Genomic DNA, 144,179 nt, shown 5'->3' on the forward strand with positions numbered 1-144,179 from the left:
TTAAACCCTACAGACAGCAAAGGATTTTCACTAGCCTTTTATGCGCGCTGCTGTTAGAAAGCTCTTGTTTTCCCGCGCCTTCCCCCAAAGATCGCAAAGCACTTCTTTGTCCTAGCCAACCCCGCCGCCTCGCAGCGCGGCAGTGACGTCAGTCAAAGGACTTACAAGCAAATGACGTCACTCGCGCGTGAACTTTAAAAAATTATTTTAAAAAAAAGTATTAGTCGTATCGTAAAAATTTTTCGCAGATGATGTTCATGTATGTTACTCTATCAAATAAAAATAAAATTAGAAAATCGAATACTTCCCTATTGTTCAGTTTTTGTTATTGTTCTGAATCCTTTTATTTATACTTCTGTGGTACAATGCTTTTACGCAAGTCCTTTTTATGTCGAAGTGGAATATTATAAGGGTTTTATTTCCTGTACGTTTTCAAAAAGTAATGTTGTCCTTGATTCAAACATTGTAAAATATTGTACTCCCTTTATTTTTTGGAATAAATATTCAAAAACACATTTTGTTGCTCTGGAATGTGCTTTTCAAAACTGAAAAATATATTTTATATTGATACAAGTAATATCCAGAGAAAAAAAATTAAACATTTGTAAAATATAATTAAATTTAATATTGATATTTTTCTAAATTTACCACTATTATATTTTGAGTATTCGCAACTCCAACGAACTATAGGGGGCACTGAAGTCACTGTCTAATGGCGGAATTGAAAACTAAAACAAACACACATGGTAACGAAGAAAATGCTAAAAGTGTTGTGATTTTTGTTCGTACGTATGATTTTTTCGCTTTATTCTTTTTAAATTAATTTTCAAAGTCTTGTTGATATTCTGACCCACGTAGAAAGAAATGAGAATTCAAGAAGCATTACTAAACGTCAAACATTAATGCAAAGTACGTAGTTCATAGTTCTAAGCAGCCATTTTCACGATGTTGAATTCGATATTTATCAATTCTTGATAAAACTAAATAATAATTGTAGCCTGACAAGAATAACAATTAATGCTAGAAAATTTAATATGACATTACAAATTATTACCAAAAGAAGATGATACTTCTTTGCTTTGCTTTGGCTAGCACTTGTTTTCCATTTGTAGCTGAGTTATTTCTCTTGAATTCCCGAATCGGTTAATTTAAAAATTTTCTGTTTCGATTTTTCTAATTTCTGAGTTACGATTTAATTGTGTCATGTTATGCAAATCATCAACAAAATTCTCACGGATATATGGTGGTAGTTTTCTTTTCAGTTGATTGACAATTATTTCTTTTTACTTATCGAATTCTGTAATCTTACTACCATTTTATTCCACTCATGATAAAAATTGAAAATGGTTTAACTAAAAACGCGAAATCTCGCCAAGGCTACTTTGCTCGCACAATACCAAAACTATAACCCTAAACAAATTTGGCGATACCTTTCAGCTGAGAATAAAAGGAATAAAGTAAATTCTTTCTCGGTTAAACATTTTTCATTTTGTTCTATGATAATATATTCAAGAAAATATTTTGCATACTGTCCATTCCAACTAAATGCTGCTGTAAAATATGGTAAGTTTAATTAATTTAAGATTAAAAAAAAACCCCATATTCTTACAAATTCATACAAAACAATAAAATTTTTTACCTTGTATAACGTTATCCAAGTTTGTTATTCCAGTATTTTCGCTTTTACCAATTATTAAGGAAATAATGAAAACTAACATTATTTTGAGAAGCTCGAGAATACTACTAAGTGACAAATTAATTTCTGTAGCTGAAGGCTACAGAAATCGAACTAAGACACATCGATTGCGTTAATAAATACTCAGAACAAACTGCCTGTGTTTACGTCAACAGACACACATGGAACGCTTCATTTGCAGTTTTGTAAATCACCGCAAGGTAGCGTATTCGAGCGCTGGAGTTCCGAATTTCAGTAAAAAGCTTTCATGACATGATGAAAAATCTGTTTAATACAAAGCATATGATTCTTGTCAAATTTAATTTAAATGACATATTAGTGCACTTTAAATTGGTAAAAAAAGAGGAAAATAAACAAATTGGCCTTATAGCATATGCCTTTTTCTAATCTTCACTAGCTTTGTTTTTTTTTTTTTTTTTTTTTGTATAAAAAATATATTTTACAATAGGAAAGAGCTGGCAATTTTATTTGCCCACTTTCTGGTAAAGTATTTCGAAAACTGGTCCCGAGACCATCTACAATTATAGTTAACAAAAAATGTATAAACTTCAATCTCTTCGATTGATGATTTCTCAAAAATAAATTTATGAGCATACTCTAAATTTTTTAACAACAATTTATGCTTGGAGCAGTATTAATAAGTTTATCTTTTCCAATGTGTACAAAAATGCACACAATATAGCAACAAAGTATGGAATTTTTCTGCACACCCATTTTATATCTATGTGCAACAAAATCCCTCATTGTTTTCATAAAAAAAGTTCCTTAATCCAGTGACTACTTATTGAAAAAAATATTGTGCAGACACAAAAAAAAGAAAAAAAAATGTGGTAAAAGAGAGATAATTTAAATAAAAATGGTCAAGTGAGGAAAAACACCTAGGACAAAATCAATATAATGAAAGAGGGTTAGACTAAAAAAATTCAGAACTAATAAAATTAAAAAAATTCAGGGAGATTTCCAGGGTTTAAGTTAAAAAATGATTTAAATCATTGACACCCAGGTAATATTTTTGTTATGTAATCCTAAAGTATTCAGTAAATAAATATTTGTAATATTCATTTTGATTTGCATCTTCCCTTTTAAAAAAATAAATTGGGAATAAGTAATTCAAATCAAGTGGAAAAGGCTCTATTCATTTTCTTATTCCCATCTTTCAATTATGTTTAAAGCTCTTTTTGAGAACATTTACTTAATGCAAATTATTTCGTTGGTTTTAGTTAATTTTACTTTACATAATACTTGATGAATGAAGTATTCAAATATCCAGTGGTTTAAATTTATTTCAAACACGATACGTAAAGGATTTGTTCGAAAAAAAGTCACCGTTCTTTATATAAGAGCCTTGAAATTATTACTAGACGGTTGGAAATAAATTTTATACCCTGCTTTTAGCATTATTTTTGATAAAACCTCCTTCGCTCTGAAAAAAAAACACACACACACCCTATACCAAAACAGAATATATGCACAGTAACAGCATTTTAATTCTTGAATTAATTGAAGAGCTCTTATTCTTAGAGCAACGATTTTCCACCATTTCTTTTCATTAAACTGACGGGAAAAAACCCTGGATTATTGCTCTTCAGAAAACCATAAATTATCTATTATTGTTCAAAAGCAAAGGCATTGAGTCAACCAGCGCATCGAGTCGAAAGCGTACGATGAAAGCCACAAGATGGCCGCGAATCTTCGCGGTTGCTTCACTTCCACTGCGGAGTTTCAGTGGTGATGTCTTCTCCTTACTACTCATAGCTCCATGGTTTTTGCAAGCATGAAAGGTAAGTAAAAATATTTTCTTGTTTATTACGTATAGAAATGCAATAAGAACGTTGTGTGCATCTTTTCTTAAAGATGTTTGTTTAAGAGTAATCCTTAACGTCACCGAAAGAAAAAAAGCAAACTTTTAATGTATATTCGTGTGCGTTTTTACTTAAAATGTAGTGTTAACTATATGATGTGTTCCATTGTTTGTCCGTTGTGTTTGTGGCAGTTTAGTGTAAATGTTTACAGGAATACTTTCTTGAAGTATTGAAAAGCATTATGTTTTTACTTCCTTTTACGAAAAAGGAAGTATTGTATTCGCGAAAAAATTTTCACTCAAAAATCGCCCTTAATTTCCATTTTGCTCACCCCCAAATGAATGTTGAGTTTTTTTTTTCGATTCGACCACATGCGGAAAAGTGCCTAAGAATGTATAGACACGCGAAATATCCATTTTGACCATCACCGAGGTAATTACAACGACTTTTCTCGTGACGTCTGTATGTATGTGCGTATGTATCTCGCATAACTCAAAAATGGTATGTCCTAGAAAGTTGAAATTTGGTACATAGACTCGTAGTGGGGTCTAGTTGTGCACCTCCCCTTTTGGTTGCTTTCGGATGTTCCTAAGGGGGTCTTTTGCACCTTTTTGGGGGGAAATCATTGTTAATTTCGATGTAAACTCAAGTGGCGTTATAATTTGTCGGACACTTGGCGATATATCGCCAGTCTTTTGGTCGCCAAGTTTTGTCGCCAACTTGGCGACAAATTTGGCGGAGTTTTTTTTTTTTTTTTCGGTTTCAATTTGGCCATTGTTGGTGATATTTAGAGAATAAATATTGAATCACATTAAAATAGCGAATAATGGGGAAATGACATTAAATTGGAGTAAAAGGAAGTCATGTGATTCACACATCAGCTCGTTTTGTTTTGTTTTCTGCGTGTCCCTGCAGCATGTGAAAAAAAAAAAAAAAAAGGGTGCTCGTTACGGAATGTAAATACACAATCATGCCGATACTTTGACTGTTGCAGATTCTGTTGATACTAAATTTAACAACGATATTTTTTTTATGGTATGAAATTAGACAGTTGTGATTAACATTAATATAATGTGTTTTATTGCAAGCAAATTCGTATACTCTGTATTATAATGCAAGCAGATGATGTATAAAAATAATGATTTTATTGTTTTTCAAAGCTGAAAATTATTTTTCTTTATCTCATGCTTGGTTTTCTCCTTAAAGATGTTTATGTCATGATTCTGTAAGTTTATTCCCTTAAAGTATTACACCAAATTTCTAAGAGTAAATAAACCTGAAAAGATTTTGCTGTTATGCATCGTTTTATTACTTTATTGCATTCAACTGTTTTAAATTTTTCAGGATGATTTACTTCCTTTTTATTTTTGTCATTCGCAAAAAAAAAAAAATCATGTATAGTTTTTAATTTACTAATGCAATGGTCATGCTCTTTTTCTGGAGAATTTCTTCAGTAATATTTACATAAAGTTTGTCTGCGAGGTCACCAAGAGCCATTGAAATTTTAGGAGTCTTAGTCTGTTTTTTTTAGGAGAAGAGGGAGGCTTGCCATCGTTCTTATGGACTTGACCAGCGCTGACAAGATTCCATGCCACCCTAATCGAAAACTGGTTGACTGGGCATGGTTCGGAATCAGAGTCGTGTTACGATTTTTATGGGGATGCCTGTCCCAAGCTAACAACCCAGCCAAAAATCGACTGCAGTTAAACTGCAAAAAAACTGGTGGTATTTGGAACCGAGCAACTGCAGTTCAACAAAGCATTAATCTACAGTTCAACTGCAATACGGAGGTTCAAAAAGACTGAACTTTTTGAACTGCAGTTTTTCGGTTCCAAGTACCACCAGAATTTTAAAATAAAAAAACAGCAGTATTTTTACAGTCTAACTGAAATTTTCCGAACTGCAGTTTTTCAGTTCCAAATAACACCAGAATTTAAAAATATATATCTGCAGATTAACTGCAGTTCAATTGCAGTTCATTTTCTGCTGTTCTCTGGTTCCAAATACCACCAGAATTTCATAAAATGAAAACAGCAGTTTTTCTTGAGTTTAAAAAAAAAAAGACTGAAAAAACGTTACCCATCAAATTAAAAATATTAGTGAACAATTAATAACAAATAGGATTAATGCGATAGAAATCCCAAACCACTTCAAAATTAAAGCTTAGACAATTCTTTAATAGAAATGCCTAAATTGACTACAGATAGATGTGCCTAGTGCGTTTTATAAAACATCTAATTAAAACTTGAACTCTTCCTCCGAAATACAAATTAAGATTTTATTAATTTGGAGGACATTAAAATTGAAATTTTCCAGCCTAATTTTGCACAAAAATACATTGCTATGATTATGAAAGTAGTACAAAAACTTTCGAGACACAATAACAAATAGAACTGTTTGTAAGAATAAAAAAATCATGAAATTTGTCGAAATCGACCACGTGGTGCGAAGTAATTAAGTTAATTAGACTGGTTAATATTAAGATATCATAACACAATTTTTTTCATGGCTAGATATTGATAACATGAATATTCGCTCAAAGTTTTAAGTCAATCGGTGAAAAAATAAAAATTACAAAAATTAAAATTTTCCAATAAGGTATTAAATTTTCAAGCTAACCCTAATCTGCTATGCACTAATTAAATAAAAGTTAATTACACAAATAATAACAGGTGAATTTTCAAGTGTCTTACCTTTTTGTAAACCGGAGTCATATTTCAGTCCTTTCGCATTGGATTTTGAACGATGAAACTTAAAATTGCACTAATAAATTGATTTCGAAGCGGAGCAAAAAATAGCGCGCTTTCAGGGCTAAAGTGGTTACCTTCCTTCGTAGTTCTTTGCTGGGGAACCCCGCGGCGCGGCTAGTAGTTCGGCCCCGACCGCGGTGTTCCGGTGCGTTTGTACTTAGGTTCCGGGACATTGTTTCAAGCGATATGTGTTCTTATTTAATTTTAAATTCCTTATTTTTTTTTTCATAAGAGACTAATTTGACATTGTTTAAATCCGAATCCCTCTTGAAATTGGTATTTTTGAAAACCATATTTTCACCTACATTATTCAAAAGCTAATAAATATGGCATAACTTTACAAGTGTCAATGATAAAAGTAATATATTTATGTTTTGAGCCAGACATGCACATTTATTTTATCCTCAATAATTTAGCTTTAATGAATTTCATTAGGTGCGGCGTGTGATCAAGGAACATGAAAGAGATCAAGTATCTCAAACGTCACAACAGCTCACATAAGGTCCACTCGTCATATAAAGCAATCGACCGTGTGACTCGCTATCTATGAATCATCCCGTGCATAAAAAGAGCTAAGGTCACGCTACGGCAAAAATTAGTTTATAAGTGAAATCAATCATGATTTCTCAAAAATTTATAAATAAATAATAAGAATGTATAAATAAATAATAAGAATGTATAAATAAATAAATAAATAATAAAAATATGTGAACAAATAAATACAATAGAAAATAGATAAAAAACAAAGATTAAAAGTTTCAATGTTATCATTCTTTTTTTTTTTTTTTGAATGAAATTTACTTAATAGTACTTTTTTAAGGAGTCATACAGTCAGTCCTCGTTTTACAACAGCCGAATTTCACGACATTCCAGATATCACGTTAATTATTTAAAATGACGAATACATAACATATCATTTCAATGCTAAGTCGAGCCGGATTAAACAGCAATGTTTTGTTATGAAACTCCAGCTAGCACGACACTTAGGGCTGCTTAGACAAGATCTAATTTTTCTTCACAATTGAAATCTTTTCAGTAAAAACGATAAAAACATCTGGAAAAGTTGATTGCAGGAATTTCTGAGAAGCGATAAGAGACCTGTGTTAGTATAGCCTATGCCGGTAGAATGGCGGGGCGGGTACGTAAGTTCTGCACGTGACGGATTTGACATGAGGGACAATAGATAGGAATACAAAGCACGTGAGTTTTAAAAAATGGACTAAGGAAGTAGTAATCATTGCAAGCTTCTCTCATGGGAAAAGGAGAACATTCTTGAGATCCATATTAGATTTACAAGAAATACACAAAACCTTTTAACTATAGCAAAAAAAATAGACAACGTTCTTCTAAGTTCGAAAGGTGGGGATTAGCTTTTAGAATATCTTCACTTAAAAATCAACTTTGTAAGAAGTACGATTGTTTGAATTGTTATTCAAAAAGTTAAAAAAAAAACCTTTCTGAAAAGTTTTACGGGGAAATAAAAATAAAATGGAGGTGTTTTTTTTTTTTTTTTTTTTTTTTTTACAAATTCAAGCTTGTCCTTAAATAATTCAAAATTATGTTAGTTGAATTTGATCAATAATACCAAATTATTAATTAGTTTAATCAATATGTAAATTCATTAAAATATTGTTTAGGCGTCAGTATGCCTATCTGTCATAGCCTTGGTTGTTTGCTATAGTTTTGGTTGGGGCTGAGGTTCAGTATTCATGTAAATGGATAAATACATTACTTGCATACATACAATTTTTGGAATTTCGAAAGGTGGTTGCTTTGTAACACGTAACTCAAAGGAATAAATAATTAAAATTACAACTTATTTTTTCAGTTAAAAAATGAAATAATGTTACAAAAAGCAAAAAATTAAAAACACCGAAGCAATATAGCATATAGTCGAGAAAAATATAACTTTTTTTTTTACTTTCAAAAAAGTGTAGTTTTTATGAAGTTGCGTTTGAAACTTTAAAAAAGTCACCAAATAGTTGGTCCAGTTTGCTTCGATAGTAAAAATCTGCAAAATAACTGCAATTGCAAAAAAAAGATAAAATAAAAGCATTTTGCATTCACCAAAACAACTGCAGTATTTTTCAAATATACGCGAAAATTTCTTTTCATCTGCAGTTTTTTTGAAGTCGTTTTTTAGCTGGGAAGGCCTTTGGGTCTCGGTGGCCCTTGCATTCACGTGCATGATATAGTGTATGAAATTAAACTTTTTCTTCTCCTTTTTATTACAAAATTGTAATGCATTGTTATTTAAAGTCTGAACCAAATGATTGGTATGACAGCAGCAGTGTCATGTGATTTTTTGAATTTTACTAAAATTTATTTATAAACATTTAAATTCCATTGAACTAGACTATATTCTTAATATTAGAGCGAGGTTTTGTTTTTGTGAACGACTTTATTTAACAACTACCAAATATTTTATTAGTGTTTAATGGAACTTGATATAATACAGTCGTAACTGCATTAAAGATACTAAGATAATTTTCATTTTGATTAAATTACAATAAAATACCATAAAAATGATTTTTCTTTAAAAAGCCGGCTTTTTACAGTGGTTTAAACCAAATAAAGCCCTGCCTACTGGTCCCCTGAACCAGTGAATTATTTTTCTAACCCATATGTAAGCAGTGGGTAGCACTGCATGAGTGTTGGCCTGTTTTCAGTTTTCATAAACTATGTAAAATTGTCTACATTGTGATATCAACGCCAGGGGCGTAGCTAAGGGGGGGGTTTTGGGGACAAAACCCCCCACCCCCGAAACGTTAGTCTCAAAAAAAAAAGAGAAAAAGAAGAGAGAAGAGAAAGAAAAAAAAAAGAAAAGGAAAAAATTCCAAGCGATTATATATATATATATATATATATATATATATATATATATATATATATGTAATATTATATATATATATATATATTAAAAAGAAGTAACCCCCCCCCCCCGAAAGTCGGGTCTAGCTACGCCACTGATCAACGCAGCATATATAGAAGATTCAAGGGATACTATAATGAAGTACCAAATACATATTAACATACTATTGTACTTTATGTCATTACATATAATTTTCTTCCCTTTTTTAAGAAAGAAAACTTAAAGGGATCGAGGAGCAGAATGGAAATGCTTCTACTTTAACTTTAAAGTCTAAAAGGTAATATCTTTTTGTATTGAATTTTCATGCTTTTTCTTTCTTTCAAATGCAAATAATATTTGTTTTTATTTGTCAGATTATATAAATCTAACCTCACTTTTCACCTTTTATTTCCATCGATTGACTTATGTTTTGCTTATGTGTTGAGCTAGGTTTCTTGAAGATCAAATTGTGACAAATGTTTTAATGTATGCATACTGAAATTTTAACTAAGGGAGTTACAGTTCTAATTTTGCTCCCCCCTCCCCCCATATCTCTCCCTTTTCATGCAACTGAATTTTTAATTAAGTCCTTTGATTGTTTTTTTTTTTAAGTTTCCTATAGTTCGGTTTAGAGCTGTTTTTTAGTCATAAGTATCTGTATAAAATGTTCCAAAATGAATATTTAAAAATCATTTTAAATACAGTGTAACTTTGATTTTAACGATACCCAATTTAATGATTTCCTGAATTTAGCGATACATTTCACTGGTCCGAATTTAACTGCATTGAATGTATAAGCTCCTTGATTTGAAGATACTATCCTTATTTAACGAAAACTTTCTGTAGTCCTTTGACAATTATTCAATCGGGGTTATACTGTATTTTTTTTTTATATTTATTAGCACATAATTGTGAGTGTAGCAAATCTGCTACTTATATTTTTCCATGACGTTGAATTAATGCTCTCACAAAAGCAACTGTGTTGTCAATCAAGTGCATGCTCATGTCTGTGTTAAGCTTGGTTTCAATGAATAAATTCTGAGGAATTACCAGAGATCTTACTGTTGGGGGAGGGGGGTTCTCAGGCTTAAATGAAGGGCTGACAACAGTCTGTCGACTTAGTTGGAAAGTATGAGAGGGCTGGGGTTTGGTGAATAAACTGACAAGAATGCATTCCATATCATTCACTCTGAATAGCTTACACTCAGAAACAGTTATATAAAACTGAGTGAATATTCAAGGGGTGACCATCCCTTAAGGGAAATGGTGCATTGCCTCCTAAGCTGCGACCCCCCCCCCTCCCAAAAAAAAGCATTCAAAGATGTAGTTTGTTTCAGTTTCAATAATACCATTCCCATTCGGTCAGGACCCCCTTCCCTGCATTAAAGAATTTTTCTACAGTTTACACCAATTATTATTTTCAAGATGTATATGTTTGATTGAACAGAGTGTTGTTGAGTTGTACTTGCTTTCTGTACTACTTTTCTCGCCTTTTTTTTATTTTTACCAATTTCTTCAATCGACATGTGTTGAAATTGTTACTTCCCTGCAAAAAGTCGTCAAAACTCCTAACCGCCCACTCGCCTCCCCCCTCCAATAACTAATTTTTTGAAATAGTGATTGTTTTTTCTTTTTTCCCACTACAATATTCGTAACTTAATTTTGCATTTATTTGTGTAAATGTTATTTATTTATTATTGGTCATTTATGGATTATTTTTTATTTAGACATTGACATTTCATCCGACTTCGATTGCTTATTTTTATGTATATATATATATATTTTGTAACCATAAAAATAATCTTTTAAATAAGAAATCATTTGCGTGTTGTACACTATGTGCTAGGGCTGTACCCAAACTTTTGTTTCAAGGAGAATTTTACCAAACATATTTCTTGTGCAAATTCAATATGATCAATGAAGTTTGATTTCATATTTTGTGTTCTGTTGCTTTTTGTTACAATAGATACTTAAAGAGCATTAACATGAAAAGTGAAAATACAATGTATTTCTTTCAATGAAAGAAAAAAAATCTGATCTAAGTTTTCTAATCACTCAAAAGGATAGATGTAGTTACTCTTTACTCATCTAAGCAGATGACTAGCGCAGCCAGAAATACCTCCTGGAGGGTTTTTTTGATCAAAAATACCTTCTGAAGGGGTTTTTTCCCCCCATCAAAACAGCCTTTTCATATGCATAAACTACTGTATTATAATTTGCATTTTCATTAAAACCAATGCTTCTGAGGGTTGTTTTCAGCCCCTCTCCCCCTTCGCCACGCCACTGAAGCACATATGAAGTAATACTTCTAAAATTTCTATTTTATGACATTTATAAAATGTGTAAAAAGAGTTTGGTACTTTCAAATTTAAAGAATTTTGGTATTTTTGTTTGGTATTCAAAATTCAAAGAAAAATGTTGCATTGTTCTGTAGAAATGTTTACAATAAATGCAATAAAAATAAATACTGCAGATAAAACACCTTATTTACATTCTTATTCAATAATAATAATTTCATTTTTCAAATGAAATTGCGAAATAAATAAAAAAATTAAAAATAAAATAGTAATAGAAATGTTTTCAACAAGAGAAGTATATAAAAACATCTTTTGAAGAAGTAGTTTTGAAAATTTTTGGTGGGGATTTATTGCTAAAGTGGCTATTAAGCTAGAAATTTCTAAGCGTTGTTCTCCCTCCCCCCCCCCCCCCTGTAGTAGTAAGTATTGCCTTTGCTTTAAACTGGAAGACATTCTTGATTTGATTTTGAGTTTAACATTGATGATGGTGCCTGTTAGGTTTTTGCAATGTTAATGGCGTGGGAGGGGGGAGGGCAGATTCAGGAGAGGGTCTCTGTGACAGTAATTTGTTGTGATTATTATTACTTCATTTTTTTCGATGTGAAAAATAGTACATGGAATAAATATTAACGTGTGTGTGTCCCCGTTCTGTAAGGTATTTCTTCTCAGGGCCTCATAATTCAAAGGAGTGACTGGGTTCGTTTACTGGGGTTATTGCTATTTTGAGTTTTCTAATTGTTCATTTTCAAAATAACAATCATGACTAATGAGTTCAACGGTTTTTTCAGAGCACTCTTCCACCTCAAACCACATGTGCCTCTATGCTTTTCCAATATTTTATAAATTTAATGCCATATATTCAAAGCTTGTGGTAGCATGATCAGCCTATCTGCCAAAAGAAATATGACTTTTATGATGAAAATTTGAAAAAATATGATCTATGGTGCAGGTTGCGACATTGAAAAAAATAGGCGGTTGGTAGGGCATAATTGAAAGGATTTTGATCTCATTGGGTTAGGGGAGGGGGGTGCCTTGTAGCATGTGAAGGGGTGCGCCATCATCCTTGGGGGATGGATTTAACTGATACTTTTTTACGTAGGTGGTACAACGTTCGACATTGAAACATGACTCCCTTTACAACAATTTCTGGATCCGCCCCTGTGAGAAGGGGGATGAATCTTTTGAATACTCATTTTACAGTGGGGACTAAAGGAATAGGACAATATTTTGACAAGCCAGGAATAAGAATTTTCTTAGTACAATAGCTTATAAAATCGCATGACTTTTTCCTGTATTGAGCAAGTAATGTTTTTCTTTCTTTCCCCCCCCCCCCCAACCCATTAATATTGTGCTGTCCTTTTTTGTGGTTTTTGAAAATATTCTTATTTTTTCTCTTCATTAATTCTTTTTCAGATGGTATTGGAAAAAACATGAAGGTAGCAGATGACCAAGGGAAAATGAAATCCTGGCTGAAGCATTCAGCAGACTAGCTAATAAGGGAAACAGCCAACAATTAAAGAAATCTATTGTATAAAATTTGTCAATAAAGGTGTTTCATTGTATTATTTTAGTACTGCTCTTTGTATCAAACTTCATGGAATCCATTAAATGAAATTCAGGTAAATTATATAAGAATGTTGTGCTACTTGTACTTTTTTTCTTTTGCAAAACTAAGTCCTGGCTTAATGTATTTAATTAGTTTCAGTTAGAATTTCATTGTGTATTGATAAGAACCAATTGTGCACTAGTTTTATCAACTTGGGGGGGGGGGGGACTGTATTTCAGTTTAATATTGATTGCTTACATGCAGGGAATAAATTGAGAATAACTTGTTTAAATGTACATGTTCATTTAGACAACTTTTTATATCACGAATAAGAATTTTAAATTGTTTTTCAATTGGAAACAAAATTTGATTGCAATCTTAATATTATGTACTGGGCTAGAAGTTGTACTATGTATATTCAGGTTTTGGAAAGTTATTAAAAGGAATAAATACATGTGAAAATGTATGAGCAGTGCAGGGGCTGCTCCATTGTAGGTAAGATATTTTATTAACAGCTAGTTCAAGTAGTTTTAAATTGCATTACTAAGAGGATTTTTTCAAGCCACTTGCTATAAGAAAATTCAAAGCTGTTGCTTAAAACTTGAAAATCTCCAATTATATGTTTAATAAAAGGGCTACCTCTTTAAAGTTTTATCATAGTGAACTAAAATTTTGCATTTTAAATTCTTATAATAGCTGTATTAAATTCTTATATTAATAATTTTTTTTAAAAATGGAAAGTCATAAACATAAATAGACAAGTAAGAAGGTACATAAAATGATAATAAAAATTTTCATTCAAGGAATGCAATATGCCTAAACTGTATTTTTGTGTTTTTCAAGCTGCTTTAGGATAAGATTGTTGGACTTTCCATTCTCCAAAGAGCTTGGAAGAAATAATCAATAGAATACAATGTACCAAAACAATGAATGACAACTTTTTTAATTATCTGAGAGTGAAATTGATCTGAAAAAAAACTGAAAGGCGTTCAATATATGTATTTTATAGTGATGATAAATATACTGAACTAAAATTGCTTTAATTGGCTTTTTTATTTTTAAATTTAATTTATATTTTTTAAAAATTAGTTTGCTTCATTTTGTCAAATACCATTGGGGCTGCAAACCTGATGAATTTTTAAGGGAAAAAAAATAATTGTAATAATAAAAATTTTCGTAACTAAATGAGCTACAAAATAAAGTAAACTGAATTTTAAAAAAATAATAAGTTGAAATAAAAAATAAAATAGTCAAATAAAGCTCACTCTACACAATATAAAGCACTATAAACGGTCACCCGACGCCGAAGGGTGTGTCTGTGGACGACCCTAGGGCGCCGTGAGACCGTCGCTTTAATGTGGGTCAGTCCGCCCTAAGGCGATCCTGAGATGTCTCTGTGTCGTCCCTTAATAGTCGCAGTTCGTCTCCCGGACGGCAGACGGTGACCTTCTGGGGACGTCTGCAGACCGTTATTGAACCCGGACATGGGGGCAGACTTAGGACGCCGGGGAGTGACGTTGCCAGGACGCCTCTATCGTCAGCAGATGACGTTCCAGTGACACCTGGGCGACGACATTATGCTGAGTGGGTTGCTCAGTTTTCGTGCTATGTAGCATGGTGGATAAGGGACGCGATTAGAGGTAGGGAGGGCGTCGGTTCGATTCCCGATGGAAGCAAAATCGTTTTCGTCAGCGCATTTTAAACTTTTAGTATTATCACTGCCATAATTAGTTCTATCACAATTAAAATCCTATAATAATTTTTTACTAAATAAAAATTTGTAAAAAAATTTAAAAAAAAAGATTTTTTTTTAAGTAGAAATTTTTTGAAATGACTTGCACAAATAATGCACTCAATTATTCTTTTACGGAATTTAATTTTAATTGAGCGAAGAAACGATTTTCGTTGTAATTTAGTTCTACGGATTTCTTCCTCATACGATATTAAAAGCTAATGTGCTTGAATTCAAAATGCTCCTGTAAAAAAAAATAGTTGAAACTTAATTCATCACTGAAATTTATTTAAAATATCATATAAAAAGTTCTATGGTTGGGGTAGTAAACATAACCTCGCAACATTGTGAAGGCTACGCAGCGCTGCCGTGTTAGATTTGCCTCAATGTTTCCACATATTAGAAACTGAAACAAAGGTTTAAAAAATAAAACAGATTTACCTATAAACTAAACTAGCTATAGCTTAGGGCACCCGTTTTGTTGAAGGCCCCCAACTCCCGAAAATTTCATCATTTGTTCTTTAAAAAAAAAGAAAAGTACTTGAAAAAATAAATTTCTTTTTAAAGTGCTTGAAAATTTGGAAAAGTGTGTCTACAAACCATAAACTTAATTTATAACATATGGGAGGGGGTAGGGGGAGAAAGGTCGATATGTGTCATTGCCACATCTTGCATCAAAAATGTAAAAATCATGGTTCTCACGTTTCTGTAACACATTACTTGAGATAAATTTTTGTGACTCGCATGTCTCATATATTGCTGTTTCCCAACTGCAGTAATTTTGGAAATTCTTTTGTATTGCTTTGCGTCTACTGTATATTATAATCTGTTTAGCGCAGGGGGAAAAAAACACTACCTCTATTTTTTTTTTTTTTTTTTTTTTTTCGTTTTTTGCACTACTTTTAATTGAAAAAAAAAGTTGTAATGAAAAATCTAGTTTTTTTTTTTTTTTAAGCTTAAAATAGAAAACTGTACAATCTAATATACTAAATTTCAGGGACTGGAAAGGGCAAATGAAGTGCCTTTAATAATTTTAATTGTTCTCGAGTTCTTGAAACGGATTATAGGTGAGTCTGAAATTCCTAAGCAAAGTGTGCTTCAATTTTATTTCTTATCAAGTGTATAAATTATGAATTGTCCAAATGGGTAGCATATTGCTCTCTTGTGACCTATATTTATACACAATTTCTTTTAAAGAATTTTTTACTATTGATCATTTTGTATTTAATTCATTGTTGTATTTGTGGGTGGGTTGGAAGCAAGATCAAAAACTAATTGAATTGAACCGACAACCAATGTAAGCAAATAACAATGCATAATCTTCCCTTCTTCCTCGCTTTTTCTCTGAGGACTGCTGTCGTTGATTTGTCAACTCGAAAACGATTTTTATTGTGTATTATCGTAATTTGCAAAAGAATAGTTTGCTATTTGTTTTCGATATTTCTGTAGTTCCAATTACCCCTTATAAGGCTTCAAAAAGCAGAATTCTTATATCTGTTTTACAAAAATTCCTCCGGGGGAGAAACACTGGGACCCCTTAAAATTGGGGATTTTTCTATCCCACCTTAGACCTTATGTTTAAAGCATAGTGGGGAGTAGGAGGCTTTAAAAAATGGCCTTTTTTATCACCGACAGAAAAGTTGTCCGGACTACTAAAGAGACCCAAAACCTGAAATGGCTTAGGGACACGTAGAGTCTAAATCCAGCCAGTTAAAATCAATACAACTAAAAAAAATCCTGCCCCCCCCCCCCCAGGAACTTGGTTCTAAATCCACCTATGAATTAAATGCCTTAGGTACTGGCTTTTCAAGTACTTTTCAATTTTTTTAAGGAACGAATCATGCAATTTGTCGGGAGTAAGGGGCCCCAACAAAACAAAACAGGAGGGGGGGGACTAGGCTATAGCTTGTTTAGCTTATAGGTAAATTCGGTTCCAGCCGAAGATTTATTTCGAAGGACTAAAGAGCAATATTGTGAAATACCACTTGTCATAAAAATATCAATCCTTGAAAAAAAAAAAAAAACTCGATATGATACATAAACGGCAAAATTAAGCGTGGAATATTCATTCTTGACCGCGTGAAACTGGCTGCTCTGCGCCAAACAAGCGATAACGCACCAGGCGCGGATGCCCTCGCCAATTCGAGTTGGACGGTTTTTTCGACTCGGAAGTATACGAGTCGTTCCTCTTTGGTTGCGTTCGACGAGCTCAACCGAGAGCGACCGGTTAGTTAACCACGTGACAGCTAATGATCACGTGCTCCAATCAACCAATCAACTGCTTAGAATGGTAACCGCTGCGGTAACCTTTTGATCATAGAACGCTTCGGTTAGTAACCAGTTACTTACCGGTCAACCGGTGAGTTTCGTCGAACGCAACCTTTATAGAACTCTTTGGTACAAAGAAGAACGTTTTCGCAGTAGTCAACAGTTGCGATAGTTGAAAATAAATGCGAAATACAAAATACAACCTAGCTTTCTTTTGCGCATTTTCTGTTTTTTCGAGAGAAATTTGGTTAGTAGAACTATTAGTAAATAATTATCTTTGTGATCGATGCTTCCTTCCGGAGATGGAGTGTTGAAATGTATGTTTGTATTATTGAATAAAAAATCGTTATGTTCCATCATACTATACATGTTCTTTTTTTTTTTTAAACGAAACGTTTCAGAGAGAATCTGCATTTTCAACGGTACAAGTATCTGTAACATCAACAAATGTTTACAATCAAATTTGGTCCTTTGTAGTATTAATCACTGTATATTCATTATATTTTAAAGTTGTGAAATTGAGATAAATTATCTGCAGTAAAATTATTTAAACAAATCAAGTTTCAATTTACATGACTTTGGTAGAATTCCACTTATAAAATTTTTGGACCCATAACAATATCGTCACTTTTCTTCAGAAATTCACTAACACCGAAAACTCGACCAGTAGCGAGGTACAGACAAACATTTATTTATTTATATTGGGCTTTTGAATTGAATTTATCAGTGAATCCAAGTGTGAATCCAAATGGATTCGTATTCACAGATGTAAATCAGAAATGATTTGGATTCATAGGTCTGAATCTGAATAGATTCGGATTCGGATTCATAGGTATGAATCCGAATTTCGTATTCGGATTCATAGGTATGAATCCGAATTTCGTATTCGGATTCACACTTGTGAATACGAATGTATTCGTATTCGGATTGACACGTTAAGGTACTGTAAATCAAATTCGGATTCGGATTTACGAATACGAATCTGCCCATCTCTGCAAACGGTTCTTCATTTCAGTTGACGTTTTTTAGCATATACTTAAAAACAGTAGTTTGGGGTTGCCCAGCCCACCAGTTTAAATTTTTCCAGGAGTTTGGGACTAAGGGTCTAAATGCAAATTTTATCGGAAAAAAAAACGAAAACCACACCCACTTATGTGTAAAAATATTAATTTTTCAATTCCTGGGGGAAGAGGGGCAATAGACCGCTTTGAATGATCGACGGGGGCCGCCAATTGTTAAACAATTTTATGGAACAATAATGGTTAGCCTAATTTTACGTCAAGTTATTTTCTGAAAGATTCTATGTTCATTTTGCGAGAATTGGGCGCTTAAAATTTTATTGCAATCCTTGTATCCTCTCTGTTGCAAAGAAAACTTCTTGGATAATAAAATACTATATTTTAAATTATATTGTTTTCGAGTATTTTATAACTTCGCAATATATTCTATTACAGCTTCTTAATTTGACGGATTATTCAACATTTTCATGAAGGATTTTTTAAATGTTTTACAGCTTGCGGGCTATTTTAATCTAACTTTTCACTTTTTATTTAATGACTTTTTTTCTTAAATCGTGGATTATTTTGCGTTTTTTTTTTGGGGGGGGGGGATAATTTTAACTGTTTGGTGATTTTTTTTTTTTTTATGGAAGTCTTTGTCTTGTCTAATACCTAGTTTTGTTTAAAAGTTCATTAAAAAGACGAAATAAGGCATGCTATCACCTTGTAAAAAAAAAAAAAAAAAACTTAGCCAACTAATATTTTAAATTTGAATAATGTCAGAAGATCTATACAAATGCACTCGACGCGTCAAATCGCGGACATCCCAAATTTGCCACAGCGACTGAGCATGATACGCGCGAACTTATTAAATATCTTGCTAAAATTATTTGTAAAATTTTTGTCGGTTAACAAATGACTGCTAAGCACGGATATCCACACACGTATTTCATATATTTTCAATTTATAATCTGTTATGTTTGCGAAAAATGCATTAATTTAGAAAATAAGCAAACCAATAAAAAACGTGCTATTTTTCGCTTTCAATTATAAAGTTAGATGAATCATATTCATATGCGTATAGTTTCACATAATATGTCAAGCAAAATATTCCAATGGTTTTACCATAGTTTCGCGCCGACATTTAAAATTTCTTCCTCCTTTAAATATATCAAAACTGAAAAACAGGCGGAAGGAAATTTCGTATCGGCAAAACTTGGGGAGCGGGAAAAGGAAAACATTCTAATCTCATTCATTATTTTTTTTTATCTGCTTAAATATAAACAAATAACATGGAATCTTAAAACGGAAAGCCCAATGAGCTAGTCCACGCTCATGCGCAGTCGCTATGGCAAATTTGTGATATCCGCGATTTAACGTCTAGTTGCAACTGTTGGATCTGTTTTAGTATTGACTGAATTTCATTTCCTAAGACAACTTCTGAATAACTGTTAGATCTGTTCTAACCAGTGGTTGGAAAAACTACATTTTTTTTGTAGCGAACTACAACTACTTTAGCACAAATGTAGTTAACTACAACTACAACTACTTTTTCCAAAATGTAGCAACTACAAACTACTTTTGAAATGTAGTCGCTACTTCGCTACTTTTTTTTTAAAAAAAATAAATAAATAACATAAACATACACACCGTTTGAGGATTGAATCAAAAAATTTAAAAAAATTTCAGATTGATATATTGGCTCATTTGAACATGGAATACAGAAGACCCTCGTTTTACACGGGTTTATTTTACGCGGTTTCGATTATACGCGGTTTAAGATTTGACACCTTTATTTTACTTTACGCGGATGAGTTTCGGTTTTACGCGGTTTCGGCAATGCAAACAGATAAAAATTTCCCCTCTTTCAAAATCCTAACTCCTAAAGATTGCAGATTGCACGTAATAAACTGCATTTTGGCGTGTTAATAATCGAGCTTGCGCCACTGGAGACCTTTCTTGCAATTGATCCCAGAGCTCTTTCCAGAAGTAAAGTTATTAAACTCACACAGTTCAGAACTTACTGGAAGAAGAGCTTTTAGGAGTGATAAAAAAACCAACGAGGATACCGACTTCGGTGACGCATAACCAAGTACGTTCACCTTTAAAATTTTGTGCCTTTCCTAGACAATAGAAATGACGTTCTGATTTTTTAGTGAAAGAAGATTCTATCATGGAAATGACGCAAGTGATCACGTATGCGTTAATGCTCTGCAAAGAATTACAGAGAAAAATTCTTAATGACTGCCAAAAGACTATCATAGTCAGCTCTTCATTATAAACAGAACACGAAATTAGTTTATGTTTTCTTTATGCATGTTGTGCATAATAATCGATATAAGTACACATTAAACTTATTATACAATTAGTCATCACTGGAATGAAGTATTTTTTTATCTACGGAACCTAACCCTATTTTAACACTACTATTAGGTCTCAATTTACGCGGTTTCGATTTACGCGGCATTTCCGTGGAACGTAACCCCCGCGCAAAAAGGAGGATCAAATGTATTTCTATAAATTATATATTCTTCCTTGCCTTTACTGAAACGATTCGTCAATCCAAGCATTTTTTACCATTTGCGCGAATATTCCCTGCACGAAAGGATTTAAAAGTGGTAGGAGTTCAACCTTCAAATTTTTAATCATTTCTCGACAGTAAATAGTATTTCATTCAAGAAGTGTAACTCGGTTACTTGAAATTAAGATAAATCCAGTCTTAATTCGATTTAAATTTTATATAGACATACATAAACATAAAATTGATTTAGTTGATGAAAAGCATCTTTTAAACGAAAGAGAAAAACTTTAATTTTCATTATATGAGTTCATTTTAAAGGAACTTATATTTCATAGGAATTAATTGCTTTTGAGATTCAAGCTAGGTATTCCAGGTCCCACAATGTATGCCCGTAAAAATTTTTAGGTACAGAGATTTTCTCTTTAGAATCTTGATCTGTAGGTGTTTTAATGTGAGAATATCTTGGGTAGACTTGTTGAATCCTGCGCAAAATAATTTTACAGGCTATCAAAGATAGCGGCCATTTTGGTTCACTTGCTCATTACGTTTTTCGCAACGTACATGCCTATAAATTTAATTTTTGTTTTGAACTGAGATTTTTCGGGCCTATAAAGTCAATTAATGTAATAGTTACGTCATTAAAGTCGTTCTGGCTTTTTCCACAATTTTTGCGTGAGATATCTCTGACGTTTTCTGTTTAACATTCTGGTTACTAAAAAAGTGAACAACAATTTATAACTCTTAATGAAACCAAACGATTTTAAAGTGCAAAATCTTTTGTGTAAACCAATGTTTTTCAAGGTCACTAGCGCAGCCAGCAATACCTTCTGGAAGAGGTTTTTTGATCAAAAATACCTTCTGAAGGGAATTTTTTGATCAAAAATACTTTATGAAGGGGTTTTTTGATCGAAACAGCCCTTTCATATGCATAAGCTACTGTATTAGAATTTGCATTCGTGTTAAAAACCAATGGCTCTGGGGGTTTTTTCACTCCCCCCCCCCCCCCTTTGCTGCGCCACTGTTCAAGGTTACTTATCGTCTATTAGCAAAGTAATTGTTTTCGAGTAAAAATATTCCACAGTTACAAAAACTTTTTGTTTCATGTGTTTCTGTGACAATAACTATTTAAGCAATGGCTAATATTTCTAAACATAGTTCAGAAAGTTTTGGTGTGCAATTGAAGACATCTGAAAACAGTTTTGACAAACGGAAATGTATTATGTCAAAAGGAATCAAGAGAAAAAATGTTATCTGGACAAAAACGAGTTCGTGAAGCTGCTGAAATACGCATAGACGCAATATTGAAAAACGCTGCAAGAAAATACAGTGTGTCATTGCAGCTACCAGTGCTACAAGAAATACACTCGAGGAAAAACTCTGAAAAAATGGTAGGAAAAAAATGCATGGACAAGTTATTTTGAAAGTGGAAACAAAGTTTTAGAAAATTAGAGAGTACTGAAGGAGGTCCAAATCAAGACGAATTTTTTGACAGAGTAGCAGATCTTAACAGCGATATGAATGTTTCTGCTGCGAATTTATATGCACATCCAAACTGTATTAGTTCTTATATTCGAAAGTATGAGTGAAAAACCAATACACAGTCTACGCAACATGTATCCTGAAAATTTGATCTGTTTAAAAAAGCAAATGAAATATTAAAACCTCTTTTTAAATGCTGGGCTTGGATTTATTCTTTCGGAAATAAAAGAATTGATGCTCAATGCAGATGAAAATGCATTGGTTATATTAATGAAATAAAACCATTTCTCGTAACAACATATAATGAAAAGAATATTTTCTGTGCTTTCGAAAGAAAGAATGAACCTTTGTTGTTTTTTTCTAGTCATTTATCTTCAAAAGTACTTGCTGCTGCTATTCGTTGACAAGAAGCTGTAAAGACTGCAGAATGCATCTTCAGAAAATCATTGCAAGATGTTGATTTTAGACTACAAGAGAAGTTCTGCGATGTGCGTAAAGATGGTTCAGGATGCTCTTGGCTCAAGGATGAGGAAAAAATTAAATAATGATTCAATCGCTACGCACAAATGTTGAAAGCTTGAAAACAGAGTTTGAAGATTTTGTTAAGGGATGTAGTGACAAATCGGGAATGTGCAGGCATTGTGAAGTTTTTCGTTAACTGGTTCGCAGTGTGTCAGCCCGTGGCTGACCAAGGCAGCACGTGCTTTAATTAACTGCAGATGGGACAGGTGTCCCACACATGGTCAGGCCGGAAATGCCAAAGAACCGGCTATCCGTGGGAAAAAGATAAGACATTCTACGCTGGAAGTGGAAAGAGACCGGTGGTCTGATAGCCAGGCTCTGGGCTTGGTGATGATTGGTAATTGTAAAAACGTTGTACATATTGTATTATAAATGATATAAATAACCAAGGCATTCATTAATAAAAGTTTAAATAAACAAAATGAACTCCAGAATGTAATAATTGCAAACGAACTGCACAATAATACAGCGCAGAAAAAGAAAAAAGTGACAAGGAGTTCACAATGGCGCAGTCGACAGGATATGTTTAAAAAGAAACCGCTGCGGATGAATTGAAAAGGACGTTTCTATATGATCCTGTGGGGATTAGCTGAATAAGCGGAGTCCGGTGAACCAGAATTATGATTCAAGGGAATCTTCAGCGAACTGGGAATGGAGCCAGGAGGTGTATAGCCAAGTGATAGCAACATTGGAGCTAGACGTGCAAGAAAAGTGATCAAGCCCTGTGATTGGAAAGGAAGTGAACGATATCGTGGATGCTGATGTGCTTTGCCGGAAGAAAAACATCAGAAATGGTAAGCTTTCTATTCCCAAACATACTGTTTGTTCTAAGAGCTCTGAGTTGTTGTTATTGGTAAAAGGGTACAGGGAGAAATACTCGTGAAAATAATTAAGTGCATATTTAATGAGTGAATTAAGTTATTTATATAATGATAATGGTGTATGAGTAGCAGGAAATGAATAATTTAAGAGGTATTTAAATGCAAATAAGGAGTAACTGTATTTATGCAATGTGTTACTATTGGTGTAGGAATATTGTAAAGATAAATAAGTTACAACAAATTAGTATCTTTATTGATGTAAAAATACTATAAAAGTAGTAATTGCCATGAAAAGATATTTTTATTGGTGTAAAAATATAGTAATGGAATTGCAAGTTTTGAGTAATATTATTTAGATGAAGTTGTTGGAATACGGAAATCTAATTAAATTACTGGTTATTAATTTCATGGTTGGAAAAATACAGAATTGAATTGCAAAGTGGTGAATAATGTAATTTAGATAAAATATGACTATTGCTCTAGGAATACTGTAGTATGAGTGAATTATGAGTTGTATTTGTATTGTTGTATAAATACGGTAATCGAATCACTATCGGTTGGAAAGGATATATATGGAGTAGTGATATCTCTCTGTGGTTTATAACAGGAAATTGTTATTTTTATCATTGCATTTGTATGTGAATGAGTTATGTTAGGGAGGAGTTAAAATTTCGAATGAGATTTAAATTTCAAAACTTCAAGGGATAAGCTAAAAATTGATAGGGTAAGGGATTTTGATATTGTAGTAAAATCTCGCAATGGCCTTTTTAGCAAAACAAAAGAAAGCAGATTTGATTGCATTAGCAGAAGAGTTAGGGGAAGTTGTAACTCCAAATCTCACCTTACTACAATTGAGGAAATTAATTATAGATTCCACAGACTACGAGGAAGAATTAATTAAAAATATGCTAGAAACGATAGTGGAAGAGAGGTTGGAAAGGGAAAGGGAGGAAAAACAAAGAGAAAAAGAGGAAAAACAAAGAGAACATGAGTATAGAATGTTAGAACTAAAAATTAAAAATCCTGCTCAGGAAATTTCGGGAGGTAGGGAACAAGTTGCAGATGAGTTCACGAGTTATTTGAATAAGATGAGGAACGCGTTAGAACCACCGAAGAGAGTAGAAGATTGGCCTTTCTATTTTCAAAATGTAGAAAGAACGTTTAGAATATATGAGATTCCAGAAGGGCAATGGGGAAAGTTATTAGTATATAAGTTAAATGACGATATAAGAATGAGTACATGGATAAGTGAGGAGAATCTGAGCGATTATCATAAAATCAAAGAGATAATTTTGAAGAGATATCAAATCACCCCCTTACAACACAAAAAGAACTGGGAAAATTGTGTGAAAGTAAAGAAAGAATCATATACTCAATTTTCATATCGTCTAAGTACAGCATTAAATTTATATTTAAAGGCTAGGGAAATTACCACTTTGGAAGAACTAAAACAACTGTTGATAGCGGATAAAATTAAAGATAATTTAGGACCGCAAATAAAATCACATATATACTTAAAGGAAACAGAAAGCTGGTTACCGTTGGAGAAGTTGACTAATGAAATCGATAATTTTATTTCTGCTATGCCCGAATATGGGGATCAAAAGGTAAATAAATGGGTAGAGAAAGAGCTGATGGAAAGAAATAAAGAAAACCATCAGCAGACCCGTATGCACGCTCGCTATGATCAATATAAGGAGGGCGGAAGGGAAAGTAGAAGTAATAACCGATTTGAACGACAAAATACAAGAAAAGATCAAAATACAATGCAATGCTATGAGTGTCAAGAAGTAGGACATTTTAAACGGGCTTGCCCGAAGTTGAAAGCGTCAAGTAAAACCCAACACAAAACGCCAGAAGAGAGGGGAATTAATAAGATATGTATTCCTATAAATAATTCAGAGTTGGTGCTCAAAGATATCGAGGAGGGTAAATTGGAGAAGGATAGACCAATAGTTGATATTGCTATTGATGGACATAAATGTAGAGCCCTTGTAGATACTGGTGCGGAAATTAGTGTTTTTCGAAGATCAATAATCCATGATAAATATTTAGAATCGGTGGGAAAAATATTTCTTAGACCAGCAATCGGTCCGCAAGTAGAAGCGCAACTGGCGGCAGTACCTGTGAGTTTGTGGAAAGGAGCTGATGAATCAGTAAATCCTTACGTAACTGTGCATGTGGCTGTAGCAGAAAATTTAAATGAGATTGCGTTAATTACGCCTGAGGTTTATAGACTATACTCGATTGCAAGTTTTCTTGGCTATGGAGAAATGAGCTGCGGCCAAGTGAAGGAAATAGTTCCTTGCGCTTTGCCAGATAATCGGGGGAAATTACGCACTTTGCTTTAGAAATTGGATTAGTTAGTTAAACCGACGCAAAAGGGACATTTTTTTGTCATAATTTCTGTGAATCGTTAAATATTTTCAATTTTAAGAGCGGTGCAGCGCGGATCCATACATTCATTTGCAACTGAACGAACCAGCCAATCAGAGCTCACAAACAGTTGGCGATCTCCGGATATTCTGCGTTTGGCGCGATTTTGCTCAAGTACTCCACTCTCGTTCGCTCGTCGTCCGCTGTAGTTCACTATTTTCGCTCGTTTTATTTTCTATCTTACTTGCTCGTTTTTCTATTTTTGTATCATTGATAATGGAATCTACGACGCCAAAATTGAGCTATGTGTTTCAGCCACACAAGCAAGGCAGCGCTTTGAAGAGCTCTGCAAAGACTATAGTTATGAATGTGTTTCATAAATTGCAAGTAAGGAATCCCAACGATTCTGTCACTGAAATTTTGGACAAAACTTCGGACTTGACAGGTGTTTCAACCCGCAGCATCTTACGAATGCAAAATGAATTTAAGATCCAAGGCTCTTTTTCTACACCTGGGAGAAAAAGGCCCGCAAGAAAAGGCAAAGCAACGCGAATGCAAAAGTTCGACGACTTCGTCCTGTCTGCCATTCGAAGGAAAGTGCATTTGTTTTTTAAAAGAAACGAAATACCAACGGTGGCGAAAGTCATGAAGACTATTAACGAGGACACTGACCTACCAAATTTGACAATCGCCACAACAAGAAGATTGATGCAAGATTTAGGGTTTGTGTACAAGAAGAGATCAAGGAATTCTATGCTGATAGAGAGGGAAGACATCCAAGTCTGGAGACGAAAATATTTGAGGCAAATTCGCCACTACCGAAATGAAGGAAGGACTGTGTACTATACAGATGAAACCTGGGTGAATTTTGGCCACACAAAGCAAACAGTGTGGCAGGACACTTTCATCAAGAGGCCGAAAGAAGCATTTATGTCTGGCCTCTCAACGGGATTAAAAGCTCCTACAGGAAAAGGATCCAGGTTAATAATTACTCATGCTGGAAGTGAGAAAGGCTTTGTGAAAGGAGCTGCTGATGTATTTAAGGCAAAAAAAAGCAAAGAAGATTATCATGAAGAAATGAATGGAGATTACTATGAACAATGGTTTAAAAATAAATTGCTGCCAAACCTTGACCCCAACAGTATTATAGTTATCGACAATGCTTCATACCACAGTGTTTTTGTGGAAAACATTCCCAACACTTCCACCAAAAAAGATGACATTCGACGATGGCTGACATCAAAAAATATCGCTTGGAACTCGGATATGCTGAAAGCTGAACTTTTGAATCTTGTACAAAATGTCCGCAGCAAGTATGAGGAGTACCGGGTTGATAGGATAGCGGCTCTTCATGGTCATACTGTTTTGCGACTTCCCCCTTATCACTGTGAGCTGAATCCCATTGAAAACATATGGAGTGTTGTCAAAGGGAAGGTGGCAGCAGAAAACAGAACATTTAAAGAAAAAGAAGTGGAAGAGCTGACAAAAAAAGCTATTGATAATGTCTCAGATGAAACGTGGAAGAACTGCGTTGGCCACATTATTAAAGAAGAAGAACTAATGTGGGAACTTGATGGAATGTGCGATACTGCTGTTGATAACTTGATAATTCATTTTGATCCCGATTCGACCGACACTGCTTCTGAAGGAATGCTTAGTACAGAAGAAGTCATGTCATCCTAAAAATTAAGGCTTCTGTAATTGCGGGTGGTATTTTGTCGAGTTTTTTGTAAAAGGTCTAGAACAGCAAAAGATATTGGACGAAATGAAAATCCAGATCTATGTTAATGAGTAAAATTATGGCTATGATGCAATAGAACTATTACATAATTCAATTCAATTAAAACTTTATTGCAATATCAAATATTTTATAATGTTTCGTAAAATATTTTAAAATTGATCAACTAATAGAAATAAAACGATTGTATATGAATCATAATCATTTACATTCCCAAAGGAAATGCAAATAACGCTTTGGTTGGACTAGAACATTTTCTTTATCAACATCGACTAGTTAATTCATCCTATATGACTTTTGATTCTAGATTCAAAAAACTTCAGACATTTTTTCTTGTTTTAGTTGTTTACATGCATTATCGAAGATGAAATTACCATGTGACAGAGACTAATATTTTAAAATTTACAGCAAATACACATGTTTTATTAATTGTTATTTAATGTATTTTAATTTGATTTCAATTATCAATCTCCGAATAAACATCTCGTCGTAAAAAAAGCTCTATTTTCACTTCAAGTATTTCACACACAATTGTATGTAATGAGCAATTTAAATGTGCTATTTTGTTTTATAAATTGTTCCTTAAATGAAAAGAATCAACATATTCATTTATAGAGATGCACCGAATATTCATGCTGCGTTTTTGGTGGATAAAACGTATATTGGGTTCTATCGAATACTTCAATATTCAGCAACTAATAGTAAACAAATTCAAATGTTTGATAATTAGAAATCAAACTTTTTTTGTCATATATTGAATGAAAGTTACAATATAGTATAATTCAAAATTAATTGAAACTGTTACTTAACAATTTTATCATATTATAATAATTTTAATGAGAGAAAGAAAAAAAACTCTCTTGTTAAATTTAAATTGTGTTGCTTTTCAATGTTTTCTTAATTCTTAATCACTATTTATTATCATGTTATTAAAATTTAATAACCCTTTGCACTTATAGAGAAATCAAAAATATCTGGCAATGTTGGACTTTCTTAATTTTAATGATGATCATACAATTTATCAGTTACCAAAGAGAATAACATACCACAAAATCAGTTGAAAAAATTGTGATTTGTAATGATCATTTAAACAACTTTGGTTTCTATTTGTATGTAAGATAAATGCAAGATTCCTTATTTATGACATAACAGGTTGCCATGATTATGAGTTCTCAAATCATATACAGTGTTTATATGAATCATGTTTGTTCTAAACTGTAAAGCAGCTAATTCAACAAAGCTGGGTTTTGTTCGGATTTATTTTAAACTTTATATATATAGATTAACAGTTACACTTAATGTGGATAAATTTGCGATGTAAAATGGAAATGCGTTTACATCCCCCCCCCCCCAAAAAAAAACATTGGCATAAAATTGATATTTTGTCTGGGGCAGTTTTTTCCAGCGCGGAAACAACTGACATGAAAAATAACATATGTATTATAATAATTTAATAACCCTTTGCACTTATAGAGAAATCAAAAATATCTGGCAATGTTGGACTTTCTTAATTTTAATGATGATCATACAATTTATCAGTTACCAAAGAGAATAACATACCACAAAATCAGTTGAAAAAATTGTGATTTGTAATGATCATTTAAACAACTTTGGTTTCTATTTGTATGTAAGATAAATGCAAGATTCCTTATTTATGACATAACAGGTTGCCATGATTATGAGTTCTCAAATCATATACAGTGTTTATATGAATCATGTTTGTTCTAAACTGTAAAGCAGCTAATTCAACAAAGCTGGGTTTTGTTCGGATTTATTTTAAACTTTATATATATAGATTAACAGTTACACTTAATGTGGATAAATTTGCGATGTAAAATGGAAATGCGTTTACATCCCCCCCCCCCCAAAAAAAACATTGGCATAAAATTGATATTTTGTCTGGGGCAGTTTTTTCCAGCGCGGAAACAACTGACATGAAAAATAACATATGTATTATAATTAGGCAAGACATTAAAAAAAAATTAAAAAATTGATTTGAATTTTGACATCTTGAATTCAAATTATGTTTTTCGCAATCACGAGTGTGTGTTTGTGTCTGTGTGCAGGCATGTGTGTGTGTGAAGGTATGTGTGTGTGTGAAGGTATGTGTGTGTGCAGGCCTTTTGTGTGTGTGTGTGTGCTCGTGTATGCATGCGTGCGTGCGTGTGTGTGAGGGATATGGACGCAACCTAGAGACGGTGCTCGCTAGAGGGGCAGCATGGGAGAGGCAGGTCGAAGGTGGTGCTGCAGAGGGTGATGGTGGGGGGAAAATCATCTAACATCATTCAACAGTCAAGTGAAAGCAATAAGCAATCGTGATTGCTCAAAAAAATGAAATAGCAGAAAATAAACCTAAAAAATACAGTATAATAAAAAGCAGAAAAATTTCGCATTAAAAATATAACACTGTTATAAAATCAAATGTCAGAACGAATGTGATTTTTATTAGCGGCTGGTACTGCAGAAAAGAAAATATTACAGCGTTAAATCCAGGGCTGTGGAGTCGGAGTTGGACTGATTTTGGGGTAAAGGAGTCGGAGTCGTTAAAAAACATGCCGACTCTGACTCCAGGATTTTTTTTCTTTCATTTTCACTGACTCTCCTTACATTTTTTGAAAACTGACCACTAATTGGTTCGATTACATGTATAAAAAGCTACAAATGAGAAAATAACTGCCGTTATGGCAATCAGCTAGCATGAGCGCTTACCGAACATTCTGTAGCCGTCCCCTAGTTTGCTTGCTTTTTAACTTAACTAATAGCAACTGTTATCAAACGGTTTTGTTGCCTAGCATTCCCAAGTAATCACTTTCAAATAAAAATAGAAGTATAGTGTTTTGTTCGATCTCAGTTATAAAATAGTAAAAGGAATGTAACAATTTAGTAAGCGGAGACCCGTATCTCGGCTCGGGTTTAAACTTTTGAGGGTGTTCGGCAAATTCAAATAAGTTCTGGCGCGAAAGCACGAATCCAAAAGATCCGATGAAACAATCTAATGTTTTTTAAAAATTATTATTAAGAATATTTCTATAAGCTTAGTTCTCACTAAAAAGTATGGAACAAAATAAGTGTAAATGATTTCTTGGTTACAACACTCAATAATTACAGTTACTAATCTTAAAATATTCATATTAGGGGTAACTCTAAAGCAGCCAATAAAATTTAAATTAAAAATTTAGCGAAGAAGAAATATAGGTATAGCAAAAGCTATTCGTACAAATTTATATACTGCCGTATCTTGAGTAAAATTTGCTCCTGACGTATATGTGCCCTATTTTCGTTGAAATTTTATTGATGAAATATAATTAAAAATATATTCGGGAAAATTTTCGGAATTAAAGTATTTATATTTTTTATAAACTCTGAAATCAAATTCGGGTGACACTTACCAGATAGGTGTTACCCGGGACAAACAACCCCCTCTCAAGAACTTAGACTTAGAAAAAAAGCTTTTTTTTTTCTCTCAAGTTACAGCTTTCAAAAATTGAAAGCACACGACTTGATCAATATATATTTGTCAAACATTAAAAAGGGGCAAATTACAAGTAATCCTTTTCAATTTAGAAAAATAGGAGTCGGCCATTTTCCTTCCGACTCCGCAGCCCTAGTTAATCCCATAAATAGGCAGAGCTGCATACACATGTTTCGAGTTTATAGGCGTGCGCACGGGGGTCACCAAGGGTACCGTGGTACCCCCATTAGCTCGTAGAAACAAAAGTTAATACAAAAATGGCTAAAATTTTAGATTTTTGGTTTCATTACCTTCTTACCTCCTACGCTTTTAAAATGATTTTTTCTCACAATACTTAAAAATTTTCCTTAAGCAAGCAAGTATGGGAGCCTTTCCCATTGTAATTTCAACCTCCCTGTACAGTGGTACCCCCATTTTTGAAGTCCTGAGATGAGGAAATAATTTTTAGAACAAAATACTTGAATTAAATACCGTTTTTTATAAAGTGGTGGGGGGGGGAGCATTTCTTATTCAATGAAATGAAAATCAATTGCTATTCTGTCATACCGCTCATTGGTTTCTCGACTGAAAGTAGATCCTGCTTAATAAGTCCCCCCCCCCCCTCTTCTGCCGAGCGTACCAAACATTTTAATTTCTCATTTTTATCCCGTAAAACTGCGATTCCATGTATTAATACGGGCTCGACTCTAACATAAAAATCAGTTCCGTGTGAAGTATGCCAAAGCGGATTAATTCGCCAAGCAGGCAACTGCGAGTGCGGTGTCTTATCGGAGATCCTCCTTACAAACCTACAGGCGGTCTTTTCACTCAGTGTTTTTCCTCCGCGCTTAATGACGTCACTGACAAGTTAACTTGCAAGCTAGTATAGTGAATGAACAATGGGAAAAATATTGTGGAGAAGCAGAGCAAGTAGCCATGGTCCGTGAGCTGAGCGAGGTAACGGCGGGGGAAAGCGAAGAAAGACGCAGCGAGTCAGAAGGGGGGAGGAAAGAAGAAACCAAAGGGTTTGGAGATAACGGAGAAGAAAGCCCGAGCGTTACATCTCTGGGAAACTTGGAATGGGAAAAAGGAGAAACAGCAGGGGTGTTAGATTCAAGACAGTTTTCTCAATCGGAGAATTTTCGAAAGGAGCAAGCGGAATGTCAGACTCTTATCAATGCTTTCAAAGATGCGGAACAGGCAAAGAATGGATATTTGGTAGAATCGGGACTTTTATATCACAAGGGGATGGTAGCCGGACAAGAAATTAGACAATTAGTAGTTCCTTTCAATAAAAGGAGAGAGATTTTAAAATTGGCACATGAAACTTTAACAGGAGGTCATCTAGGGACAAAGAAAACCCGCGATAGGATACAACTGTCTTTTTGGTGGGAAGGATTAACGAAAGAAGTTAATGCGTTTTGTGAAAGTTGTGACAATTGTCAGTTACGGCGTAAAGTACGAGTAAATGACCGGGCGCCAATTGAAGCAGTGGTACGCCCCGGGTTACCGTTTCAAGTCCTAAACGCTTGGACCAATAGAACCAAAATCCTCTAGGGGGCATCGATATGTATTGTGTGTCATGGATCAACACAGTAGATGGCCAGAGGCAATACCTCTAAAATCCTTACATGCGAAGCCGACATGTGAGGCATTTATAGACATATTTATGAGAACCGGGATACCACGAATGTTTGCAATGGATAATGCATCGAATTTCAAGGCTAAATTAACTCAGGAATTATCGAAGAAACTAGGAGTAACCCCAAAGTTTTCTTGCCCAGGGTACCCCCAGTCCAATGGTTTGGTAGAGAGATTTGTGGCGACAATGAAAAATATGCTGCACCATGCAATCAAAAGTCATGGGAGGTCTTGGGACAAACAGTTGCCATTTTTGTTATGGGCGTATCGGGAGGTTCCCAATTCTACGACTGGAGTTCCTCCGTTTATGTTAGTATATGGGCATCTTCCCATAGGACCACTGGCAATATTAAAAGCTAGTTGGGAGGGAGATATAATCGTGCCTGAAGGAGTAGGCCGATCAGTCGGGGAGTATCTATTTACACTAAGGGAGAAATTAGAGAAAGCAAAAGAATTCGCTTGCGAACAAGCGGAAGTACAACAAAAGAAGTATACATACCATCATAATCTGAGGTCACGAAAGAGACAATTTCAGGTGGGGGACGAGATGATTGTATTAATTCCTGACTCTACAAATAAAATCTGTTCAAAATGGCAAGGACCAGGGGAGATAGTAGAAAAGAAATCACAACATTCATACTTGGTAAAGTTACCAGGGGGATCAGTGCGACATTTACACCAAAACAAGTTGCGAAAATATGTTCAACCAATAAATACCATAGGGGTAATTTATGAGGTAGATGAAGAATTCGGGGAAGTGCTGCATCTCCCGATAGAAGGGGAAGAAAAGGTTCAATATGATGAAATAAAAGACATCTTAAGGGATCAAAATCTGTCCGCCGAACGGGAGGAAGAAGTGAAAAAAATTATATGGGAATATAAGGAGGTTTTTGATGGGCAAATCAAAAGGGCAAACGTGGGAGCCCACTCCATTAAGTTGAAGCCGGGGGCACAAAGAAAGCAGCCTTATATATATAAAGTACCAGAGTCTTTGAAAGCTAAAGTGGAAAAACAAATAGCGGAGTTATTAGAAAAAGATTTAATTGAACCGTCATCAGGGGAAATTGCATATCCAATTGTGTGTGTTGCGAAAAAGGATGGCACGATTCGTTTATGTTGTGATTATCGAGCGTTGAATGCTGATACACAGGTAGTACCATTTCCAATGCAAAATTCAGAAAATTTAAGGTTTAGAGCAGGGGCAGCAAAATTTTTAACTACGTTGGATCTGTTAAAAGGATATTGGGAGATTCCACTACAAAAGGATTGTAGGGAGTTGACAAGTTTTGTGTCACCTAAGGGGCAATACCAATGGAAAGTGATGCCGTTCGGATTATCGGGATCAGCAGCTACGTTCCAGAAAGCCATGAACATAGCGTTGAGACCGCATAGTGAATATGCAGAAAGTTTTATTGATGACATTGTCATTTTTTCGAATGATTGGGGGAGTCATCTGGAGCACATAAAGGCGGTACTTAAAACCTTAAAGGAGTTAAGGCTATCGGCGAATTTAAAGAAATGTACTTTCGCAAAACCGAAAGTAAAGTATTTAGGGCACATAGTGGGATCAGGAGAACATTGTCCTGACCCAGAAAAATTGATGGTAATAAGGAAAATTAAGGTACCTAAGACGAAGAGAGCTCTTCGTTCGGTCTTAGGTCTGTTCAACTACTATAGAGAATATGTTCCTAAATACGCAGAGATTGCGAAACCCCTCACTGATTTGACAAGAAAAGGCATCACAAATGAGATAACATTAGACAGGAATGCCGAAAAAGCGTTCGATACATTAAAAGAATTCCTTTGCAGGAAAGTCATACTGAGCACACCAGACATGTCTCAACCATTTGAAATCCATACAGATGCCTCATTGGTAGGGATTGGTGCGTGTCTGGTGCAAAGAGATAAAGAGGGAAAGGAAAGGCCAATCACCTTCATTAGCCAGAAATTAACACCATCTCAGGCAAAATGGAGTACTATCGAAAGGGAGGCCTATGCGGTGATTTGGGCTCTGGGGAAGTTCGAAGAGTGGACATTCGGGAAGGAAATAACCCTCTACAGCGATCATAACCCTTTAAAATTCTTGATGGAGGGAATCCCGAAAAACGCGAGATTGCAGAGATGGGCATTAGCTTTAACCCGCTTTGATGTTCGAATAAAACACAAAGAAGGCAAGAAGAATGGGGATGCTGATGCATTATCTCGGTTGTATGAAGAGGAGGGAAAGGCATAAGGAGTTTCTGAACTTTATGTGTATGATTAATTATGTTTATATGTAAGATATTATGTATATGAAAAAAAAAATGTGTTATGATTTGATTGGAAATTTGTATTTGTTGCTAATACTCAGAAATTTAAAGTTATTTGAATCATGGTTTGAAATTTTAAATGTGGAATGAATTAATTGTTTAATTTGGTTGATAAAGTAAAGGTATGTTTATGTGTCAAAAGATGTTGGTATGAGGTATAATTTCATATGTGGGTACACAAACCAAAATACACATCAAAAATTAATTTCTATTCTCAGAGCTCTTGGTTGATATAGGTACCTTTGCTGGGAATGGAAAGGCTACCATATGGTGTTGGAAAATGCCTAGAAATGTGAACTTTATGGGTTTGCAATGCAATGCTTCATGGCATTTCAAACCGGAGGGAGGATGTCAGCCCGTGGCTGACCAAGGCAGCACGTGCTTTAATTAACTGCAGATGGGACAGGTGTCCCACACATGGTCAGGCCGGAAATGCCAAAGAACCGGCTATCCGTGGGAAAAAGATAAGACATTCTACGCTGGAAGTGGAAAGAGACCGGTGGTCTGATAGCCAGGCTCTGGGCTTGGTGATGATTGGTAATAGGGAAGTATCAACCTATCAAATATTCCGATTTTAACTATTGCACAATGTTGACAGGCTTACAAAACACAAAAATTCACCATGGTCGGATTTTTAAAACCAACGATTGATTTTTTATGAATTTTTTAAAGAGCGATGCGCAAAAAAGAGGTGTGGCCTAAAACGTCAGCAGCTGACGTCATTTCCCTGTTCCGATCATTGCTCCATTTCCATGCCGTGTTGCGCCTACCAGGAGGTGAATTGTCTTTTTCAGCCTTTTTAAAGCCTTTAACCAGCATTTTTCCCATCATGGAGCTAAGATTCACGAAAGGTCAATCCAATAACCTTCCTCAAGTAAAGTCATTCATGGTGCTTGACTTTTTTTGAAAGGACGAGAGATTTAATGTCCTAGAAGTAGGGGAGTGAAACAACAAAGTTTCACCATTGTTATTCTTTAAAATTGTACGTACATATCCGTCTATGTTTGCAGTTCATATTATTCGCATTAGTTTCCCTTATCAAGATTGATCATTTCCATTTGTGTGTCGATGGTTTTTTTATCTGAATATATAAATTACAATGTAAGAGCGCTATTCCAGTTCTTACTTGGCGGCTTTTAATGAGGCGCGCATTTTGTAACAACCCTACTGCAAGTGATTCCAGTACTAAGTTTTAGAGCAGTTTTTGCATGAAAATTTTTCGCTTTGTTGGCAATAAAAGTTGATCTGCTTTTTTTTTTTTTTTTTTTTGTGGAAAATTGTTTTAAATCCATTAATACATGTTAATTATCCTTGAGTTTTTGTGCAACTTAGCAAAAAAAGGAAAAATATATTTTTTTGCTCTTTTGATAAAAATAATAAATTTGAAAATGGTGTTCATTTCATAAAATAAGTACCTTTTTGCAGGTGAGAAAGGTCTTGTATATATAGAAACGCTTCTGGTGATAAACTGAAAATGTATTTTTAAATTATCAATTTGTAATAGTTAAAATTTGAAGATAGTTTGAATGTTAAAAAGAAAGTATTAATAGTTTTTGCATTGTTATTAAAATGGAAATAGTAATGCATCTATTACTTTCTATTTAAGTTTATTGTGCAGGGTTTAAATTCCTTTGTTTACTTGCATTTTTTTAAAAATATCTCATATGCTTATTAAACATTTATTTATGAACAGTTGTGAACATATATTTCAAACTGTATTTCTCACTTGACATAATTTTTAATTAAAATGAAGTGCAAATTTTCATTTTCAAATTTTAATTAATAAACACACTTGAAAACACTTCTTTCGAAGATCCTGCTGGGACGGAACAATAACAAATCGCTTGTGAGGAGTTTTTTTAGATGTAGATACGCATCCAAGGAAGGAAGCAATACTTGTAATTGATTCTACTAGCCATGACAAAGAAAATCAAATTAAAAACAATCGCAGAATGCATTAAACCCTACAGACAGCAAAGGATTTTCACTAGCCTTTTATGCGCGCTGCTGTTAGAAGGCTCTTGTTTTCCTGCGCCTTCCCCCAAAGATCGCCAAGCACTTCTTTGTCCTAGCCAACCCCGCCGCCTCGCAGCGCGGCAGTGACGTCAGTCAACGGACTTACAAGCAAATGACGTCACTCGCGCGTGAACTTTAAAAAATTATTTTAAAAAAAAGTATTAGTCGTATCGTAAAATTTTTTTCGCAGATGATGTTTATGTATGTTACTCTATCATATAAAAATAAAATTAGAAAATCGAATACTTCCCTATTGTAAAAACGTTGTACATATTGTATTATAAATTATATAAATAACCAAGGCATTCATTAATAAAAGTTTAAATAAACAAAATGAACTCCAGAATGTAATAATTGCAAACGAACTGCACAATAATACAGCGCAGAAAAAGAAAAAAGTGACAAGGAGTTCACACAGTGATCGCGAAGAAAATTACAAATCATGCGTTCAAACTGTTGAGTTACTGTTTCCAGTCTTTCGTGAATTTGACTGCATGAATTATCTACTATACGCAACATGGTGCATAGAGAGGCTAAAGACCCTAGAAAATGAGTATCCCTACCTGTAGGAAAAATTCATTCAAGGTAAATTTGTCGTTAAACGAGCTGATGTGTGCATCACATGACTTCCTTTTACTCCAATTTAATGTCATTTCCCCATTATTCGCTATTTTAATGTGATTCAATATTTATTCTCTAAATATCACCAACAATGGCCAAATTGAAACCAAAAAAAAAAAAAACTCCGCCAAATTTGTCGCCAAGTTGGCGACAAAACTTGGCGACCAAAAGACTGGCGATATATCGCCAAGTGTCCGACAAATCATAACGCCACTTGAGTTTACATCGAAATTAACAATGATTTCCCCCCAAAAAGGTGCAAAAGACCCCCTTAGGAACATCCGAAAGCAACCAAAAGGGGAGGTGCACAACTAGAACCCACTACGAGTCTATGTACCAAATTTCAACTTTCTAGGACATACCATTTTTGAGTTATGCGAGATACATACGCACATACGCACATACACACATACGCACATACATACAGACGTCACGAGAAAAGTCGTTGTAATTACCTCGGTGATGGTCAAAATGGATATTTCGCGTGTCTATACATTCTTAGGCACTTTTCCGCATGTGGTCGAATCGAAAAAAAAACTCAACATTCATTTGGGGGTGAGCAAAATGGAAATTAAGGGCGATTTTTGAGTGAAAATTTTTTCGCGAATACAATACTTCCTTTTTTGTAAAAGGAAGTAAAAAAGAATGGTAAATTCAATGCTGTGAAGCCTGAAATGAAGTTGAAACAAACGATTCAATGGTCACAGAAAAGTGCCAGAGAAATTGCAGGGCAGACGAGAAAAAGTATGTTGCCCGAGTGGCATTTAGTGTATCATGAAATTTCAATGATATGCAATGTGTTTCGTGGTCTTACTGATTCTCCTTTAATGGATCACCGTGAGAGTCTTCCGCATCATTATCTTTACAGGCAATCGTAGCCAGTATTATGATAAAAATGTCAAAAGACTTGTTGATTTTATGTATCAACATATAAATCCCTATGAGATTTCTGAAACAGTGCAACCTGACAGCTTTCTCACTAAACAACTTGTGAATGGTCGTGTCAAGATTCGCCTTCTCAGTATCATGAATCATTGATCAGAACAGTACCGCCAGTTTAAACAGGAGACATTTGTTTCAAAAATTGTCTAATTTACTTTCGAAACTCAACCTACCATGGTTTGATGCACACAGTTCTTCACAAAATATCGCTTCTAAACGAATGAGAAAGAATCAACTTTAACAAGGATACTGAGACATGGAGATAGCGAATGAAGGGGGAGAACTCATTAAAAATATTTTAGCTTATGACTTGTTTCCGACGAACACATTATGTGATGATGATTCACCTACCAAGCTAGATATTATCGTTGCACAGTTGCAGAATCATCTGTTGCCAGATAATTTTCTATTTAGCAAAGTATCCCCGATGAAAACTACCCTGGTTATCTATTCATGTCACAAGTCCGCTAAATAAAGAAAACTTTTGGAGAAGTTAACAGCAATGTTCTGTACGGATCCATTTCTGTATGCTCTTTTCATGAACTTCATGTTGTGTTCGATAGTTATTTGCAGCATCCTGTGAAATAATCTGAAAGGATGAGAAGAGAATCACCCAAGGGCACAATAAACCTTGCTGTAATTGACAGAAAATCACTAGTACCTATGCAGGTCGAAAAATAGTGGTCTTTAATATCAAATAAGGAAAATTTACGGTAACTAGCACGCAAGGAAATAGAAGAAATGTCGAAAAATACTACATTTACAGCGATTACTAGTGGTTTAACAATTAATGAAGAAGCAATCTGTAAAACTTCTCATAGGAGATTTGAAACAGATCATTAAAGAACTTAACTAGAATAACTCATTAGAAGAAGCGGATCCACGCATAAACTGGGCTGATAAAAATAGTTCAAAAAGAGTGGTCACGGCGTCAAATGATACAGACGTCGTAATGCAATAACATGTAATGTAAAAACAGATCGTAACTTTTTTCATAAGTAACTAATCTTGTAGTTTTCGTTTATTGTGTTGTTAAAGAAACATGTATGTAATAAACACCAGTTTAAAATGAGCATTCTGGATTATTTATTAATTTTTGTACACTTTTTAGTGACTAGAATATTCAACAACAAATGTCAGAGATATCTCAACGTAAAAATTGTGGAAACAGCCAGAGCGGCTTTTATGACATAATTAATACATTAACTGACATCCTAAACTCTAAAATCTGCAGTTCAAAATTAAAAGTAAATTTGTAGCTACGCCCGTTGCGAAAAACGTAATGAGCAAGTGAACCAAAATGACCGTTTTCTTTGACGGCCTGTAAAATTATTTCGCGCAGGATTCAACATGTCTACCCAAGATATTCTCGCATTAGAACACCTACAAATCAAGATTCTAAAGAGAAAATCTCTGGACCTAAAAATTTTTACGGGACTACATTGTGGGGCCAGGACTAAGGGTTCCGAACCTGGACATCATCTCTTTTCTTACGCCCCTGATAAAATGAAATAAAATCATTTTTCAATTTTACCGAATAATCTCAAAAACTCACAACAATTAATAATTGACTTTTAATATGTTAATATATCAACATTTAATCAGTAAAAAAGAAAAATAAAGAAATAGGGAAAATATCCCAAACGGTACTACTAATTATCCGAAACATGAAACATAACTAAAAATGCTTATTTACTTCAATGTACAATTTTTAACAACAGTGGTCTCGGGCTACAACGCAATTCGACAAACGCGAAATGTCTATATAGCGAGTTTTACTCGAGAAACGAATTTTGCAGCTGACGCGAATTCCTCACCCGCAACACGAAAATTTTCGGAGCGGAAGCGCAGGACTTATATCACCTTCTTTCTTGGGTACTAAATATTAGTTTCGTGAATGGAATTTCCTTTTAGCATCACTGAAAGCCAAAATTCCTCGCACCGTACTAGTCGAAACATCAGATTGTTAACGTACAAATCGTCGCTCCGCATTATTTTCGTTCTATATATGAAGTTGATGAAACATAATTTCACACAGCTGGCTGTTTATCTTAAGTTTGAAACGCATCCCTCGCGTAAGTTCAGATCCGGCTGTATGTGCAAATGGAATTAATACTGAAAGCATTTTGCTTAAGGGGCAAAGTTTGCATGAAAGGGAAAAACTTCGTTTCTTTCTTTCTAAGCCATGCTCTATTCAAGGCGAATATTGGGAAAATGTGTAAGTTTCTATGCCAAACAAACTAATGGCGTCAAACAGATAGAACGCGTGGCGTCAAAATAATATATCAGAGGTCAGCTTGTATTTTTCAGTCTTACGAATCTGATTGGTGCAAGTTTTACTCGCGTAAGACTTGCACCTGTCAGACTCGTTTAAAAACGCGTTTTTTTTTTTTTTTTTTGAAACTTTAATTCAAAAGTAGTTTTCAGAAATCACTACAAACTACTTTTTTTTTGTAGAGAACTACTTGCTACTCTACTTTTTTTTTAAAGTAGTGCGCTACACTACAAACTACTAAAAAATGTAGCTACTACAGTAGCGTCACTACTTGTAGCACGCTACTTCCAATCACTGGTTCTAACCTTGCAAATGCAGTCAGAGATTAACAAACCCTATGAGCTGAGAATAAGTACATAAGAATTTAGGGGAAATTAATGATTTACTTTAAACAAACTTTAGTTACTCCGGCCCATGATGTCTCTGGGAGTTGAATTTTTGTATATATACTCAATGGCACCCCAAGGGGAGTGCCATTGGTCCAGGGGGTTCTATTTTGGTTTACGGCATCATGGGACACTAGAGATTAAGCGTACCAGAAATCAACTCCGGGGGTCTTCATGGGGCTGAGATACAGTGTGGTGAAACACCCAGTAAACCCCAACTTGTTCTGTCGTGTAAACGTACTTAGTCGCTTTATTTTCTTTCGTTTCTTGGCGGTGGATTTGCTTTTGTTGGCTGCTGACGTTTGGTTTCCTTGGAGGCCGGGACGCTCCTCGTGCCGTGATCTACCGAGGAAGCTAGAAAAAACTTTTCACATTCTATTTAAGCATTAATGCAGCGTTGACCCGTTCCTTCCAACTCTCCTCAATTTAAACGGAGATTTCTTTAAAGAGAGTAAATCATAGTCTTGATTATATTTTCGCCGTAGATGCCATTTTTTGAAAAAGCAGTGTTGTTATTTTGACGGGAATACTTTCCGTAACAAATTAAACATTTGGATAGTTGAATTGGGTTTTAAAAAAAAACTATTGAGATTCGTATCCGTGTCCGCGGATCAACTTTTTTGACGATCCGGCACATCACTACTTTTGAAGTCAGAGCACGAAAACCTCTCCGATAGTGAAAATATTAACAATAACGAAAACTAGCGTTTGATATCGAATTACAGTATGAAGAAACCTTTCCTAAAGAACGCACTATATACACAGGAAAGCGTAAACATGAAGGTTCTCTTTTAGTTAATGAAGTGTATTGTACAATTCCTTTAATTTTAACCTAAGATTATAATGTTAACTTCGCTTCTGATCGAGTTAAATATTTACGATCGTTTCTATAATCCAAATTGCAATTAGAAATGATTAAACAGCCAGAAGAAGACATTTCAAGTCACGGAACTGTACTTGATGCAGTCTTTGCAAGATTTTTAGATAACATACAATGCAATTTGCAAGTTTCCTCGCTTGTTATAGCTACCATAAGCCAATTGTTACTTTCATAGGATTAAATAATGATAAGTCGACCCGTGCGGAACTCCGTACTGTGCTTCGACCTCTGTGTTAATGGGCCCAGCACGCTTCTGCTGCGCCACTCTGCTGCTTGGATGCAGCATTGATGAAGGAATAAAATCTAATTTCATACATGTACTAAATTTCTACTAAAAATAAAAGTTAATATTTTAAAAAATATATTTTTGCCCACAATTCTGGAAAATTTTTGATATTAAATTATAAAATTTCAAAAAAATAAATAATTTTAAAAAAAATAAATAGATTTAGGTTTAAGTCATAAATATAAACCAGATAGACATACATTAAAAGTTTTACGGAAATATATAACAAACTTTCCGAAATATCATTCGCGCAAAACGAGAAAACCGAAGGAACACGCCCTTGAGAAAAAGAAGCTTAAACAGCTGCTGTTAACATAAATCTCTATGGGGAAAGTTTACGCATTTTTACGATAACTTGAAAAACTTTTGGCGTATGGTAATAAATATGGTATCAAATTGTTCAGAATTAAACTATGCATAACATATATTTTTTCCAGAAAATCGGAAATTTTGACGGTAAAGGGTCCTTTGACCCTCTTAATGAAAAAATAACAGTAAAAATAAGTCACATTGAGAAAATATATATAACTATCTGCTCTAATTTAGTAATTGTTTTTGAATTCCTTGATAAATCGTACTTTAAAAAGTCAAAATTTTCCGAAATTTTCATTTTTTCCTCTATTTCAGGTGCTTGTTTGAACATGAGGGAAAGCTCTAAATTTACTCTTTTTTTTTAACGTAACATATTGAAGTGCTTAATAGTATTCTAACATATTAACAACATATTATTAACGCAGGCAAGTGTTGAAGTGATAATACTAAATTTTAATCATTGGAATCGGCATATTTTTGTTACTGGAGTAACTTGAACTAAGGTAATACGTATTTCATTAGTTACGGCTATTTATTGTAAGTTTAGCAAGGCTTAACCATTTCTTTCGTATTTTATTTTCTCAGAAGTATGTATACGAAGTACTTGCTGAAATGTTTCCTCAATTATTGTGACGTATATAATATTCCAGTATGCATGATTAAATATCATTGTGCCACCGAAAGTTGAATTTTCCTCTTCACCCGTGATATAGGACAAGATAACTCTTTTAAGTTTCTAGAAAAGCTATCATGTCAGCATGACTAAAAGAACATAGTGAGTTTAAAGATCAAGACCGAGGACCATCTCGTTTAATTTTCAATAACATTTGATATTGGGCTACGAGTTTGAAGAAATTTGTTTTATCCATGAATAAGTACCCCATTTGACGAAATACAATAATTTATTTCAACCATCCTGCTGCAACGTTTTTCAAAAAAAAAAAAAAAAACTTTGGTAGCGAAACTCGTTTATTTTAGTAATAGCTTTTCTTTCCAGAGTAAAAATTGCCAGTTAAACAAAATTTGCCGCAATGAATCTAATTTTCAATGAAAAGCAGATGGCTTTTCTTTCTGCTATAAATGGCAAAAGTGCACATTATGGCATTGATGAAACTATCAAACTATTATCAGTCAGAATAAGTTTGCATACGACATATAATAATCCAGTTATAACTGTAAGATATATTCTCCTTCCATATGCTACAAGCACAAATATTAGGCATTTTTTGTGTCATCAGTAAGAATTATCGATCTTGAAAGTTAGGTTTAATAATAATTTTATGAAGTAATCATAGCTATTTTGGAGATATGAAATTATCATCGTTTCATCTCAACTAACAATTGAACTTCTACATTCCTTGTCTCACATTTATCTCAGTCGTCAGAGAAATGCGCGTTTGAAGAAATGAGATTCATGCCTAAATCTACTGTTTGTGGCTAGGTAACGTGTTTCTACACATTAATTTAATGCGTCTATATTTTTTCAGATAAGTAATTTTCTTATTCAGTGAATCCACATGGACCGTTACCAAGGGCGTATATAAGGAGGGGGCTAAGGGGGCTCGGGCCCCCTCCAAAATCTGTAAAAAAAAATTTAATGAAGGTAGTTATTTTTGGTTTTAGTTGATCACAAATAATTTCCAAACTTGTTGTTGCAAAAAATAATAATAATAATCATAATAATAAATAAATATTACAGTGTTAATAATAATTATAAAGCGTTAGATCAGTGAGTTCCGAACTGGGTGCCGCAGGAAGAGGAGGGGTGCCGCGAAGTGTCCAAGTCCATAGTTACAATAATTTGTACATAAAACTAGACTAGGTAGCAGTGAGAAAATTCTAATTCTTCAAAGGGTGCAGCGAGTCGTTAAAGTTTGGGAACCCTGCGTTAGAAGAAGGCACCAGGCCATGGTGTTCAGAAGGGGTCAGAGGATCCGTACCCCTTACTCAAGAAAAGAACGTGTCTTGTAATGGAAATTGATATCCTGAGAACGCATTTATTTAGACGTTTCTCGGACGTGAGGATTATCAAACTCTTCCTTTCCAAAGATTGCCTAATGTCGGGGAAAAAATCTGAATTGCTTTTGAAAGGATCCTTAAAATAATAATTTTAACAAAAAATCGTTGACTATTGATCTGGTAATTACGTTCAACACCTATTTCTTTTACCCCCCCCCCCCCCGCCCCATTTTTTTTCTTCTTTTTCCTAGTCGGTCTAAAAATCAAGTCTTCAAAATGCTACACTTCGCAAGCGCCCCCCCCCTTCCCCTAAAGACATTACAGAGCTTCTCCGTACCTCATTTTCAGTGTTTCAATGTCGAAAAGTTTCTAGGGGTTAATTACTAAACGCCTTGCCTTCTGAAAGCAAAAGCATCGAAAATTGTTAAAAATGCTTTTATAGGAGCTTCAATTTTGAAAAATGGTCGAACCCCTAGCGTTACCAAATATGGTAACCAGTCGCGCTTTTATGACTTCAATTACGAAACATTTTCGGACGCGGGTCTAACTGCTGCCGCATGAAATCTGAAAATGAAAAAGCTACAATTTTGAAAAAATTAAGGCGGATAACCTTTAAATCACTCCACCTAGTATCACTGAATATCTCTTTAAAACTTCGTTTTTTAGGACTTCAATTTTGAAAAAGTTTTTGGGGACAGCTCCAGAACCGTCTTGCCCGTTACATCATCGAAGTTAGTCTGAAACTGTGTTTATAAGACTTCAATTTCGAAAAATTGGGCGGGAGTGATGGATTTCCTTCTACTTTTTAAAAAAAAATCAATCGGGGGCAACTTTAAAATGTCCCATTCCTTTCATTTCACTAACGTCAACAAATATAGCCTATAATGACGAGTTTAAAATTTCAATTCCCAAAAATTTCGCTGAAGCCCCCCCCCCCCCCTTCCAGTTTTTCCACCCCTTATCATCACCAGAGACCATCTAAAACTACGTTCTAAGGACTAAAAATTCAAAAAATTTCCGGGAGAGAACCACCGGACCCCCCCCCCCCCCCTCCCAGTCAGAAGCGAAAATTTTTTAAGAGTGCCCTCAAAACCTTTTTTTCTTGGTTGCCCCACCTCGAAAAAAATGAGAAGATCAGGACTCTCTTGCCCCCCCCCCTCCAGAAATGAAATTACAAAAAAGTGTGGGGGAGCTAATCTTGGTTATATACGCCACTGACCGTTACTGTAGTACACATGACCTATTAAATATCATGCTTATCTAGAACTACTTGAAAAATATATTAATGAAAGAGAGAGAGTACTATTAATGTATTCAAGTGGATTTTCCTACAAAAATTGAGCCACAAAATTTTAAGCAAATCGAAAAACTTTCGTAGAGAGCATTGTAAAAAAAAACTGTAATAAAACTAATTTTGTAAAAAAAAAAAAAAATTCCTTTGATGCATTTGTTGAAGCTATTATTATTATTATTATTGCTTAAGATATAAATTTTATAGACATTTTTTTTTCTTTTATAAATTTCACATTAGACCAATACTTTTTTCAGAAATTGAAATGAATGTTAGATATACTTGCTTTTTGCATCATTTATCTAGTACTTTGAATTCTTGTAATTTCACATAAAACAAAGAAAATGCTATTGTTCTGAATTTTAGTTTAAGCTTGGAAATCAAAAACCAATTTTGAATTTCTTCAAGCAAATAGTAGAAATACTGCTCTATATTCTTGCAAAATTTGAAAAAAATTTTGTCTAAAGTTTCCCTCACTAAAATTTTTGTGCCTATGTGACAGGAAAAATCATCATTTTACAAAATGTTACTTAGTTCAAAACGGATTTTAAAGACAAAGGAGTTAAAATGCAACTTCAAAAGTAAGGTATTTCTTTTATGACACTTAGCACAATATTGGGTATTAATTTCAGCACAGCTAAGACATTCCTTTGAGTTTGAGATTAAAAAATAAAATGCTTAATTATGAGAAAACTGAAATATTTCCAGTTTTTAAAACACGGTTAAATGTTAAATAGTATACCAAATTTGAAAAAATTACTGAAAGCAGATGAATTCTCCTACTCTATAACAGGGTGGCGACAGGAACTGTGAAAAAAAGTTCCCCGACTTTTCCCTGATTCACAAAATTTCCCTGATTTACGTTACCAATGATAACGGTTTCCTTTCTTTGCCCTACCTGAAAACCATTGCATATTAAATAAAATGCAGTGTTTAAAACCTTTTCGGCTGTTAATTAAAAATATGTTTTAAAAAGATGCTCTTTTTTTTAGTAAAAATAGTACATTAAATTATCTACAGGGAAATATTATAGGAAATTTAAAACAAATTCTTTACCTCAAGTAACCAATTAACATAAGAGTTTTAAGAAATTATTAACATCACTCTTAAAGACATCTAATCATGATAAAACTAAAAAGTTTATATGGAAATAATTTGAACTGAATTTTCAAGTAGTATAATTGTTGCTGCAAGAATAACAAGTAATAGTGAACATATAGAAGTAATGTTTTACTTAGGTAAATGATAGCCATATTATGTAACTGAGTTAGTTTCTAATCAAGAACTTAGGTTGTGATGAATGAACTAATACAGAATTTTAACTGCTAAAAAATATTTAAAATGTTTACTTATGCATGCAACTCAACTTCAAATATTTCATTCCTTGTAAAAAAAATACCTTAGATTTCTTTTGTAACAAACAACATTGAAATACCAAAAACAATTATTAATTTCAAAATAAATATATATGTTTTAAAATAAAAGAATTTTACAGTCTGAAAAAAAAACTTTGTAAAAACTTTGTATAACCTGAGGCGACAGCAAATAATACGATGGCAAAAAATCAAGTTGATTTTCATTTAACATTCAATTTTAGCAATTCAATTAAAAATGCCAAGTAATATCTTTTTAGCTTTTATCAATATTAATTTTAAAAAACATTTTTTCTTGAAATCGTGATTACGCTACGCTAATTACTTCAAGACAATGAGTAAAAGCAAGGGAGCCAAGTCATTAAGGACGGCTTCCTCATAAAATCTGCGAAAGGAGAATTCAAGCTACGTAAAATAAACAACTTTACGGACGCATCCTGTGAAGTTCATTTTGTGGTTAAGAAATTAAGATTCAATACTTTGACCTTGACTAAAAAAGATGCACGAATATGAGGCAGTGTATAATCGCACCGCACCTGATTAGTTTTACTTTTTTTTAAACAAATAATTGGTGGAAAATGCGTAGGAAATTAGTGGACTCAATTTTGCAAAGCAAAAAAAAAAACTTTCATTAAATCAATTTTCCCTGAATTTTTGTTTATTTTTTCAAATTTCCCCGACTTTTCCCTGATTAATAAAGTTCTCCGACTTTTCCCTGATCCGTCGCCACCCTGTATAAATTACAACAATGTGTAACTTTTATGTTTACATTAAATAGTTAATAAAATACAAGCCTTCAAAAATGCTACATTTAGCATTTATGAGAATACTGTTCAATAAGACCAATTTTCAATTGCATGTAACAACAAAAATAAAAAATATTAAGCCAAAATATTTTAGAAGTTTCTATATAGGCATAAAAGGAACCTGTATACCAAATTTCATAAAAATCTGTTACCATGCAGCCACTTTTTTGTCGATTTTTGCTCATTTCGTATGGAATGACCCATTTGAGACTTAACAATTACAATACAACCTTCAAAATAGCTAGGCAAAGTGCAGCATGCATTTATAAAGCTTCACTAGGTTAAAATTAAGGCGAGATAAATGTCCTTAAAAATTTCCTATATCGATTTATGAATTTTTTTTAAAAATAAAAAAAATCATTTACTTTGATTCGTAATTAACAAAAAGCCCTGATATTTCTTTAACCCCTAAAATTGATTTGATTTAATATAATTCATTTACTAAGTTACATGAAAACCTACATTGAAGCATAACATAAAAGCTAAAATTCTGACAGAAATTTCATCTTTTACCAAAACTGAATAATTGAGCAGTTGTATGTGACCCAAAGCACCGTGTTGCTGTTGATCAATGTACCAATAAATTAACTGTTATAGAATAAATTAAAAATTGGGTACACTTTAAATTTTTGCCAGGATTTTCATGCTAACACTTCACAGTGTGGTTATTTAACCATTTGAGTCAGTGGGTCTAAATTCGGGTATAATTAAAGTAATGTGTAATAATTTTAAAAAAATGCAAACTTTTTCTTCTACGAAATAACAGAAATAAGAATTCCATTTATTTTTAGAATTTACCACATTCTTTACATTTATTATACTTATTTCTCCGTAGATTCATTTTTTGTCATGCATACTTCTACATGCACTTCATCCAAAATCAAATCGCTATGATGCAGCATTTGTCACAGAAAAATTGATTAGTGTTTTTTTTTTTCTTAACTTGAGAATTGTACAAAAATTAGATTGCCTCTGATCCTGAAATTTCTCTTAGTTGTCCATAACATTTTTTCAAGGAAAAAGGAACAAAATGTAAAACCACACTCAAAGTTTTATTTACACATACACAGCATTTTCTTTTTAAAAGATAAAGCTAAACATCATTTTATTTAGAAGAACATGGACACTTGTAACATATTCAAATACTAACTAATGTAATTCATGCTGCATTCAATCATATGCAAGATAGAATGAGATGCTACATATGGATTTGTTCTTAGATGCATGTATCACAGTTTCAGAAAAGCACCAGCATTTCTTTGTGACACATATTTATGTCTAAATTTATTAGAAGCTTCCCAGATGACCTTGTTTGGTATAATTGACATGGAACTTGTTAAGACTGTCAGTGAAATAGATATAGAAAGGTTCCCTACTACTACTCAGTACTAGGACTCCACCTAGTTTTCAGGCGTTAAGACTGTCAGTGTTTGGTCCAAACCTGACAGTCTTTAGTCGTTAAGACTGTCAGTGTTTGGACCAAACACTTCGATCACCGGCCGTTAAGACTGTCAGTGTTTGGTCCAAACCTCACAGTCTCTTGTCGTTAAGACTGTCAGTGTTTGGACCAAACACTTCGATCCCAGGCCGTTAAGACTGTCAGTGTTTGGTCCAAACCTCACAGTCTCTAGCCGTTAAGACTGTCAGTGTTTGGACCAAACACTTAGGCCCCAGGTCGTTAAGACTGTCAGTGTTTGGTCCAAACCTCACAGTCTCAGGTCGTTAAGACTGTCAGTGTTTGGACCAAACTACTGATTCTACGACTAACACACCAAAAACTAGGATGGTTCCCACTATGAGTACTAGAGGGCACAAAGTCATCTGGTCAGCATAGTGCGTGAACCATCTCCCATGTTGAAGAGAGCGAGGGAAAAACTCCCTAAATGTATCACCTTCTTCAACCTTGGGGGACTGGTCCCCCACTTGGAAACAGCTGGCACCACTGCATGGTAGAACTTCATGATGTTCCAAATCTGCAAAGAGGCAAAAAAAAAAAAATAATTAACAAGCATGAACTAAATGCTACATAGGGAAGAGAGCAGTTACAAGGAAATAATAAGCTATAAATCGCCCTTCCCAACCAGTGTTTCGCGAAAGTAGGTAATATTGTAATGGTAAAATTTTAATATGTTTGTTGTTAGAGACACGGCCGTCCGAAGAGCTGAGGGCGCCAGGGGTGAAAGTTTCCCCTCCCCCCCTACACACAGAAAAATCAAGTTAGTTATAACATCAGTGCATCATAGCATGAACGCATACTTGCTTTTCCTACATATTGATGAACAAAACAATCGGAGGGCTAAGCAAAATACAAATTAAAACACAAGCAATGACTTTGTTTCTAATATTTATAAAACGTTAATATCCCAAAAACTTTTCCAAAAATAGAAATGTTAAAAATCCAAATACTTATCTAGTAAAATATTATCCCACAAGATAAAAAACAAAGAATTGAAACTGAATTAGTTAATGTACACTAAGAACACTAATAAATAATTTGCTGATTATAAACAGAAAATGAATTTATCGATGAAAAATTACATCAAAATTAAATTTCGATCTGGACTCATTGAATGGTTCGTTTCAAGAGTTTTTTTGGTTTTACTTGTACCAACTTAATACCAGCTTTCATATACGTTAAAAACAAAGATATCATTCTGTTGATCAAATATTTGTAAGTTTCAGGGGAAGCTCCCAAATACTCAACAACATCGAAAATCGCTCAGAATTGCATTTCTGGAGCTTTAATTTATGAAAATTACTGGCCCTAATATTACTACAAAATATGGCCTTACAATTGCATTTTAAAACTTGAGTTTAAGAAAATATTCGGGCAAGAGTCCCCATACCGCCTTTCTTTAATAGCACATGCACTGGGTTATTTGAACAACACTTACAAAACATTTAAGTGGATTAGCCTCCGAATGTAAAACATTGCAAAAGTTTTTTGGACCGTAATTTTGAAAATTTTTCCAGCGAGATGCTCCAGATCCACCTTTCCATAAAATCTTCAAAATTTGTTTGAAAGTGCGTTTTTGGAACTTCAATTTCGAAAACTTGCAGGAGTGGGGGGAGAAGGAATTTATTTCAATCTATTTTAAAAAAATCGATCTGAAACAGTCCCTGAGTTTCCCCCTTACCCCTAACGTTAATTAACATGGCCTATAATCATGTTTTTAAGGCTTCTACTTTAAAAAATTTCCGCTGAGGCCCCTCTCGTTTTCCCCATAGCATCTGCAAAGAAAATCTGAATGTGCAATTTTAAAACTTAAAAGTTTCAAAACATTGACCCCCCCCCCCCCCCTTCCTATCAGATAAAAAAAAAATTTGTTTTTTCTTCCTTCAATGTGCCCGTTGTTTCGTTTTTATGTACACGAAATGAGGGCACCTTGCAGCGCAGAGCTCTCTCATTGTATGGAGCCTGGGGCGATTGCCCTGCTTGTCTCCCCTCCCCCCTTGGAACAGTTCTGGTTAGAGATGAAGTCTCAAGTTTAAATTCCCCTTCCAAAAATAGTTATTATGAGTTAAAAAACTGGTATATGAATAAATTCTGAGCTTTTATTATAAGGAGATAAAAGTAGATATAAATTAATTACTTTATGAGTTAAAAAACTGGTATATGAATAAATTCTGAGCTTTTATTATAAGGAGATAAAAGTAGATATAAATTAATTACTTTAATTGATACAGGCCCAGAACTATAAATTTTAAGTCCCCCTGCAAAAAATCAGCAGAGCAGCTAAATTTCTACTGGATTTCTATACCACTCCACTCCTCACTGCGGGTACGTAGATCCGGGCTTGAATTGATAACCATTTAAGAAAATAGCAGAAAATTAAATCTATTCACAAAATTAACACACTAATGTAATTAGTATTTTTAATGAGGAAATTCTTTTAACAGGGCAAGGCAAAAATCAATCTCCCAGCACTGGTCATTTTTTTTAAACAAACCAGTGGTTGTTCTTGCTATGGACTTCATCCAACAGAATGCTTGGGTAGATAAAATATATAGATCTATTTCAAACAAATCTAAGAAGGTTCTTCTGCCGCTATATAGGAGTTTAGTAAGACCTGGAGTACGCTGTTCAGTTTTGGTCTCCTTATCTCAGGAAAGATATTTCTGTATTGGAAAGGGTTCAAAGAAGGGTTACTTACTAGACTAGTAAGAGGTCTTTCAGATTTGGACTATAAAAACAGACTTAATAGGCTTAATATGTACAGCTTGGAGCAAAGGAGAGTCAGAGGGGACATGATTCAGTTATTTACATTTATCAAAATGAAAGATGTTAACGGGTTGAATTTTCTCGTGGAAAGCAAGACAAGGGGACATGGGGCTATAAGCTATTCAAATCTCACCAGGAAACATCACGAGTTCAGTAATCATGAAAAAAGTTAAAAATGGTCGCATTCGAAAGACTATCTTTAGAAAAAAAATTTGACCCAAATATTGTGTGCCCTCGTCCTTTTGTTTTTGAGATATGGGGGGTCAAAGTCTGTCGAAATCTTACGAAAATTCGCCAAAATTAAAGACTTGGCAAGAAATGGAAAATACCACGTGATTTCTTCGCCTGCGTCTAGCAAGACTCTCATTTCCATTTCTGGTCATCTGCAAAGCGCGTAAACGATGTTTCGAATTAACCAATTAACCCTTTACTTGTGTGGGTAAAATTAAAAAGTAACTATGAAGCCTGTGAAATGGAAACTAGTGAGCTTTATCCAGAGGAGCTACAACTTTATAACAAAATTGAACGTAGGATTTAACTTTGTAATCGTGATAATAATGCATTTCAGAATTTAAGTGCATTTCAAGTGTGTTTTACTTAACTAATTTAAGTTTGTACTCTTGTAATGAAATGTGTTGTAAGTAATTAATAATTATGTACGAGAATTAATATGAATAAGTAAAAAAAACATGCTTATTAAAGCTTATATATTGAAAATAAAATGGATAGTTTTTGATGTTGAAAGAACATAATCATGGATTGTAGTATCCCAGCTCTTATTTATTTTTTCAAAAGTTATTATCATTCATGAAGTTATATTGTCTGACCACTGCTAGCGAAAATGTTTAATTTAAAATCGAAAAAAATAATAATTAAAAAAAAGAAAACAACGGATAGTAAATGTCAAAAATTTCCACAGCAAAACTAACGATGTCGGAAATTACTTCATAACAGATTCTTATCAAAAATTTTATAGTCGACGTTCATTACAACAACCCCTGTAGTTCGAAAAAGTCAGTCACTGCAACTGAACGTCGCTATAACGTAAATTCACATCATATTGCATGTTATTTAGTCATTTTTAAAAATACTGGAGTCACTTTTACCAATTATGTTTCACGTTAAAAGGGAATTCAAATACGAGCAAAATAAAAATCAATACAGTTTTTTTTTATTTGACTTGTTAGAGGGTTTACACATAACTTGAAAACGATACACATAACGAAAAACACACTGGGAACAACCGACAGAAATCGTTTTTTTTTTTTAATTTGAGAACATGGTTTGAAATCTTTAAAAATGTTGTTTTCTTCGTATTTAGATACTGTTGAAGACTTCAGATTTACGACTTTTCAAAAAAAAAAAGACTTTAAAGTGTGTTTACCGTTTTTCTACGGTTATCATATTTTTTTCAAAACAGTTTTATCATCGAATAAACTCTTTCAGTGGAAATATTTCACCCGCAGAAGCATAAAAGTTTTAAACATAAGTTTTTTTTAACAGACAGTCTTAAGAATAACAAAAAATTCCATTGTTTTTGCAATAAAATAAAACAAATATTTCGGGCTGTGGCGTTTTCCCCTATACAGTTGCACGTTAATATACCGGAACAGTGACCAAATATGGAAGTGAAATGTCTTGTCAGATGCAGATGTTGAATTCGCGCCGTACCTTCCATTTCTGAACAAAACTCGCTAAATTTGGCGACTTTACTAAAAATTTCGGCAATTTTTAAGACGTCATATTTTGATAACGTGGTCACGAGGGCACGTAGTTTCAGTGCCATAAACATGTTTTCCAATGCTCTTTCGAATGCCACCAATTTGGAATTTTTTTGAAGTTCCTTGATCGTGATGTTTCCTGGTCAGGCTAACCTGGAAATTAAGAAAAATTACTTCTTTAGTAGTGTTGTGGGCACTTGGAACAGCTTACCAGAAGAGGTGGTAATGAGCAAGGGGGTGGATAGCTTTAAGAGGGCCATTGATCTTCATTGGGGACTTATAAACCGACTAGGACCAACCTAGATGGGCCCAGAGCCTGTTGCTGGTCGTCACATTTGTATTTCAACCATCTATTAACATTTTCATGGTGGTTGGGGTAAAGTATGATAAGTATATAATGTATGTAATAAGTAATGTTTGATAAGTGTTATCTGAAATTTCAACTTGAATTCTTAAGTAATTTATTTATGTAAAGTATAACTTCGATTTAACCATACAAAATTTAACGATTTCCTCAATTTAATGAATTATATTTCACTAGTCTGTATTTGAGTGTATTGAATGTCTATGCTCAACAATTTAACGATAGTCTTGATTTAATGATTACTTTTTCCACTCCTTTGACCATTGTTAAATAAAGGTTACACTGTATAATAGGGAAGTTGCAACCTATTAAATGTTCATATTTTGGCTATTGGATATTGTTAATTTACCCTCAAAACTAAAAAATTCACCATCGCCGAATTTTAAAACACAGTGATTGATTTTTAATGAATTTTTAAAAATCCACGCGCAAAAGTGCGCTCTTCTGAAACGTCACGAACTTACGTCACAGGGCACTAATGGGCAGCCTTCGGCCGAAGATCCCTTGTTTTCGCTAGGGACATTTTGAGCGCGCTGATATTTTTATTTTTTAGAAATTCAACAATCCTTTTGAACACACTATGGAGGCCGGATTCGTTACAGCACAATCTAAATATTCTTCCTCAAGTAACATCAATGACGATATTCGAATATTTCCGAGAGGATGAGAGGTTTAATGTTCCAGAAACATGAGGAATTAAATGCGAGGAGGTAAGCTTTTTACGTTTCGTCTTTGAAGTCGAATGCACGCCCTTTGGTTTCTCCGCTATCGGAAGAACGCATGACGTCACTTCCTATGCCATTTGACGCCACAAGCGCTTGAACTTTAAAAATTAATTTTAAAAAAACTACTTAAAGTATCGCAAAAATTTTTTCACCTATGATGTTCATACATGTTACTCTATCACAGCGGTTCCCAACCTTTTTCCCCTTGCGAACCCCTTCCAAACTCCGAAAGAAGTTGGCGAACCCCTTGGGTACTAGGTAATAAATAACAAACGAGGGGGGGGGGGAAACGCGGGCGCGCACACACACACACACGCATTGACAATAATATTTGGGAGATTTTTTTTAGTTTGATGCTGCTCCGTAGTTCATAACAAGAACGAAAACACAATTGCAAAATATAGAATTACAAATATTGCTACGAACTAAAATGATTGCTAAAAAATGAATACAAAACAAATTCACCGAAAAATAAACACAGTGATTATTCTGTGTTGAGCTTCCATCAACTATGAAAAAATTTTGAAAATGGGATATTTGTGGAACAAAGAGGCTCAAAAAAAAAAGTTTGGCTGAAATTTTTCTGACCTAGGGTACATTTATCCCCAACAACTAAATCAGAAATCAATTAAAGAATAATCTTTAAAATACCTTTCAGGGAACTCTCAGATTAACTAAATGAACTTTTTTTCTTATAATAAAATGAGACAGATCTCTAGGTCTAAGTCTTCTTGAAAAGGACTACGAGCCTAACTGTTTGATAAAGATATACTGCGTGAATAAACGACGTATATTGAAAAATAATAGAAGCGTCTATTTCCAATATACGCATTTACTCCAATTCTTACACAATATGTAATTTTTACCAAGACAAATAGTTTTAAGCTCACTTACTACAAGAGAAATTTTCTACACAAATTTCATAAATTCCTTATTTACATATAGCGGAAATTAAGTTGCATGGTTAGATTCCGTTGATTTTTTTTACTGGGTAAACCTCACACTGCCAAAATTTCAACCACGAAAATTTTCTATAGTAATTAATTTTTCATACTTCCCGTGGTATTCTTGGATTGCTAGCCATTCTTTCCCTTTTTCGACAATAAAGCTTGAAGTAAATTCTAGTCAATGTAGTGTGAAAATAATAGCAACTAACAACAGCGCAATCTCACTTCTATGCATTTTTGACTCAACACAAGAGAAGAGCCATAGCTCTTCGTCGGACTCAAATGGTAAACAAACCAAACAACAAAATATTTTAGACACTCGTATGCGCTCCATGTAATGTTTTTATCAAGTTTAATTAATCTTTTCTGTCAAAAGCTTGTGAGGAGACGAAAGTTTTCAAATTCTTTCATCTGAGGACACTGTATTCACAAAAAGAGTTTTTTCAGCATGGGTTCAGGGCTATCATTGTCAATGGAAGCGCTAAAACTGGCACTTTGCAATGACAGAGTAAATCATTTAAATGTAAAATGTGTCAGGAAGTATACAAATATTTTCATGTTAAGAGTATGGAATGTGCGAGAGACAAATGAATAAAAAAGGAACAAAATATGTCTGAAACCACTTGAACACGAAACTTCATCCGAAACAGGCATGTTAAAACTCTGCCATTACAATATTTTTTTCGCGAACCCCCTGAAAACCTCTCGCGAACCCCCAGGGGTTCGCAAACCACCGGTTGGGAACTGCTGCTCTATCATATAAAAATAAAATTGAAAAATCGAAAACTTCTTTTTTATATAAAGGGGTTAGTCAATATAACTGCTGATATATATATATATAAAGGTGTTAGTCAATGTAACTGCTGTATATATATATATATATATATATATATATATATATATATATATATATATATATAAGGTGTTAGTCAATATAACTGCTGTATATCAGGGTGGCGACAGGAACTGTGAAAAAAAGTTCCCTGACTTTTCCCTGATTTCCCTGATTAAGTGCACCAAATTTCCCTGATTTACATTACCAATGATAATGGTTTTTGTTCTTTGCTCTACTTGAAATTCATTGTATGTTTGTATAAAATGCAGTATTTTAAACGTTTTAAGTTGTGTAAAGTTGTTGAACTAATGATATATTTTTAAAAGATGCTACTTTTTTAATAAAATGGTTAAAAAAAACATATAAAGTCATTTTTTGGGGGTCATTTTTTTAATCTACAAAATAGTATATTAAATTTTTCTACATGGAAAGACTGTAGAAAATTTAAAAAAGAAAATACTTCACTGCCAGAAACCACTTAGCATAAGAATTTTAAGAAACCATTAAAATCACTCTTAAAAACATATGCGTATTTATGATAGAACTAAAAAGTAATTGAAATTATTTTGAACTAAATTTTCAAACAGTATAATAATTGTTGCAAGAATAAGAAGTAATAGCAGGGTTGGCTTTCTGCCGGCAGAAACTAGTTTTTGCCGTGCCAGTGGCAGAAACTGGTTATAACCGGTAAAAACCGGCAGAAACTGGTAAAAACTTAAAAAAGTCTTTAATAACTCAAGTAATTAGTAAATGATATTTGTTTAAGTAAACTAAAAAAATAAACATTATTTCATCATTTAAAAAAACAAAATCCCATGCCCCCCCCCCCCCTCCTTGATTTAGTTCAGAAAGGGAACTTTCCAATTACAGTGGCTCGTAGTATTTGTATTAATTTAACAAAGGATAAAAAATCATACAAGGGTGCTTAGGAAATAGGAGTGACATACAGAATTAAACAGGTATTACTGATTGTAATTTGCTCACTTATATGCTTCCTCTAAATTGCTTGTGATTAAAATTATCATGTCATGTGCTTGAAGAAGAAAGTGCCAGAATTTTACTTGCCTAAATTTTGTACCTAATGTCACAGCTTTGCAAAACAAACTGGCCCCATTTCTCAAAACTTATTTTTCCAGTCAAAATTTTACCACTACCCCAGTTACTACAAGGTGGACCATTTATACAATAGATGAAAGTTAAACTTTTTTAACAATTATTTTTTCCATACATTTTCTGCTGTATATCAAAAATTAATTTTTCATTTTGTGAGTTTTTGCCAGTTTCTGTGGTTTTTGCCATGCCGATTTTAACCGGTTTCTACCAGTGGTTTTAACTACCTCGGCAGAAACTTGCCAACCCTGAGTAATAGTGAAAGAATAGAAGTAATGTAGTTATTCTTATATAACTAATTGACATATTTATGCAAAAAAGATGAAATCATTTGACATTCATTCATAGGGAGCTTTTCTCTAATCAAGAACATAGATTTTAATGAATGAATACAGCATTTTAACAATAAAAAATAAAGATATTTACTTAAGTACACAAGTTAACTCTATTTCAAATGATTTCAGTATGTAACGGAAAAAAATCTTAGATTTCTTTTGTAACAAACAACTTTGATATGCAAGAAAAAAAAAGAAATATAAAAGCAATTACTTAACTTCAAAATATATAAAAGAAGAATACAAGTTGGAAAAGAAAATAAAAGAATCACTTACGTCTGTAGAAAAGAAAATCTTAATAATCTGCGGTGACAAAAAATAGTATAACGGTAAAAAACAAAGTTTTTTTATTGAAAGTTCAATTTTAGCAATTAAATTAAAAACGCGAAGAAGTAATAACTTTTAAGCTTTTATAGCATTATTTCAAAAACCTAAGATTTCTTCTTGAAATTGTGATTACAGTATGCTAATTACTTCAAGACAACGGAATAAAGGCAAAGGAGCTAAGGCATTAATGAAGGCTTCCTCTTTGCCTGTATGGTTGTTTTTTTTTACGTAGCATTGAAAGCGTAAAAGACAATTTCAAACTAGGTAAAATAAACAACATAACAAACACAGAAGCAATCTTAGGAAGTTTATCCTGTGGGGAATAAGTAAGATTCAATACTTTGACGTTGAGGAAAAAAGATACACAAAAATAGTACTTAATTTTGTAAAGAAAAAAAAATTTTTTTTCTTCATAAAATCAATTTTTTCTGATTTTTTATTATTTTTTCAAAATTCCCTGATATTTCCCTGATTAATAAAGTTCCCTGACTTTTCCCTGATCTCCCTGATCTGTCGTCGCCACCCTGTATATATATATATATATATATATATATATAAAGGTGTTAGTCAATGTAACTGCGCAAAACAGAATTAGGGAATTAAATTGTTTTGTAATCTGTTGCAATTGTTGTGTATCTGTTGTTTTCGAGAGAATTATGAAGCAATTTTGAGACTTGTTGCGTGGTAATTTAACTAGTTTAAATTCGTTGACCTAAGTTGTTTTAATTAAAATTACATAAGGAACATATGTTTTTGCTACATTTCTTTTTCTTTGATTGCACACTCACGATGTCTAACTCTAACTTTGTTTTTGTGCACATATTATTCAACTTTGTGCACATAGTTAAAGTTTTAGTATTCTACTTATTTCACTCCTTTCTAATAATGTAATAGTCTTTATATTAACAATTAGTAATCAGTAGTACATTGTTTAAGCAAATTTAAAATTTCAAGTCATTATTTTGAAATGCTGATTTTATATGAATATTTTTGTTCAGTTAGGCTTAACTGCTGTAAATGCTCGGGCCGATGGCGGCGTTCCATTTCGGAACGTTCGGTCCCGTAGCCGCGCTTCGTTTTCCATGCGCTGGTCCTCAAGGGGTTAAGGAATATGTGTACATTTTAATCAGTTCAAATCGTGTTCATCACACAAGATGCAATGTTTATTGAAATGAAAAGTTTAAAAATAACATTTAAAATATATATTTACTCTATCCGTTACCCTCCGTTCACATCCAAAATATTAACTACAAAAGAAAGTTCAAAATAACCAATAAAGAATGACTATGCGAGAGTAAAAAGGTGCCGAAAAGGAACAATATAAAGTAACTTTTTTAAAAAAAATTGAAGATTTTTTTTTCATGAATTCCAACTTCAAAAACCGTTTTTTGCATAATGACCCTCCTGCTTTTAGACAAAAGGAAGCCAGATTACAATTATGATGGATAAAAATTATCTTTAATATGACAAGAATGTTTTTGATTCCTCCCCCTCCCTCCCCGGAACGCACACACAAAGTTTTCTTTTTACATAAAATGCAGACCAAAAGATAAAAACCACGATCGACCACTAAATTAAAAAAGAAAATTTCATATTTTAATAAATCAAAGCATTTTTGATGACTCACCTTTATTTCATAGGTTTTTTTTTTTTCTTTTTTCTCACATTCTTGAACTTATGTTAGCTAGCTTCTTGTCACACTCCATCTAAAGAAAAAGCAAATCACAAGAAAATAACCATATTAATTTCAACAAAAACCTTGAAACCTCGCTCTTTTACAAATTCTTTTTTACATTGTCTTGGGTATAGGGTCCTTCCCACCTTTTGGTAGTGGATGTCCTATCTTACACAATAATAATTTACAAATAATAATAATAAATTTAAAAGACCTGCGTAGTGAAATACCTTTTCCTTTCTCCGCAATTTCAGTCGAGAAACTGAGGAGGGACTTCTCTGCCTCGAAATCAAGGCTGTATCCAGAGGGGGGGCTTGACGCCCCCCCCCCCCGAAACGTTTTGTACCATAAAACAGAAAAAGGGTTCTTTTTTCTTTTTTTTTAAATTTCTAATGCCAGAAAAGGAAAATAACAATTTTTTTAATTCTTAATTTTGCTACTATTCAAAATTTATAATATTTTGAAGAAATACAGAAAAAGCAGTTCTAGTTCTCATTAGCTGCAAGGCACACTTGAAATTTAGACCTTTAATTAGGACTTCCTGCTCCTTTCGGTAGACTTGAAAAGTCTACCAAACTGACTTCTATGCACTTCCTCCTCCAGAGGCGTGCACAGAAATTTTGGGGCTGTCACAAATGCTTTTTTTGGGCCCCCTCCATATTGTTTACCCATATTTTCAACCCTAGGTTTAAAAATATTGGGCCCAATTTAAGCTTGGGCCTGGGCCAACAGGCGTCCTTTCTCCCCTCTGTGAACGACACTGCAATCCTCCCCCTAAAACTCTTATAAAACTTACACTGTACTGATTTCGAGCCGGGGACTCCCCAAAGGCTGGGCCTCTAGTTTCCGATTAGGCGAGTATCTTGTTACCAAGATGTGCCAAATTCTCCTTGATCCATCCTGAGTAAAAAATGCAAAAATCACGATTCTCGCGTTTTTGTGGCAGAATTTTCAAAATCATTTTTGTGACTGATATGTTTCTTGTCTTGCATTTATTTAATGCCGAATTCAGTATCATGGAAGTTCTTTTGTTACTGCTTGTTTGTTTTTTTCCTTACTTCTACTGCATACTGTTAATACCTTAAGTATGAGAAAAAAAAATAACACTTACTCTCTTTCATTTTCTACACTACTTGTGATTGAAAAAAAGTTTGTTTCGAGAAATATTTCGTTGCATTTATTTTTAACTTAAAACGGGTGTGTCCTACAAAGTTATAAACATTTTGTAAGACTGCAATCAACTTCTGAAAAGTGTAAATAAAGAGCTTCAAATAATTTCAACTGTTCAAGAGTCTTTGAAAATTATTTGAGTTTTTGAAATTCCTTCAATTTTGTATCTTATCAAGAAAATAAAGTATGAATTTTCCAAATGGCCAGAATATTACTCTTCTGTTCTTATTTTCTGAATGTCTACACCATTTCTTTTAAACTGTTTTGTACAATTTTCATACTGTAGGACATTTAATGAAAAAAAAATGGGGGTAGCGAGAGTGATCAAAAACAAACTTCACTAAAAGCCGATATAGACAGATGAGACAGATGGCGATATAGGCAGACGGCGGAGTGCTTCCCTTTTCTCCTCTCTTGTTTTTCCTCTCTGTCCATTAAGTTCCATGATTTGTCGAGCAAGCAATTTTTATTTTGTTTGATCTTGATTTGCAAAAGAATGTATAACTTTTGAAAGACTTTGTTTGCCTATTTTTTTTTCCATATTTTTGTAGTCTCAAAATACAGATTTTTTTTTCAAAAATTTCTCGGGGGGGGGGGGGGGGGGAACTCCCTGAAATTATGGATGTTCTACATCTGACTTATAGGGACACTCTCCTGTTATCCTTACCACTACAAGGTGAATAAGAAAAATAATTCATTAAAAATCGAGACAAAAAGTCTTCTACGTTAACATTTTTATGTGTTTGGTGTGTCTATATGTACTATATGTGCGTGTGTGTTAGGGCAATGTGCTAATCCGGGCGCCTCCCGAAAAAATTTCTGGATACGGCCTTGCTCGAAATTATAACAATTTGTACTTTGGTAGGAATTGAGCCTAATAAACAGCACTTCTGAAATCTAGTGCAGGATCTAGTGCAGTACTAAATCAAATTGACAGGAGCAGGATAACTGCTTTTCACATTGATTGCTCGTGCAAGTGAATGCCTCGGTTACGAAAAAATAAAGGAAGGGGGCATCTGTAACATATTCTACAATTGGTTAAGAGAACCAAGAAGATTCTTAAAATACATTCAGCCCTGCTAAACGAATAAACAGTTCCAACATGCCACATTTAATTAAGCGGGGAATACAATAAACTTATTTTTCAAGTATTTTGCTGGTATTTTATTCATTATTACTACGAGAAATGGTTCTTTGTTACTTAAATATACACATGAATTTCACCAAAATTTAAATACTTAATGTTTTTATGTAAATTAGAGACATACCGAGTAGCACTTTGGACGAAGTACCGAGTACTCGGCATTCCGCTTACTCGGCCAAGTACCGAGAACCAATTATGTTTTTTAAGAACTACCGACACATGTGATAAATTTTGAACTCATTGAAATAGTAGTATAGATCTCCATGTCCATATAATAGTTTCTAAAACGAAATTCCAGCTGAAATTTAACTAAGCATTATCTAAAATATTTTGTTTGGCAAAAATTTTACAAAAATATTTTCATATATTTTATGCTAACCTTTTTTGCTAGATTTTTAATAAAAAAATTTTTATTAACTTTGGAGACATTCAAATCAAGATTTAGTCCATTGAAGCATAAAATTTTCATTATTCTCAAAACTTAAATTTGATTTGTTTATTTGAATTGTGAATTATTAGTGTATCATATGCTTGAACTTTTTTATTAATTGTAAAATCTGTCTTGAACAATATTCAATTTTTTACTACTCGATATTGCCCGAGTATCAAATCAAAATTTAGCTAAATACCGAGAAGTTACCGAGTACTCCATACGTCTCTAATGTAAATGATAAAAAAATTTCATGTACTACATGTGTGAATACATACAAAATTTAGATTTACTTTGTTTCATTTCTTCTTAAAGAAGTTTTCCTCAATTTTATCAGAGCATTGGTTTATTCTCGAACCCTGAGTTTAGAAATCCAAATTTTTTCTCAATTATCTATGTATTCTTATTGTTAATTGCCTCCAAAACTTTTAACTGAACACATAAGCTTACTTTCCTTTTGCGTTCATTTTACCACACAATCAGTCTGAAGCAGGGCGAAAAATCAACAATTAACTGCTTTCGAAAATGCCTTTCCGCATTCTTCGGCTACAGCCTCGTCAAACTTCAAAACAAGTCTAACAATGTCATTGACAACTGTCTCTTGCAAGAACAAGAACTAAATAGCCTTGGGAACGCCTTTTTCTGTTGAGGAAATACAGAGTTTCTTGGGATATTCGATGGGACAAGATCGGACAGGACCAGAGCTCAGGGTCTTGCATGAGGCAATCAAAGGAACATTTTTATTCCAAGCTCACTGCATGTGGTCCAATTCCTCCATCTCTCCAAAAACCCAATCCCTGATGTATTTTACAGCCTGAGATAAGATTACAGCTAGAAACTAACTAGGATAGCTATTAGCCCTTCTTTTGTGCTTTGTTAAAACTGAGGCAGTGAGAAGCAAAGCGATGCAAGTGGCAAAATTAAAAAATTGGAGATAACCAGTACACATGGTAGGCCCCAAAGCAGAATACTACTAAATTTGCGACGTATGTCGCAGAACAGATGCCTGATCTGCAGAACGATTCTGTTCAAATGTGAGAGGAAAACTGACTATTTTTCTGCACAAAATCTGCAGAAACCGGTGTGCAAAAAATCTGCATAAACCACGTTGCAGAAAATCTGCAAAAATTGCGGTGCAGAAATTCTGTAGAAACTGCAGATTTTCTACAAATATCTTCCAACTCAAGATTCTTCACATTTCTTAAAATTAGAAGAAAATCTAAAATTCTCGCAAATTACGATGATTTGGCGGAAAGCTCGCGATGTGTAATTCGATGTGTCCTTTGTAGGACTTTCCCAATCGATCGTCATCCACTGCAATTTCCGCCATATACGTATGTTTTGAAAACATGCAAACATTGAATCATGGCCATCGCCGGAAATTGCGTGTCTTGTTTGAGATTTCAATCCCTTTGCATCCAGAAAATATTTCAATAATTTAGAAAGTTTTGAAGTATTTTATTATATACAACCAAAATTTGACTCATTTTTTTTATTATTTCAGTAATTTCTTTATTTAGTAACATTATTTTAATTGCTCCTTCATGCCATGTAAAATTAACCAAAAAAATGCGATTTGCCACCTAGGTTCTAATTTTTATAAAATTTTGTATCTTTGCTCTTTCCATGCATTTTAGAAAGCATACAAACTATTTTTGGAGAATCTCAATCGGTTTAGGTTTGACACCTTGTTAAAGCTGTTTTGATTTTATAGTTTTTATGACCAACTAATTTTCCAAATCCAGTGCTCTTTAATTAGTCATTTGGTTGAAAGCTATGGTGTTTCTGGAAATATCTCATTTTCACAGAAATAAATAGCAACAGTCTAGTTTAAAAAAAACTCCTATATGAAACACTTTTGATTTTTGGCACCCAATTTGTGGAAAATGTCACGTTTTTTGCGTAGAATGCTTGAAGTACTTGCAGGACAATTTTGGTCAAATGATTTACGTTGCAGAACATTGTAAAGTATTCTGCTTTGGGGATGGTAGGTGAACCTCTCCTCTGTCTTTTGGGAAGAGATGGTATTAGTAGCCTTGGTAGTTGCTGCTGTACAGCATGATTTAGAAAAAAATTTCAATGAAAGCCTACCTAGGAGCTAATCTTTAAACGCGTTTTACTCATAACTTGAAAGTGTCCACTTGTGCCTCCCTTTGCTTCTCACTGCCTCAAATGACCTTTTACTTTCAAGGGGTGAACTATGATTTCTCCCGAAGAAATAGACGAAAAATTCAACTTCAAGAAACTTTGAATATGTATGCGATTAAGCAGGGCATCTATGAAAAAAATATTTCTTAAAGTGGGAAAATTTAACATTATTGCTATAGGATATTTTTTTTTTTTGGTTCCACAGATTTATATTCCTATAAGCAGGGTATTTGATTATCTGTTACCCGACTGTACTTGTATTTTCAGAAAATAAAAACATTGAGGTGGAATTGAAAAATTTCATTTTGGAAAATCAACGCATTGAACCTCCCTGGAAAAGAAAAACTGTAGTAGGGTTTACCACAACATTTTTTATATACAGTGAAACCTGTGTAAGTTGACCACTTGCGGTGCAGTACTTTGGTGGTCAACTTATAAAGGGGGTAATGATTTTTTTTTTTTTTTTTGTCATTTCTTGCACCATGTATTCATTTTTTTTGACGAACTGACACTTACTCTTTCCGTTCAACTCACTTTCATTGTTTAACATTGCTTTGAAACAATAATTTAAAATGTTATTCAAATATTATTAGAGGTTATTTTTTTCAGAATGACGTATAATGTGTCATGTAAATTTAAAATTTTAGTAAATTGATCAAAAAAAATTCATTGTTTATAAAAAGTTATTTGATATTAATAATTCCTAAAAATGCATAGCTAATCAAACATAAAAAAATTTTCGCTTTTTTTTTCTCACATACATTTAATACATCTATAACCATGATGATCTACTTTTCAACAAAATAACTCCTTATTGAATTTTGGCGCACTTATTAGACACTAGTTTTGGAAATTCCATATGTGTCAGCTAATTTTCTCTGGATTTCTCCCTTTTCAATTAATTTTAATATTTCATACTTTTTATCAGTCTCAAGTTCAACTAACTTTCTTTTTGAAGCCATTTTATGTAAAACTATAACACAAAGAGCAAAAAGCTGGACTCTCATAGTTCTAAAAGGCAGTTGAAAATGAAAATGTCCTATTTCTTAATCCCTTGCACCAGAAATACTGCAATGCAAGTAACTTTTACTCTAGCACAATTCCAGTGTTGCCACAAAATATTGCAACTGGAAAAAAATACTTGGTACTTTTCTACTGACACATGCTTTCATTGAACAGACAGTACAAAAGGTAATCTCAAATAGAACAACAAAAGAAAAACAAGTTTGCAGAATAAAAGGGTTCTTAGTAGTTTTCCAATGTGGGTTAAACTTACGAGGAGGTTTAGTTATGCTGCTGTTTTGTTTAGTTGGTAAAATGCTGGTCTGGCATCAAAAATATTCTTGGAAAGCTATTAAAAAATAAGAAAATAAAATAATTTGCTAAATTAAGTTTTAAAAAATAAACCAAGTGGTCAACTTGCAAAGGGTTTTTTACGATACTCCAAACCAAATTTGCGGTACATTAGTGTTCAAGATAGACAGGTGGTCAAGTTAGAAAAGTGGTCAAGTTACAGAGGTTTTCCTTCATTATACAAGATAGGACTAATTCCGTTCCTGACAAAAGCGGTCAACATGGACAGGTGGTCAACTTACAAAGGTGGTCAACTTAACAGGTTTTACTGTACAAGAAACAATGCCATAGCCAAGGAGGGGAGGGTAGAAGACCAGAGCGTAATTTTTTGCTGCTTTTGTATCATCAAAGTCGAAACTTACGTTTTTAGAACCACAATTTCAGAAAAACTCTTAGAAATAGTCTCTGAATCCCCCTCCCCTACGGCATCAAAGATTGTTTGCAATTGCATTTTAGGATCTTAATTGAAAACTACCAGAGGACTACCAAACATCATCCCTACCACTAGCATTATCCTACAACTGTATTTTTGGGAGTTTTATTTCAAAAATTTGATGAGAGAGTCCTAAACTTCATCTTTTCCACTAACAAGTTTGCCTACAATTGTGTTCGTGGAGATTCCAATTTTTAAAAAGTGTCAAGGGGCCTGGGAGAGTTCTGATCCAAACCCTATTCCTTCGCCTTAAGTCATCAAAGTTGATTTACAATTACAATTTTAGGACTTCAATGGCGAAAAATTTACAGTGGAGAACCTCAAACCGGATTCTCCTAACATCTGAAAGATAAATTAGGGTAGCATTTTCAATGGGGGGTGGGGGCAGTTCTTAAACCATATCCCTTCTTTTAATGTTACCAAAGATAGCAAATAATCATGTTTTCAAAACTGCCAATTCAAAAACATCAAGGGAAAAGTCATTTAACCTCTTTTTTTTTAAAACTGCCAAACTGAGTCTGAAATTCTGATGTCAGAACTTAAAAAAATACTGAATGAGAGTTCAGAATTTTTGTCAACGATAGGCAATAATTGCAATTTAAGAACTTCAATTTCAAACCAATTTTGGGGTACCCTCAGTTCACCCAGTGACAGTGCAAAATGATGTGGGTTGAGGGCTCTCCTAAATTTTTTGCTTTTTTTTCTTATTTGACCAAAAAAAAATCCCTCTCCAGAAAGTAAATTCTGGCTTTGCTAGTAGATTCACCAATTAAAAATTTTATTGCTATTTCGATCCATGTTAGTTTTTAATAGATTTCATCAATTTAGAAAGGTCAACAAATTGCTAAGTACAGTAGACCCTTGTTTAATACCGGAGTTACGTTCCAAGGAAAAGCCGCTTAAATCAAAACCACGTAAATTAAAACAAAATAGTAATGTTAAAATAAGGGTTAGTAGATTCCAAAGGTGAAAAAAAAAGTTTAATGTGTATTTATTCTGATACATATGCACAACATGATAAATATGCATAATGAAATCATAAATTAATTTTGCGTTTATTAAAAAGAGCTGGCTGTGATAATCGTTTGGCAGTCCTTAAGAATTTTTCTCTGTAATAGTTCTTTGCAAAGCATGATCATTTGTGTCATTTGCACAATAGAATGGCTCAAAATTTTCAGTGTGAATGTTTTTAGATGTGTGTCATCGATGTCAATATCCTTGTTGGTTTTGTCCTCCTTGGTTACTACTAAAAGCTTTTTTTCCAGCAAGTTCTGAGCTGTGTGAGTTTAATATCTTTACTCCTGGAAAGAACTCTAGAACCAATAAATGCCTCCGGTGGTCCAAGCTTGATTATTAGCCCACCAAAATGCAGTTTATTACGTGTAATCTGCAATCTCAGGAGTATGGATTTTGAAAGAGAGAAAATTTTTCTGTTTGTGCTTCTGCATCCGAGTAAAACCATAATTCATCTGCACAAAATAAAATATAGGTGTCAAATCTTAAATCGCGTATAATCAAAACCGCATAAAACGAGTGTCAACTGTATCATTCTTATCTAAATTAAATCGCTAAATTTTAAACTAAGATACAAAGAGCTTACTAATTTAAAAACTGTAGGACTTTTTTAAAGTTAAAACAATAGAACTTAGAAAACATAATTATTTTTAAAAATTAAACAATGAAACTTACCAATAGTTTGAATCAAAATAAGTAAGATGATTAATTCAAGATAACAGATTTCTGCAAGAAAAAAAATATATTTATATAAAAATAGACAAATAGATAAAACAGATAACAAATTACAAAAGGTCCAAAAATAGGAATCCCCCCCCCCCCCAGCAGGAATGCACTTCAGAGCAGTTTTCTTTTACAATATTATTTGTGAAACATATTTCAATCAAACTCTTTTTTTTCTTCAAGTGGGAAGGAAATTTTCAAATCAATGACTCTTGAATAAAGTTTTATTTTCTACGTAAAGGGAGGCTAATTTGTTCAAATCACAATAAGTATTTCAATAAAAATTTTCCTACTAAACAATTTAATTTTTTGCGAACATAAGTTTTCAAAGCAGTTTAAAGTGTTTGTAAGTGTTGGCAGGCAGGTGCAGACAACCCTAGTTTTACAATTTTCTTGCTTCTCTTTAAAAACACATAAACTTTTAGCTCACAATTATACCACAAGTTTAATTTTGTATCCTTTATCCAGAACCCTCATTAGAGGGGGTGGGGGAGGCAATTGAATGTATGTCTTCTTACTTTGGAAAATTAATGGAACATAGAAGTGAGGTTTTTGTTGTTTTCTGAATAAAATTTGATAGATATGGATTTTGATGCCACAGTGTTGCCCAAAGTTAGTTAAGGCAAACCTAATTTGGCAATATGTGTAGCCTTCACAATTCTGCCGGATTAGGTTTTGAATCAACTATATAGCGGTGGGGGGGGGGGGCAATTATGGCTCGGACTACGCCAATGATTTTTAGAGGAGTGTATAAGGGTATTTTTTACTAGAGGAGGAGGGGTGTTCTCGCTCTTGAGATCTCCGTGGTATTGGGGGGGAGGCGTGCTCCTGCTCTCGGGGTGGCCGCTGTGGTATTGACGGGGGGGGGACACCCCTTAATAAGAGATAATACAAGAACTCAAGACTAACAAGATTGTGTATTTAGGGGAGAAAAGTAGAGGGGTGCTCAAAAATGAATATAGGACATCAAATTTACTGAAATTACAAATGCATTGTATATAACAAGAAGGACAGAGGCTTGAGATGAAATTTGGAGGACACTTTCCTCCCTTCGACTACAATTTGAAACATTTCGCAAATTTAATAAGACCCAAATGTTTTCAGAGTCAATTGCATTGTACTAAATATAAAGCAATGATGTCCACAGTTCACGAAAATGTTGCATTTCACAAACATTTAATATTTACTAACCTAAATCATAACTTGATCGTGGCTCCAGAAGTTGAGAATCTCATGCTTCAAGCATTAACGTAACTATCATCCACGTTCACTCTATTTAAATCCCTAAAAATATTCGCATTCCATCATAGCTTTCAGTTCAAGTTTTCGTTTAAATGTGAAGAGAAGAATTTGGCTCTCTGCAAACAAACATTAGAAGTTCTCGTTTTGGCAAGTAATCGCTATTTTGGCAAAACTTTGGATATTTCATATACAATATATTTTTTTTAAATCATTTTGCAATTTTTTAAACCATTTTCATCTGTTTTTGACACTAATTTTTGTAACGTTTGGAAATTTTAAGTAATTATTACATGGGTTCATCACAACTTTAATTTTTCACAGTGAAATCTTTAAATGAAACTGAATTTTCAGCACTTGGCGAGAAGCCGAGAAGCATTTGGCTTTGATAAGAAGGTAACCCTTCGGAAAACCCGAAAGCGTGTTTAGTTTTAGTTTACGATTTGCTGAATTCCTATTGGCTCCGAAAGTTTCCAAAGATTACGCACGCGCAGTGAAATTCATTCTTTTTTTCTTTTTTTTTTTGAGCAATCACGATTGCTTATTGTTCACATTTGACAGTCCTTGACGTTGGGATTATTTTTCAGCTTGGACCAGCAGCACCACCGCCCACCGGCGCGGCGGCGGCACGGCTGCACTGTTCCTGAGCACTGTCCCCCGGAATCCACTTCTGCTGGGTGGTGGCGTCCATATCCTTCACACGCATGCTCATACACACTCGCCAACGCGTGAGCGCCTTTACACACATACACAGGCCTACGTGCACACACTTAAGCCTGTACACACACAACTAGACACACATAACCACCCAGGAGGAGGGACATGCTTGGGAGGGGGAGCCATTTCTAGAAACAATAACTCTAATGAGTAGGGTCTTGTCGCAACTCGTGATTGCGAAAAACATAATTTGAACTCAAAGTTTCAGAATTCAAATTAGATTTTTTTTTTTTTTTTTTTTTGTTTTGTTGAAGATGATCAGTTGTTTGTTTTATGTTATTTTTATTTATTTATTTATTTGTTTATGTTTTTGAAAAAAAAAGTATGAAAAAATATTGAAATTTTTTGGACGAAAAAACCATCCCGCTTCATTCAATTACATATTTATTTTAACCTGCGTTGCCCGGCTTTGCCCGGTCTACATTTGAAAATAAAAATTGGGTCAATGAAGTACAGTCGACAAGCGCTACAAAAGCGATTCGACTTACGCGAAACGGCTATAACGCGAGTTTTTCACGAGTAACGATTTTTCGAGCTAACGTGAATTCCTCGCCTGCAACACGAAAATTTTCGTTAAGGAATCGCTTGGCGTACGTGCAGTGGCTCCCAAAACTGTTCGTACACCTTGCAATTTTGTAGTAAAACCAAAATTACGCAAATCTGAATTCGAATATGGAGCCCATTTTTTTTTCACACCATTCCTATGCCATTCTGAATAAAACCCAGTAGTTTTTTTTTTTTTTTTTTTTTCAGAATATTGCCAGATTTTATTTTTGAAATTTGTCAAAAAACGAAGAGATAGAGAAAAAATACGCCACAAAAGTCATCGTACACTGAAATAGTTTCGAATAAATTCATAATTAAAATTATCATGTGTGGTTTTTTTTATTATTTTTGCAATGCAATGATACTGTAAAGTCACTTGCCTGTAATTTTTTGTGTATTTATTTCCTAATATTCTGCTTATTATTTTAAAATGGCAAGTATGCGTAAAAAACAACAAACACGATTCGAAATTTGATTTTTTTCCCTCACAGTAGCCGTAAATTGGTTTGAAATGTCTCTAAATTGGTTAATTCATGACATTCTATAGCGAAGGGCTTGATAAAATGCTTTAAAGAAAAGAATCGGATCGAAAACAAGGTAAGAAAAGGTCAACTGGCAAAGTTAACAAAGCGTGATCGGAGGTTTGCAATTTAAAAAAATATGAAAAATACACATTTCAAAACTGAAAAAGTTTCTGCAGAATTGAATGAAACATTTTACGTTTAATTTTTATCTAAAATTGTTCGCAAGCTCTCTGATTAGCTGTATTAAATGGGACCTTTTCCCGCAGAAATTTTCTTCTTCGTGCGAAAAACAAGAAGCTTACACTTTCCGTCGTAAAATCAATAATAAATAAGCTCAAAACGTTTTGGAACAACGTCTTACTTATAGACGAAAATAAATTCAACATTTTGGGTTAAATTGTTGTATAATTGTAAATGGAAGAAAAAAATGAGGAATTTAATCTTAAGAATTAGTTGGTTCGGTTAATCAGGACGATGAAGGTGTTCTTGTGTGAGGGTGCATCTCAGCATCAGGACTTGGAAATTTGGAATTTTTTGATGAAATAATGAATTATGCTGTTCATTTAAATATTTTAAAAAGCAATTTTAAACTATTACCCCAAAATCTGGTAATCGAAGCAGCTTTGTTTTTTATCAAGATAACGATAAGAAGCATACGTTCGCGTTTGGTGCCTCAAAATTTGTCTTTAAGCTTAAAAATATCTCCTCAATCGCTAGATTTAAACTTAATGGAACATATTTGGAGGTATCTGGTGCCTAGATTACGAAAATACACCATTGAAACGAAAAGCGAACTAGAAACAGTAATAGTACAGTAAAATTAGGGGTCGGACCCAAACATCCAAAAAAAAAAAAAAAAAGCTAAACCTGGTGCAAATTGTTTATTACCCTCCCAATAAGAACAGGTAAAAAGTCCCACCCCATTGTGCGTCGAGTTTTGGAATGGGGGGCATCTACAGATTGCTGTGTTTTGAGTATTTTTCCAGAATTTTTGGAGTAAATTTAAAGTGAGAATATTATGTTATACTAAATTTAAAAGCATGAAATTATGTAAGGGTGTTTGACCCCCAAGAGGGATGACATAACCCACCAATGCTACAGAGCCCCCCTATCCCCGTAAAACGATGCAGTACCCCCGAACCCCCCCCCCTCCCCCCATACATTACAACATAACATGTAAACATAATTTTATGCTAAGAAAATTGTTAAAAATCAAGTGTGTCCATCCTCCAAGAGCGATGGTTCACCTCCTCTTAAAGCTACAGCCCCCCCCCCCCTCTGCCAAATAAAAGAAATACTCAACCCCCCCCCCCACCACCACCTGTTATTTCAAGTAGAAGTTATTTCATGCAAATCTAAAATGCCTTCCATCAGGACTGTCCACCCCATAAGAACAGTAGCTCACGTCCCAAAACGAAATTATATACTAAAATATTATCCTTCTCCCCACCCCCTCTGATGGTGCACATTTGATTAAATGGCCAGAAAAATAACGATGAACTGTTTTTTGCTTTCAAATCATTTCTCCTAAGCTTGCAACAAAAAGTCTTCGTTATCAAGATGTCTTTTGGAATCTAGATCCTCAGCAAAATAGTTATTGTTGCAGCTATGTCTAACACAGTTTGTGCATATAATTGAGCACTTCAGTCCACTTTCAGACTTTTCAAACATTCACTATAACCAATAAACCCCTCAGAGCAAGCACAAGATTTGAGACGCAGAAAGTCTTCTAGAGCAGAAGGCTTGGCTGTTGTAATAGGACGTAGATTATATTTCTGTGGTGCTTTCTTTGCATCCATCAAAAATGACACTAGCTCTCCCATACTAACAAGTGACCACTGCATTGCTGGTATATTTCCTTGAAGCTTACATATCATTACCAAAAATATGATCAAGCAGGTATCTTTCATCTATTACATATGAGGCAGTGAGAAGCAAACGGATGTAAGTGGCAAAATTAAAAATTTGGAGATAACCAGTACAAATGGTTAGTGAACCTCTCCTCTATCTTGGGGCAAGAGATGGTACTAGTAGACCTGGTAGTTGCTTGTATACAGCATGATTTAGAAATGAAAATCAATGAAAGCCTACATAGGATCTTATCTTTAAACGCGTTTTATTCAAAACTTGAAAATGTCCACTTACATCCCTTTGCTTCTCACTGACTCATATATGACACCAGCTGTTCGTTCGGTGATGTTGGATGATCCTTTTGCTTCAGATAATAGTACTTTAACGATACAGGATTTCTTTCCTTCTGAAACCAGATTCATCGAATACTGATGGAGGATCAGCGCATAACTCGTACCAGAAGTTTTTAGCAATTTGTTATTCCATCTTCTTATCCCATATTTGTTCATACCATTCGGTGTAAAAGATGGTTTGGACTTACACATCTTTACAGATAGTAACTACTCTCGTAACAGATGCTAAAGATATAACTGCTTACCTCCTTTACAAAGAAATGCCACAAAATTGTTTGCCTTCAATATCCTTTGATGTTACTACCCGAACGTTAAAGGTCTCATCGCAACTCACCTTATCATCAGCGAGCAATACCACTACCAACATGAGAGGGAAGAAACGGACTGTGATTTCCAAACTGAGAGACAAAAAGGTGTAAATATTTAGCATTCCATTGTTGTATTGCTCATTGCTCTCATCAAGACTTGTTCTATCGTTGTGTCACTACAGGTTCTAGACCACCTGAATTTGTCACTGCGTTAGATCGTTGGATAGCTGATGTTTTAGCTGATGTTTGATGTGATCAAACTGTTTTTTATCGCATAATGTACTCAAAAGTTTCAGATAGTGTTGCAAGTATATGTCTGCATATTTAGCATAATTCACATAATCAGCTGCATAAAAGAGAGGTAGCTTGGTGTTTGCAAATGAGAACCCCCACCGACTTAGAGGGTGCAGAACTGCAGCATTGCCCGTCTCACTATTGACAATTCCGGTTTGTAACACCCTTACGGTGATGGCAAAAGACTGTAGAAAAGTTGAAGTAAGTTAATCAAGAAGAAGTAGGGAAACTTTGGTCAATTTGGACTTTTTTTATGCTGCACAGGAATTTTGTTTTCCAGCGTTTAATAACTCCAGGCACAAATAATTTTGTTACTGAGCTCGCTTAGATCTTTTAGAATTATCATTCGGACATTACCATATCATTGTGAGGCATTTTGTACTTCGGAAAAGTTTAAGTCAGGGAAATTTTTCCGTGAACTTCACTGCAATAGTTGATTTTAGAATGTAAATTCAGGGACCCTCCCCCTCAAAGCGATGGCGCACCCCTTAAGTGTGACGGAGTACCCATCCACAATAAAAGTCCTCAAAAAAAAAAAAAGAAGGAAATACCTCTTGAAAAACTGCCTTAAAAATTCCAATGACGCAAAGCTGCTCCATGGACCCCCCCCCCTTCCCCCTGCCTGTGCACCCCTGTTGATTAGAATTTTTTTCTGTGAGAGTTTATTGTTTTACTATTATAGAGTGGTTTCTGCTAGATTTGAGAATTTTTTTTAAGTAATAGAAATTATTTTTATTTAAATAGAGGATTATTTCGTCCCCCCCCCCTTTCCCCCAAAACCCGACGCGCAAAGTGCTGGGACTTTTTACCCTTTCTTGCTGGAAGGGTAAGAAGTAATTTGCAACAGGTTTCACCTTTTTTTTTTTTTTTTGGATGTTTGCGGCCATTTTTTGGCCTAATTTTACTGTACTATAAGACTCGTAGAGCGGCTGAACACTTACTCAGAAATTGCACAAAAAAAGAAAGAAAAAAACAATGAAATCTATTCCCAGACGTTTAAAACCTGTTGTTGTTACTGCATGATATCCTACTTAATAATAACTTAGTAAAAAGCTAGATTATTTACTAATTTTTTGACATTTTTTCAAAGTGTACGAAGACTTTTGTGAGATAAAATTTCTGGCACTTTTTGGTTTCTGATATTTAAAAAATTAAGTTTTAATGTTTTATTAAAAATTTTCATGTAGGTTTGTTAAAAATAGATCAATAATCTTATAATAAAATACCTATTCCGAAAGGCCTATTTCATTGTAAGTCGTAGCTGTACGAATACTTTTGGGAGCGACTGTAAGTATCGTCTTCGATACTGGCTACTAAATATTGGTTTCGTGAATGGATGAATCACTGGAGTGGGTAGGCTCCCACGCCGTACTAGTCGAATCATCGCTTTGTTACTGTATACAAATAACCACTCCGTATTTTCCACTCTAAATGTGAAAGTTAATTTAACATAATAGTATCTAAGCGTGCTGTTTCAGCTTAAGCTAGAAAAGTTTCTTAAAATTAAAGAAAAAGTGAAGATATATAGGAGAACATTGATATCAAACGGATGAGTTTCACAGCACCAACCATTATCATGTTCCGTTTTTTAGTTAGGGACTCTAGTTATAGCAAGTATTACTTATTTATCTACTGTAGAGTAGTGGAATAGTGTTGCATTTCGTTATTACTATTATTGCGTATTGTACATACAGCATTTGCACTTTCTCTCACTCTCCCATTGATCAGTGATTTTGTGCATCATAACAGTCGTAAAAAATTGAATAACGTAGGTTTTTATTAAATGTAATATAATGTCAGTTATTTATGTGGAAAACGTTGACATATATACTTAAGAAATGTTTTAAAGCAATGTGAAGAGTGTTTACAAGTGTCTAAAATAATTGTTTGTGCTTATCAAAAAGTCGTAAACATACCCTTTAAACGCGAAATTTCGACTTACGCGAGGGGTCTGGGAACGTATCCCTCGCGTAAGTCGGGACTCGACTGTATTTAATAACTAGCCTAATAAATAAAAAAAAAAAAAAAACATGTAAAATTACCCTCCCAAACAATGACGACAGACAGTGGCGTATATATTTTTATTTTGGAGTGGAGGGCATATAACCAAGAAAAATGATTAGCTGACCCCCCCCCCCCCACTTTTTTCTGTAATTTCAAATTTTTGAGGGGAGAGCAACAGTGGCCTGATCTTCTCCTTGTTTTCGAGGTGAGGCAAGAACTTCATACTGTCATTCAGTGATGCAACCAGAAAATAGTGTTAGGAGGGCACTCTTAAAAAATTTTCGCTTCTGGCGGGTAGGGGTGGACGGGGGGTTCTCCCCTGAAAATTTTTTGAATTGTAGTCCTAAGAACGCAGTTTTAGATGGTCTTTGGTAATGCTACAGGGAGGGAAAATTCGGGAAGCTTTCTGCGGAAATTTTTAGAAATTGAAATCTAAAAAACGCCATTTAAAGCTATATTTGTTGACGTTAGTGTAATGAAGGGAATGGGACTTTTAGAAGTTACTATCGAATGATTTTTTTTTAAAAATAAGGGCGAAATCCATCACCCCTCCTCCCAACTTTCCGAAATTAAAGTTCTAAAAACGCAGTTTCAGGACTAACCTAATTGATGTTACGGGCAGGGCGGTTCTGGGACTCTCCCCAAAAAAAACGAAGTTTTAAAGAGATATTCAGTGATACTAGGTGGAGGGCTAGCCAACATTTAACCTGAAATTCGGTTTTTAAAACCTCGATGTCAAAAAATTGTCAAGGGACGTCTCCAAACTCTACTCTTTCATCTAACGTGATCGTTAGGAATTCTCCAAAGATTGCCTCACTATGTCTCTAAGTTTTCAACTTCAAAACATTTCCGAGGGATATTCCTAACGTGGGATATTCTTCTCTCCAATGGTAGCCTCACGTTGCGATTTTAAAACTTCAACATCGATAAATTTCCAGGGAAGCTGCCTCGAACCTTTTATCCCTTTTCCTACGATCACCACTGATAGTTTAAAATTAAGCTTTATGACAGTTCCACGAAACAGCTCTCCTCCACTTCCCTTAAAATTGACGTCAGTTTCGAAAAACATTCTTGAAGCTGTCATCTCCTTTTTCTACTGTCGAACTGTCGTTATCAAAATAGCCTAAAATTACATTTTACACTTTTGAAAAAATTCCGGAGGATCATTCGATCCTTTAACGTTGTCAAAGTTAGCTTAAATTTGATTTCAATTTTGAAATAATCCCCCCCCCCCTGCCAGTCGGAATTTCTATTCTATTTCCCTTAATTTGTTCTTTGCCTAAATTTGCTATTTTGGGGATCACTTTTCAAAATCCTTCCGGCAGTGGAATTTGAACCCCTCTCCCTTCTCGAACTTCTTCTGACTAAAACTGAGTTTTAAGGCTTCAATTTATAAAATTTTCCGGGGAGGTCGCCCGACTTCCCACATCTGTCCTTATTGCTGACGTCACCAAAGACAGTCTAGAGTTACATTTTTAAGTTTCAGCATTTGGTACATAACTTTTCTGTCAAAGCACTAAAATGCGCATCTAGAATTTCTCAAGTGTTAAACTTGTCTAACTTTCTTTTAAATTAGCTCTCATTCTGTTTTGGTGTCTCAAATTGAATGCAATTATTCATAAAGGGCCTCGCGAAGATTCTCCAATCGCCCCGCATTCGTTAAGGCCGGCTCTGGGGGGGGGGTGAAAGAAAGAAAGGAGAACTTAATTTGCTACGCAATAAGCTGCACATCTGTTTAAAAATAATAATAATAATAAAGATTTTCTTTTGAAAGAAGTGAAATTTTTCCCCAACATTATTTGCTTTCCTTTTTGTTGTAATAACTTCGCTTTCCCAAGACAAGTTCTTTTTTTGAGTAAGGGGTACGGATCTCCTGATGTCTTTTAAACACCATTGCCAAACAACAACCATTTAGCAACCATTGCTAACACAGGGTTCCCAAACTTCAATGATTCGCGGTACCCTTTGAAAAATTAGAATTTTCTCACAGCATCCTAGTCTGGTTTTATACATCTATTGTTGTTACCATGGTCACTTCGCGGTACCTCTCACTTCTTCATGCGGCACCCAGTTCGGAAATCTTTGATCTAACGCATTATTACAAATATTATTATCACTACTGCTTTTTTTTTTTTTTTTTTGTAGCTAAAAGTTTGGAAATTATTAGTGAGCAACTAAAACCAAAAATAACTACCTTTAATTTAAAAAAAAATCTAGATTTTGGAGGGGGGCCCCCCAGCCCCTCCCTTACATACGCCCTTGACGACAGATATTAAAATATTTTTAAGAAATTAAATTGAGAAAGATGGATTTAAAAAGCGTAACCATGGAAACACAAAATAAAATAAGTTTAAGGAATTAAAATGCGAAAGAAAATGGTTAACAATTTGAATGGAAATGAGATTTTTTTGAACTTGATTTAAAAAGGCCTGTAACTTTTTTTCCTTTCGAGATAGTAGCTTAGTTTTTCGATCATAGGTCGAGATGGATCTGGAATAAAAAATGTTGCCCTCTCCAATGGTGTCAAAAAGAAAACTGTGGGACAATTCCTTCATTTTTTATTGATGTTTTAATGAAAAACGTAGTAAGTCCCTAAATTTCAGCTAAGCTTAAAAAAATTCGAGCAAAAAACGCAAATAACTCCCGCCGTAATTAAGTTAGAGCATTGAAACAAATTGCGTAGAACGCGGAAAATTCCAACCTGTCTAACGTATGTAATATTATTATGTGCAAGTAATTTTTCACGCCCATATTTGGGAATTTATGTGAAAATTGGGCCTAAATTGGAATAAAAAAAAAATACTAATCGAATTTTTTCGAGCCGGTCTTTCGAACCAATAGAAAAAAAAAAATGGCCAAAGAGTTATAGAATTACATAACAAGTTTCAATTAAAAAAAAAAACCGAAAGGTAAAGAAACATGATAGCTTCCTAGGGCGCACCCGTACAAAAGTAAGGAAAATATGTTTCAAATAGAGGAAAAGATTCAAAATCTTGTCTAGAAAAGTCACACCAGTAACTCTAATGAGTTTTAAACAAGAAGTTCCGTCTAGAACTAAACGAGCCTACTTTCCCGTATAAGCATACTACTTTCTAGTACCTAATGAATATTCTCAAAAATAGCTAAAATCGCAAATCGTTTCAAACATATTTTTTAATATTTTAAGCTGATTTCTAGGAATAAAATATTCCTCACTCATCTAAAAAATTAGATGCGTAAAAAAAAATAAATAAATAAACGAACAAATAAAATAGCAGCACCTTTTAAACAAAGCAGCTAATACACTTTTTTAAATTAAAAAAATTCTTTAACAGCATTTAAAAGGAAAAAATAGAAATTAAAATTAATAAGCTCATTGAAATAAATACATATAAAAAAAATCGTTTCTTTTTCCCCTGTTGCCCAAAATAATTTTTAAATTAATTCATGCACTTACCAAAATAAATAAAAACAATAAAATGTCAACTTAAAGAAATAATTTTCATTGTCAAAAAAAAAAATAGTCTGCGCATATCTTTATGTAGAAACATAAATGACTTCGAGTTTATCCGCCGAAAACTGAATACCTAAATTAAAACTTTAGCGTGAAAATAAAAACAAGTCATTATAAACAATAATTATTTCACAGTTAAAATTTATAGCTGCGGAGTCGGAGTCGGAGTTAATCTCATTTTGGGATAAAGGAGTCGGAGTCGAATATCCAAGAATCGGAGTCAGTCATTTGTCCTCCGTGTATAAATTTTTACCAAAGCTACGAAGTCAGAGTAGGAGTCGGGGAGTCAGAGTCCGATTAATTATCGGGCACAATTCTCGGAGTCGTAGTCTGGATTCTGGTGTCAAGAGCTATTTCCAACAAAATTTGTTTGAAGTAAATCCGCCTTCAAATACGAAATCTACATTGACCTTCAGTTTCCCCGTAGGCGCTAATGTTAACGGATTTGAACTGTTCAAAATTGAACAGAAAATTGTTCAAATCAAAAAGATATTTTATACACAAGTTTTTCATCAAAAGCTTTTTCCTACAAAGTTTGTTTGAAGCAAATTCGCCTCACAGTTCGGAATTGCCTTGAATTTCTCCGCAGGCACTAATGTTAAGTTTTTTTGAACTGTTTAAAGTTGAACAAAAAATAGTTCTAACGAGGGGCGTAGCTAAGGGGGGGAGATTTTGGGGACAAACCCCTCCCCCCCCCCGAAACGTTAGTCTCAAAAAAAAAAAAAAAAGAGAAAAAGAAGAGAAAAGAGAAAGAAAAAAAAGAAGAAAAAAAATCAAAACGACTTTTTTTTTCTGAGTAACAGAGGTCAAAAATTCACTTCGCCCCCCCCCCCCCCAAATTCCATTGAAAATCTGCTCAATGAGTGACCCTCAAGTATAAACACGCCTCCCTCTGCTGCGACAATTTTTGATAATTGAGTGAAATTTGACACTTCGCTTTAGAAATGAGATTGATTTGTTAAATCCACGTATATGCAGCCTTTCTTTGTCATAGATTCTGCAAATTGTTAAATATGTTTAATTTTATGAGCCGCGCAGTGGGAATATTGCATACAGTCGAATCTGTATATTTCGAATTTCACATTAAAGAAAGAAATCGAGATAAAGAGGTTTTGAGATACGTGGCTTTAAAAAACTTTTTATAGAAATTTGAAATATGATGGTGAAAATTTGAAATCGATACTGAAGACAATATGGGCTCTTGATTAAAATTCCTCTTTATTAGTTTTGTTAGGTATTTATTCTATTACTACATTATTAAGTGCTTTATTGCGAGTTTAAGGAATCATTTTGACAGTAAAAGAAACTTTAAGCATATCTTTTTCAAGAAAAAGTCATATTCCTTTTTGGTCCCTGATTTTTTTTTTTTTTTTTTGATTCATTATTTATCCTCTTGAGGTTAGCAATTGCTGCAAATCTAACTTGGCCAGTAATCTACGATTTTCCTTTTTTCATCACTTGAAAAAAAACTTATACTTTTTTTTCACTCCAATCATTTCGGTTTTCTAAGGAACCATAATTTTAAGAAAGAGAGCAACCAAAGAACAGTACTAATCCAGATAACAGAGCGAAATGGCTTTTAACTTGAATGACCATGAACTTGGAAATGTTCATTTTACATGTCAAACCTGTGAATTTCACCCCTTTACTCCTCTTCCAAGAAAGTGCGCGAAACGACTGTCCTTTGGTTAATCTTCCTGGAAAGCCTATTCGTGGAACACATTTCTCCCTTTTTTCCACTGCCTCCTCGGCTCTTGAAGACAATTCCTCTGTTTCTGAGTTGAAGAAAATGTTTTTGTTTGCTGCTTTAAAGATCATTGGGCTTCGAATCCGAAAATGATAGCATAACCGGAATTCGAGACGATAAAGGTTTTTGTTGGTCTGGCCTTGTGTGTCATAGGTCATAGTCAAAACGACCTTTGCTAACCAGAGTATTCCTTGCAATCACATTGATTTTCCAGCCAATATTTACTGCGTATTCTTTTGGAAAGGTACAGTCTGTTTAAAATAGTACATTCTAAGTGAAAGTTGATGCATAATGAAGCGAGCAAAACCGATAACAAGCTTTTTTTAAACCCAAAGAAAAAAATTAAAATGACGAAAAGGATTGCTCTAAAAGTTAACATCGTCTGAAGAAAACGAAGTACAGACTGCAAAGCAGCATTAGTCCCATCGGATCCTTCTGAAGGTAATTTTATTTTAATTCAAAAGAAAAACTTCATAGCATTACATGAATAAAATGTTTAAAAACGAAATGAATCTAGATTATTTCTATTAGCTTGGTTCGCATTAAAAAGTAGAAAATAAAAAAGATTTCTGTTTATAATACTCGAAAATTGCTGTTGCTCTCTCAAATAGATATTTATGTAAATTCTAAAGCAGCTAATAAAATTAAAAATAAAGACTTGAGAGGAGAACAGATGATATGTATTTGAGCGAATAATTTTCTACCGCCTATATTTCTTCGCTAACGTTTTTTTATTCAAGTTTTATTAATTGCTTTAGAATTAGCATAAATGTAACATAAAAAGCAACACATAACTATAACGATATGAAAAGCAATTACATTTTTTGCGGGTCATAATTCAAGAAGTCTTTTTTTATTTTATTTCATACTTTTAGTGCAAACCAAGTTAGTAAAAAAAGTCTTTATAGTCTGACCACCGATGAGATTGAAAGTCAAACATCCAGTTTACAGGCGGAAATGAAAGTATCTATTAGCTTTCAGGGATGGCAACTTTTGTAGATGTGTGTTAGCCTCTAAATTAAACAGTCACACTGAAATGAACAGAACACGCTCATTAGATAATTGACTTCCCCTGATTTGGATAGACTGGTTTTGACAAGATCGTTGCTAGAAAATTTCACTTTAAATTAAATGGAGGGTAAAGAAAAAAAAAGTGGAATTTTCTATAACATTAAAAAAAAAAAAATCTTTGCTTTTGTTTTGTTTGACACGAGTATCAGAATTGGGGCACCCTATTCCAAAGTATGCAAGATTCACCTCCCTCTTATTTTTTTTAATACTAAAAAAAATTACACACACACACACACATATATATTAGGGTGCATCATGCGCCCCATCAATTTTTTTTTCATTTACAAATACTTTGTCCCTAAGCTATTTTTATTCTACATACAAAATTAATAATTTGTATGAAATTTTTCCCACTTTGAACAAAATCTATGTGTGCCACCTGACGACTGAAAGTTACAAAAACTCATAAAAATAACAAATTAAGTAATTTTTTACATTTATTTAATTACTGAAAGAATTATTTAATTTATTGAAACAAATTCACAGTATATTTCATAATATTACTTTGTTAAACATTAAAGTTCAGTTTGAAAGTTAGTTTTTAATCAATTTTCCTCCTTTTGCGAAGATTTGGGAGTTATTTTCGATCATGCTCAACTACGTGTATGTAATACATTCTGGTAATGATTTTCTGTTTTGGATGATATTAAAAAGTCATTGGTCAGCTTTATTCCTCGCTCAGCACAATCGTTTACTACGTTTATTCCTTTCAAATTAGTTTTTGAAGTCTGATATGAAATACAATTTGGCCACTGTTTAACATCTTCCACCATGAATTCTGAATCTAACTTCAAAATAAAAAATAAAAACCAGGAATCAATGCCAACAAAATCAGACAGTGTTGATGATAAATGAATTCCTGTTGGAAACTTTGGTTTTCCAAATCCTATACCAAATCTGTGTTTTGGATTAGAAAGATTAGCTGGTCTAATGACTAACATACTGTCAGCAAGAGCACGTCAGTCTGCTTCAGGCACTTTATTACTCCATAGTGCTAGAGGTAGTTTCTTCTGTCAGATACCAAAGGTGAATTTTAAAAGCATTAATTGCACTTCAGAAATTTCTGAATTAATAATACCGTATTTTATAAGTAAATGAAAGAATTGCAAGTCATTCCATGGTGCATCAAAGACAGAAGTGCACGTTATCCACCATGAACTATATACCAAAGTGACGAAATTAACAAAGTTTCAAAATTTTAAAACTTGTTGATGTGTAGTTATTTTCCCAGTTGGTAGTTCTTGGATTTGATGTTGAAATAAGCAAATTTTGATCGCATAAATTAATTTTACCATCCATCGTGTTTTGCGTAAAGCTCCTGGGCGTTTAAAGTTTGCTGCAGTTATCTCATTTGGATCGTTTACTAAGAAGAAAAGACAAAGTTGAACAAATTCTAAGTAATCACCTCTGCAAAACACAACATTTGATTTAGCTAATTTGATAACATTGTTTTTGCACTCGTCAATTAATCTTTTTGAGGACTCACTGAATGAACTGTCATCAAATTTGGAAAAATTTATAGGTATATCAGCGGTATATCTTTCTTCCACAAACTGCAGTAATGTATAATGTTTGCGAAATCTTTTAAACACAGATATGTCTGGTGACTTCGATGCTTCAATTTTTAAATTGTCAACCACGTGGGACAATATAATTTCTCCAATGTGGTGACGGTAAGCTGACCACAGGAGAGTTTTACCCAAACGCTCTTGAATAGCTAACACATGCTGCAGTTATACGTCCTGTATTAGAAGCAGTTGTGTCAAACGTCATATTAATTATTGAGTTAGAACAGTTCCATTAATTTAGCCAATTAATTGTTAAATTAGCAATGATACATATCTCCTTTTTTTGTCTGTTCCTGGTGGATATGCTGGTACACTAAGAAGCTTAACTTCATATGAATTACCCACTATAACTGCAAAACTTTCTTCTGCAATATTTTGATTTGTTAAAGTTGGTAAGAGTTTAGAATCCCAGTGCAAAGTTGCAAAATCATAACCATTTCTGGTATGAGCATTATAAATCTGATTTCTCCGATCTGTTTCATCACTTGTATCACTTACATCACTATTTTCATCTCTTTCAATTTCATCAATAATAGCTGAATTAAAACTTGTATTGAAGTTGCTTGTTTCCTTTGCTATTTTTGCGTAAAATGCTGCTTTTGATATTTCACGCATTTCCGACTCTTAATTTTTTGCTGTAATATTTTATCATGTGGGCCAAAGGTTGCTAGACGATCACGTTTCATAGATTGAAGAAAAGCTAAATTTTCTGGATTTTTTATAAGGCATTCTACATTTTTAGGACATAATGAAAATGTTTTAGCTAATTCTTCTTCCATTTTCTTTACTTTAGTAATGAAATTTGTTGTATTTCTTTTTTGAAGAGAAATTGCTTTTAATTTTGTGTTGTCTTCATGAAGTTTTAGTATTTTCTCACAGGATTTACATTCAGTAATCATTGGAATGTTTGATTTTGCATAGAAATAAGATATTTTTGACAAGACAAGTTTTGAAGACTCCCATTTGGTAAGATTCTGATTGGCACCTTTCTCAATATGATACATCAAGCAGCGAAGCACTTGCAAGCTAATGGGTAAACATGAACCCTTAAATTCCGAGTCCTCTTGAGTTATTCAACTTCCAAGTCCAAATAACCATTGAAGATTGTCTTTTTTCGACTTTTATCTTTTGTATAAACAAACAAGGCTTTGTTAGTGGAGAAAATGTCACTGATTCAACAGCAGCTGATTCACTCAAGTTTATTAAAAGTTTTCAAAATATGTTACTTTCAAAAATTCATGCACCTTATGAGTTAAAATAGAATGTACAGTAAAACCTCTCTAATGCGGACACTAACGGGACAAATTTTTTTTGTCCGCAAGTAGAGGGGTGTCCGCAGGACAGGGGTTTACTAATGTTATTTGCTTTGGAACCGGGGAATTGAAACTTGTCCACATAAGAAGGTTGACCGCCTTTGAGGGGTGTCCGTTAAGAGGGGTTTTACTGTATTAACAGATTTAAGTAATTTAAAACACATATGCATAGAATAACAAGAAGAAAACTGAAAGAACTAGTATTAGTAGTTGTATGACAGAAGAAAATGGTAGAAAGTTGAGAACAAGTAGTGAACCTGAACAGTTACAGTTACAAAAGATGTTATGGAAAGTCACTAAAAAAATGGTAACAGTTAAAGTTAACACAGGGTGCAATGTAAATTAAATAATTTAAAAAATATTTACCAGTATTACACTTTGAGTCACTTTGATTGTTATAATTGTTCATTTAGCTTAAAAAGAAACTTCTTGCTTGAGGTGGGGTGGGATACCTAAATTAATTTTGATTTTCATAAAAATTCACAGGAATACTATCTAGTGGTATGAGAACATTTTTAAATTAGGGACAAAACAATTTTAGACTAGTCGGGCAAATGATGCACCCTAATATATTGTTACAAATCCTGTAATTAGTAATTATTGTAGTAACGTAACCTGTAAATAGTTCCCCGTAATGAATATACAACCCCTTAACATATGGCTAAAGTATACAACCCCCTATTCTTTTTTTCTTATTTCATTCACTGATTTTATCAACGAAAGTGTAGTGGTAGAACGTTGTAGCTTTTTCTGGAATGTTTGAGAGATTTCTTTTCGGTATATATAAGCCGTTAGCGATGGATAAACAGTTTAGTTTCGATTGAGGATTTCGAACTGAGAGCATTTTTGCTCTGTTTATAGCGAGGCATTTCGCTGTGTTGTTTTCGTATTTGGAAGTAAATACGTGTGTAAACGTTGAGTTTACGGTGTTGTGTGATAATTGCTTTATTGCTGATGAATAATTTAGCAGTTGTTGACGATCTTTCCTGTACATAGTGTAAATAAATTTCCTGTGCTTTTATCAAGAACTGTGTCTTCATTTCAAGAAAGTGGAAGTCGCACCGAATCCGTTACAATATATATATACACATACATACATACATACATACACATACATATATATAAATGAAGTAACCCCCCCGAAAGTCGGGTCTAGCTACGCCTCTGGTTCTAACCAAAAAGTGAAATATGGGAATGAGGTGTCCTCGCCGAGATCTTTCGAACAAAAAAAAAGTTTGTTCGAATCGGACTATTCATTCAAAAGTTATTAGAGGGGGACAGACAGACGAATCGACAGACAGACAGACCGACAGACATTTTTCCCATCTCAATACCTTACTTTCCAATTTTTAATTTTTCGATATTTATTTGTTTTATTTATTTTTGACTTTTTTTATTTTTTGCGATATTTTTAATATGCATTAAGCCTTCTTTCATGCTTTCTTCTTCTTTTTGTGACTTTTACTGGGAAAGTAGGCTAAAAATAAGTTATAAAAAATTAACGTAAAATGAAATAAGTTATCAAGAGATTCAGGATTCCTGACATTTAAATAAAGTAAAAAAAAAGTTATCTTTTAGGTATCACTAAAAATACCACCTGTATTCAAAATGTTAAACGTTTAACCCTACCTCAATCTAAAATATTGTAACGGATTCGGTGCGACTTTCAATTTTCTTGAAAGGACGAAACAGTTCTTGATTAAAAACACAGGAAATTTATTTACACTATGTACAGGAAAGATCGTCAACAACTGCTAAATTAATCATCAGCAATTAAGCAAATATCACACAACACCGTAAACTCAACGGTTACACACGTATTTACTTCCAAATACGAAAAACAACACAGCGAAATGCCTCGCAATGAACAGAGCTAATACACTCTCAGTACAAATTCTCAATCGAAACTCAACTTTTTATCATGCGTAACGGCTTTTTATACACACCGAAAGAGTCTTCTCAACTATTCCAGAAAATGCTACACCGTTCTACACTTTCTTATTTCTTTTCATTCACAAATTTTATCAATGAAAAATAGGGGCCCGTATACTTTAGCCGAATGTATAGGGGCTGTATATTCATTACGGGAAATTATTTACAGGTTACGTTATTACAATAATTACTATTTACAGAATTTGTAACAATATAAAAGTTTTAAATTATCTTAGTCAGTAAGTTCAAAATGTTAACAGATTGTTTTAAGGTTGCATAATTTTGTACTTTAAGCAATTAAAAACATTAGAGTGAAAATTGAAAATTTCGTCGTGAAAAACTAAAACAGCTAAAATGTTTTTTGAAAAGAAAATCTGGAGGTAGGATCTCCTACCTTTTTCTCTTTTAATAAATAAAATGATTTAGGGAAGTAGCTTAGGAGGGAGGGACGGAGGAATCGCAGAACCTAACGAAGATCGTCTGAAACTTCGTTTTTTCGCATTCAATTTCAGAAAGTTGTCGAGAGAGAGAGCTTTTGAACCTTGTTTACCACAAATGACCTACAATGGCACTTTTAAGACTTCAATTTTCAAAAAATTTTCGAGCGAAATCACTTCGTATCACCTTCTCCTAACATCACCAATAGTCGTTTAACGTTTAAAACTATATGTTTAGAATTACAATTCAAAAAACGCTTGGGGAAACACTCCGATCCTCCTTTCTTAAATCTTATGGTGTAGCAAAGATTGTTTCGGAAGAGGCACAGTTTCTTAGGTTCTTACCTCAAGGAGATTATGACATTAATTTTCATTGCACTGCTAAATTGGTTTCATTATAGATAATGCTAATTATTTATATCTGCTAATTATTAATTAATAGTTGTTTAAAACACCAATACACTCCTATTTGTTTAAGTCTGGGTATTTTAAAAAGTGATAATCTCAAAATTTATGTATGAATTATATTTTTAACTAGAGGACAGAAATACTGACATGTTTTCTCCTTCAGTATTTCTGAATGTGGTGTTTGGGAGCTGACCCTGCTAAGAACATTGTAAAAAGACGATAATTTTTAATATTTTTGATTTGAACAATCATCTCTCAAAAATATAGCTTAAAAAAAGTAGTAGAAAATCCATTGGTGGGAGATCACATCATCACTACCAACAAGAAGGCCTCATCAGTGGTTACCTTAAATGAGCGATGACGTACTAGAAAACGTCCTAGTCAAATCCTTATTTGGCAGTTTAGCGCTCTCAGCACTCGCCAACGCGAGCGCCAATCTTAAGTTTCAAATTCTTTGCCATTTTTTTTTTTTTTTTCATTAATGCTACTTACTGTGCAGCAGAGTTTACATTGGATTTAGTAAAACTCATTTTTATAGTTAAATTAAAAATGCAAATAAAAGGATTTTAGTAATATTACGCTGTAATGTGAAGAATAGAAAAGAAATGAAAATCTTTGAACTTTAATAATCTATAATGGATATAAGTTACAACATAAAAACAGATAAGAAAGTTTGTTTTCTTTCTCAAGCCATGAATGGCTCGTTCTTTCTCGCAAATTGCATTTTTGCAATGAAAGAAATATTTACATAACTCTAACAATTTTGATATTTTTTTACATTTTGCATAAAAGATATTGAGATCACTAAATTTCTTGTCATCATTTCAATAATTTTAATAGAATGCAGCTACTAACTTACGAAAATTTGTAAGAATAAAGCTAAAAACTTTTTTTAATTGATTGTGAAGGATGAAACTTACGTCGCCAAGGAAAGTACTAAACAAAAAGAAAATATTTCACTCACAACTGACAGTTTTTTAAATATTGCTTTCTGTTTCGCAAAACATTCATTACTTTGTGTTGCAAATAGTGCATAGTGACGCATTGAAATTTGGTACGTAGACTTCTAGTGGGGTCTACTAGTGCACATCCCCTTTTGGTTGCATTCGGGTGTTTCTAAAGGGGTCTTTTGCCCCTTTTTGGAGGTAAATCATTGTTAATTTTGATGTAAACTCAAGTGGTGTTATAAGTTGACGAACACTTGGCGATATATCGCCAGTCTTTTGGTTGCCAAGTTTTGTTGCCAACTTGGTGACAAATTTGGCGATTTTTTTTTTTTTTTTTTTTTTTTTTTTTTGAGCAATCACGATTGCTTATTGCTTTCATTTGACTGTTTTTGGCGTCCTCTATCATTTTATTTTCCCACCGCCACCCTTCGCACCATCACCGTCGACCGGCTCCTCACGATGCTGCTCCCATAGCGAAAGCCGTCTCCAGGTTGCATCCATGTCCTACACACACGCGCATACATACACAAATACACATACACACGCACATAAACACCTACACACACATACACACACGCATACATACAGACACCTACACATACACACACACAAAAACATACAAACACACATTCACACAACTACCTACACATTCATACCTGCACACAGACACAAACACATACACCTACACACACATACACACACGCATACATACAGACACCTACACATACACACACACACACAACTACCCACACATTCATGCCTGCACACATACACAAACACATATGCCAACACACACATATACCCCCCCCCCCCACACACACACATTTGTAACATATTGTCAGGGCCGCGCCAAGCCTGATCGGCGCCGTCGTGCAAATTTCTTTTGAGCGCCTTTATGCTCTGGCGTTCGAGGAAAATATAGTTCACACCTGGTGGGAGATTTTGTAGACAAATATAAAACGAAAAAAATGCGTTTGGCATTTAGTTTACAAAAAAAAAAAAAAAAAGTGTGAATATTTAAATTTCGCATTATGGTGTACGTTTTTACTTCATGTCTCGAAATTATTTTGAGTTCAGCAGCTCCTCAGATATGCTAATGCGTTTTGGAAGAAGAAAATATATTAATATCTAAGTTAAAGTCACTTTGAATATCTATCTAATCTCTAAGTGATGAATAATTAATGAAACTTTTATGCCTGTCAACAGGAGCAGTGACGCAACTAAAAAATAGGTTTAAAGGGCACAAATTGAAAAAAAAAAAAAAAAAATTGTTTTAATAAGAGGGGTCAGGGGGTTCTCCCCGAAAATTTTTTGAAATATGTAGTTTGAAAAACGCAATTTTAGACGGTCTTTGGTGGTGTTATGGGGAAAATGGGTACAAGGCGAACTGCGGAAATTTATAGAATTTGGAAGTTTTAAAACATGATTGTATAGTTCATATCTATAGACGTTAGAATAAGGAATGGAACTCTAAGATTCTACCCGATCGTTTTTTTCTTTGAAAAATAGATAGAAATCAATTCCCCTTTTCTCCCCACCAATTTTTCGAAATAGAACAAAAACGCAATTAAAGACACTTTGAAGATTTTTACAAGAAGGGAATTCTGGAGCTCCACCCCCCCCCCCTGAATTTTTTTTCAAAATTCAAGTCCTAAAAACGTAAGCAGTATTCTATGATATTAGGAGAAGTGGTTCAGAGTCTATACTAACTTAGGTTTTTCAAAAGACTTATGAAAAATTTAAGTTTTTAAGATATTTAAGAAAAGAGGTTCGGAGGCCTTTGACCGAATATTTTCTGAAAATGAAGTCTTAAAAACGTGATTGTAAGACCATATTTGGTGACATTAGGGCCGGCATCCTTTCGAAATTGAAGCTCTAAAAACGCAATTTAAGTGATTTTCGAACGGATTTTCAAGCGATGTTTTTTCAGATTCGGGAGCTTTCTCGAAATTTTGTGAAATTGAAGGTCTGGAAACGAAATTTGAGATGCTCCGTAATGCTTTTAGCTGGGGGGGGGGGGAGCAATTCGGTAGAGTAGCATTTCGAAAACTTTCTTATTTTCAGGCGAACTAGAAAAAAGAAAAGGAATAGGACAGAGGGTGAGTAGCTGACCAATTTGTGGATATTAGTTTCAACTCAACATCATTATTTTTTCCTTATTAAAACCACTTTGTTGGACGCGTTCCCCCCCCCCTTCAGAAGTAAATGAAGGGGGGGGGCTGTCCTCTGGACAACTCTGGTTGCGTCACGAAACAGGAGGTGACTGATTATATTTCTGAATTAAAGGATAACATTGCAGAGGATATTCCGCTTTAAAATCTGAAACTGAAACTTGACGTTAAAACGAATACTTCCAACTTACGAAGTCGTTAAAAAGGCATTGAATTTAATGTCTAAAACAAACACATTGTCCAAAGCTTTTTCTTAAATTTAATACACAAATAGTTGAAGAAAAAGGGGATGAAGGAATTGGGTAATCATGGTCAAGTCGTTACTTTTCGGAACTAAAAGTTTATCTAAATTATTGTCTACAAAAAACGCATATTACGCACAAGTAAATAGTATGCTAATGTGCTTACCGTATTTTTTAATATATGATAACATGAAGCAGTGGAATTACCAAACACAGTAGTTAAAAATCACAAAAAGACATATTGCACACATTATAACAAATTCACCGCAAGAACAAAAATGGAGAAGAGCAATTTTCTTGCGCTGCTTCGTATGCTCAACCTTGTGAAATTATAGACATACCGAAATAACATTCATGACTCCACATATGAAGAAAAATGCCGATGTATGCATTAATTAGCATCGCGTGTTTTCAGTGTAAAAGGTTGCGCTTCTGAATAGCATATTCAGACACAACAAGGCATTCCCCCCCCCCCCTTATAGATAGACAGCAAGGAGGATTGTTTGTTTTAATGAGCAGTATAATTTCACAGGTACTTTAATAGAAAATTGAAAAGTTCAATTTTATTTTTTTGGTTGGAGATTTATTCTCTCATTTAGAGCATTGATATTCGTAGAGCTCGGCGCCTTTTTGGCTCTGTCGCCGTCGTGCGCCGCACGACCTTGCACATAGGGAGGGCGCGGCCCTGCATATTGTATACTAATGAGCATCGACTTGTAGCGCATGCGCGGTTGCCAATGCTTTGGCTGGGAAAGTCAGTCCATGGAGTGTGAATAAAACAGTTAGACGTTCATATTACTTTGTCCTCCTTATTTTGGTATTATCATTCCACACACGTTGAAGAACCCAACCCTGGATGATTTATAACTATATAACATGGTGGCAGCTCACGGAACAACAAAGTGGAAATTGATAACAACCTGTTAAGTGCGCTCAACAAATCTTGATTTGGACCTTGCAAAACTGTAACTAGAATTTTTTTATTTCGAGATGGAAGCCAAATCGCCTACAGCATTATGCTTGGAAGGTAACGTTCCAGAAAATTGGAAAAAGTTCAAACAGAGATTTAATTTTTATCTAGAGGCAACAGAAAAAACAAATAAGGCGGATAAATTAAAAGTAGCATTGTTGCTAACATGTATGGGCGAAGACTGTTTAGATATTTTTAATAGCTTTGGATTAAGCTCCGCGGACTTTGATAATTATTTCGCACCGAAGAAAAATAGTTATAGTCAGATACAAATTTTTCAATAGGGAAGTTTTCGATTTTTCAGTTTTATTTTTATATGATAGAGTAACATGTATGAACATCATAGGTGAAAAAATTTTTGCGATACGATAAGTTTTTTTTTTAAATTAATTTTTAAAGTTCAAGCGCCTGTGACGTCAGATGGCATAGGAAGTGACGTCCAATAGGAGAGAAACGCTAGCGAACCGGTTCCCATGTCATGGGAGAAATCGAAGAACGTGCATTCGACTTTGAAGATTAAACGTAAAAGGTTTATCTCCTCGCGTTTCTGGAACATTTAAACTTCTCATCCTCTCGGAAATATTCGAATATCACCATTGATATTATTTGAGGAAGATTATTTAGAATGTGCTTTAACGAATCCGGCCTCCATAGTGTCTTCAAAAGGATTATTGAATTTCTAAAAAATAAAAATATCAGCGCGCTCAAAATGTCCCTAGCGAAAACAAGGGATCTTCGGCGGAAGGCTCGAAGGCTGCCCATTCGCGCCCTGTGACGTAGACTCGTGACGTTTCAGAAGAGCGCACTTTTGCGCGTGGATTTTTAAAAATTCATTAAAAATCAACCACGGTGTTTTAAAATTCGGCGATGGTGAATTTTTTAGTTTTGAGGGTCAATTAACAATATGCAATAGCCAAAATATGAACATTTAATAGGTTGCAACTTCCCTATTGCGTTCAGGGGGAAAACGAAAGTGTTGATTCTTTCGTGACGAATTTAAAGGTTTTGGCTAAAGATTGCGATTTCGAAACGCAGGAAGAAAATTTAATTCGAGACCTTTTAATTATTGGCATAAATGATGTGGCAGTCAAAGAAAAACTTTTGATAGAATCGGATCTAAATTTAGAGCAGGCCGTGAAATATTGCCGTGCTAAAGAATCGAGCACCAAGCAAATTCAACTAATGAGTCATGCGTCTTCGGTCCTTGCAGTAAAAGAGAAAAAGGATTCAAGCGCTTCTTTAGCTATTAACAAGCGTGCGTCATCGAAAAAGAAAAACATCGTGGATCATTCCGAGAGTGAAAGAAAGGCGGAAGTAAAAAAGAAATGTTCAAAATGTGATTCTTATCATCGCTGTGGAAATGTTTCGCTTTCGGAAAGCGGTGCTACAAATGCGGTAAAGAAAACCATTTCGCTAGTACGTGAAATCAGGGCTGCGGAGTCGGAAGGAAAATGGCCGACTCCGACTCCTGGATTTTGAAACGCCCGACTCCAACTCCGACTCCGGATTTTTTTTAAATTGTATTTTTTCAACTCCCTCTCTCCCTTCAGTGGAAGGGGGAAAACCTTTAAACAGAGATTGAAGTATTAATTCCTTTTTATGAAAATTTCGCATTTTGTTTTTTATTGTAAACCCAAGACGCATACAACGTCAGAAATTCAATTTAAAAATCAAATTTTCCAATAGTTACGAGTTAAAAAGTGAGATGACTTAAAAATCCCTTTTAAAAAATTTGAAAAGGATTATCTGTAATTTGCTCCCTTTTAATGTTTAACAAATAGACATTGATCAAATCGTGTGCTTTTAATTTTTGAAGGGAAAACAAAAACCTTTTTTTCTAAATACAAGTTCTTGAGAGGGAGTGGTTTGCCCCGGGTGACACCCATCTGGTAGATGGTAACCAAAGTTAATTTCAGAGTTTATAAAAAAATATAAATACTTTAATTCTGAAAATTTTCGCGAATATATTTTAAATTATATTTCATCAATAAAATTGCAACGAAAATAGGGCGCATATACATTAGGAGCTAATTTTACACAAAATGCGGCGGTATACAAATTTGTACGAATAGCTTTTACTATACCTATGTTTCTCATTCGCAAAATTTTTAATTTAAATTTTATTTGCTGCTTTAGAGTTAACCTTAATATGAAGATTTTAAGATTAACTGCAATTATTGAGTGTTGTAATCAAGAAATCATTTACACTTATTTTGTTCCATACTTTTTAGTGAGAATCAAGCTTATAAATAGTCTTAATAAAGAAAAAAAACCATTAGATTATTTCGTTGGATCTTTTGGATTCGTGCTTTCGCGCCAGAACTTTTTTGAATTTGCCGTTCACCCTTAAACGTTTCAACATTAGCTACGGGCCTCAACTTACTAATTTGTTACGTTTCTTTTACTATTTTACAACTGAGATCGAACAAAACACTATATTTCTATTTTTATTTGTAAGTGATTACTTAAAAATGTTAGGCAACAAAACCGTTTGCTGACAGTTGCTATTAGTTAAGTTAAAAAGCAAGCAAACTAGGGGACGGCTACAGAAAGTTCTGTAAGCACTCAAGCTAGCTGATTGCCATAATGGCAGTTATTTTCTCATTAGTATCTTTTCATACATGTAATCGAACCAATTGGAAGTCAGTTTTTAAAAAATGCAAGGAGAGTCAGCGAAAGGGAAAGAAAAAAAGAAGCCCGGAGTCGGAGTCGGAGTCGGCATGTTTTCTAACAACTCCGACTCCGGCTCCTTTACCTCAAAATCAGTCCGACTCCGACTCTTCGACTCCGACTCCACAGCCCTGCGTGAAATACACCGCCAGCTCAGTCATCCTATGCCGGGCTGATGAGTGCTAATAAGCACGAAACTGCAGTCCTCGGCTGGAAATGACTGAGCTGGCGGTGTATTTCACGTATTTCTGCTTTTCCCTGGCTAATGGGCGGTAATTTACTGAACATTTCGCTAGTGTTTGCAAGAATAAAAAGATAAATTTAGTGGATAATACAGATGACTCTGATGAATATGAAACCGATAGTAATGAAATTAGTGTAGCATCGGTTGTTGACGGAATCAATTCCGAGTGGAAAGAAAAAATACATATTAACACCACTAAGGTATCTTGTAAAATTGACACGGGTGCGGAGGTCAATATTCTTCCACTATCATACTTTAAAGTAATTAAAAGAATTGAAAATATTAAGAAGACTAGTAAAATTTTGAGGTCGTATACAGGACATTCTTTAAATGTCATAGGAACTTGTGATTTTTTGTGTAAATATGGCGATAAAGCTGAAGTCTTGGAATTTTATGTTGTTAAGCAAAATTCGAGTATTTTAATTGGCTTGAGTTCTTCTGAAAAGTTAGGATTTATTAAAAGAAATCAAATAATTTCAGTTGTTGAAAATGTTGATTTGTTCAAAATGTACAATGATGTTTTCACTGGCGGTTTGGGTAAACTTTTGTATACATATGACATAAAATTAGAAAAAAATGCAGTTCCAAAAATTTCTGCACCTAGAGTTATACCAGCGTCTTTAAAGGGAAAAGTTAAGGCAGAGATTGATAACATGGTGTCAAAAGGGGTACTTGAAAAAGTTACTGAACCAAAGACTGGGTTAACCCTATTGTTGTAGTACAGAAACCAAACAAAGAAATAAGAATTTGTATGGATCCCAGAGGCTTAAATAAGTATATTAAAAGAGAGCATTACCCAATACCAACCCAGCAAAGTCTTTTTTCGGAATTGGAGGGAGCTAAATTTTTCAGTGTCTTGGATGCCTCAAGTGCATTTTTACAAATTCCTCTAACAGAAAAAAGTTCTAAATTGTGTACCATTGCCACGCCTTTTGGGCGCTATAAGTTTTGTAGATTACCGTATGGATTAAGCAGTTCACCTGAGGTGTACCAGAAAACTATAGAAAATATATTTATTGATATAAATGGTATTTTAATATACATTGATGATATACTTGTGTTTGGGAAAACTCAAAAAGAACATGATGCCAAGTTAAAAGCTGTTCTAGATAGAGCTCGAGAGCATGGTTTGAAATTATCTAAAGAGAAGAGTAAAATTGGAATGGATTCTGTTAAATATTTGGGTTTTGATTTATCGAAGAATGGACAGTCTATAAATGAAAACAAAATTAAAGCTATAGTAGAATATGGCACGCCAAAGAATAAAGCAGAACTTCAAAGATTTTTAGGTATCATTACATTTCTAGGAAAATTTATACCAAATTTATCTGACAGAACAGGTATATTAAGGAAGTTACTTGGAAAGAATGTAGAATTTGTATGGAGTTCAAATGAACAAAGGGCGTTTGAAGACTTAAAAAAATGTGTTACAAACTCTCCTGTTTTGTCTTTCTACAACAAAGATGAACTCTCCACAGTGTCTGTAGATGCAAGTCAATTTGGACTGGGTGCTGTTTTGATACAAGAGGGTCACTCAATTGCATACGCGTCATCCTCATTGACAGAGACACAACAACGTTACAGTCAAATAGAGAAAGAACTGTTGGCAATTTTAATTGGTTGTAAAAAGTTTCATTATTTTATCTTTGGAACTAAATTTTTGGTTGAAACTGATCATAAGCCTCTAATAGGTCTATTGAAAAAGCCTATAGATAAGTTGTCCCCAAGACTACAGCGTACGGTTTTAGAATTATTTAAATATGATTTCGAACTAAAACATGTACCAGGTAAAAAATTATATATCGCAGATGCATTGTCTAGGACACCGTTGAAAGGTAGTGAAGATACTAGTTTTTTAGAGGCAGGAGCAGCAGTTGTTCATACAGTCCTATCAGCTACTGATGAGAAGACCGAAGTTCTAAAGTTTGCTACTAGAGATGATCCGGAGCTAATTTTAATAAAAAAATACATTGAAGAAGGTTGGCCGCAAAGTTTTAAACAGATGCCTGAGAAAACTAGAAGCTATTGTGACAAGAAAGCGGAACTTCACTGTTACAACGATTTAATATTTCTGGGAAATAGATTAGTAATTCCCACAAAGATGAAAGCTGAAATTTTGCAGAACATACATTCAGCCCATCAAGGGATAACATCTTGCATAAACAAAGCTTCAAAAAACGTATATTGGCCAAATTTTTGTGAAGATATAAAAAAATTCATTAATGCATGCACAATTTGTCAACAACATCAACGTGCTAATGTAAAAGAAACTTTACTACCATACAGTATACCAACACTGCCATGGGAGGAGGTAGCTATTGATTTCATGTATCTACAAAAAAACAGACTATCTTTTATGTGTTGATTACCATTCCAAATTCATAGAAATTAAGAAATTGACAAAGAAAACAGCAGAACCAGTTATCAATGCACTGAAACAAATTTTTAGGACACATGGTATACCAGGTTGCATTCTGATAATGGTCCACCGTTCGATAGTAGACTTTTCCAAAATTTTACTAAGTCGTATAACATAGAGCCTGTAACATCGTCACCTAAGTATCCAAAATCAAATGGAATGGTAGAGAAAGCTATTGGAACGATGAAATCAATTTTACTAAAAGTTATTAGAAGCAAAGGAGATCCCAACCTAGCAGTGCTGGAATACAACAGCACTCCAAAATCCAGTTTGTTATCACCGTCAGAAATGCTTATGGGACGAAGACTTAGAACTGTAATGCCACAGAAAACATCTCTTCTCACACCAAAGTTCCCAACAGATGAAACAATAAAGATTTTTAAAAAGCATCAAAATAAACAGAAAGAATATTATGACAGATCAGCTGTAAAACTGTCAACTCTAAAGAAAAATCAACCAGTTTTCGTACAGCTAGGGCCCCCAGGAACAGTTATAGAAAAGTTAAATACACCCAGATCTTACTTAGTGAAAACAGCAGCAGGAAGTGAACTTAAAAGAAATAGAATTCACCTTAGACCAGATGAGAGTAAAGAAAACATGGAGTTGGATGTAGATAAGGAAAAATTAAAATCACCATCCACCCAAATAGTAAGGGAGGATTCATCTGAAAATCCAACTGAGACTCTGCCTGATAATGTCTCAACCCCCAAACGAGAAAAACGCATAATAAGAAGACCCCTCAGGTTCCAGGACTATGTTTAAAAAAAAAAAAAAAAAAAACTTTTGACATTTATTTCTCTTGAATATTTTAGTATTTTAGTATATGTTTAAATTATGATTGTTTTAGTAATTTTTGCACTTATTTGTCTTTATCATTTTAATCTTTAGTGCATGCTTAAATTGTGTTTGGTTTAAATCAATTTTTTTGTTAAAAAAAAAAAAAAAGGACGTGTAACATATTGTATACTAATGAGCATCGACTTGTAGCGCATGCGACCCAGATCTTACTTAGTGAAAACAGCAGCAGGAAGTGAACTTAAAAGAAATAGAATTCACCTTAGACCAGATGAGAGTAAAGAAAACATGGAGTTGGATGTAGATAAGGAAAAATTAAAATCACCATCCACCCAAATAGTAAGGGAGGATTCATCTGAAAATCCAACTGAGACTCTGCCTGATAATGTCTCAACCCCCAAACGAGAAAAACGCATAATAAGAAGACCCCTCAGGTTCCAGGACTATGTTTAAAAAAAAAAAAAAAAAAAAACTTTTGACATTTATTTCTCTTGAATATTTTAGTATTTTAGCATATGTTTAAATTGTGATTGTTTTAGTAATTTTTGCACTTATTTGTCTTTATCATTTTAATCTTTAGTGCATGCTTAAATTGTGTTTGGTTTAAATCAATTTTTTTGTTAAAAAAAAAAAAAAAAAGGACGTGTAACATATTGTATACTAATGAGCATCGACTTGTAGCGCATGCGCGGTTGCCAATGCTTTGGCTGGGAAAGTCAGTCCATGGAGTGTGAATAAAACAGTTAGACGTTCATATTACTTTGTCCTCCTTATTTTGGTATTATCATTCCACACACGTTGAAGAACCCAACCCTGGATGATTTATAACTATATAACAACATTCATACACACAACTACTCACACACTTATGCCAGCACACAGATACAAACACACATGCCTACACACAAACACTCATACCCCCCACACACAAACACACACGCCTACATACACACATTCGTGATTGCGAAAAACATAATTTGAATTCAAGATGTCCAAATTCAAATTAATTTTTTTTTTAAATATGGTTTCAATTTTGTCACCGTTGGTGATATTTAGAGAGTAAACTATTGAATCACATTAAAATTACCAATAATGGGAAAATGACATTAAATTGGAGTAAAAGGAAGTCATGTGAGGCACACATCAGCTCGTTTTAGAATATTTTATTGTGATAGTCATTGCGTTACTGAATACGTGAACGCTTCTACGGTAGTGGATGGGAAAAGGGCATTTCCACGAAAAACTGGACATGAGGGTAAAAATTTCAAAATTGTCCTTTTGCAATAAATAATATGTCAAATTAAAGGTAATAATATGAGGATTATGAAACTATAAAGAATATTTTCATTGTAATTACTGTTTTTCATTTTTTGGGGCTTAAAGTTAGTGCAACATAAAAAACTTTCAGTTTGAAAAAATAGGGTATTTTCATTCTCTCTGAAACAATACTTCAAATAGTAGCATTTTTATTTTGTGTACATTTATTGTCATTTCTGACCTTTGACTATCTTTTAAAGTACTTAATATTGGCTAAAAATACATTAAAGAACATTTGTAATACAAATATACTTATAAGGTCTGTCTGTCACACCCGTCACAGAAAAGATGCTTAATATAGCATAGCAAATGCAGTATTCCGTGAAAAAGCATGGAATTTCATAAAAGTCTAATTATTGTGCATCTGATTAAGTATGACACAAAAAAAAATTTGATTAAAAAAAATTAATATGAAAGTTTTGGCGTGACGGGTGTGACAAAATCATTGTGACGGGTGTGACAACACTTGAAACACTTTCTAAATTTCAAAATAATTCCTAAATTTAATAGAACAGTTTACATACTTCTGTTTCACAAAAAATTAAAAGATTAAAAAATAGTAATAAATCCTGAAATTCAAAACATTTGAATTTGGCAATAATTGTAATTATTTAGTATTTCATTTTTCTTTCATTCTTCATAAATTTTCTGATAAATACAAATTATAAGATTAATTTTATATAGACATAACTGTGCCATAGAATTAAATGTGGTTTACATTTTTAAACTGTAACTTTATCTCATATAACTCTATATCTTTGTGAGAGTTCTTTTGTGATTCTGATGGTGAAGAGATCAAAGTTTCTTTCCTACAACAGAAGCTGTTTTTCTTCAATATTACATCTTTTTACGTCACAGCTCATCAAATACTACTGTCAAAGGCAATGTTGTCATCAAGATGGGACAAATCTATCGCAATAGAAGGCATAAAATCGTTTCACCACTTTCAGGTGTGCGATTCTACAAATCTTTTAATTGGAAAGACTGCTAAGTCTACATTGAAAAAAGTAGCTGTCACTTCAACTCAAACAGTAGATCTTCCTCCTAGCAGGATCCTACAACCACCTGAGCTTACAATTGGTGGTTTTGTTTTGGTTTTACTTACCACTACAGGCAGCAGTACGAAGCACTGCATAACTAAATTTTATTATGCTACTGTTTTGGACATTGACATCACGAAAGAAGAAGTAAGTTTAAAATATATGCAGGCTAGTGGACCCCATTGGATTTGGCCAGAAAAAGGGGATATTTCATCTGAAAAAATATCGGTAATTATTAAAAAAGTTGCTCCACCAGCCCTTGTAACAAGTAGAGGCCATTATAAGTTCTAAAACAATGGTACATATAAGTATAGGATTTAATTTCTTATGAAATGTAAGTATATATTAACTATTGTCAAGCTCACTATTTGTATGTACTCTTCTGTTTGTGTGTACTCTTTAAAAAGTTGCTCCACAAGCCCTTGTAACAAGTACAGGCTACTGAAAGTTCTAAAACAGTTATATGTATGTTTATATAAGTGTTATTTCCAATAAAATGTAAGTATATGTTAAGTATTGTCCAGTTTAATAGTTGTACTGATCACCGTTCTTCAAAAATTTGCTTCTCAAATTCATAACTTGGCACACTATCACACCCGTCACAAATTCTGTCACACCCGTCACAAATTCTGTCACACCCGTCACACCAGAAAAAAATTCCTACGAGGTAAAAAAATTTAATTGTGCTATAAATCTTGTGTTTTAAGTTTCATCTGAATCTCATTCAATAGAAAACAAAATGCTACAGAAGCGAAACATTAAAATATTCACAGGAAATTGTACAAATACAAAGGTAAGTGAAAATTCATGTCCCAAAAACGTCACACCCGTCACAAAATTTAAAATATTTTTTTTTTTAAAATTGAAAACTTCCACAGTTTCATTTTAGCTTAATTATTTAAGCAAATGCATAGGTTAACATCGTTTAAAACTTTGTTGGTGTTTACTAACTTATTAACTGGGTAAAACTCAGATACAACTCTCAAAAATAGTGTCTCAACGTCACACCCGTCACAATGGAATAGGGAAGTATTCGATTTTCTAATTTTATTTTTATATGATAGAGTAACATACATGGACAGCATCTGCAAAAAAAATTTTACGATACGACTAATACTTTTTTTTTAAATAATTTTTTAAAGTTCACGCGCGAGTGACGTCATTTGCTTGTAAGTCCTTTGACTGACGTCACTGCCGCGCTGCGAGGCGGCGGGGTTGGCTAGGACAAAGAAGTGCTTGGCGATCTTTGGGGGAAGGCGCGGGAAAACAAGAGCCTTCTAACAGCAGCGCGCATAAAAGGCTAGTGAAAATCCTTTGCTGTCTGTAGGGTTTAATGCATTCTGCGATTGTTTTTAATTTGATTTTCTTTGTCATGGCTAGTAGAATCAATTACAAGTATTGCTTCGTTCCTGGATGCGTATCTACATCTAAAAAAACTCCTCACAAGCGATTTGTTATTGTTCCGTCCCAGCAGGATCTTCGAAAGAAGTGTTTTCAAATGTGTTTATTAATTAAAATTTGAAAATGAAAATTTGCACTGCATTTTAATTAAAAACTATGTCAAGTGAGAAATACAGTTTGAAATATATGTTCACAACTGTTCGTAAATAAATGTTTAATAAGCATATGAGATATTTTTTAAAAAATGCAAGTAAACAAAGGAATTTAAACCCTGCACAATAAACTTAAATAGAAAGTAATAGATGCATTACTATTTCCATTTTAATAACAGTGCAAAAACTATTAATACTTTCTTTTTAACATTCAAACTATCTTCAAATTTTAACTATTACAAATTGATAATTTAAAAATACATTTTCAGTTTATCACCAGAAGCGTTTCTATATATACAAGACCTTTCTCACATGCAAAAAGGTACTTATTTTATGAAATGAACACCATTTTCAAATTTATTATTTTTATCAAAAGAGCAAAAAAATATATTTTTCCTTTTTTTGCTAAGTTGCACAAAAACTCAAGGATAATTAACATGTATTAATGGATTTAAAACAATTTTCCACAAAAAAAAAGCAGATCAACTTTTATTGCCAACAAAGCGAAAAATTTTCATGCAAAAACTACTCTAAAACTTAGTACTGGAATCACTTGCAGTAGGGTTGTTACAAAATGCGCGCCTCATTAAAAACCGCCAAGTAAGAACTGGAATAGCGCTCTTACATTGTAATTTATATATTCAGATAAAAAAACATCGACACACAAATGGAAATGATCAATCTTGATAAGGGAAACTAATGCGAATAATATGAACTGCAAATATAGACGGATATGTACGTACAATTTTAAAGACTAACAATGGTGAAACTTTGTTGTTTCACTCCCCGTACTTCTAGGACATTAAATCTCTCGTCCTTTCGAAAAAAGTCAAACACCATGAATGACTTTACTTGAGGAAGGTTATTGGATTGACCTTTCGTGAATCCTAGCTCCATGATGGTAAAAATGCTGGTTAAAGGCTTTAAAAAGGCTGAAAACGACAGTGCTATTCACCTCCTGGTAGGCGCAACACGGCATGGAAATGGAGCTCTGATCGGAACAGGGAAATGACGTCAGTTGCTGGCGTTTTAGGCCACACCTCTTTTTTGTGCATCGCTCTTTACAAAATTCATAAAAAATCAATCGTTGGTTTTAAAAATCCGGCCATGGTGAATTTTTGTGTTTTGTAAGCCTGTCAACAATGTGCAATAGTTAAAATTGGAATATTTGATAGGTTGATACTTCCCTATTGCCCAAAACTTAAAGTGTACCATGCTTGTTTAAATATGAGTCTATGATGGTTAAAATTTAAATTTTTCATTTATGGTTACTTCGTTATGATATTGATAACTAAGACATTTTTCGAGTCTAATAAGGCCCCTTAAAATCATACGGATATGATACAATGCATTGAAAATTTTGGTTAATGTAATCTTGTTATTCCCTACTTCCTTATATATTTGCTTGATTTAAAGAAAAAAAGAGCGTTAACTTAGAAAATAAACCTTTGATTTCTCATTTGGTCAATGTTAATATTGTTTGGTGAACTACTGTTCTCAAAATAATAGCTTTAGCATGTTGAGAGACATCAATTAAAGCGATTTTTATCGGGAAATTTCCTTTGAATCAGCCTCTTTCGGTCACGTGACGAAACCAGTCATAGGGCTATCTATGTAGGAGGTAGTGAACACAAACAGAAAAATTAGCGAAAGCTATGATAAAGATAATGCTTAGTTTAGCAATTATTTGCTATCTTTATGAAACAATTCTTCTCTTCCTCTTAAATCATATCAGATCGGTATCTGACATGCAATGAATATTTTATTAATTGAAATATTGACTTTGTGACTGCCAATCATATCGGCTATTTTATACACAAAATATTCTCCATATATTGCAATAGTTTTTTACAATACAAGAGTGCCCATACGCAAAATTTTAAGGGGGGGGGAGGTGGAGCTCAAAAATTTTCCCCATGGTTTAGTAGAATATTTTTCCCTTGGAAACCGATTTCAATACAGATTAGAGATTTTAAAATTTCACATTTTCAATAACTTATTCATTAATGGCTGGAAAAGAAATTTTTATACATTTTTGCAAAGAAAAAAAGCACTAAAAGCAAGGAAGTTCTCATTTCTAAGGGGGGCTTGAGGCCCCCCTATATGGGCGCCATTGATTGCATATACGCTTCTATTAAAAAAAATTCTAACATTCACCTTTAAAATAGTTTTTATTTGTAATTTGTGGACCAACGGGATTTACTACCAACATCTCCCTCATCCTACCTATGATTTTTTTTTACATTCAAAGCACTGATTTTGTGCGTCGTACTAGTATTATACGTTAAATAACTATTAACATAGGTTTTCTTTTTTTTTTTTTAATACTGTAAAAATCCAGTTATTTATGTGAAAAACGGGGTGATATGAAGTTGAGAAATAGGTATGTTTAAACAGTTTGAGGCGTGTCAGTGTCAATGCCTGACTGTCTAAGATAATTGAGTCTGTTTATTAAAAACTAGTGGTACCCGCACGGCTTTGCCCGTAATAGAAAATTAAAAGGTCTTTTGGTTCGCCTGTATATTTACAAATAATGTGTGGTGAATTTTCTCGCCAATTGGCTTCTGCCCATGTTACGGTTCCACGTTATGATAATTTCGTAATTTACTCGTTCATCTTATGATAGTTTTGTTCTTTAAATTGGAATAGAAAAAGAACCACATCAAATTTTCGAAAAATTGCTTCGAGGTGCACACCCCCATGCTACAAACTAACTTTGTGCCAAATTTCATGAAAATCGGCCGAACGGTCTAGGCACTATGCGCGTCACAGAGATCCTGACAGACAGACTTTCAGCTTTATTTTTAGTAAAGAATAAAGATACAACATTCCATTTCCCACAACGCGAAATATCGACCTACACGAGGGGGTCTTGGTTCGATCCCTAACTCGAGACTCGACTGTACGTAACAGTTTTTGTGAGAAAAACAACAAATAATTACTTTGGTATACATAAATTATCTTTTAGTCTTCTCTTGTAGGAAAAGAACATTTGGAACAAAAGCATTATAGAATTTAAGCAACTGTGAGCTTGAAATCTTTTCTTTAAATTTCTGCAATTTTTACTTTTGAAAGAAAAACGTTTTATCTTCTCCCCGATTTCGCTATAAAAATGCGCGCTCCCAGAGTTAAAGCAAAACAACTTCCCAGACTCGCTCCGCATCTTGAAAGGGGAATCCCCTCCAAAAACGATCACTGCTCCTAACGGTTCACGTGATCGAAATGTGATGCTCACTGCGCTCCGTAAAAGAAGAAAATTGCGCATGAAATAGTCCCTTTTTAAAAATGGCTTTAACAAATTTCTTTATTAATATTTTTCCTGTTTTTTACTTTGATCTTAATAGAATACTGACCCCAAAAACAAATTATACTCCATTCCTTAATGATTCTGATCATTTCCGAAAAAGCTGACGATTCGCGTTTTGATTGGACACTCATATCGAAACTTTCTTGTCAATGACGTTCGGTACTTTGATTAAATTCATTCGCTGGTTGGCCATCACGCCAACTGGCGGGTCGGCAATACCGCCGTAAGAAGAATACGAGGTTAGTTTCTCTTTTAAATATTTTGTCTTAAAACATTTTTTTTTTTACTTAAACGGCATTATTCGAAAGAACGCGTTTGAGTGAATTTGGTGGCCAAAAACATTACACTACGAGTAGATTTACGTATTACCTAAAATTTATCTGAGAGCATAAAATTTTACTCTTAGGATCGGAGCATTGTCAACAGTTCTTTTCGTTTTCTTTTTTAGCTAAATGTCTTTAGTCATGTATTACTAAGTTATTTGAAAAAGAAAACTACAAGTACTATTGGTAGAAGAGTATTAAAGGTCTATAATGAGCCCCCCCCCCCCGCACCAAAGGAAAAAATTATCCCTCAACCCCCTCCCCCCTAAAAATGTCAATGGCGCAGTCTGTGCCATGACATCCCCCCTCCCTAAGTGGGCATCCCTGTCATTGCAAGATCAGGAGAAGACACCCCTTCCGTCCCTCAGGCTTTAAAAAGCAGTGTATTTGCATGCGCATACATGTTTTATTTTCTTCGTATAATAACTTCGAAACATTACTTTTCTGCAATGCATAATTTGTGTGTCAGAAAAAAAAACTTAAGTTTTTGTTTTTATTTATTTATTTATTTATTTTCAATATTTTTTTTACAAAGAAATCTTCGAGAATATCAAGTCCAAAACTGATAGAATCAAGGGCGGATACAGACTATCATTTTTGGAGGGGTCATGCTGAAGGATGACCCCCCCCCCCTGCACCTACACACGCATACATATAGACACCTACACCTACACATACACAAAAACATACACACCCCCTTCTCTTCATGAACGAACGTACGGTTTTGAGTGTGAAATTTTTTTGAAATTGTGTGTCAATAAAAAGCACCAAATCGGCCAGGAGTAAGATACCAAAAAGGGCATAAAGGTTAAACATTATTTCCATTTGCAATAAGAAAAAAAGAAGTACGGTTGGTTCTCTGTTTAACAACGCCTCTATTTAACGACTTTCTCTGTTTAACGACGGCTTTTCACGGTCCCAAATGGACCACTGTAGTGTTAAGAGCATTCTATTTAAGGACAATTTTCTGTGGTCCCTTTAAAGTCGTTAAACAGAGAGCCAACTGTATTTCAAATATTCATTTTCAAAAATAATTAAAGAATTGAAATTACTACTAAAATTGTTTACATTTCATTCATAAAGTGTTAAAACACAATGTCACGATAACTATTGTAGACGGCTTGGGGGGGGGGGTCATGATCCTCCCCTTGTATCCGCTACTGTGTAGATAGCATAGCACAACTAAGGGGCACAACCCTGAAGATTGCTGCAATCTTTGGGGGGGGGGGGGGGTTGGTGAGTGACAGCAAGCACGGGGCGGAACGCTCTAGTATATGAAAAAAAACTAAAACATTTGAAAAAAATATTTGTTATTCTTACTATTTATTTTAATTTTGCAGAATAACAACAGATTCTAATCAAGAACTTCCATAATTTTGAAGCATGATTGTTCTAAATACAAAGGTGTTAAACATATTTATTGCGTAAAATCAGCTTCAAGTTCTGCTTCACTTCAATTCAAGGAACAAATTAGCAATATTAGGGTAAGTTTTCATCAAAACACTTATTAAGTAGACTTTCTTTAAAAGAAAAAATGCATTAAAATTATAAATTAAATCTTGCAAAATTTAAATTTACTTCAATTTTTAAATAAGATATATAATGAGCATTCCTGAAAGTGTTACTTCCCTTCCCCCTCCCTAATTTAAAACTTAAATTCAAAAGAAGTGTGTCAATGTTGTTTATAATTCTAGGGGTGCCCACCTCCGGGGGCCGGTCGTGGCGCAGACTGCGGCATTGAAATTTCTAGGGGATGTTTTGAGAGGTATTTTTCTAATTTTCGGGGGAGGTCTTCGACATATTTAGAGGGGTGCGCGCTTGTCCTTAAAAAGAGTGTGCCGAGTGATTCCATATTCAGAATGAATAATATTTATAGTCTTAGCAAAGGAGAGTAAGAGATGGTATGATCCAGTTATTTCAAGTTTATTAAAATGGAGGACACCTATAGAGGCTAAATTTTTGCACAAATGGCGAAACGAAAGGTCATGGTTTTGAGCTTTTTAACCCCTGACACACAAAGGAAGGGGGTTATAAGTTTGATGAGTCTGTGTATCTGTGTGTCTGTCTGTGGCACTCTAGCGCCTAAACCGATGGACCGATTAAAAAAAAAAACATTGTGTAAAAGGAGAGTTGATAGAGTGTTCTTAGCTAGGTTGCATCTTTGGATGATGTTAATTAACGAAGATATTAATTAAAAACTTATAAAAGGTTTTTTGTAATTTTTGCAGTGAAAACGAAGTTAAAATTTTTAAAATTAATACCAAAATAAAGAGAATTTTTTTCCATGTCTGATAGAATGTTTGGCACTTCAATGTTTCATATAATTCAAATTATAACGTTTTTTTAAAGCGGATTTTAAGTGCTGCTAATCCTTCATTCAGCAATTTGTAACCGTATTCACTGTTGGCCGACAAGGAAATAAAACGCAATGATTTAAAATTTTTATCTGTTGCCAGTTTCTATTTAATAGCAAATAAAAACTTGTCACTGATTTTTAATAGTACAAGGCTTTTGAAAGGATTTTCAATTTTTCCTCTTGATTCAAGTTGTGACTCAGTCGAGGGTTTTTAAAATTTTTAATTTTATCGTTGCTTGTTAAATCCCAAACTACAGTCGAATCTCGACTTACACGAGGGATGCGTTCCAAGGCCCCTCGTATAAGTCGAAATTTCGCGTTTTGGAAAAGGGCATTTGTAAATTTTTTTTCTATAAACATGCCTAATTATTTTAGACACTTGTTAACACCATCTCAAACTGTTTTAAACCATTACTTAATCATAAATTACTATTTCTTACACAAAAAACTAATTTTAATTTGTATTTCCACAAAAAAAAAACATTTTAATCAACATAAAATACTGATAGAATGCACAAAATCAGTGATCAACAGAAAAGAAACATAAAATAAACCAGTACTGTACGTACAGTATGATGTAAAATAATAAAATGATGGACTATAATAATATTATACAGTAGACCCAGTAATGATGTTTGTAACTTCAAAAAATGAAGATGTTGATGATTTATGTTGCGTGATCAAAACATTCTATTTTATTTTTAAATACAGTTGCTTTGCTAGTTCTTTTATAACGTTTCCATCTGTGGCAACACTCCTCTTCGTGATTTCTTTTAATTCTCAATACAAGAGCAGCTTCCATTTTCATAATTATTGCATTTTGCTTAGACACTACTCGTCAAACTTTTACGGATTTCCTTTTCTTGACATAATATGTACATAAATGGAAAATTCACTCACAACTAAGTGTTTTTTAGACACTTTGACGCATTTTTTAGTTGTTTAAGCACATCGAGAACCTTTAGCTTTTAATTGACAGAAACTTTCTCTTTTTCTTTCTGTCTTCACAAACTTTAGATGGAAAAGGGCTCTTAAGTGTCATTATATTTTATTAACTTTTGCATTTATAAAGAAAAACCATGGTAAATCCATGGTAGAACCATGTTCAGACTAGTAGGATGCGGGAACTTCCGCTGCCAGTGATGCTAAAGGGATGAAGGTCCTTCGCCTGAAAAATATTTTTAGTAGTCAATAACAAAGCCGATACTTTCACACCACGATTCACGCGGGTGAGGAATTGGCGTTAAAATTATTTACTGGTGAAAAATTTGCGTTGTAGTCATTTTGCGTAAGTCGCAGAGGCGTAGCGTGACGAAACATTTTGGGGGGGGCACAGGCCTCTAACATCAGGGCAGATCCCCCCCCCCCCACCAACTTGGATTATAGCAGTACACTACACACACACACATTAACAATTCCTCGGAAGAAAAAATAGTATGTTGAGATGACTCAATTTTAGAAGAAACAAAGATTCTGTTCAAACCTGTTGGGTTTTATGCTAAAAATCACGAGTTTCAAAAAATTTTCTTGCACTAATTAAAACGAAGGAATATTGTTTTTCGCTCTTGCAGTGAGTATGACTTTAAAAATAATATTTATTTATCAAAATAATACGTGTTTCTTGATTAACTACAAAAAATTTTTAATTTAGCAATTTAAATAAACAATCTTATAAAAAGGTTAGAACAACATTATGATTTCACAATTTATGTTTATTATTACTGTGCTTCTTCTTAAGTGGTACGACAGCCCCGGGTGGGCCGTGGCCATTTCAGGAATTCATTGATTACTGATAGCTTGTTTTAATCTCCCTAGAAAGGAAATATAGCGTGTTAGCATTATTTTGAAAAATATTACGTATAAAGTACGGTTATGAAAGTAAGTAATTTTATTGTCGCTGCATCATTCGATGTCTTTCTTATTTAAAGGTTGAGTCCGGTTCCGGGTCATTTCCTTGAAACTCAAAAGTAAACAAGAATGAAAACCAAAGTTATTCCCTTCTGTTCAAAATACTCATTAAATCAATTCCATATATGATTGTGTGTGTAATTAATGTCAAATTATGACTGCTTCTATTTATATTTCTAAGTAATAGAATTGGCTATTTTTAGCTTGTACACCCCCGATTGAGAAATATCTTGTTCTGCTATTAGAAAAGACATATAAAGAATGAATGCACGCAGTCGACAAACGTCGCAGATTCTCAAGAAAGGACTATTTCTTAATTGAGGCGGAAATTTTTTTTTAAATAAGTAAAAAATCTTAAATTCTTGAGAATAAATTTGTACTGTATTTCACGGATTCTGGCGGATATAGTCCATATGTAACAGGTATTTTTAACTTTAAGCTCAGCATCTTTTTTTTTTTTTGCATTTTTACGAATGACCTAATTTTGATTTATTTCGCAATATATTTTTTGAAGCATTTTAAACCTGTATCGAATAGGGCTGAATTCTTTTCCTGTGCTAATGCGTAGTAACAGTTGATAAGCAAACCCATCTTAGTTACAGCTCTTATTGTAAAAAAAGTGGTGCATACACGTACGTCAGGGTTTTAAGAATAGCTTATCAAAGAATACAATTGCATTGCAGTTCTTTGTAATCATAGCTGAAATTCTACTAAAAGAAGCGAAAGAACCGTACATTTCCCTCAACTTAGTTTTAACTTTTATATATAAATAGCTTAAAGTTTGCCTAAAATGATAAAATCTAACAAAAATTGGAAGGCAATACTGGAGCTCGGCGGCTCGGCCCCTGTGAGCTCCTATGCGAATTTAACTCTGTTTTCCAAGTTACGTTTGTGCTACGCCTTTTATAGCAATATTTGTTACAAACACTATGTTGGTTTTTTCTCACTAATTTTTTTCATACAAAAATTAATGTTTTACAATATCTTGTAATGTCAGTAGAAATTGAGCCTTCTATCGGTTGAGGATGCAAATTTTTCTACCAGATCGTCAAGCTCGTTGGGCTCCATCAATTGTGCTGTAACCTCCTGTTCAACAGCCATTAACCCTAATCCGCTTAATCTGTCCTGCCCCATAGTAGTCCTCAAATATGTTTTTAGACGGCGAAGAGTGGAAAACGATCGTTCTGCGTTTGCTGTAGTGATAGGCCATGACAGTGCTACTTCAAACAGCTCCAAAATAGAAGGGATACTAGTTGATAAGTTGTGTTTCAGGAATGAATTTCCAAATTCTGATAGAGTGGGAGACAGATTGTTGAAGTTTAATTTTGCATAGTTGTGATAAAATCGGAGCTGTGTGGTGACGTCAAATTTCATTTTGTAAAATTCTTTAATGCTATCTGCAGAGGACTCATTTAAGGGATCTTTTAAATTGAGAAGTATGTCTGAAATAACTTTGATTTTACTATAATCATTTTCAGAAAATCTCTGTCTTAAATTGAAGAGGATAGTGTCTAATCCTTGGTAGTAAATATTAACTTTGTATGCCTCTTCTGCAGAAGTAGGAAAAAATGCCGATTGGAAATTTCCATCGTCAAGTCTTCTTGGCACTTTTCTTTTCCGGTGGAGGTGTGGTTGTCTAATTTCGAAACCGTCAGAAGAGAGTTTGTTGCATACGTCCTCATTCTCCCCCCAAATACGCTTAAAATACTCATCATTTCTCTCAGATGATAAACAGTGTAGCAGTGCTTCGACTTTTGAAAAAAAAGATGAAATGTCCAATGTTATGCTTTGTATTTCTTTTGACAGAATATCAGTCACACTTAAAACACGGAACAAAAATTTTAAACAGAATATAAATTCAAAGTTCGTTACTAATGTCAGCAAGCCATCTGCTTGACTAGCTATTTTTACATCTGACGAATCATCGGAAATTTTAAGTAGTGTCTGAATTATCTCTTGCAAATTTTCTATCACCACTGATAGAGCACGATGACGAACTGTCCAACGTGTTTTGGACAAACTACAAAGTCTTCTAAAAACTGAACCTTCACTTTTCTTGCAAATATTTTCAAATATTGCGAACCTTTTTGCAGATGCATTTATTAAGTTATATAATGAATTGACAACGCTAAGAGCATTTCTCAGCTCCTTTATTTCTTCACAGAATCGCATTACTGCCAAATCAAGAAGATGAGCGTGGCAGTGAGTGTATAGTGCTCTTGGTTCTTCATCTTTGAATTTTGCAGCAACTCCGTTAAATTTTCCACTCATATTTGAAGCGCCATCGTATGCCTGTCCACGCAGTTTGCTCAAATCTATCCCTGTTTTCTGCAAATAATTTTTTATAGTACGATGCAAATTTTCTCCGGTCGTCTCTTCAACGTCAACAAATCCCAAAAACCTTTCTTTAACTAAAAAGGAATCTGCTGTTTTCTGTGGATACCTCACGCAAATACTGACTTGCTCTTTTGTGCTACGGTCGGTTGTTTCGTCGCAAATTATTGAAAAAGCAGACGCAGAATTTACTTCATTAACAATATCGACTACAATCTTGTTTTTTATGATATTTATTATTTCGTTCTGAATCTGGCCACTCTTATATGAATGAATTTTTGAGCTCATCATTTGGATAATGTCCACTCCTTTATCTTTAGCACGAAGCTGTAGCAACTCAAGGAAGTTCCCTTTGTTCAGAGAAGACATTGTTTCATCATGACCCCTCAAAGCTAAGCATTGCTTACCCAAAAACAAAATAGTTTCAATAACAAACCTCAAATACGTTCTATTTTGTTGCACTTGCTTTGTATGAGCATAAGACAAATCGTCACATATGGTGTTACCACTAATTTTCTTCTCATTCCAAAACTGCAATGATTTCAAATGCATCTCTGATTTTTCATGCTTTCGGAATTTTTCCAAAGCTTTCTTCCAGTTCGAAACCCCTTTTCTTGTGAAATTATCTTCACCCCGACCTGATTTTTCACAACAAAATAACCTGCAGTAGTAGCAGAAAGCTGCATCTTTCATAATGCTATACTCAAGCCAAGGAAACTCAGAGTACCAAGAGTCTTTAAAACTTCTAGACTTTCCTTGACATTTCTGAATTTTATTAAAATCTTTCGGCTGAAAAGGACCAGTGTTAATATTTGCATATCTTATGCCATTAGCAGGATCACCATTGTTTATTTCGGTATCTCATTGTTGACTTTGAAAATCATCAGTAGGCTTTGATTTTTCTTCATCTATGGTAATCAATTCTTCATCACAAGATTCATCATCGCATAACATATTATTAAATTCTATTGCTTTTGCAACATCTGCAAATTCCTCAGTGTTATCTTCATTACTTAATAATTGGTTTGTTGAAGGCTTAGAGTTTTCTTCGATCCTAGCTACGAATTCACCATCATTGTTTGTTTTAATAGAAGACGAACTCTCTGTCACAGAAACTTTTTTGAAAAAAGATAAAACAGTTTTCTGTTTCAACATCTTGCAGATGAAGAGATTTAAGTCTTAAAACTCAAGAGCAAGACGAAGTATTCATTTCAGAATTTATTCGATACTGCATGATAGCTAAATCTTTGGAGAGAAGAGATATTTTCCTTTTCAAGAATCGGAAGAGAATGAGCCTTTCTGCACAAAATGTTCAACTCGGCCGGCTTTTTCTTTCCGCGAGAAACGTCTATTATCCTTTAAAAAGACTCTTTTCTGAGAACTCTTTCTGGGAGGTCAATCATGATACTCTAAGTAGTCCCACAGGGACGATTCCCTGCTGTTCTGTCACTTGATGATCTCTTATTCTGTGATGTAGTCATTAACTCCCTGTTGATGGTTCCCAGGCCCAGGCAGGGTCTTTAGAAGAGGAGACGTTCCCAGGTTCCCATAACGGCACTTTACCTGATACACTGTCATTGTGATACAGGTGCCAATTACAATAACTAAAAACAGGCGGTAAATGGTAGGCGGCGGCTTTGGAAGTTTGTCATACTGTTGGGAGCCTTGTGTTACCAGGCATCCGTAAATGAACATTTTTATTGCAGTCATTTATCAGAACTTTTCACATCGACTAGCGACCGCACATGTCGTAAAAGGAGCTGAAGATACTGAAGTTCTTCACGAAAATAAACTTTAGAGTTCATCTTCGGAAGAATAAAATTTTTATTAATGAGTCGCATTATGTTCACAAAAATTTAGATTAGTATTTAGAATGCATTTTAAATTTACATTTTACGATATTTAACCCCCAATGAAATACTGTTTGGATGGGGATAGTTATCCTATATAGATAATTTGAAAAAAAAAAAAAACAGTTACAATCAATACCGGATCAAGTCAAGGGATGCCCAGTCCTTGTAAATTTGGTGTCTCCCTCTCACAAGAAAATTATCACATTTTCAAAGTAGTAATTTCCAAAAATGGGTTGAAAAAAAACTTACTGTATGGCTTCCCTAAAATTCTGTTGTCCAGGTTCTCGTTCCTGCAACGTTCCTGTTCCGTGTGTTAATCAGGCCCAGGTTAAAACCTCAAAACAATTTTGTGAAATTCCTAAGACCAATTATGTCAGCTTAACTTAACTTTTTTGAATAAAAAGAAATCTGACACATATATATAGTTTCATTGTGAATTAATTTATCACACGCAATGCACGAAATCAGCGGTACCTTGAGCGTCAAATAAAGTGCAAAGGAAATTCAAGAGCAGTTGTACCCTCCCCCTCTCTCCTCCTCAAATAATGCCGTTTGCATAGTTAAAATAAAAACTAATCCTTTATTTACTGTTATAATTTCAAACACATATGCATAAGAAAATGGTTGTTAAAAAATGGTTATTTTAACATTTTTTCGACTTCAAAAATCTTACACTGCCTTGGAATAAGCCTCTTTTTCGATAACCAGTGAAGACATGGGGATTGCAAAATAGTCCGTTTTTAACAAATACATAATTAATTCAAAACCCCTCACGACTAAAATGGGCGCATTTTTTCATCATTTCATATATCGTGCCATTTCTAGTGTAATTTTTTGTAAAACTTATCGTTTCAGTCGATTTTTTCTTGATCTGCCTCTGCAAGCAGCGCAGAGACGATGAGCAGTGAGTGAAGTTATTTTTACTTTACTTGATTCTTATATGCCGATTTGAAAGATTTTGTAATTGTAACAACTCCTCCGAGCTCCAAGGCTGCGGCTATAGGAAATTTACACATTATTGCTACTTTACTGGGGAATGTCAGCATAAAATGAAAGTAATAAGTAGCCGCGTAGAAACTCCTGAGATGATTTTCGTTTTAATTTCGGGACAACAGAGGCAACCAATTTTAGTAATAAAAAAATCTGTTCAGCAAGTTGGGGGGGCACGTGCCCCCCCCCGACCCTACGCTTCTGGTAAGTCGAATCGCGTTGTAGCGGGAGTCGACTGTAATCTTAATTAAAAAAAATACTACTTCAATTGGGTTGTAGACAATTGAAAGAGTTTTACCATAAGCAGTTGTTACTCGCAATGGAGTTGATAGTTTTAAGAGGACTCTTAATCTTCATTAAAGATTGATTAACAGATAAGGACCAGCCTAGCTAAGCCCAGAGCCTGTTGCTGGTCATTGCGTTTGTATTTATAAGCAATATATGTGTATTTTAATTTTATTCAGATAAGTAATTAAGAAACTAGGTTTTTTTTTTTTATATATATAGCAGAACCTTCAAGACAAGAATAGAACTTGAAATGAAGGCTAGCAAGAAGTGTGAAAATGACTCATCCTATTTTTATAATACAGTATCTGCTACAGGATGCGACATCTACGGATGTGTTCATCTACTACATAATGAAGAGAATGAAATAAATCCAGTTTCTTACATTAAGGAAATTGGCTACTCCAACAATATGAATCATAAGAATCTGTTGTTGTCATAGTCTTCTATTTCTTATTCTGCTGGGGATAGGTGCTTGTAATGTTGAACTGGGGTATTAAGTAAAAGGAATATTAATAACGAAAATTTATCTAAAGTTTATGTGTAAGATTCAGAAAATACTAGCTTATTGATTCAAAGTTGTAATTTTAGTTTAAAAGTAAAGTTTTGGATTTGGAAAATTTCATACTGTAAAATATGTATTGTTTTTAATTGATATAAAATGCTCTCTGAATAGGCATCAATTGATTTTTCAAAAAATATTGTTAAACAATGAAATTTATTAATGTATTTTAGTTTTCTCATATATTTTTTTTAAATTTAACTGACATTATTTCCATTCATTTTTATCAATGCATGAATAAGTAATATGTTGAATCATTATGTAAATAAATCCATAACTGGTGCTCTTGATTAAAACCAAATTAAGTTTTTTTTTAAATTCTTTTTTTCTTAAAATATGAAGTGAGTAGAAAAAGATTCCCAAATTTATCTTGTAGTTTTCACTAGTATCTTTCAAAAGATGGGGCACCCCCCCCCCTTAAGTATTAAACGTGTTGAAAATTATAAAATGTCATGAAGCTTTTAAGCTTGCTATTTTTTTTTAAATTTTGGGGGCGACAAGATCATTTACTTTTAATTTTTTTTTTTTTTTCATTTTCAAATTTTTTCTTCTACAAGTCCTTAAAGTTTGATTCTTTCCCCTTTCCTCATCTTTAGGGCAACATGGTTGAATTGCACAGAAACACTGTAATCAATAATTTTAATATACATGTGGCAATGATGGTTGCACTGAAGTAAATTTTAATGGCATTTGAGACTGTTGTTTTTAAACTTTTTTCAATCCATGCAAATCTTTGTTTTATACTCATGTTGGTTATGCATCTTTTGTAATTGGATTTTGTTATCTTTTGTAATTGGATTTCCACAGTGCAGTGCTGTAGGGTAGGGAGGGGGGGGGGCTGTCCCCCAAAATATTTCTCCAATTCATGTAAAAATAATGCAGATATAGTGAAATCATCTTACAATGAACTTCAATGGATCAGAAATTTTGTTCGTTATATTGGAATTCAAGCAATGTATTGGAAATTAAACCGTGACTGAAAATTTATTTTGTGGAAAAGGAAATTTTGTTGTATTGGCATTCGTTGTGACCAGTGATGTCCCAACCAATTTTTCGGAGGGTATACTCTCAGAAACCCATTGTGCACAATATTTGTATGGGATCATATACGTACAGTTGGCTCTCTATTTAACAACTTTCAAGGGACCACAAAAATCGTCCTTAAATAGATTGCTTTTAAAACTACAGTGGAGCATGCTGGTCCGTGAAAAGTCGTCTTTAAGTAGAGAAAGTTGTTAAACAGAGAGCCAACTGTATGTCTAAAAAATGTTTGAGAGCATACGGCATATATGGAGTATACCGTATGAGAACACTCCCGGTTATAATGGAATTTCACAGTATAATTAAATTGGTTTCAAACCACCAGTTTTTTTTTTTTTTTTTTTTTTTTTTTTTATATTCAGTACCCCTATATATTTTTCCCACCACAGCACTGCCACTGTGGGTTTTAAATGCAGTTGAGAAACATCTTCACCATCTTTCCAAACACCTTTTAGGGTTTTTAACAGATTATGTATGCTTACAAACTTGCATTTTGTAGTATTTCGTGCAAAAATGAAAGTAAGTATTCAAGACGAGAGATTGATTATTGTGTTTTTGTTTGAAACAGCCTAACTCAGACACATGTTGGGCACCTCTCTTATCATAGCATCTGCTAACTCTTTCTATGAGGTGTTCGATACTGCGTCAAAATTTTCAAACCATAACCATGTTCGGTTTGGACCAAACACTGACGGGAAATCTTAACATCTGATTTCTGTAATAAGAGGTTTTTCTAGCAACAAAGAGGGAAGAGCAGACAGTAACATCACTACAAAAACTTCTCCAATTTTTTAACTGTCTTCATATGTATTTTATGCATGCAATACAAATATATATATAGATTTTGACTTTTTAAAACTTACATGGGTTTTTTCTAATATTTCTTAAATTTAAATGTGTTGATCCCAGATCACTTTCAAGAAGCTAAAAAAAATTTGGGGGTTTTAAATACTGTTAAGATTTACTTTGCAATAGCTATTAATTTAGCATGAAACAAGTTTCCTTTTTAAAATTCCTCTAAAGTAGATAGCCTTATTACTTCCCTCGGCTGTGAATTATTAATAAGAAAATTTTGTTTTTATAATAGAACTGGAAGACACTTATTTATGAAAAATTTCTCATTTTAAAGAATTGTTGCAAAAGAGCCTACTTTATGTGCTCCTAAACACAAACCATAAAATTTGCCTCAGAGAAATAAGCACTATTACTGAAAAATATTGAGCATGCTAAAATGTTTGTTTGAGTTTACAAAACTGGTAAATTTATTGTGAAATTTAAAATAAAAATTTTTAATTTATTTTCTTTTAATGTTTTATTTTTGATATGTTAAAAACAAAATTTTAAATACAATGAAACCTGCATAAGTTGACCACCTGCGGTGCACTACTTCAGTGGTCAACTTAAACAGGTGATCAACTTACAGAGTTTGATTTATATGATAAGGGCTCGTGCCTGAAAAAAATCGGTCAACTTACAAGGGTGGTCAACTTCACAGGTTTTACTGTATAACATTATTTGAATTGTAAATGAAAACTTCTGCTTTTTATGAACTTTTTTCCTTGGTGTTGTTGTTATTTTGTGCCAGCAAGGCTAACAATTTTGAGGTGTGATGCCTCACTTTTCCAACTGTACCGTATGTTTATAGGCTAGGCTTTTATTTGCAGCATAACAACACATTCACACAAAGAGAGGACAAGGACAGGAGAGAGAAAATACATCCATGGGAATGGAAAGTACGAGCCAGGGACCTCCGTATCACAGTCAGACTTCTCTGACCACTATATAAGGTGGCCAGCAACTTTTTCCCTTGTGTGACACAATTAGTTATACAATTAACCTGGGTTCAATTGGTTTTGGAGCTCTCGGGAACTTGGTTCCTGTTCTTCTTTTCAACTCAATGTGAATTTTGACACAATCAAGATTATTTATATCAAATTTAAGCGAAGTTCATAAATATAAGTTTCACATGAGTATATATGTTTTAAACGTACAGAAAAGTTCTGAATAAATTCATGTATGCTTGTTTGTGCAGTTACATTTTGGTTAAGCAATATAAGCTTTTAAAAAATTCATATTCCTCTGTTATTTTGCCTTTAAAAATTTAATATTTGAAGAGTCTGCTGGAAAATCAACCAAGTTCACTTTTTGATAAAATCTAGTTTTGATGTTTTATTTATTCATTCTATAACATAGATGATACTTTTGGCATATCAAATATTTAATTAAATATTATTTTAACACAAATTATTTTTAAAATGTATTTCCTTTGCTCATTTTACTAGTTAAATAAAATTATATTTTTGTTTTATTTGAAATCGGTCCAGTTGGACTAAGGCAATTTTTCCAGTGACCTCTTTGTTTGTTAAACACCAAATGTAACTTATGGACTACATTAGTTCTGTTTGAAATGTATAATTGCAGTTGCAGTGCATTTATTTCCTTTTCAACCTGTATTACAGTTATCAGAATAGTAATAAAAAAAGAAAGACAAGCAATGTTTCTTTCCTTTTGCAAAATCAACATATTTTGTACGTTTTTCCTCTCCTAATAATTTTTCTTTTTCTGTAATTAAAAAAAGTATAGCTTCTGGCAATTTTTTTTTTTTTTTGTGTTCTCATTTTTGTACGGTACATTTTCGTTAATGTACCAAAACAATATTAAACTTAAAATTTTGAAACAAAGACAGTAATTTAAAATATAAAACCTTATAAATCTATTCATCTAATTTAAGCTTCTGAAAGATTTTTACTTTTTCATAAAATTTTAATTTATTTACTACAGATTCCCAAGCATATTTAAGAACTACTTGCACTTTTGGGTAAGTCTTTTATTTTGGAAAAAATACAACAGAGATTATTTATAACGCCAACTTACAAAACACACTACTTTTCAGAAGTAAACACTCAAGTTTTTCAGTTAAAAAAGTACCTATACTCTATTTTGCCTTGCAAACCAACTTCTTCATCTTATCTTTTCCAAGGTTTAAATGATAATAGCATCCATAGTAAAAATAGTACCAGATTGTTATAGAAAACAGCTGTTATGCAACCATGCATGATGAAACGTATTTTTTTTTTTTTTTTTGAAAATGATCGTAAAAATTGCATGATTTGAACTTTAATACTCATTAAAGTAAAAACATTTGGCAAACATATTCATATATTCCGAATATTTTCTAAATTTTGAAGGGGGAAAAAGATTTTGTGAACCACAATATTTAGGACGTTGCTACTACTCCTCGAAAATAAGCAGCTATGATTGGCTAACGTAGTCTACTCCAGTAGGGACTACTTATTGGCAAAATAATCGCTCATTTTGGCGAAAAACTTCTAATTCTACAGGAAATAAATTACATGACGAATTATACAGTTGAGTAATATTGTCGGTTGCCATTTTTTTCTTGCGTAAAGAGAAATACTTTCGGAATCAATATTACAAAAGCTTTGAGGCTTTGTCGTAAGCGAAAGCATTTTAAATGTTTCCTTTTTGATTACCTATTCTTTAAGAAATGCTGATGTGTATGAGAATTTTGTGGGATCCTTATTGCGATGAGGACTTTCCTTGAATTTGTTTATTTCCTTTTTTTGTGGGGGGGGGGGGAATGTACTAGTACTAGTTCTTATGGGTTTTCGAACTAGTATTATAGAGCAGAGTTCCTACATTTTTAGAGGGCGTAAGGGGTTAAGAGCTATGCATTGGAAAGGAGATCTCTTAATACTCTAATGGAGACTTTTGGGGAATGTTTTTCTTTTTATAATATAGCTTGAGTTCTTGAGTATTAAATGTCACCATTCACAGGGATGCCCACCTAGGGGGAGGATCATGGCATTTTTAGGGGGTGCTTTTAGGGGTTTTTTCATTCGGGGGGACTCTTGCTCGGGTGTTTTTTGCGATTTTGAGGAGTTGCGCCCTTGCCCATCGGGGATGAGCACCCCTGTCATTCAAATGAAGATTTTCAGGGACTACTGTCCTTAATTTGATGCATTGCTTGAACAGGACCGTTGACGTTATTTAGGAAGAAATATACGCGGAGAGAGAGAGTTCATGGTACACAGGCTGCTTTAACTAGGTTTTTTAAGGGGCTAGTTTTAAGTGATATGTTTATCCTCATTTTAGAGGGACTCTTTTTACGGAGGGGGGGGGGTACTCCGGCCATAGACGCCCATATGGGTGGCAAGTGAGGGCTCAAGCCCTCCCCCCTTAGAAATCACAGAGGTGTCCCCCTAAGGGCAAGGGCGGACCCCTCTCAATATTGCGCTCCTCCCCCCCAAATGAGAAAAATACGCCTCCTTATAAATATTTTAATGGCGCAGTCTGCGCCATGACCCCCCCCCCCCCCAGGTGAGCACCCTCGGAAATTAGAACTTCCTTGGTTTTAGTACTTTTTAAATGTATTAACATTTCTCTATAGCTACTAATGAATAAGTTATTATAAATGTCAAATGTTTAATAACTCTAATCTGTACAGAAATCGGTTTCCACGGGGAAAATATATCCTGCTACGGAGAAAATATCTGGGCCCGCTCTTCACAAAATGTTGCATATGAGTGCCCATTATCCGGGATCACAATGATATATCAATATGGTATTAAATGGAGTTAAGACATCGCTCATGAGAAAGATAAGGCACTCTTGATACTATTAAACTGTTTCTTCATTCCAAGATTGTAACTTTTGGGGATTAGGAGGTGTCGACGCCCCCCCCCCCCCCCGTCATAAAAAATTTTTTGGACTAATGTCAACTACTATATTTTATCTTAATGAATATTGGCAAGGTCAACACTATTCCGAAACTGTTGACTTTTTTTGTTCAGCATCATTTTTAGTATTTCTTCAGGAGAGAAATCCGACTCCGACTTTGTATGCATATCGCGCGTCAGCATTACGTTAACGTCATATGTTCCTAAGCATGAATCTTGCTTTGTAACCGTGGTTCTGAGCTACGCACAGACAGCACAGCTTATTTGGACGATATAGTTATGAATCCCCTACTGTATATATGCACAATGGGAGAGGGGAGCATGAGTGTCCTCGGTTCCAGGGCTGGATCTGCGTACCTGCAGACCCCGCGGTGCAAGGGGCCCAACGTCCCAAGAAATTGGGGATAAATTGAAAAAAAAGTTAATTAAATAAATAAAAATAAAAAAATACACAAAGACTTAATTACGTCACACACATACTACTAAGGGAAGAGCCCTACAGATTTTGGGGCACAAAATTTATAGATCCGGTCCTGCTCAGTTCAAAGTAAAATAAAAAACAGAGCCCCTGATGGTCAAGAAAAAAATTGGGACTACCAATAGAGGACCACCAGAGCTTGAGTTTTCCTTCAATCGGAGACTACCCTCCTTTAAGACTAAACTGTCCAAATAACGGGCCTGACCCCCCCCCCCCCCACCCACGACTATATGGCCTATTGTGGCAATTGTCCCTGATAAAAAACAAGTACTTTGTGCTGATTAACTAATACGAATACGACGTCCGCAGCCAGCAGGGGCGGACACAGAAAAATCATTTGGAGGGGGTACGGAAAATTGAATAGCCCCCTCCCCCGCCCCACCTTCGATGTTTCATAATTAAAGTTTTAATGACTTTATTTCTCCTTTATCTAGGAATCTACTTCGAAGTACATGAATATTTTGCACTAATATACTTTTAATGTGGACCGAAAACAACTTTAATGTTTCAAGCCATTTAAATACTAAACCCATATAATGTCACCGAGATGCTAGACAATGAGCAGTTTTACTCAGGAACATTTGCCATTAAGATTATAACACAAGGGCAAGGTTATTAAATTAACCCATACCTCATTTGAGTTTTTAAAATTAATTTATAAAGAAAATCATAACATATAAGTTTTACTGAAGAATTCAGAAACTATTTTTGTGTGAATTTCAATACAATTGCTGATTTGTTCTTTAGGCGCGCCTACAAATTAAAAAAGAAAAATTAAAAAAATCAAAATAATTATTGATTCCATCAAAGAAGAATTAGTGGACGAATCGCGATAATACGGTCCCTTGAATTCGAAATTAGTGAGTTAAATATATTCTGCAACTCTGAGCCTCTGACTCCAGTAATACTTCCTTAGCAAGCAAATATGCTGTGTGTGTTTTGTGTTCTTTTTAATTAACTACGTAAAAAATGCAAAAGAAAAGTCAATTAAAATGTAATAAATAAAGTAGTGAAATTAATTCATCCTTTGGGGGGGGGACTCCCAGCCAGTGCAGCGTAGATTAGGGTTGGTGACAAAACCCTTCCTGGAACGTTAGTCCAAAAAAAAAAAAAAAAACTCAAAACCATTTATTCCTAGAAAGAAAAAAAGTGCGATTTTTCCGTTTATGTCTTAGTTAGGAACAACTACCTTAGCGCATTACAGAAGTGGGAAAAGCAGATTCTGTATGCCGAATTTGGAGTTTAGGTTAGGGTAGGAAAAAAAAAAAAACGCCAAGAATAATCTTTTCACGGATTAATTGGTAAAATAAATTTAAGTGATTGATATGCTAATTAATGGACGTATCTCAACTCCACATCAAGGAAAATTGATATTCCGTTGAGATTCTTGAGTCATTAAATACAAAATTAATCAAAAAATTTATTTTCCTTTTTTCTTCCAAATATAAAATATGTATACACAAACCCCAAATAATGAGGAAATTAATAAAATATTTATAAACAAATAAAAATTTTATGTTTTAAATATTTATTTAGCGAGACTAATTTTCGGCGTCATGGTTACAAATCGTCTGCATTCAAGGCTTACCTCAAATAGTTTTTGCATAAAGGTTTTTTTTTTTTGTATAAAATCAAGTATTTTTGGGAAAAACATCTAAAAATACTTAATTCTGGTAAGGATAAAGGTATAACATTATACGCTGTAAGTATAATCTTTATGAAAAGTGCACGAGTGCAATTTGATCATATCTTATCTTTATCACCCCATCCTTATTACTAGTTTTTTTTTAATGAAAATGCCTCGTTTTACCTAACCTAGAAAACCACTGGTCATGATATGAGCGTGAATTTGTCTACTCCCATTCTATATATAGAAACAAGAAACTCAACGAGTAGGGTCCTATCGCAATTCGTGATTTCAAGAAACATAATTTGAATTCAAGACGTCAAAATTCAAATGAATGGCAGGAGCTTTTTTTTCTTTTCTTTTTCAAGTTACAACAATTTATACGTTTTCAAGTAAAATTGAAATCAAAGTTTATGTGTGGTTGTTAGTCGGCTCAAAGCTTATGAGTGCTACCGTTGAAGCTTGCGTTGGTCAGCTGTTGAGAATTTCCGCTAAGGATGTTTCGTTATTTCGTTTCAAGATGAACCATTTGGATAGTTTGTTTTATTAGAAGCAGTGCTTATCAGTGCAACTTTTTTGCTTTTTTGTTCCTTTTATGTAGTTGATATTGCTACCGAATCGAATTAGCCATTTTTACTTCAAGGTCATTCATAGGTCAAGATGGCGACGTTTCGGTCTCTTGGTGAATTGTTTTCTTTTCTCTTATCGAACATAGCGTGTCAATGTTCCTCGTCGTTGAGCGTTTAGTTTTTCACATGCAGGTGTCCCACTTTCGACAGAGGTTTCCCGAGTCGTTCGGTGGTTGCTTCCTCTTGGCTCCTAGGTAAGGAGTTCTCCTTTTGTTTCTTTCTCTTTTTTATTTTTGCTGTGCATGAACCAGGTCTCCATGGAGGCACACAGCCACACACAAAATGTCTCAATCACAGACCTCATCTCCGAGGCAAATGACAAAGGGGTCACCTCCTTTCCCATTTTTGTAACTGGGATCGGCACGGATAAACTCCCTCGGAACAAACCTAAGGATATTAAGGCGGAAATTATTTCCAAGGTCAGCCATGCAAAAGATATATCTAGCATAACTTTCACTCGAGGAAACAGTATTCTAATAATTTCTGAAAGTATAGAATGTGCGAAAGAAATTGCTAAACTAACTACCCTTCTCAATGTTAAAATACAGGTTCACGTCATAAATGAAAACTACACGTCTCGCTTTTTAATTAAAGACATCGATACAGAAGTTTGCATGTCGGATTTGATAGCAGAAATTGAACTCGAAAATAAAATGAAGGTTCTAGAAGCCAGGCGTTTTATAAAAAATACCCCCCAGGGCAAAAACCCTACTGAAGTTGTATTAATTACAATTATTGGATTCCAGCTGCCTGAACATGTTAAATTGTTCCTAATGAAAAAAAAAATTACCCTATTCATCGATAAACCACGGCAATGCGGGAACTGTCATGCCTATAATCATGCCACAAGCAAATGCTCTGAAGCGGGCTCATGTATCAATTGCGCTGAGAGACACAGCGAGGAAATCTGTGCACACCCCCCTAAATGCGCGAATTGTGGGGAAGGACACCCGGCAAATTTCAACTCCTGCCCAAAACGAATCAGTGAAGCAAAAATCTTAGAATTTAAATGTACACAACATCTCAGTATCACTGAAGCCCGAAGGAGATGCCAAAAGGCAAAAAATACATACGCTTCTGTTACAGTTAAAGAAACTAATGGGAACTTTGTCACAAGGGATGAATTGAATAATACTCTCAAGGAAAAGATGTTAGAATTTGAAAAAAAAAATGAAGGAAGACATTCGTAGTCAGATCAGTCAACTTCAAAGCTCTATCGAGGAAGTTATGAAAAGCTGTCTTTCGCAAATTAATTACAACGTCACAAGACTAATGCAAGGGTTTCTCAGCAACACAGGGAGTAAAAACAAGTTACCTCCCTACAAATTTGATTCGGACTTTGAAATTAATTTCAGCAAGCGAAAAAAAAATGCTCCTCCTGTCGATACGATTGGGAACGGGAACCAAATGGAAATTGAGGCCAGTGGGCCGTCGTCTGGGGTGATTTAATGGCCCTTTCGGGCTTTTGTCTGGTGCGTTCGTATTTTTCCTTTTCTCCGGTTTTATTTGGTTCCCCATGGCAAGTTGCTATTTAGTTCATTGGAATGCTCGTAGCATATCTAACAAACGCACCTGGCTCTATTCTTCCTTTTTTCATAAAGCCGACATCATTGCCGTCCAGGAGACTTTTTTGAACAATAACACTACCTTCCATCTGAAGGATAAAATCATTTTTCGCAAAGATAGAGAAAACCGACCGGGAGGCGGACTTTTGACCGCCATTAATAACAAAATTTCTGCTAAAACCATCAACATGCATCTCCCTCCATCTCAAACTGAAATCCTTGGGATTGAATGCCTGCTAAACGGCACCACTTTAAAAATTTTCAATGTTTATTCTCCCTCAGGAAACTGGAGCAACTCCTGGCTAAACGCTTTTAAAAATTTTCTTACTCCCCCCTTTTTGATCGTTGGCGATTTTAATATTCACCATAGTGCCCTTGGCAGCACTAATAACTCCCGAGATGCGGAGGTGCTCCTTGACTGGATTACTGAGAATAATATGGCCCTTTTAAACAGCTCTACCCCTACATATTTTTCAATCAACAATAAACCAGCTCTTTTGGACCTCAGTATCATGTCTCTAGACCTATTCAACATCATTTCTTACGAAGTACATCCAGACCCTTTCGACAGCGACCACCACCCAGTCAAGATCCACCTTCCCCATCTCGGGACTATAATCAGCAAACGCTGGAAACTGAACTGGCAGGATTACCTCAAGGAGGTGAACACTCAGCTCTCCAATAGTAACGATTTCGACCTCAATACTTTTAGTAAAATGATGAATAATTCCCTTCATAAAAATAGCAAATTGGATGCCTTTAAACACAATAATAATAATAATCCCTGGTGGAATCAGGAGTGTAATATTCTCTTGGGCAAAAAAAGGAAATTCCTACGCATAGCAAAAACGAAATTTAGCAAAGAGGCTTGGAAAACATACAAAAGGATGAGTGCACAACTAAGAAAACTCTGTAATAGATTACGAAGAGAATTTTGGAGCAAGACCATGTACATGGCATACAAAAATCACAGTATCTTTAAAATCATAAAACATCTTAATAATCGCCAACTGGAGGAAATTAACTCCAACCTCATCCTTAAGATTCGTACCAATGAAATTCATACACCCATAGCCCAAGCTAATGCCTTTGCCACTATTTTCAAGAACATAAACATAAACATGGTAATACCATTGGATTTCAGTGGAAGCAACGACTTGGATAAGGATTTCACTATTACTGAATTAGAAGAAGCTATTAAAAATAACCGAAATTCATCTCCTGGCCCCGACAATATTTCCGCAAAAGCTCTGAAAGGAATCTCTCACACCAACCTTATCCAGATCCTCAATATGCTTAACCATTCCTGGTTAACCGGGGAAATCCCAAATTTTTTCAAGAGTGCCCATATCATCCCTATCCACAAAAAAGGTAAAAGTCGCGAAGATATATCCTCGTATCGTCCTATATCACTCACCTCCACACTCGGGAAAACTATGGAAAGAATGCTCCTCAAGCGTTTAATTGATTATAGCCTAACTTCCAATATCTTTCCGCCCAATCAATTTGGCTTCCTCCCTTTTAGAGGCTGTGACGTCATACTTACTAGTATTCATCATGAAATTTTCCAATCCAGAAGCAATAAGCTTTTTACTTTCCTAGTTGCACTTGACCTTAAAGGAGCATACGATTCTGTCTGGACCGACGGACTTATTTGGAAGATGATGCAAGCCGGAATTCTAGGGAAAGCAGCCTACTGGATTCACAATTTCATAAACAACCGTTCCGCCCAAGTTAAATGGAGAGGTAATTACTCAGCGAAATTTTACACCAATAGAGGCGTCCCTCAAGGAGCGGTCTTGAGCCCTTTCTTATTCCAAATATACATTGCCGATTTATGTCAAGCCCATTATAGGAATACCAAATTGTTCACATATGCTGATGACATCTTTTTGATCAGCTCAGGGGCCGAAATCGACACAGCACTTAACGACCTCCAGGCTGCCTTACTAAAAATTCAAGAATGGTGCGAGTGCTGGCACATGAAGATCGTACCGGAAAAGTGCGTGGCAATAAATTTTTCAAACAAAAAAAAGAAAACTAATCGTAATCTATCCATTAACGGAAAAAACATCAAATGGAGTGAAGATATCAGAATCCTGGGTCTCATTTTCGACCGCAATCTCACCTTTAAAAACCATATTAACCACTTATCTCAAAAAGTGTACAAATACACCAACATTCTCAAAGCCGTTGCCTCGAAAAGATGGGGAGCGAGAACTAAAGATCTGTTAATCATTGCGAAAAGTTGCATCAAAAGCAAAATAAATTTTGGAAGCCATATCTTTTCCTCATGCTCCCAGACTAATAAAAAGAAGATTGAAACAATATACCATTCCGCAATACGGGTAGCTGTGGGCCTCCCCAAATTCACCCCTATCCCGGTCCTTCTCATGGAAGCTAAAGAAACCACCTGCCAACATAGCCATAGCCTCAATGCAGAAATCTTCATGTTACGCCAAGTCGCATTAGGGAATTCCTCTACAGTCAGAAAACGTTTACTCTCTTTCGAGACCAAGTTCATACCTGCAAACACTGACAAAGCTCCCCTGGCAATAAAAAAGAAAAATCTACTAAAAGATCTCAATATTTACCCCAGCCAAATCATCCCACTATGCATTCCGATCGTTGATAATTCAATACACTGCAACATTTTTCTCAAGAGCCTGCCTTTTCAAAATGACAAGATCCCTAATAATCTCATCAGCAAAGCCTTCCATAATTATAGCAGTAATAATTGGAACAATAACCCTATCATTGCATCGGACGCTTCAAAAGTCACTAATTCCACCTCCATCGGTATCTACAATAACGATACTAAAGAGTGCATCATGGGAAGAATCCCTCATGAAAACTCAGTCTTCACTGCTGAAGGTTTGGCCTTGTGGCTTGCCATACGTCGGTTCGGAAGAACCGGGGATAAAGTTATTTTTCTTTCTGACAGCTTATCAGTCCTCACGGCCCTCAAAAACGTCAATAACAAATCTCCACACATCATAACTATGATTGCTCAGATCATCAATAGTTGCATCGAAAACGGTCACTCCATTGACATTGCTTGGACCCCTGCGCATGTAGGAATACAATGCAATGAAATTGCGGACAAAATAGCGAACATGGGCCATCGTGAAAACCTTATCCTCCACTGGAAGTCCCCTGAAGACATTATTCAAAATCTCAGAAAAAGTTTCAAAATGAAAACCCTCCAAAACTGGAACTCATCTCACTATGCCAAAAGATTCAGCCACCATATCAATATCAACGACAAGATCCGGATGATGCCCAACAGTAGATATGAAGATGTCTTAATCTCTAGGGCCAGGACTCGCACCACTCTTACTAATTACAACTTGTTCCAGATCAGACGGGCAAATTCCCCCCTCTGCTCAAGATGCAAAGTTCCAGAGACACTTGATCATGCAATTCTGGAATGCTCCAAGTATACTAAAGAGAGAGACAGACTGCGGGCTTGTGCCGGCTGTGTGCCTCTGTCCTTCTGTCTTATCTTTGAAATTTCATTTATTTCCCCCCGGGTTTTTTCTTGCTTGTTGGCTCTCCTTTCGGTCATCGATGTTGGCTAACTTTCGTTCTCCAGTCCATCCCCGAGTTGGGGATCTGGTTTTGTTTTGTCTTGCTGTGTATCTTGCCACTTTCGTTCGTTCTGTTTCTCATGCTATGTTCATTCATCAGGGTTTTGGTCTAATTTCAGTTGCCTGCCCTTAGAATTTCAGTCCTCGATACCTGGATCATTAGGGATAAAGCCACTTAGGTTAAGTGTAGCAAAATTCCCAAAAGAAGAAGAAGAAGTTATGTGTGGTCTTTGTATTACTGTGGGGTCTCTTGACCAGAATGTGCTACGCTGCAAATGCTTGAAAAAAAATGACAAGAATCTTGAAAAAGAGATTAAAGAAACAAAATTTTGAAATCTAAGAAATCATGGCTAAAACTAAAACAAGTGAAAATGTGTGAGGGCTATCAGCTAAAAACAGATAATTATAAATCATGTATTAATTTTAAAAAGAAATTCATATTTTCTCTAATATGCAAACTTGAAGGATCCACGAGCAGTGCATGTCTGAAACAATTTCTTTTACTCATCATTTGTCCTAACATAACTGAACCAACACTTATTAGCAATATTAGCAACCAAACTTCAAATGATTAAAATGTTTTTTTTTCCACCACACTTCTAAGATTTATATGAAATGGATAGATGTAGCTGTTAAAAAATACATAGTAGCTAATTCGAGAGGTTGCAGAAAATTTATAACAATCTGGTAGAAAACATTAAATATACAGACACATAGATTTGATACAAGAACTTTATTTATAGCTTCCAAAAATATACGCATGGTAGGTAACAATTCAAATGATCAAATCTTTATTTCTTCATGAATGAAACAGAAATATAACTGTTTAACAAATTGGATTTGATCAAAAGATCCTAATTCAAGGGAAATGGAGCAAGTCTCTAAACAATATGGTAAAAACCTTTTAAAAATTAACCAATTCCTCTTAAAGGAATTGTTATGAGGCATGTTATGTCTTCAGATACTTCCACCCTTTTTTGATGACAAGCAGACAAATTACACAAAATACTTTCAATATTTTGTCCCAATGTCTCGTTAGTTCTACCATTATCCTGCATCACACGTTCTATGTAGGATACCATTAAAGGTGTCTTAACAAGCTTCTAGGCAAATATCTACAAAAAGGAGGATCCAAGCTTTAAATCTTCAAGAATATGCTCCTACTTGAGTCCTCCATTGAGCTTAAAAACTTACTTTCTGAATTTTCATTTAAACTATTTTACAACAATTATGGGTGCTATTAACAAAGATGGGGTAAGAGATATCAAGACATGAAAGAAACAGGTGATCTAAAGAAGCACCAAACATCTCTATATGGAGTAAAATTGGGTAACTTTTTCATCAAGGGTGTGTAAAGAGGTTTCAGAAGGCATAAAAATTACCTAACAAGTACACAGTAAAAATTAATTTAGGTTAACTATGCCAATCACTGTAAATTCAAGAGATCAATGAGCCTGAGCTGTTATCTTTCGCTAACAGCTCAGTTAGCTAAAGCTAACACAGTTCGCTTTTGCTCCTCAGATGTGTAGACAAAATACTACATAGTACAGTTAACTCTCAATCACAAAGTCCTGAAAAACCGGCTGTAACCTTTGAGTTACGGGAAGCAACCACAGCCTTCTCAAGAGTTAGGGACCCAATGAAATCTATGAAATAAAAAAATATTCGAGTTAGAGTCAACTGCATAACACAAATCAATGAATAATAAAAAGTTAAACCTTAAAAAAAAAAATCCTTTTACACTTGTTATTTGATGATTTTAAAGTTGAATAATTTCCTCCTTGATTACTTATTACAGATTAAAACTCTTGAAATATCACACACATTCATACTTCTGTTGAATCAGTTATTACTCTTCAGGCTCTGACTAAATTGAAAAGCATAAGCAGAGGAAATGACAGCAAATGAAGCCAAATCTCTCTACTATGTGCCATTTAGAGTTTTTGCATCTGCACATGTGAAATACTTCTTGGACTGCGGGGGAAAAACAACTTAATTTAAAACTTAAATGCACCAATATTACCATGCATCATAATCATACTGGAATAATACACAATGCATTGTTTTTTCTACTTTTTCAAATATCAAATTGCAGTTGGTTCTCTATTTAATGACATTCTATTGAATGACTTTTCATAGTCCCAGATACTCCACTGCAGTTTTAGAAGCATTCTATTTAAGTACGATTTTTTTTTGTGGTCCCCTGAAAGTCGTTAAATAGAGTCAACTGTATTGTATTTCTCATCTATTTCTAATTAAATCATTTATTTAATAGTTTTAATAGGTTAACAAGCTGTTTTTAATAGCTTACTCTGTTTAACTTTTTTCGAACACAAATCAATAAACAATCAAAAGTTAGAACACATGGGAAAAAGTTCATGTAGGCTTGTGTCATTTGTCAACTTTTAAAAGTCTAAAGTTGTATGATTTTCTACTTGATTACCTCTACAGATGAAAACCCTTGAAACATTGTACAGATCCATACTTCTGCTGATTCAGTTGTTACTCTTCAGGCTCAGGCTAAACTGAAAAGTACAAGCAGAGGAAATGACTGACAGTAAATGAAGCCAAATCTCTCTACCATGTACCATTCAGTAAGGAATTCAGTTTCTGAAGCTGCACACCCAAAATACTTCTTTAACTGTGGGGGGAAAAAAACAACTTAATTTAAATCTTAAATGCAACAATATTACACTGCATCACAATGGAATAGTACGCAATGCATGAGTTTTCCCTGTTTTCATAAACAAATTATTATATTTCTGTTGTCTATTACACCAGGTTTCTACTTACTCAGATGAACAGTATAGAATAGCATCCAAAAGGAGAACAATTATAATAAATTAATATGAATTTCAGCCTTCTGTGCATAGAAAAAAATCAAGAATACCAAATATCAAGCACACAATGCATTTTAACCTGGAGTGCTCGCAGACAAATAAGATAAACACACCAGTTGTGATCAGTGCTTCAATAGAGGCCACTTCAAGGTTAATACTTTGGAAAATAGGATTCCAGGTCTCCCAATGGATTCAAAAGTGCATCAAACATCATTTACACCTCAATACGAAATATTAAATACATTGTAACATTTTACCGGCATCAAATCATATTATCCACATGCAAGGCGGAGCGAAACAATTTTTTAATAGATTAACTTAGAGTCCCTATATGAAAACGTAGTTTTCAGAGTTGCGACAACGCGGTATCATTTTCCTATTGGTCGAAGACCGCCTGAGGCAAGGTTTCTTCTTCTCCCGTAGGATTAACATGGAGCGTACGACAGTGCTGTGGAAAAACCCGGAATCTGAAAAATTAAAGGTGAGTCCAGGATTTTTATGCTCATATTACTGTTCTACAATGTTCAAATTATACGTGTGTAGCTTTACTTGAGTGAGTCCATTCCTATTTCTTTAACTATCGCGTAATTATATCAAGAACATGTGTTCCGGTGTGCTAAAATTCCATAATGACACTTTATTTGGGTCTTTTATAGTTATTTTTTCTGTTAAATCGATGATTCCAATCACAACGTTATTGAAAAACAACACTTTAAGACAAGGCAAATGTTTAAATTGTGTAAATTAAATTTTTTTAACGCTAGATCTCTGTATTCGGTTTGGCGCGATCAATTTCGTGCTTGGCGACGAGTGAAAGTAAACAAAACATACACTTGTGATGTGAAGAGATCTTAACTTGTGATTTGTATTATAAATGCCTTATGCTGCGGAAATTTTTATTTTAAATGAATGTGACTTGATATTAAAAGCCGTTTTAACTTATGTTTTAATGTTAAGGTTTTTATTTTTCCTGATCATTTCTTAGACAAAAATTGACTAATGTATCGTTTTTAATGTTCCTTCAAGCTATAAAACTCCAAGTTAAATCTTCTCTTTATGCAACGTAAGTATTTACAGTGTCAAATTTTTGTTTTTTGAAAGGAGATGCAGAGGAAATAAAATGCTTATAAATTATAGGACTTTCAGTGCTTGCTGGCAGTATCTTTTAATAACATTTTGATTTATGGAAACGTTTTGTTATGATATTCTGCTAAATGTTTATTAGTTAAAATTTGTTAAAAAAAATGTCAGTTCGATTATGAAATTAATGTGACCACATGAATTTGCCAAAGCGTTTGAGGTAGATATGAAGTGCAACACTTGCTTGACACACAGTACAGTTTTTATCTATTTTTTAGGTTGAGCGAGCCAATTTAAAATGTATTATTTTATTAAAAATTTAATGAATTGTAGGTAGTTTTGGTTATTTTGGAAATTTACTCTTTTTTATTCAACAAGCATGCCAGTCGCTGTGTGTTCCATCATAAACAGAAAACTGAGGTTTTCTAAGTTCGGTTCAAGTAGTGTGTTGGTACGTTTTATTATGCTCTAATTAGGGTTTACTAATTTTTAGGTTGCCTTGTTATTTCCTTTATCTGCTATTTCTTTATCACCTGAAGAATCAAGTGCATGCTATCACCCCACTTCAGGTTCGTAAAAATTTCTATTTTTATTGAGAAAATGATTTTTAAATAATTATGCCATGATTGATACATAGTTAAGTTTTAACCAAGTTTTTGAATTACCTTTGAGGTAAGGACTGTTATCATGGGTTTTTGAGATTGTAAAAGTCCTCCCAGCCACAAAGTTCTTGTTTTTCAGAAATTAGGTACATTTAAAGTTTTGCGAGTTGAAATATCAATACTTTTATAATAAAATGCTGAATCAAAGATTTTTTAAGTGAAACTTTTTATGCAAGGGCTTTGAAGTTATATCCAACCTTTTTGTGTGATGAAAAGTGGTGGGGATAAGCAATGTCGGTTAGAAGGAAAATAGTGGCTTGCTTGCCTTCAGATATTGGAGGAAAGTGAGACCTTCCGCTCTTCTCGCTTTCTTTCTCATTTTGTATGGTTGCATGTACTACGTTTAGGCAGCGCGGAGATCAATATGTACATTTGTAATTACTTACTTTAGTTATCGTAAACAGATCATTTCTCTTCTTAAGAAGGAAGAAGATGATCATTATAAGTGGACACTTGTATGTAATTTTATGTAAGAAAATGAATAAGAAATACAATATATTCAAAAGTGTTTGATGAACAATTAACATGTTTCGCGTCTATCGTGTGTCATTATGACACAACCCGTTTCTTGGAATCAAACTTTAGAAGAATTCTACTCTTCTAGGTCAGCAGAAAAATAAAATACATGAAGCTCTCACCCCACATCAATTGCGTAAAAATTTCGATATTTGGTGGAAAAATGATTTTTAAATAATCCTATCTCGATTAATGTGGAGTTAAATTTTAACTAGTGTGGCATTTTAAAATAAAGGCTGTCATAATGGGTTTTTGAGATTATCCATAAAGATCAAGGTTCGAAAATATCCGATATTTTGATATATATTAGATATTTTTATATTTATCCGATGTTTTCAATCAATGCAAAATAAAGTCTTTAGTAACTGCTTCCTTAAATCAGAGTTGTTTATTTCTCTTATATTATTATTATTATAAATGCATCCACTTTAAAAGTAATGTTTCTTTCATTATTTATATTCATTTATTACTAGAGACGTACCGAGTACTCGGTAACTACTCGGTACTCGGCCTACTCGGCCAATTTGCCGAGTACTCGGTACTCGGCCAAATTCTGATCAGATACTCGGCCAATACCGAGTAGTTGCAAAAAATTGAATATTGTCCAAGACAGATACTAAAATTTATAAAAAAAGAGCAAGCATTATATTCTGCAATCATTTACAATTAAAATTCATAAGTCAAATTTAAATTTTGAGAATAATGAAGTTTGTAATGCTTCAATGGAATAAATCTTTATTTTAATGTCCCCAAAGTTAATAAAACTTATTTATTAAAAATTACGCAAAAAATGTAAGTATAGAAAATATGGAATTTTTATATTAAAAATGGATTTTTGCTACAAACAAAAATTAGTTATAAAAAATGTAAAAATAACTTTGCTTAAAAAATAAAACAACCTTAAAAGTACAGTGCAGGAACTCTGCAGACACGTGTTTTGACATTACAAGGAATTCCTTTTTCAATGCACAAAATGGGGGCTCGTAGATTTAAAGACATCCGACAAAAGTTGTATTTTTTTGTTGAATGTCTTTACATTCTTTAGCTCACATGTTATGCACTGAAAAAGACGTTCCTTATAACGGGAGGGGGGGGGCAGAAACACGTGTCTGGAGTGTTCCTGCACATTTGTTTTATCTGCTTTTAAAAATTATTTATGTTTGGCAGATTAGAACTATAATTGATTGGTATACAGTAAAACCCCTCCTAACGGACACCCCTCAAAGGCGGACACCCCTCTTATGCGGACAATTTTTAATTCCCCAGTTCCAATGCAAATAACATTATTAAACCCCTGTCCTGCGGACACCTCTATATTGCAGAAAAAAAATTTGTCCCGTTAGTGTCCGCATTAGAGGGATTTTACTGTAATTTGTTTTAATTCCAACTTGATTAATCATACCTTTTATTTATTTATTTTTAATTTAAAAAATTATTTTTTTGTAAAATTTTTGACACAAACAAAATTGTATAAATATAATGCGTAATTAAATTTCAGCAGGAATTTAGTTTTAAAAACTATTATATGGACAAGGAGGTTTATACTACTATTCCAATAAGTTCAAAATTCATCACATGTGTGTCGATGGTTCTTCTTAAAACATAATTGGTACTTGGAACTCGGCCGAGTAGTGAAAGGCCGAGTACTCGGTAACTCGGTACTCGGCCGAGTAATAACTACTACTCGACCAAAGTGCTACTCGGTACGTCTCTATTTATTACATGTTCGTGATTTTGCCTCACCCACTCAAAAGGTAATTCATTTGCATCTGAGTTCATTTCAACCACTCATAAAAATAAATGTATAAATAAAAAATATTCAATTTATCAGAGATTATCTTAATTTGTTAAAGGCTTTAGAAAATCAATACTTTTGTCAGGAAATAGAACATTAAAATAAAGGGGAATTCAAATGCTCTAAGACAATGGTGAAAATGGACAATTTTGAAAACATATGGCTTTCAAAACTGATTCATGTGACCAGCTGAAATATCTGGTATAGATAAATGAACTTACTGAAAAATGTGGCTTTATTTTAAAGAATAAATTTAAGCATCAGTTATATTGCATTCTCTATATTTTTACTTCACTTAAATTTATATGTTAAAGCCAAACAAGAACAGTTTATAAATAATTTCTACAGTATGCACTCACATTTTTTGAATCACAAGCACAAGGAAGCTCTTTGATGAGGTAGTGGCATTCACGTAAAAGTTTAAGACAGGAGTTTAATTTTTTTTCTCCTCAATCTTGACTAAAACCATTAAAAAAATTAATTTTTAGTTTTCTGAAAATTACTCAGGACTGCTGAAATAACACTTTCTGGAAAAAAATTTGTTCAATATAACTGTGCCATGTGATTTCGTGATAGGATTTGTAGGACCATAGGAGCTATTTGTTGGTCAGAAAATAAAATAAAAAATATTAATATTATTAAAATAATTGGGACTTGAACAACGTGCCCCACTGTCCAACATACCCCACCTACCCCTACAATTTTGCTGTGGATATTCCTAAGTGAAATGCAAAAAAAACAAGCAAGTTTTCTCACGGTTCCTATAAAATTTGGAATCACGAACAATCATTACTTATTTTAGTCATCATAAACTGATGATTTCTCTTCTTAAGAGCAAAGATGATGCACACTAAAAAATATGTACATAATATTATGTACATAAATGAATGAAAAACATAATCTATGCTAGTCAAAAGAGATTGATGAATTAAAATATTCCCTGTAATATGTGTTTTACTTTTTCATGTGTTTTTAGAACACCCTGTTATTTGAAATTAAACTTTACAACACACTTAATGCAAAGTAGTTGAAATACAGCTCTATTTCAATTAAAGTGTGTATTTATTTTCCATTTATAATTTTATGAACTACTTTAAAAAACATTCCTGCCAATTCAAAACATCAGCCGTACTGATGATTTAGCACATTTGAAGAGTTTTACTTCAGCTTTAAAATTTATTTGCCCTTAATGTTTTTTAAGTTTCTTCCAGATATTCTGCAACTTAAAGAAAGCTCAACTACTAATTGAATTGTAGCCCTGATGCAGATGTTCTAGAAAACTCGTGATAATATTGTACTGTTTGCTTAAAAAATTGTATAATAGAATGATCTCCAGTATTAAGTTTACAAGGATGTCCAGAAATCATTTTCGAAGTTTTCTTAGCTTGACAGCTTTATCAAAACTAATTTTAATGAAGTTGTTTAAAAAATAATAATAAATTTCCATGTATAATATGCCATTCATGTTTGTTATGTTGTAAACTTCAGGAAATTTGTTGCCGAAATGGTCTTTGGATTTTCAACAACGACATACAAACCAACAAAAATTTTGTGTTTAAATGCTAAATAGTGTAATTAAATGAAATTTTGATCTTCTTCATACAGAAAATGCTGTATTTCTGATTTGTTACACTTATTATCAAATTTATTGTCATTCATTAGTATAATAATATTGAAATGAAAAGAGGTTAAACAAACAATACTTTTGCAACAGAGATTTTGGAATAGTAGCTGGTGTTCTGTTTTGATTCTCTAAATTTAGAGTTTTGAATTTGTTTTGTAAATCAAGTGCTTTCTTTAGGTTTATGCTTGTTTGTCATGTAAAAATATTGTTTTCAATTCAGATTTATAATAAATTTTTTGGTATTTAAAGCAAGGCTAAAAAATTTAGATATACATAAAATTATGAAAGATGTATTTAGGTTTGTTTATTGTTATATCTTATTTCAGCATTAAATAAACAGTTCATTTCTGCTTATTCTGTTCCTGTAATTATCCAGAACCTCCCCCCTCTCAAAAAGAGATTTTTCTCCCCACTTAAACTACAAAACAGAATTTGAATAACTGCAAATAGCTCCAATTTTGGAAGGGATTGGTAGCAACTGTTATCTTAGTCCACTTTTGACTGTCAGTGCACCTGTTCTGTTTCTGACTGAGTTCTGGAAGCATTTTTCAGGATATTAGAACATACGTCATGTTCATCCATCCATGATATGGGGTAATGAATGGAATAACAATCTATATGAAAAATTCTGAACAAAAAATTCAATTTATTTCAATCAAGGGAGTTTTTTTTCATAAAAATTCACTTCACGAATAGTATAAGAGAAAATAAATTACAAGCATCAGTATATTTTGCCCTGTCTAATCGAAACTCCCTGATTGAGTAGATGGGAAAAAAGCCTATAACAAAATTTATTTTCTTTATGTTTATAAGTGACTGAAAATTTTGATTAAACTAATGTTTTGTCCATAATTATTAATTTTAGGAAATGATACTTTGGAGTTAGTCCAGTCAATAGGTAGAAAAAAAACGGGCTTGCCTTACAAAAAATGGGGTCAAAGATTTTATTTTTTTAATTTGTGTATACTAGTGCCAATATGAAAAAACCAAGTTATCCAACACGAAAGACCTCGGGAGAAGTTTTGGGGGCCGAAAACCCCCCAAAAATTGTGACTTTTTGTAATATTTTCAAAATATCTCAAAAATGGTTAAAATTACAAAAAAACTTCCAATGCAAATGTTAAAGAGGATTAAATTTCCTTCAACTTTTGTCATTACAACATTTTTGTAGCATGAAAAGCAAGCGAGTTACAGCTTCTTGAAAGTCACACTTTTTCTGAACCCCCTCAGCGAAGTGCGTGAAAGCGCATCGGATAACGGAGAAAAAAAGGAGAAACGCCGGCAGTCTGACCTTGGAAATCATTTGTCTTTCACAACTGAGGGTAAATGCCTCCGTTCCCTTTAACTTAAACAAAACACCCCCATTCCATCCCCCCTTTTTTTTCTCCAAATGAGATGAAGCGACTCAATAGCTACTTATGTTGGTCACTTCAGCGTTTGAGCCAGATATGTTTTATCAATTTGTGTGTTCTGTATTACAATTTTTTTCCCTAGAACTGAATACGCCTGACCAAGGTGTTTTATTATTATTATTATTATTATTTGCAAAATCAGTTTGCGTGAATGCGAAATAAAGATTGTGAAGGAAAAGGGAATATAAAATCTTCAAAGATGCAGCGCAAAACGGCAAAATGAAGAACATCAGCGTTTTTTTTGAAGTTCTTAAAAGAAGTGACAATTCACACTGCCTGTCAAAAATGCTATATCAATGAGCAATCAATCTCTTCCCTTGAAGTAATGGTTGAACCTAACATGTCAACTAAATTCCTCAAGAAAGATTTCTGGCAAATTATAACAACAAGAATCGTCTTATTCAACTTCTTGAGACATATTTCGAAGAGTGTGAGATTGAAGTCAGGCAGACTCAAGATGATGCCGACTTACTTACTACTCTTTCAAAGGCAAAATAAATTGAAAAGTTTGTTATAGTGGGCTAGAGGATATAGATCTGTTGGTGCTGATGACAGCTTTAGGACAGCCTTTCAGCAACTTGTTCCTTTTAAAACCTGGAAGAGGGAGTACTTGTGATTTGTTTTTTTCCCCACTAAATCTTTTAAGTTTGACCCCAGCAATATTCTTTTCATCCATGCGTTTAGTGGGTATGATACGACTTCGGCAATCTTTGGCCAAGACAAAATTAAGTTGTACAAAATAGTCAAAAAAGAAAAAGAACTCCTGAAATTAAGGAAGCTATTGAAGAATTTAGGGACCCAATCTGTCATCGTGATGCCTTAGCTGCAGCCGGAGAAATTGCAAATATTATATACAGGTGACGTAAAGTGTTTGAACCTATCTTTGGATACTTTGCAATTTAATCTTTTTATAAAACTAGTACAGGGCTAAGATAAATCTTGAAGGGCTACCTCCAACGTGCGGAGAGGGGGGGGGGGATGTTATCACTCATATTGGTTCTACCACCAAATTCAAAGTTAGTTGAGCAACATAATTGATCCAGAGAAGTGGGGTTGGGAACGCAGAACGCAAGATCAAATGCATGTTAACACGAAAAGAGATTCAGTTACTCAGAATCTTTTGAAAATTGTACCTTGTACCTGCAAGAAAAATTGCACTAGAGCCTGTTCTTGTCATAAGGCAGGTTTAAAATGCTCCAGCACGTGCAAACACTGCAGTGGCACAAATTGTAAAAATGTTGCAGAAATTTCATCTTTGGATGAGACTGCTGAAGAAGATGATTTGTTCCAGGAGCTTTTGGAATTACCGCAACAAGGAGATGAATAATTAAAGGACCACAGCTTCTTTTTACCCCCTACAGATTCTGAACCGGGAGAACCTGGACCTTCAAAACGGCTTCAAAGAAGATAAACAGCGTACTTTGTTGTCCTTTCTCTATTTGCTTTAAGGTCGAATGAATCTCTCTGTAATTTAGATCTGTATTATTCTGTCTGTAATTAATCTGTATTAAGCTTCTACAGTTGGATTTTCATTTTGAAAGGTAATTCTTTTGAGTTTTTCAGGCCTCAAAAAGTCAGTTTCTGCAGAATTTTTTCAAAGTGTTCATTACGTATTGCTATTGTACCTTTATTTATGCATTATTATACCTATTGTTTGCTTATTATCACTCTAATATTTATTCATTCACATTTATATTTTCGAATATTGCATTTTCACTTGTAATAGAATAGATGGTACGAATTATGTGCTTTAAATGAATGAGAAGATTATGTAATTCAATTACAAACTGCAATATCAATCATATGTTATTGGAGTCTGACTGAAGACTACCTCTGTCAGACTAGAAATATTAGTTCGTGAGCGGTGGGGGAGGGTTTATTATTATTATTGTATCAGAGCATAGGATGCATGACTGTGTTGATTGTTTGTTTATTAGCTGCCTAATATTCTTTCCTTCACATTAATACTTAAAAATCGCATCTTTGTTTGCAATGATTAGACTAGAATGTACGAATTACATCCCTCAAATGAATGTATATATTGTGTAATTCAGTTATAAACAGCAATTTATCATCTATTATTGGAGTCTAATGAAGACTACCTCTGTCAGATCAGAAAAGTTAGTTCGTGAGCAGTGGGGAAGGTTTTTTTTTAATTATTGCATTGTCGTATGGCTTTAAATGAATGTGTAGATATGTATTTCAGTTTCATAGTACATCGTTTGTTTTTGGAGTCTAGTGGGAACAAATCTGTCAGCCAGAAATGCTACTCTGTGTCTAGCGGTGGGGGGGGGGGGGGAGCAAGAAACTCAAACTACTCTAACTATCGATAAACTCTCTGAAACTAAAGTTTCTATTCAAGTTCTAATAATTATGACGCCTTGCTTTTGGTGTGAAAGCTTTTTTTTTCGGAGTGGAGGAAAACTGCCTATTTTCAAAGAGCTATAGCAAGCTTGTTATTTGTGCTACAAAAAAATTGTAAATACAAAAGTTGTAGGAAATTTTATGTTCTTTAAACCTTACATTTAAAACTTTTTTCTAAGTTGAACCATTTCGGAGATATTTTGGAAAAAACAAAAAAAGTCATAAATTTTTGTGGTTTTTCGGCCCCCAAAAGTTCTCCCGGGGTCTTTCGTGTTGGATAACTTGGTTTTTCCATGTCAGCACCAATATGTACAAATTAAAAAAATAAAATCTTTGACCCCATTTTTTGCAAGGTAAAATGTATCTATTGACTGGACTAAGTAAGGAATTTTTAAAAATTTGGTAATAATAACTACATTTTGAACATCTAAATATTTTGAGGTTACGTTGCATTTCAGAAAACACAAAGATTAATCTTTGCCTATTTTGTTACTTAAGCAGTTATTGATAATAATAGTGTGTCCCAAAATCTATAAAAACTACAAATCCTGTTTCGGTACCCTCAATTTGAGTTTGATTGCCTAGTTGGGAAAAATGTCTTTGTTTCCTCTTTTTTTCCTCGTGTAAAAATGTTGGAAATTCTGTGTTTGAAATTAAGTTTACAGATGTAACAACATCAAAAAATAAATTGAACATTAGATACTTTGGTTGTAATTTTTATGTGGTAATGACCTGAAGACTTAGTATGGAATTAATGAGTTTTCTTCATGCTAAGTTGTATTTAAAATCTCTGTCAAAATTAAATGTAAACATTGCTTTTCCACAAAAATTGAAAATAAGTACAAGTCCTCTACTGGTGCTGTGAATGATTTTTTCTTTGTAATATTGTTTTGATGTGAAAATATTGTTCAAAATTTAAGTAATAGATGTATGATGCAGAGAAATAAATAAATAACAATAGATACATTTGTTTCTTATTCATATGAGTTGAAAATAAGTAATGTTTAAAATTACACCCCCTCAACTCCTCAATTTATTTCTGAATATTTCTATCTACATCAAATTAAAGTAATAATTTTAAATTTTATTCAAATTAATATTTTAACCATGATTACCTACTGAACCACTAAAATATTTAGAGGTTCTTGGTATTTTTTCTTTCTTTTTTGGGGAGGGGGGGGGGAAGGGGGGTTACCTCGTTTTAACCATCTACCTATTTCTAGTATTAAGCTTTCAAATTTTCCTTTGCATATTTACCTTTCAGATTTTTAATTTAATGTTTAACTTAATCACATTTAAATCAGAAAATTGTACAGGGTAAACTTAAACATGCAATTTTTTAAAAGCAAACCATTTTTATTAGTAATATTGCTTTTTAGATGGTCACAGGAAATATTTTTAGATTTAAAACTCTTTATAACGCTTGCCTTTCCGAAACGAAAACAAGCAATTTCTAACGTGCATTATCTGTCGTTCATTTATTTTCATTTTCTTATCTTTTTTTTATCACTTCATTTATTTTGAATTAATTAAATTCTAATACA

The 144,179-nt window shown here is 34.0% G+C and overlaps 1 protein-coding gene and 2 long non-coding RNA genes across 4 annotated transcripts; 2 read left to right on the forward strand and 1 right to left on the reverse strand.

Moving 5' to 3' along the window:
• The first annotated feature begins 25,935 nt into the window (after positions 1–25,935).
• Positions 25,936–27,342, forward strand: LOC129224937 (uncharacterized). Its single transcript, XM_054859485.1, has one exon. The coding sequence runs from the start codon at positions 25,936–25,938 to the stop codon at positions 27,340–27,342; it is 1,407 nt and encodes a 468-aa protein (XP_054715460.1).
• Positions 27,343–48,836: 21,494 nt separating this feature from the next.
• LOC129224090 (uncharacterized) lies at positions 48,837–70,064 on the reverse strand. Its single transcript, XR_008580677.1, has 4 exons — positions 69,813–70,064; positions 68,574–68,624; positions 60,159–60,237; positions 48,837–49,918 (listed from the first exon to the last, which is right to left on the reverse strand). It is a non-coding gene; the product is annotated as an uncharacterized LOC129224090 (long non-coding RNA).
• A 36,001-nt stretch (positions 70,065–106,065) lies between these two features.
• On the forward strand, positions 106,066–120,244 carry LOC129223826 (uncharacterized). Of its 2 annotated transcripts, none has more exons than XR_008580656.1 (3): positions 106,066–106,340; positions 107,765–107,908; positions 116,373–120,244. It is a non-coding gene; the product is annotated as an uncharacterized LOC129223826 (long non-coding RNA). The 2 variants fall into 2 exon arrangements; XR_008580657.1 differs by having other exon boundaries at positions 116,376–120,244.
• Positions 120,245–144,179: the final 23,935 nt, after the last annotated feature.

Source organism: Uloborus diversus, chromosome 6, assembly GCF_026930045.1.
Source record: "Uloborus diversus isolate 005 chromosome 6, Udiv.v.3.1, whole genome shotgun sequence".
Lineage (NCBI taxonomy): Eukaryota > Metazoa > Arthropoda > Arachnida > Araneae > Uloboridae > Uloborus > Uloborus diversus.

Excerpts from the sequence above, each read along its gene's own strand:
- LOC129224937 (XM_054859485.1), top strand. The coding sequence starts at position 25,936 with ATGGAATCTACGACGCCAAAATTGAGCTATGTGTTTCAGCCACACAAG.